We start from the raw sequence: 144,179 nt of genomic DNA on the forward strand, positions 1-144,179 counted from the left end.
AAAAGCCCCGCTACAAAAGGACCCGAGTCAAATGGCCCCCTATCAAAAGGGCCTAGGTCAAAAGATCTACGCAACAAAAGGACCTGAGTCAAAAAAGGCCGAATCAAAACGCTCCTCATGAAAAGGGCCTGGGTCAAAAGAGTATCACGACAAAAGGATCCGAGTCAAAAGGGCCCTGCGTCAAACGGGTCCGAGTCAAAAGGGGGCCTGCTACAAAATGCCCGAGTCAAAACAGCCCCGCGTCGAAAGGGCCTAGGTAAAAAGGTCTCCGCGACAAAATGGCTCTGCGTTAAAAGGGCCCGGGTTAAAAAGGATCTGCAACAAAAGGAGCCGAGTTATAAGGACGCTGCGTCAAAAGGGTCCGGATACAAAGGGTTCTGCGACAAAAGGGAAAGAGTCAACAAGAAACTTCGTCAAACGGGCCCTGATCAAAAGGAGCACCATTACAATAGGGCACGGGTCAAAACGGCCAGGCATCAACTGGGTGCGAGTCAAAAGGGCCCTGCGTCAAAAAGGCACAAGTCAGAAAGACCCCGCGTCCAAAGGGCCCGGTAAATACGGTTCCACGTGTAAAAAGCTTGAGATCAAAGCAAGAGTGGAGATCAATCATGCAAAAGAGGATTGTGTCCCCTTAGTAAGTTGAAGTGTTTATGCAAATGAAGGAAATATATCTGTGGTTATTAATAACAAATAGGAAATTTGAATGATAATATTAGTTTTGTTTGCTTGTTGATTGTTTTGGAACAATCGCTATCGCTTAAGTCGTTCTTCATGAAAGGTTGCTTGCACTCCCGTCATAGGCGGACTGGGTGTATTAGGGCCTAGGCCGCTGTTACTGTGGAGGGAGCTCAGACTATAACACCAATTTCTAAAATAACGTACAATCAGTGGCGCAACGAGCTATGAACTCGGGGGCCCATGCCCTCTCCGAAGCAAACCTGATCTATCTTATACAGCAGCGTTGCAGACAAATTTTGGTGAAATTTCAAAATAGATCAAAGCATAAATGAATATTGAATTAAGTCAAAGCACTGTACGAAAGGAGAAATACCCAGTGAAAACCCCTAAATTAATTTCTTAGAGTAATAAACGTTAGTAAAGAGTGCGTCATTTTATGCAAAAATAAAGATGTTCAAAATATTTATTATAGCGCAAATTTTAAAACTTGTAACCGTTAATAATAGGGAATTTGTGAATTGGAATTTTCATTTTAAGGTTTTTTAGCATGTTAATAATAAGGATAACTAAATTGCTTGTAATGAGGAGAATTCAAAATTTCATTTTTGTCCACATCAAATGGTGCAGCACGTCGTTTGCAGACTACTGTACTGGATATTCTTGGCCCCTCCCGAAATAAAATCCTGGTTGCGCCACTGCGTACAATCAACATCTGCGATGAGCCATCGCGTTGTGCAGTTGTAAATTGGTTGTTACTTGATAGTTTTTGCAAGCTATAATTTATCATTGGTCGGTGAAAATTTGATGACACAGCAAGCACAGAATTTCCAGAAACAAACTTTCAAGAGAATATTTTATAATTATTATTGCATTGCCACACGGGGTGTCTAAAAAGTCCCCTGACATGGATAACTCTGTTGTTATCAGAGTTACAACAAAATGTAAGAGAGGAAACCGCCTACAAATATAATGTTTTTAATAGACAGTAACTTCATTCATTTATGTTGTGGGTCCGGGTAAATGGTAACGTTGCATTTTCATGTAACATTGGGCGCATATAGAGTGTACAGCCCAAACGGCTTGTCCGATTTGAAAAATTCTTTCACTTTAGATTGAAAACATCATATTTGGAGACCGTTTCCCCGCCTATATTTTGTTGTAACTCTGATAATAAGAGAGTTACCGTATGTCACGGGACTTTTGAGACACTCTGTATAGTAGCTGAAACACTAAAAAAATAATAGCGAATAACTTTTACTATGGAATGAACAGGGCAGCTTACTAAAAATTGTAACACTAAACAACTAATAATAATTTTTGACTGTGGAATGAACACGACAGTTTTACTGAAAATGATAAACACTGCTGAACCACTAAACAACTAATACTTTTAAAAAGTTAAGATTTTTTGCAGTTCAGCTTATGAATCGCGGAGTTCCTGAATAACTTCGTTCACAGACACTAAATTTAACATGTCTCTTTCCATATTCATTAGCAAAAATGTGTCCAAATGTCTTCACACAAACTAGCTCTGAGATTTGTTTACTCTAACTTTAACTTTGAGAAGCACCTTCCACATGTCACTTGTGTGCATGGTAGAGACAACGCATGTTTGTATACAATGTATAAATTATTAAAGCAACTAGACTGACCGAAATTGGTGCAAAATTTTCCCTGCACATGACAAACAATTTTTATACAAGGTGCTTGCAGCATCATTATCACTCTTACCGTGAATCCCGTCCAAAGATGTTCCATCTTCCATAGCATGCTCAGATGCATAATCATCATAATCTTCTACGGATTCAGGGGCATCATTCTCTTCAGGATCATCAAAAACGAGAACGTTTTGTGACAGGAAAATACACGACAGAGAACTGCTGGAGCTCTTTGTATATTTTCTCCTGTTTTATATTTAGTTTTTTTTCCGGAAGAACTCTGAAAGCTCTTGCAGATACACCATTCTTCTTGATTTCTGAAAAGTCCTTAGGTTCCAGTATTTGGAATTCTTTCGGCTGCTGAAATCTATCACTGACACATGTAACAGCTGTATTCAGAATTTTCGTTAAAGTTTTTTTATTCTGAATAAATCATTTTCACTTATATTTAAGTTCTTTTCCAGTTCATCTGCACTCCTGGCATTTTCTTTTTCTTTAAGATCCTTCTGTGCAAAAAGTCTTTTTCCATTGCTATCTCTACACCAGATTGCGCAAGCTGTTGATTTATTTTCACACAAAATATTTTTGTGTTTTCGTAAAGCATTAAACAGACATCTTTTGCCTCTATTTTCTTCTGAAGCTGCTGCTGCAAATTGTCTAGAAATCTCCAGGTAGTAAGATAGTCCAATCCGTGAGACTGCAGGTATTTTGAAACAGGCTCCGTTTCCGTAAATAAGTCCTGAAACATAGAAGTCCTCATTACAGTGTTAAATTCTGCCCATTTATTCAGCAAAGTTTAGCTTAAAATTTTCATTTCGCATTAAAACCCCTGTTCTGTACATCATCACTGAGGAACAATAAAAATGAAAGAAATCTTGATGATAGACAGTCATCCTCGTCTTGGTTTCATGTTTCGTAGCGAAACTCATTAGTGTCCACTACTGCATTCAGTGCCTTGTTTCTGCTCCATCATCGTGTTGTACCAACTTGTTGAACTTTTCGTAGTCTGTCATGTCCCTCGTGGCTTGCATCAATCATTTTCTTACAAACATCCTTTCTTTTGTAGTATTCAGACAGAACATGGCACTGGTTTCAAATAAATTTGCAGCTTCAGGTATCTACTCAGTCGAATTTGTCATAACGAAATTAAGAGCATAAGCCATGCATTGGGTGTAAATGATTTCAGGATTATCCTTCTCCAGTAATGCTTTAACTCCTTAATAGCATCCACTGAAGTTAGCAGCTCCATCAAAAAAGCAACTTACAATATCATCACAAGCATCAAAACATTTTTGTCACAAAGTACTCTTTTGATTTCATTATAAGTTACTTGTCTTGTAGTGTCATTGTTTACCACTGGCGTCTCTGGCATATACAATTTGGGGAGGACATCAAAGAAAGTTATTTAAATGGTACTATCTAGCCCAACCTGTTTATTATCTTTAATTCCATTTGTTACATTTCTGCTTACCTTCACGGACCCCGTGAGGCATATGAAGAACTCTGTTACACAGCCTGAATATTATATGACAAATAAATATAATTATTATCATTTATATATTATTGTGCCGTTAGTAAATAAATTAAATTAGAACAAAATATTGAATAATTTGTACTTCAAAATATTGGGCGTCCCCATCGTCCCCCTGCCAGAGACGCCCAAGCTGTTTACGACAACTACTAACAGCCGCTCAAATACTTGACCGTTTATAACGCAGAGAATTACTATAGCCAGCTGATTAAGCCCTGAAACATCTTGGATAGAATCAACCATTATGTTGAAATGCCCGCTTTCTTGGCGTCTTCCACTGTTTTCTCCTGTTATTTTGTAAACTTTTTGATAGAAAATAAATTTTTAAAAATGCGTTGTTTTCCCATTTTTGAATTATCAAATATAGACCTACAAGGTGTATTAACATCCATAAAGAACCAACCAGCCTGTGGTTAAATATGAACCCAGCTACAAACCAGGCACCAGTCTTCAACCTTGAAAGGGATGCAACTACCCTACATTATGAAAAAAGGTTCCAGGTCCCAACAGCTCAACATGATGAAAAACATGCCTAGGACCGCAACTGCTCAATGAAATGAAAGAAGGGCCCCAACTGCCCAATATAATGAATAAAGGGCCCAGGGCTCCAACTTCTCAATGTAATGAAAGAAGGACCCAACTGTCCAATATATTGAAAGAAGGGCCCAAGGTCCCAGGTACAAACTAAATCACAGTTTCTGATAATAAAAGACCATAGTGAAAGATGGACCTAGCCACAAATCTAGTAACGAAAGGACCCTATTAAAAAAGATAACTTACTGATTGATGGAAGGGTGGAAGAGGAGTGTGTGTTGGTAGCATAATAACCTGAGCTACCGAATTATTTAGCTCTCTTTTGTTTTAGCTTTTCTTTCTCTTTCTTTCTTTCTTTATTCTTTCATTGTTTTTTTAGAGGGCCTAGGCCGCGATTGCGACCTAAGGGCCCTGGCCAGTCCGCCCCTAACTACCGTATTTCTGAGTTTGTATTCTCGTGACATAGCTCAATCAAACTTTATCTATTGCTGACTTTTTCCTTACTTCTAGAATTCCATTTCTACTCCTGGATCAAAGTATAAAAATACATATTAGTATGAAAAATATTCTGTGGAAAACATTAGATTAATTTTGCTGTGAGAAGACATGTGGATCTGTATACAGGGTTACTGAAAAGTATTGGGACAGAACAATAATAACGACATAATTGATTTAGTGCACATCATGGCAGCCATCTTGAATTCCGAATTTTGTATACCACACAATATTTTTAAATAGAAAGAGGTATGTGTTGAGTTTTGATTTAGAGTTTAACGTCCCGTTCAACAGCGATGTTATATGAAAAGAGGTATGTGTGTCACATAAATTGATGCTAGAATCTTCGTACAAACTACATTCATCGTCCGTTTCAAAAGCATCGGAGTCTACATTATTTATTATTTCCATAATTTCTCCGGACGAAAATACGCCACTATCATAAGAACCACGACTTGTCGCGGTGGTATTCATTAGGGATGGCCTTTTTAAAAAATCTGATTTTCGGAAATTTCATTTCTCGTTTTTTCGTTCGTTTTTCGAAAAAAAAAGTCTTTCGTTTTTCGGAAATTTTTTCGTCTTTCATTTTTCGAAAAAAATTGTTTTCCGTTTTTTCGAAAGATTTTTCGTTTTTCGAAAAAAATCGTTTTTCGTTTTTTCGAAAAGATTTTTTTCGAAAAATTCGTTTTCCCTTTTTTGATGATTTTTCGTTTCTCGAAAAGTTTTCGGAATTCGTGGAATGATAATGTGGGAGGAAATGGGAGTACCCCGGGAAAATACACGGACACGATGTTGTCTGCCACGAACTTACTTGGTCTGGGATCAAATGCACAAGAGGTAAGCGTTCTAACACTGAGCTACCGTGCTCCTTGGATTTGGATCTAATGAAAGGTTGAATTGATTTTGAGTTTAACGTCCCGTTCAGCAGCGAGGCTATATGAGACGTGGACCTACTGATTAACGTGGACGTTCACCTCTGGTGCTTGGGGTCCCGGGTTCGATCCCAGCCTCCGCCAAGTGAACTTTGTGGTGGACAAACACCGTGCTCGTGGGTTTTCTCGGGGTTCTCCCGTTTTCTCCCACTTTCTTCATTCCACCATTTTCATTCATCTCTCATCATCACCGTCTCCTTTAGCCTAACCGGCATAATCGTGGGACGTAAAACTCAAAGATTTCATTTCATTTCATTGATTAACGTGGAACCCGAACCACATGAGCTCCCGCCGGGAATCGAACGCGGGTCTAACACGGCAAAGGCACGTACGCTAACCGCTAAGCCACGGAGGAGCTCGATCTAATGAAAGGATAGTGTGTAGTGCTACTATTGACGAAACTCATCCAATCACGACCAAAATTAGTATGGTTATGGACTGCAATGTATTTAGTACACATGTTAAATATTATGGTGTTTGGGACTTTGGTTCCCGAGTTATTGTTAATCAAATTTGTGTTTTAAGTTAGTGATATCAAGAAATTTCACCAAGTCGCATTTGATTAAACTCAAATGATCTTGACTAAAGTTGGTAGGATCGTAAATATTGACAAGCTTGGTATGCATGGAAGCTCATATAAAATATTATGATGTGCAGACTTTTTGTTCCTGAGTTATTAGCTATCAATGTTAGGTTTGGAATCAGTGAAATCAAGAAATTTCATTAAAGCGCGAAAGATGGAACTCATCCAATTTTTACCAAACTTGGTAAGGTGGTAGATCTTGACGAGCTTAGTAACTATAAAGGTAACCAAGAAAGATCTGTCGCTTTTTCACCCAACACCTTCAAACATCGATATTTAACCTAAGACATACCTGGAAGATCAAAAATAGTCTCCTTCTGCCAACGTTTTGGAAGGCCATGTATTCCATCGCGGTAGAACTTGGTGGGCCGTGAATCGAAAAAGGTATCAAGTGCATTTTGCACCTCTACTAGGGATTTCAACTAGTGTCCTCTAAGCTGATTGTCCAAGGAATGGGACAGGTGGTAATCGGACGGTGCAATGTCCGGGGAGTATGGCGGATGCAATAGTGTTTCCCATCCAAAGTGTAGAATGGTGTCCCGGGTTATCCTAGCCACGTGGGGCTTAGCTTTGTCCTGTAAGAGGAGGACCCCTTTGCGATTCAGAAGTGCTGGCTCCAGTGTCTTTTTTTTTTTTTTTTTTTTTGAACACGGCTCAACTGTTGACAGTACAGAGTTGCATTGATGCTCTGACTAGCCTGTAGCAGTATTTTTTCTCAAAATACTGTTCAGAAAATTTGGACTTGAACTTAGTTAAATGAATAAATTTCATTAAAACGCGTTAATCTCATCCGATATTGACCAAAGTTGATATGGTCATAGACTTTAACAAGTCTAGTACGTGTGCGAGCTCAGCATGAAATATTGTGATCCACAGACCCTTGGTTCTCGGTTCTTGAGGGATATAAATTAGAAATAATAATTCACAAAGGTAAACAGTGTAAAATTTATATTTTACAGAATATTAAAAAATAATTATTTACTAGTGATTTTTAATGTGTCATCGACAATATGGCATTACTGCTGAATCGCCGGATCAATTTGAAAATCGAAAAACTGGAACAAAATATACTGCATTCGGTTATATTTGGTTGGATTACATTAAGTTACGTTAGATTATGTTATTAGGTGCGTAGGTTTACTATACGGATCCATAGTATAAGTAGGAGTAGCAGTAGTAGTAGTAGGAGGAGTAGGAGTAGGGGTAGTGATAGTAGTAGGAACGGATTAGAAGCCCCACAGGGGTTTGTTGGTTTCTGTTCTCGACATGAAATGGGAAAATTAAAGATTTGCTCAAATTTATCTATACATTTTACAATCTATGAATTCGTATAGTAAAACAAGTGTACCTCTCCGCGAAATAGTCCATCCGTCTCCACATACAGTGCCGCTTACAACATCAAAAACAACCAGCAAATGCAATCACTATCTGAGCTTTTGCTATTCCCCTTACCTGACTTTCAATCACTCTTCCTCATAAACTTAAATAAATTCTCCAATTGACCCGGTAAATTTCCTAAAATTAGTCCGGCGATACAGCAATTAGCCCGACATTATATTTTATAATTTAAAAAAAAGACTAATAAATTACCAAATAGAAGGATGCTGTATAAACTGATCGTGATAGTATCAGGCAACTCTGTAATAAATTGACTTTTAACAATTGATTTTAACAAAATATGAAACATGAAGTGATTATATGTACTGATACTAAAGACTTCTCACTAAGATCCCCCATTCATTTATCTTATTTTCTATAACTAATTAAGTCACTATCAAAAACAATTTGATTGCTTTCAAAAATAGGCAATTTAATACTAACAAAATACTATTGAATGGTTTATTTGTTCTAAAGATGTTTTATATACGGTAAGACAAAGAACTAAGTATCTGACTATAATAATCTCATCAAACGAGAATTCAAATTTTAAATAGGTGGGTCTTCGTTTTCGTATTAGTTTTTACTGCTACTAACTTCAGTAGAAGAATACTACTAAGATGAAATATTTTTTATTTGGTTGTTTGTTGAAGTTCAGCGTCCCTTTTCAGAATCGAGCAAGACTATACAAGACTTGGACCTACATTATAAAGTGGAATCCGAACCACCATAACACGTTCAATGTTTTCCCACTCGGGACCCTGTGCATCAAAGGAATACGCGCTAGCCACTAGACCAGTTGCAGGGCTTGAAATCTTTTCTTGGAATTATAAAATTATATATTGAAAAGAAACGTTTGTCGCTTCCTAGTACTTCTCTCGTTCTATGAGAAAGAAAGATTGTAACCAGAGATATAGTAAGTATTTATCACTTTCGGTTGCATTAAACTTAGAGATGGAAACTACCATTGTGGCATAGAATCCATATCAAAAACTGCTTCCGGTTATCGCCTTTTCTTTACTATGAAATCGGAAATGGTAGTTTCTCACTATTTCCGGTTTACATAGAGGGATAGCGATCGATATGACAATCTTCGAATCCTGGATTCATATATATAAACATATCTCATTATCTCTTATTAGTTTTGCTCTATGGTGATCACTATTGAAATTAGAAGTAGTAGTAAATTTCTACCACAGGATAAAACTTGGACATAGTCTATTGCGAAGGTACTGAATTCATGCTTCTCGCTTGCTCTATGATGATCAATACTGAAACCGGGAGTTGTGATCAGGGGCGGATCCAGGACGGACTTCTGGGGGGGGGGTTGTAATACTGCTACTTAGAGCTATTTTTACGAGCTCCAACTCTGGGATGGGTTTTATTTATATATAAAATAGGAGTGTTCTCTTCTGGGGGGCGATCGACCCCTGGATTCCCCCTGATTGTTGTACATTTTTTCCTGTTCTTGTAGAGAAACAAATGAGATTCGTTTCACAGTGTAAAACTGAGGCAGACTTGCAATCCATGCGAATTGAATATTCAAAACTTCAGTACAACAAGTAGCACAACTAAAACTCTTGGTTGGAATAGGTTAATAAAATCAAAGATAGAATCTGTTCCTCGGATGCTGAATCCATATCAAAAAGCCATTATTAGCTATCACTTATCGTTTTTGTTCTATGGCGATAAAGATTGAAAGCAGGAATGGCTAATTTGAACCACCTCCGGCTTGAATAGAGGGTTAAGGGAGGAGACGGAATCTATTTTTAGGACGCTGAATCCATTTCAGAGAACTTCTCGATATCTTTTATAGTTATTGTTCTATGCATATAAGTATTGGAACCGAAAGTAGTAGTAAATATCAAGCATTTCCGTTTCAGAAGAGTGGTGCAGGTTATGAAGATATGTTCTCTTAAAACCCTGAATTGATTCCAGAAAATTGCTTGTCGCTATCTATTACAATTTTGTTTTATCGCGACAAGTGTTAACACCGGAAATGGTTAATTTGAACACATTCGGTTCAAATAAAGTGTTATCGAAGAAGGTGGAATCTATTCTTGGGATGCTGGATTAATTTTAAAAAATGCATCTCGATATCTCTGACCGATTTTGCTCTATGGAAATTAGTATTACGTATAAAATCAAAAATAGAATAACCTTCAACCATTTCTGCCTTTGTGGAGTGTTGTGGATTGTAATTGTATTTCCTCTTGAGAACCTGAATCGATTGTAGATGAACCACTTGTCGCTATTTATTACCAATTTTCTTCTGTGGCGATTAATGTTGAAACTTGTAATCGTTAATTTGAACCACTTCTGGTGTGAATAGAGATCAAGGGAGAAGGTAGAGTCTATTCTTAGAACGCTTAGTCGATCGCGAAAAACCGCATCACTATTTCTTCAATCTTTTGCTTTATAAAAATCCGTATTGAATCCCTATTGAATATACTAGTAAATTCAGCCACTTTCAATTTCGATAGTATTGTGCGTTGAGATGATATATAGCTTATATACTCTTGAGACGCTGTATAGATTCGTTTTTAAAAACGAAAAAAAAAAAAAATTGTGGCTATCTATTACCATTTTTGTTCTATATCGATCAATGTTAAACCGAAAATGATTATTTTAAACAACTTCCGATCTGAATAGAGGATTAATGGAAAAGGTACAGCTATTTCTAGGTAGTTGAATCGATTGCCAAAATCTACATCTCGATATCTCGTAATTCAGTATTAAAACCGGAAATAATAGTAAATATAAACAATTTCTGGTTTTGATTAAATGTTGTGGATAGTTGTATGTTGTCTAAAACGCTAAATTGTTTGCAACAAATCGCTTCTCGCTATCTATTACGATTTTCGTTCTATAGCGATACAAATTGAAACCAAAAATGGTATTAGTACCACTTACGGTTTTAAATGGAGGGTTAATTTAGGAGATCGAACCTATTTTAGGGGCTCTAAATCGACCGCAAGAAACGACTTCTCAATATTTGTTACTGTTTTGCTCTGACACCTCTCGACAGACAGACGGACAAAGCCATTCTCAAGATTTTCGACACTTATGCATAGCTTAAGCTGCAAGTGTAATAAGGGCGAACATTGAATATATTCTTGGGACACTGAATTGGTTCTGGAAAATCGCGTCTTTCTATATGTTACCGTTTGTGTTCTGTGTTGATCAACAATGTAGCAGAAAGCGATAGATCTCTACCACTTCTGGATTATTAAATAAAAGTCAAATGCATTAGATGAATCTATTCGTGTTGCAAACTTACATGTATGCTTCTCGCTATTTCTTGCCGCTCTTGCTCTGATACCAGCTGACAGACGAACGGATGGATAGGCAGACAGATGAACATAGCCCTTCTATAAGACTTCCTATACGTATGCATAGTATACTATAGTTTGGAAGTACTAACAAATGAAATAAACTCAGTTTGTTTTACAAAAATTATCCGTTTTCCGTTATTCGGTAGTTTTCGTTTTCCGGTTTTCGGAAAAATTTCGTTTTCGTTTTTTCGAAAAAAAAATCGTTTTTCGTTTCTCGAAAAAAATTTCGTATTTTCGAAAAAATTTTCGTTTTTGAAAAATTCATTTTTCGAAAAAGTATTTTTCGAAAAAATGTGGCCATCCCTAGTATTCATAGCCGAAAGCTCAACTAAAAAGATGAAGTGAAAGTGCTAAGCAAGCTACAAGAAGGATGTTGAGTTGAGTTGATTTTGAGTTTAACGTCCCGTTCAGCAACGAGGCTATATGAGACGTGGACCTACTGATTAACGTGGAATCCGAACCACATGAGCTCCCGCAAGAAGGATGTTGAAACAACGCTTCCACGCTAATAGAAAAAGGAAAACAAAAGTAGCTACAGGCTTTTGCCTTTTGAGTACTCATATCTTTTTGGGAATATATACTTGACACAGCATGCCTTTTAAATGTACGCCAGACGTGATCTGTACACATGAAGGTGAAAAATATTCGTGAAAAGTAAACAGATGAGACTAGTTATATGCTTCTGTTTTCTAACAGTCAACTTCGTGTTCAACTGCAGGAACTGACCTTGATACTACCTGACTCAACACCTTGTAACAAGAGGACAACTATAGTTACCCATAGGTCTCTTGCAGGTACACAGCGAGCTGTGTGTTCTGTGTGTGTCTCTCTCTCTGCCCCTGGCTGTGTTTGCTTTTCATGCTTTGGGGGAAGGGGTAAGACACCCATGCACACCTTCGAACATAAAATGATCGAAAGACGACTATGTTAATGTAGACTTCATAGTTTCAAACAGTGGCGTATACTGGTTTGAAGGCATGGGTTACCACTGACCTTGCATATTATTATTAATAAAAATGGTAATAATAATAAAAGTAATATAATAATAATAATAATAATAATAATAATAATAATAATAATAATAATAATAATAATAATCACAATATGCATAACAATGAACAAAAAGTAATTGATGTGTTTTGTTTAGTGATGAGCAAATGCAAGGTCTTGGTCTGAGCTCCTCCGTGGCTAAGCGGTTAGCGTACGCGCCTTTGGCGTGGGAGACCCGGGTTCGATTCCCGGCGGGAGCTCATGTGGTTCGGATTCCACGTTAATCAGTAGGTCCACGTCTCATATAGCCTCGCTGCTGAAAGGGACGCTAAACTAAAATCAACTCAACTCAACGCAAGGTCTTGGTCTTGGTCTTGCACATCGAGCCTTGGTCTTGGTCTTGAACATCGAGTCTTGGTCTTGGTCTTGCACTGGAACCCTTGGTCTTGGTCTTGGTCTTGCAAGTCTTGCATTTAAGAGTTGAGTTGAGTTGATTTTAGTTTAGCGTCCCTTTTAGCAGCGAGGCTATATGAGACGTGGACCTACTGATTAACGTGGAATCCGAACCACATGAGCTCCCGTCGGGAATCGAACCCGGGCCTCCCACGCCAAAGGCGCGTACGCTAACCGCTTAGCCACGGAGGAGCTCTTTGCATTTAAGAAATCTCAAGCTTTTCATAGGTAAATTTTACTATGGATATAAGGGATAATAAACTCTACAAAGCACCAGTAGTAACGGAAATACAATGTATGTTTCTAAATGTAATATAATTTAACGTCGTGTAAGTATGATAGCGTACAACATAGGTTATGACCTTTATTTTTTTTAATGGGTGCCCATGCTTCACTACTTATAAGATATGCCTAAATCACAGGGTTTCGTAATCTGTTTATATATATATTTTTTAACAGATCCAACATTCCACTGGTTCCCAAACTGAGGAGGCTACCCCTGTTTCGCATGAAAGAAAATCAGACGGCACAGATTATTGAAATACCATGAATTGCAAAATTATTTTTACACTCTAAAGGCGTCAGATTTTTCTTTCCAACCACGATTAGCTAATTCTTGTATTAAACAAACTTCCAATTAAATATTGAATTTTTGTTTTACTGATTCCAATATGAACTCCATGGGGCAGAGGGGGCCGCGGTGGCTCAGTGGTAGAGCGTTCACCTCTGGTGCTTGAGGTGCCGGGTTCGATCCCAGCCCCCGCCAAGTGAACTTTGTGGTGGACAAACACCGTGTGCGTGGGTTTACTCGGGGTTCTCCCGTTTCCTCCCACTTTCTTCATTCCACCATTTCATTCATCACTCATTATCACCGTCTCCTTTAGCCTAACCGGAATAACCGTGGGACGTAAAACTCAAAGATTTCATTTCATTTCCATGGGGCAGAGACATTCACATTACGCAAAAGCGATGAAAAAATTGCAGACTTTCGAAACATGGGCATGGAGAAAAAAGGAGAGAATTAGCCGTGTTGAACGAAAACGAATGTGTTAGAAATATTAGCAGTAGGAGAAAAAAAGAAGAATTTTAGATATTGTTAAGAGGGGGAAAGGGAACTGTTTAATATATTGGCTGACGAGGAACTGTATTACAAGGGACGTGCTAGAAAGTATTGTGGAAGGAAAAAGAGGGAGGGAGCGAAGCAGACTAGTTGAAGGAAGGTATTGAAACAGAAAATTGCCACGTCAAGACGAAGAGACCAGCTGAGGACCACCGAACGTCAAACCTTGTCTGTTGAAGCAAATAACCTGCCAATAATAGCAGAATAGCTATTATGATGATGATATGTTTAGCAATATTGACAAAAAAAAAAAAAAAAAAAAAAAAAAAAAAAAAAAGAGGGAAAGAAAATTAAAATAATAATTATTATAATCAAACCTCTTAATATTTTAGAATAATTTGAGGGAAAACTGAAAACAACTCAACTGTCTATGTCTTTTGTGTAGACTCAATTTATATAAATACTGTTGACCTGTATTAGAAATACAAAATAAGGGCATCAAACTCCAAGTTATTTGAAGTCTCACTTGTGAATATGGATTACTAGCATCAAGTATCTACTTTGTTGGGTTAAACTAAAATAATAATAATAATAATGATAATATATATATATATATATATATATATATATATATATATATATATATATATATATATATCGTTAGTCAATCACTTTTTTTACTATTAGTAAAGCGCTCTCTAATATCGGTCATCTTCGATTATTTTTATGTTTCCCTCTCTTCCTCCTCCCCAAGATGCCGGGCTGAATTTGGATTTAAACGGCATCACAAGTGTCACTGTTCGTGTCAGAGACCACGAAACTATGGATTCGGCACTAATATTTGGTCATTTTTAATCATTATTATGCATCTCCCTCTTCCCCAAATTACGAGGCTGAATTTGGTCGTAAATGGTATAGGAAGTCTCAGTATTCAACTCAGCGACCTCGAAAACTATGGATTCGACACTAATATTCGCCATTTTCGATCATTTTTATATATCTCCCCTCCCCTCCGCCAAGCTACGGGGCTGAATTTTGATTTAAACAGCACCGGAAGTATCATTGTTTACCTTAGCGGTCCCCAAAACTATAGATTCCATTTCAATGTCGGTCATTTTCCATCATTTTTAAATATCTTTCCTCTCCCTCTCCCCGAAACTTCAAGATCAAAGTGATTTGATAAAAACCATCTCAGGCCCGATCCTCATCTATCTTAAAATAAGATCGAGTTCGGTCAGGTGATTCAAGAGTTATTAAGTTATATATATATATATATATATATATATATATATATATATATATATATATATATATATATATATATATACCCTTTCGCTCTTCTCCCCCTAGGTTCTACCACCAAAGTGAACTGACATATAACATTCCAGGCTTGAACCTCCTCTATGTTAAAAATTTGATCGAGATTACTCGTTTGGTTGAAGTTGTTAAGTTTTATTTATTATTATATATCTCCCCCTTCTCCCCTTTCCTAAGCTTACCGTCAAAGTGAAATGATGAAAACACTCCCAGGCTCAAACTCCATCTGTGTTGAAAATTTGATCGAGATCGGTTGGGTGGTTCAAGAGATTAGGAGTCACAAAAATAGTCACTTTCAATTTTATGACATAGATTTATTGTTGTAGGATAATGTTATATCGCTCAACCCTCGATGTGTCGTATACTTAAGGATGCTAAAGGTTATATTGATAAACAATTATTCAACGTATAAGCATCCGCCCATGAAATCAAACTTGCGGTTACATGTATTAAGTTTTTTCAATGTCATGAAAATGTTATTTCGATATTAATTTTATGAGCACACATTAAAAATTCCCAACGGATGCTTGAGTCTGGGAGCCAAGGCCATACCCATGTAGTCGACACCTATGGTGTACGGTATCACCAATGTTCAATACTACATTTCACTTTAGTTTTGGAAGAAAAACACCACTAATATGTTTTAAAACGAAACGAAATATCTAGTTCAACGTCCCACGATTATGCATTGGGGCTAAGGGAGACGGTATTCATGAGAAATGAATGAAATAGTGGATTGAAGAAAGTAGGAGGGAACATCAAAACACCGAGAAATAGAGACCTGCACGGGCCGAAGTTTTTGGCCCGAGCCCAATCCAGCCCGAATGTATGTAGGCGCGGCCCAGCCCGGACCCGAAACGTTTTGGAGATTTTCGGCCCGAGCCCGGCCCGGCCCTATAAGTTTTTTAAAATTCTTGGCCCAAGCCCGGCCCGGGCCCGATAAATTTTCGAAGTTTCATTTTATAACATTTTTCACGGGCACACTTCTTCAACGTTTGCCTTTATTCTAATTATCGTTTAACGAATGTCAATAATTATTAACCCTCGAGTAGTCGCGCCGCAAAAGCACCACAGGGAAATTATTTTCGATCGTGTGTCCATTCTGTTTGTCCGACAGACTTCTCCGTCTAGCTAATCTTGCCCCTCACCTTCCCAAACATTCCTGCTCAATCACTCCGTTATCCGTTGTTTAGTTTAAGTACTAGTGATTGTTTAGTGATTCTGCGGTGCTTTCCACCGCGCGCGACTAACCGTGTAATGTTTTTTCTCAGTGTTTCGCTCTGCACGTGACCTTTGCTTTGGAGGTGTTTAAGCTTTATAAACATAAATATTATTTTAATGGACGGAAGAGAGGTCGACAGAGTTAACAAACTGATACCAAGTATGAGAAAAGAGAAAATTAGAACTGAACAGCTTAAAACAACGGAGGGAAATGTTAGGGATAGACTATTTGGATAAATCAGCCGACATGATCTCGTGGAAGCTTTGTCTGAGGAAGATCATAACGAATATTTATATATGAGTGAACACGAAAGGTCAAGTGAGGAGTCTGCGAGCGAATCTGAAGACCCAGAAATGACCAGCGATTCCCCGAATGTAGTCAGAGCAAGAGGGGACGAAATAAGCGACGACGAAGTGTAGAACAGTGTAAATTTGAAGATAACCTAAAATAATTCAATGTAGTGCTGTATAGGTGAAGTTTCAAAATAACAGGACCTTAAAATAATTCAATGTAAATTTGATTTGATTTCAATTTAGCGCCCTTTTCAGCATCAAGGCTATGTAAGACGTGGACCTACTGCTTAACGAAGGATCCGAACCACATGAGGTCCCACCGGGAATCGAGCCGGCAGTCCCACGCCAAAGGCGTGTATGCTAACCGCTAAGCTACGACTGAGCTCTAATTCAATGTAAAATGCGCTGTGAAGCTTTGTTTTATTGTTATGTTTATATAGTATATTTTTAACTAATTTACTATTGCATTTCTAATTTTAGACGAACCAAAGTTGACAAAAACAAAAGATCATCATCAGGTTTAGAATTTTCAATAAAACCAGTGAGTAGCTATCTATCTAAAGAAATATGTAACGACAAAAACATTTTATTCCAAATGAGAAATAAAAAAATAACATGTCTAGTTGTAGGTTTCTCTAATAGTTATTACTGTAAAACTTATTATAATAATAAAAATGTTATTCCCTCTTAATCAGAAAATATACAAAATTACGTTTCTAATACAAGAAAACTGTTTAAAACGATTTTTGCAACACATTATGTTCGTTCGGTCCATTTGACCGCGCGCGACTACTCGCGTTACTTTTTCAGCGCGACTTCTCGAGGGTTAAAGAATTGCAATTAATCGGCCCAAGCCCGGCCCGACTCAAAGAAATAATAGAATCGGCCCGCCCAAGCCCGGCCCGCGGGTAGGGCCGGGCTTCGGGTCTCGGGCAAGGCCCGGCCCATGCAGGTCTCTACCGAGAAAACCCACGCACACGGTGTTTGCCCACTAAAAAGTTTCCATGGCGCATGCTAGAATCCAACCAGGGACCCGTATAACCACATGTGACTGCTCTACCACCGAAACGGTACTTGTGCAAGACTCTTGCGCAAGAGTCTTGGCCTTGGTCTTGGTCTTGGTCTTGCAGGTGTGGTCTTGGTCTTGGTCTTGCACCCCTTGGTCTTGGTCTTGGTCTTGCATCGGGATTCCTGGTCTTGGTCTTGCATGCAAGACTCTTGCAAAAACTGCAAGACCAAGACTCTTGCGCTCATCACTAGTTTTGTTTGATCTTTTGTTTTGAGACCGTTAATGTTTTCCACCGTAAATGAAATTCCATCATACATTTGTGCAGTTAACTTCTTGTGGATTGCGTTCGTAAAATGTTAATTTTTACCAATGTCACTTCCCTCAAGAGCCGCCTCTGTTACTGACGTTGGTTGTCATTCCGTACCAGTATACACAAAAATTCTGCAGACATCATTATAATTGTTATGTTTATTATCGCTATCTAAATCTCAAATTTTTGCGTTGTTAACAAACGATTCTCAGGCCCTTTTGTTGCGGAGACATTCCGACCCGGGCCCTTTTGATGAGGGGCGTTTTGATTCGGGCCATCTGTCTCGGGCCCGTTTGTTGAGGAAATATTTCGACCGGGCCCTTTCGACGCGGGCCCGTTTGACTCCGGCTTTATTTGACCCGGGTCCATTTGACGCAGGGCCTTTTGACTCGGGTCCCTTTGTCGTGGAACACTTTTGACTTGGGTTCTTTTTATGAGGGGCGTTTTGAGTCGGCCCCTTTTGACTCCAGCCCTTTAAACCAGCACCCTTTTGACGCACGGCCGTTTGACTCGGCCACTTTAGTAGGGGGACCCCTTTGGACTCGGAACCTTTTTATGAGGGGCATTATGATTCGGGCCCTTATGTTGTGGAGACCTCTTGAACAGGTCCCTTTTGATGTGGGGCCGATTTCACTCGGGCCCTTTTGTAGCGGGGCCCATTTCGACGCAGGCGCGTTTAATGCAGGTCCTTTTGACTCGGGTCTTTTGTCGGGAGACTCTTTTGACTATGGCTCTTTTGATGAGGGGCGTTTTGATTCGGGCCTTCTGGCTCGGGCCCTTTTGTTGAGGAGACCTTTCGACCCGGGCCCTTTAGACGCGGGGCCGTTTGACTCCGGCTTTATTTGACCCGGGTCCGTTTGACGCAGGGTCTTTTGACTCAGGTAACTTTGTCGTGGAACCCTTTTGACCCGGGCTCTTTTTGAGGTGCATTTTGATTTGGCCCCTTTTGACTAGGGACTTTTTAATCCGCGACCTTTTGACTTACGGCCGTTTGACTCGGGCCCTTTCGTCTCTGCTCCTTTTTATGACGGGCGTTTTGATTCGGGCCCTTTTGACTCGGGACTTATGTTGTGGAGACCTGTTGACCCGGGACCTTTGGATGTGGGGTCGTTTTCACACGGACCCTTTTGTGGCAGAGCCCCTTTTGACCCGGCTCATTTGACGCAGGGCCTTTGACTCGGATCCTTTTCTCGTGGGCTCCTTTTGACTATGACTCTTTTTATGAGGGGCGTTTTGATTCGGCCACTTTTGACTCGGTCCCTTTTGACGCAGGGTCGTTTGACTCTGGCTCTTTTGTAGCGGAGTCCCTTTTGACTCGGGCTTTTTTATGAGGGTCGTTTTGATTCGGGTCCTTTTGACTCGGGCCCTTTTGTTGCGGAGACCTTTCGACCCGGGTACTTTTTATGAGGGGCGTTTTGATTCGGGCCCTTTTGATCCGAGCCCGTTTGACGCAGGGTCTTTTGACTCGTGCCCTGTTGTTGCGGAGATCTTTTGACTCGGGCCCTTTTGTAGCGAGGGGGCCATCTCGACCCGGGCCCATTTGACGCAGGGCCCTTTTGACTCGGGTCTTTCTGTCTTTGCCCTTTTGTTTGGCCCTTCTAACATGGAACCATATATATAACGCAGCAGCTGAAATACCTGTGGCAGAGGGCCTGGGGGAGTATGAGTAAATCGATGATCGATCGATCCAGGGCGCAGTAAAATTAGTTACACCACTGTTCATATCTATTTCTTTCTATTCTCTCGACATCATGTCTGGAGATGAATGTTCTGACTAATAAGCTACAGTGGCGAAAGACGATATACGCTATCAATGATAAATGTTATGACTGTTAATATATATAGGAAATAAAACGAAACATTCTATATCGGACTTCCCCTCCACCCGTTGAAAAAAATCCTGCGGGCGTTAGTGATTATGATGTTGCTTAGTTACTGTATTATATTGTTCTATACACGGAATAAATACTTATGTGTTTTATATAATCATGAGAACCTTATTTACATTTATTACGGCCGTTGCTTTACGAGAAACATTTTCACGTTCAGCGTAATCAGTTTCCATTCTAAAATAATTACAGTGAGGCGAACGAAATAATTCACGCACAGATTTAGGACTTAGAATAATGTTTTGCGAACATGTAGTAAATCCCTGAAGATTAAAAAGCGCTAGTAGCAGTAATTAGCTTAGTCGTTTCCTATAGTCCCTTAGTGAATTACATAAATCTTACAGATGTTGTATCTCTTTCTTTCTTCTCTCTATACATCATGTCTGGAGATTAATCTATGGACAAATAGGCTACAGAGGCAATTTTAAAAAGTAAGATGATCTACGCTATCAGTGACAGATGTTGTGGTGTTTAACTTAACATATAAGGCAATAATACGAATCTTTTCAGAGATGACAGTGCACTGATGCTTCAAATCTGTGTCTTTACTCCCTATACCTACTTTATTTTCCTAGTCAAAATAAAAACTCTTCAAAATTAATCACAAATTCTTATGCAACCATCCCTTCTTTAATGTACTGCGCTGTCACATACCCGTCACGGCGATGTAAAGGCACTTTTGGCGACGAGGATACAAAAACGTATGAAAGAACTATCTAAAAAGCTTCGTATGTATGAACATGATTGTGATAATATCGATATACAAATTTCAAATCTAAAAAGCATAAAAACAACTGAATTTGAAGAAGATAAAGATATGGCTGAACTAAACATTAATCTAAGATAATACATCTCATAATATTTTTTGAAATCGGAGAGCACATATATATGGATGGTGCTCACAGAATGTCGCGATGGTTGGGGCGATATTCACCAAAAAATATATATAAAATTTTGTCTTTCCATTAAAGAAACAGTAATCTAAACAATTTCTTTTAGATGTAAGTTTTTATGATTTTAAATGTCATAAAAGCATATGCGTAGTGCAATTACCCAATCTACTTTGTGCTATCCTTCTGTGTTAAAGTGTAATGGTCAGTGGCGGATATGTAATTTTTTCGTAGTTAGGGGTGGAGGGGGAAAGTGCGCTGGTAGTTAGGTAACCAATCTACTAGTAACAATCATCAAGGCGCTGCTACATATACGAAAACACAGCTTTCGCCATACTGAATATTCCCTTTCCAATTCTAAATTACAGACAATTCTGTTCGTTCATTTTATACTAGCAACACTGTGCTCCATCTTTGACACACTCACTTCGCCACTTTCAAAATACAAATATTTTACAATGTACAAATCCGTTCTTTGATTTTTTTCTTATTTGAGTCGATCAAATAGAGTCTGCTTCAGCTTTCAAACTCTCCTTTTACCCTACTGAATCGTTTCACAACTCAACTGTAAATATCTCAAATACTACGACAATTCAGTTATTTCTTTTTATTCTTAAATATGTTTGTATCTAACTATCAAGAGCCTGCTTCATCTTCCAGACACTCTTTAACCTTACTGAATGAACTCACCTACCAATTGTAAATATCTTACAAATTATTACAATTCCGTTCTTTCAATTTATTTCTAAATATGTCCGTTACTAACGACCAGCAAGACTCTACTTCACCTTTGAAAACCTAATATCGGCCTGCTGACTTTACTCACTTTCTAATTGTAAATATCTTATAATTTCCGAGGCTACGAATATTTCAGTTTATTCTAAATATTTCAGCAGCTAACGATTATCAAGACACTGTTCTATATACCAAAACACACCTTTCGGCCTACTAAATGGAGTAACATTTCAGTTATAAATATCTGTTAATTTAAGTCTGTTCCTTTCCGTCGGTTTATTCTTGAATATGTCACTAACTAGCAATCTATAAGAGCATGCATCAGCTTCCAAACACCTTTTCGAGTCACTGAACGGACTCGCTTACAAATTGTAATTATTTGACATATTACATCATCTGCGTTCTTCCTGTTAATTCTTAAATATATCATTTACTAACGACCAGCAAAATACTGATTCACCTATTAAGCACTCCCTTCCCGCTGTTGGGTTTACTCTCTTTAAAATTGTTAATATCTGGCAATCTTTGACAATTCCATTATTTCATTGTATTCTACTATATGTCTCACACTAACGACTACCAAGGGTCTACTTCAAGTTCCAAACACTGCATTCTGCATGATGAATTGACTCGATTTTCAATTGTTATTAACCGAATACTTTCATCAAATCGTTCTTTCATGTAATTGTTAAATGTGCCTTAAAATTGGGATCAGCAAACAGTCGGCATCAGATTCAATCACTCTTTGGTCGTACTAAATGGACTAACATTTCAATTGTAAAAATCTAATAGTTTACGACAATTCTGTTCTTCAGTTCATTCACTCCTTTCGGCCTACTGAAAAGACTTGCTATTCATTTGTAGATATCTTACAATTTACGACAGTTGCATTCTATCATTATTCCGAAATATGTCGGCAACTACCGATCAGCAAGAGAGTACTTCAACTTCCACACTCTCCTTTCGGCCTGGTCAAGAGATTCTCTTTTCAATTGTAAATATCTCAGAATTTCGACATTTACGTTCCTTCATTTTACTCTTAAACATGTAATTAACTAACGATGAACGAGAGTATGCTTCAACTTCCAAACACTTCTTTCGCCCTGCCAAATAGACTTATTTTTGAGTTACAAATATCTTTCAATGTATGACAATTTTGTTCTTTCATTTTATTCTTAAATGTTTCAGTAACTAACGACCAGCAAGAGTTTACTCGGCTTCCAAGGACTCCCTTCGCCCTATTGAATGAATCACTTTTCAATTGAAAATGTCTGACTATTTACGACTATTAGGTTTTTTCACTTTGTTCTTAAATATGACAGTGTCTATCGATAATGAAATTCTATTTCATTTTCCGAAATCTTCTTTTCCCTACTGTATAGAAGAACTTTTAAATTATAAATATCTAACAATTTACGACAAGTTCTTTATTTCATCTTATTCTTAAATGTGTCTGCTTAACTCAATTTGCGTTAGTTTGATTCATCCTTCAAACACTACTTTTACTCTACCGAATAGATTAATTTTTAGTTCTAAATGGCAGAAAATTTAAGACAATTCAGTTTGATCAATTTATTGTTTAATATGTCACTAACTAACGAACAACAACAGTATGCTATATCCTCGAAACACTCTCTTCTGCATCCTGAATGGCATCAGTGTCATCGTAAATATCAAAATTTTTCGACGATTCGTTTATTTCGCTTCATTCTTATATATGTCAAGAACTAACGATCATCATGAGTCTGCTTAATCTTCTTACCACTCCTTTCACCTTTGTGAGTGGACCCACTATTCAAGTCGAAATATTTTGTAATTTACGAAAATTCCATTCTTTAAATTCATTCTTATCTCTGCTGACAGCCACCGACCACCAAGAGTCTGCTTGAGCTACCAAACACACAATCGCCCTACTGAATTGACTCACATTTCAATTGTAAATATCTCACATAATACGATTCCGTTATTTCACTTTATTATTAATTTTTTTGTAACTAATGATCAAGAGCCTCCTTCATCTTTCAAACATTTCTTAACGTTACTTAATGGACTCGCTTACCAATTCTAAATATATGTGAAATTACTAAAGTTATGTTCAGTTAATAACGACCAGAAATACACTGCTTAACCCTTAACAGTTCACTACCTTTGAAAATTATCAAAAAATTATGATATTTGCAGTATGTCGTCTATTTGGTTTGTATATCATTTGAAAGTAGTTTTCTAAATTTTCCCGCCAATAGTTTTCGATGACTGAGTTGTGTCCAAATGGTTACATTGCACAGTTTTCCGCAAAGTGATTTTTGAGTACTTGTAGCCATATAGTAATAAAGAAAATTAGTCTTATAAGAAAGGAGAAATAAATGAAACATTGCAAGAGTTGTTTACTTTATAGGATTTAATATCGAAATCTCGAATATTAATTTATAAGAAAATGTAGAAGTCCACATAGAAAAAATAATAATATTTACATTTCGATGAAAATACAGATTGAATAAATATGATATTCAAATATATGCTTAGTTTTATAGAATATTCTTCTTTTTTATTTCATTTTTTATATTTTTAAATTTGAATATATCAACGTAGTGTAACAGTGACTTAGGGTCTAGAAAAGATAGCAATTACCAAGTGACAAAATCATTCCTTATCGTGATACATATACAAAGATGGAACTGCATAAAGGAATTATTTAGTGAGCTTGTTACTCCCGACTTACAAAAACGACATCTTCGCTTAGATGTGTGGGCTGGTCAGTGAACAACAAACTCTTTCCTTGTATTACCACATGGTCACGTAGCAACAGGTCGACATATATTCACTTGAGGTTCGCCCAAGCTTTCTAAAGATGGTCTCTCTTGTTTAGGCTTTCTGCATGATACTAGTGCAGATGCAGTATCAGCCCGAAACACTTTAAGATGTCTGGATGATTTCCCAAGTGCGTTACACTTTCTTTTGTAAGGTAACCAGCTGTTTACAACAACTAAATCTAGCATGTACCCAAAAATTCTAAGACACCATCGTTTTGATTTCATTGGTGTACTGCAGAGTTCTATGAACATGTTTGACTTGTCTACACTTCTCATGTGTTTGCCTCAGAAGATAAGAAAAAAATCTTATCTTCTGCCTCGTAAACGATTTTATCTCATTATTGGAAGAGTTGAGATTTTCATTACATCCTTCAAATATTGCATTAATTTCATACTTGTAAAAAGTTATCAATGTACACGACTAAAAACTCAGACTCCTCTATCTTGAATGAGGACGGTGATTTCCCATAATTTTTCAGCAAGACGGAGTTCCACCTCACTATGCCTTTTGTTCACGCCAATGGCTCGATAGACCATTTCCGGGATATTGGAATGGGCGACGGAGACAGATAGAGTGGCTCAGATTTTACGGTACTAGCTCTTCCTCTGCTATCATCTGAGGAACCTTACTTATCAAGAACCCTTCCATGATATCCACCATCTGACGAAGAGATGTTTGCAATGTTGTGAAACCTTTGACATGCTGTTGCGAATCCATGCGGATTGACAGAGGCGCTTTGCAGTTTGTCTTGCTCAAGAAGGATAGCACATAGAGCAAATAATGTTGTAATGCCAAATTTTCACACTTTGTGACAAAATAACTTCTGAACCAATAACGGTAGGTGAAGTAGTCTGTATCACTGTTTCCCTGAAATTGAGGTCATATCAAATGATACCCCACATATCTCCTTCCATTTTAAAAATCCAAAGTTGGATCCAAGATTACGGCTTCCAAGATGGCCGCCAGGGCAACCATGTCAAGCGATATGGTCCATTACCCACCCGAAAAACATATACCATGAACCAAATGTGAATGCTAAGATGCTCCTGTGTTACAGGAGTCTTAACTGACTGATGCCTCACTCTGTACTATATCTCAGGTATATAATCTGGATCTGAATCACTGAAAGTAAGATCAGGTTCTGAATCCGAGGTTCCAAAATCCGATAGATTAGAAGAAAAAGAGACCACTACTGTTGGCCTTATGTTTAGTTTCCTTCCATAGGATATATCAACGGAGGTAAGTTCTTCATCCATGTTTGACGAAACACAGTCACCTGCAAAAATATAAATAGCCTATCACAATATTTTTCCTTACTGAGCCTCTGTATGAAATTTAAAATTTGACTAATAAACAGAGTACTATGTATCTTTTTCACGTTAGATTTTCTATAAAAATATCAAATGATACGTCAATATAAGCTAGTCCAATATATTGTACTTTTTCCTGTACAAAGTATACGTTTGATCCGTTACAGGACAATGTAACCAAATGGTTACGTAGTATATTTTTATCGTAAATAGTAATCAATTTTTGACATTATGCCGTTTTCATACTTGCACATTGTTGGGCAATGACTTACAAACAAGAACATATCGAGAAAAATAAAAACATAAACTGCTTACCTTCAGTATTTAATATTTTCTGTCTGCTTCCAGCACTGCTTGCAAAATAACAACATATCCACACACTACTTCCCGCATAAAATTCACCAGAGTTGTCACAACGGGGCAATAGCTGCTCTCCCATCGCAAAAAGTATGTACACAAATAACTACAACGAACAATCCGGAAATATAACACTCTTCAACCCAATAGGCAAAATCAAAAAATGTGTAACCAAATGGTTACGAAAACTCGTTAAGGGTTAAGCTTACAAACACTAATTTCTGCCTGCTGAGTTTACTCACTTTTCACTTCTAAATAACAGTTGAGTTTCGAGAATTCCATGTTTTAATTTATTCTAATACAGTTTATTAAGATTTAGCTTCGAGACACTCTTTCGCCATACTATATAGAGACACTTTTAAATGTAAAGATATAAAAATTTAGGACAATTGCGTTTATTCATTGTATTCTGTATCATGTCGGAAATTATTGGTCAGCATGGGTCTGCTTAATCTAGAAAACACTCCTTTCGCCTTATTGGACTCAGTTTTCAATTGTAAATATCTGGCAATTTAGGACAATCCCTTGCATTCATTTGACTCTTAAATATGTCGAGTACCCCGATGAGAAATGTCTATTTCTGTTTCCAAACATTCCTTTCTCCCTAATCACTAGACTTAGATTTCAATTGTAACTAACGTTTAGCAACAGTCTACTTCAGTTTGAAAACATTCTTTTCGACCTACTGATAAACGCGATTTAAAATATTATTATTTGACAATTTTCGACAAATCCGTTATTACATTTTATTCTAATATATGTCGGCTTTCTGGCGGACAAGCATCGTGCTCGTAGGTTTTCTTCGGATTTTCCCTTTTCCTGCTACTTTCTTCATTCAAATATTTCACTCACCTCTCATGATTACCGTCTCCTTTAGCCTATCGCCTTGCAGAATTTAGTCAGTTTTCAGTTGTAATTATCTATCATCTACGAGAATACTTTTATTTCACTTTATTCTAAAATAGTCCAGTTACTCACGATTATCAAGTGTCTGCTTCATAAATTAGAAACACACCTTAAGCCCTAATGAATTTACTAACTTTTCAATTATAAATATGTGACAATTTACATCTGTTCCGTTCTGTGAAACTCAAATATTTCAGTAGCTAACGATCAGCAAGAGTTTGCTTAATCTTCCAAACAGACTTTCCTTCTACTGGATAGATACGCTCTTCAATTGTAAATATGTTTCTACGACAATTCCATTCTGTCAATTTATTCGCAAATAAGAGTTGAACCAACGATCAGAAAGAGCCTGCTTCAGATACCGAACACTACTTTCTTCCTATTGCATAGAACCCATTACAATTTTAATTATCTCACAATTTACCACAATTTCGTTTTTTGATTTTATCCTAATATATGTCGGCCACTAACGATCAATAAATGTCTAATAAAACTTCCAAAAACTCCTTTCGCCCTAACGAGTAGACTCGCTTTTCAATTGTAAATATCTGACAATTTACGACAATTGCGATCTCTCATTTTATTCTTAAACATGTCGAAAAGTAACGATCATCATGTGTCTGCTTAATCTTCAAAAAACTGCTTTCGTCCTATTGAATAGACTGCCTTTTCAATTCTAAATATCCGACAATTTACGACAATACAATTATTTAATTTTATTCTAAAATAGTTCAGTAACTAACGATCAACAAGAGTTTCCTTTATATACCAAAATACATATTTATCCCTACTCAAACGATTCACTTTTGGATTTTAAATACCTGACAATTTTCGACTCTTTCGTTCCTTCATTATATTCATAAATACGCCAGTAAACAACGATCAAAAGGAGTCAATACTTCAGCTTACCAATAATTCTTTCGGCTTATATATTTGAATCAATCTTCAATTTTAAATATGTAATAATTTAGGATATTTCCGTTTATCCATTTTATTCTTAAATGTGTCAGTAACTAACGTTTAGCAACAGTCTACTTCAGTTTGAAAACATTCTTTTCGACCTACTGATAAACGCGATTTAAAATATAAATATTTGATAATTTTCGACAAATCTGTTATTACATTTTATTCTAATATATATCGGCTTTGTGGCGGACAAGCATCGTGCTCGTAGGTTTTCTTCGGATTTTCCCTTTTCCTGCTACTTTCTACATTCAAATATTTCACTCACCTCTCATGATTACCGTCTCCTTTAGCCTAACCGGCAGAATCGTGCAACACAAAACTTGAATATTTAATTTCATTTCGTATTGTAATATACGTTGGGAACTTACGTTCAGCTAGTTCCAAACACTCCTTTAACCGTACTGAATACACTCGTTTTCTAATTGTTATGACAGACAATTTACGAAAAGCCGATTCGTTTTTTTATATTCTTAAATATGTTAGCAGGGACGGTTGGAGGGGGAGCGGTCGGGGCAACAGGCCCCCCCATAAGAGAAAACTTTTTTTATTTCATGTATATAAATAAATCCCATCCCAGAGTTTGGAGTTCTTACAAGTAGCTCTAAATAGCAGTATTACAATTCACCACGCCCCCAAAAATCCGTCCTGTATCCGCCAATGTATGTTACTAACTATAATCAGCAAGACTCTGCTTCAGCTTCTAAAAACTACTTTTGCCTTGCAGAGTTCAGTGACTTTTCAATTGTAAATGTCTTACAATTAACATCTGTTCCATTGTAAATATATCAGTAACCACCAATCCGCAAGAGTCTGCTTAAACTTTCAAACGATAATTTCTTAGTGAATGGACAAACTATTCAAGTCTAAATATTAGATAAATAACTAAATTTCCGTTCTTTAATTTCATTTTTAATTATGTCGACAAATACCGATCAGCAAGGTTTTGCTTAAGGTTACAAACACTTCTTTCGCGCTACTTAAAAGACTCACATTTCAAATGTAAATGTCTCATATAGTACGACAATTCCGTTAATTCACTTGTATTTTTAAATATGTTTCTAACTAACGATCAAGAGCCTGCTTCATCTTCCAAGAACCCTTTACTTAATGGACTCACCAATTCTAAATATCTGAATGGACTCACCTCCCATTTCTAAATATCTGACAAATTAATACAATGGTGTTCTTTCATTTCGTTCTTCAATATTACCATTACTAAAGACCAGCAAGATTGATTTTACTCACTTTTCAATTGTAATTATCTGATGAATTTAGAGAGTAACACTGTGTCATTTCATTGTAAAATAGTTCAGTAGCTAACTATCATCAAGAGTCTGCATTTTACAGTATATCACATTTTTCGCTCTACTGCATGGACTAACACTTCAATTATAACTTGTCAGTTGTAAATGACAGAGAATTAACGACAAATCCGTTGTTTTCTCATTATCCTTAAATATGACAATATCTAACGATAATGATATTTCATTTCACCTTTCGAACTCCCCTTTACCGTACTCCATAGAACAAATTTTCCATTAGAAATACCTAAAAATTTACCACAATTTCGTTGTTTCATTTTATTCTTAAATATATCTGGTAAACTCAATCTGCAACAGATTGATTAATCCTCCAAACACTACTTTCGCTCTACCGAATCGATTAATTTTTCACTTCTAAATAGCAGAAAATTTAAAGCAAATCAGTGTGATCAATTTATTCTTAAATATGTCACTAACTAACAAACAGCAACATTATGCTACTTCCTCGAAACTCTCTCTTCTTAATCCTGAATGACCTCAGTGTCATCGTAAATATCAACATTTTTCGACGGTTCGTTTATTTCGCTTCATTTTTAGATATGTCAAGAACTAACGATCATCATGAGTCTGCTTAATCATCCAACCACTCCTTTCACCTTTGTGAGTGGACCCACTATTCAAGTGGAAATATTTTATAATTTTCGAAAATTCCATTTTTTAAATTCATTCTTATCTCTTATTACATTATATCCGTTATTACATTTTATTCTAATATATGTCGGCTTTCTGGCGGACAAACACCGTGCTAGAATATTTTAGAATAAAATGAATTAACGGAGTTCTCCTAAATTGCCAGACAATTGCAATTGAATAGCGAGTCTAATCATTAGTGCAAAAGCAATATTTGAAAGACTAATCAAACTCTTGCTGGACGACAGTTGCCGACAGATTTAAAAATGAACTGAAAGAGTGTGATTGTGGTAATTTATAAAATATTTAGATATCATAAGTGAGTCCATTCACTAAGCCGAAAGAGTGTTTAGAAGTTTAAGTAGATTGTAGGTAATCGTAACTTACTGAAATACTTAAGATTAAAATGAAAGAACTGAATTGAAATTTGTCAAATATTTGCTGTTCGTAAGTGAGTGTGTTCGGTAAGGTTAAAGTGTCTCTGTAAGACGAAGCAGGCTCTTGATCGTTAGTTACAAACATATTTAAGAATAAAATGAAATGACGGAATTAAAGCAGTCTGTGAAATATTAACAATTGAAATGTGAGTCTATTCAGTAGGGCGAAAGGAGTGTTTGGGAGTTGAAGCAGACTCTTGGTGTTTGGTAGTTTTCGACATAAATAAGCAGTAAATTAAAGAACGGAATTGTCGAAAAATATCATATTTTAAGACTTGAATAGTGAGTCCGATTCCTGACATGAAAGGAGCGTTCGGAAGCAGGTCGAAAGTTACTTATATATTTAAAAATAAAATGAGAGAACGGAATAGATTTAGTTTTAAGGTATTTACAATTGAAAAGTGAGTGATCTCTGGAAGGTGAGAGCAGTATTTGAAAGATGCAGAAGACTCTTGGAAATTATTAGTTACCGACAATCTTAAGATTAAATTCAAACAAAGGAATTTTCGTAAATTGTCAGACATTTACAATTCGAAAGTAAGGCAATTCACTAAGGCGGAAAGTCTGTTTCCAAGTTGAAATAGTCTTTTGCTAATCTTTAGTTACTAAGATATTTAAGAATAAAAGGAATAATTGAATAGTCTTAATTTGTTAGATACTTACTTTTGGTAAGTGAATCAACCCAGTAAGGAAATAGCAGTGATTGGTAGCTGAAGTAAACTTTTGCTGATCGGTAGTTCTCTACATATTTTGGAATGAAATGTGTAAACGGAATTGTCGTATATTTTAAGGTATTTCTATTTGGATAGTGGTGAAGTGATTGATTCAAATATGAGGCAGACTCTTGCTGATCGTTAATTACTGACATATTCAAGAATAAAATGAAAGGACGGAATTTTCGTAAATTGTCAGATATTTTGAAATAAAAAAAAAATCAATTCAGTAGGGCAAAAAGGAGTTTTTGAAAGCTCAAGTAGACTCTTCCTAATCGTCTGAAAAACTGGGTCCTATTTCTCAGTTATTTTTTACAGTTCACTTCACGAGAGTGTAGATTTACAGCCTCCTATATAATCATATGGCGTTTATAAATGAAATTAACTGGATATTACCTTGAGATAGTTAGAATTTCCATCCTTTTACCGCATATATGTAGAAGGAGAAATCACAAGCTGCGCCTCGTATTGTGTCTTCGATTATTATAATAACATTGCGCCGAAAACGAAAAGAGTTGGAAAATTCCCCCAATCAGGACGAAAAACTTTAGCCGCGGAAATTACAAAACAAATAGAAATTTGTCAAATCCAGATATAACCGGATCTGAAAATGACTATGGACTAGTGAGAGGGGGTGAGGGAAAGTTTAGGTACCTGGCTGAAATCTACATTGGTCTGAGATTAAGAAAATTTATATCCAATGACGGAACTATGTTTCGGTATGACGTCAGAATGGTAAACCTTGTAACTATTCAACTTGTATATGCGAAAATGGGATTTACACTTAATCAAAATATAAATAAATATATTATTCAGTGGGAATATGGTTACTAATGAAACCTTTTGATTCATTATATTTAATTTGAAGTAAAGAGAGTAAATAAATTGTGTAACTAAACCGAAATCGAATAAAAATAATTACTAGGTACAGGGTGCGTAAAAAAATTGCCATTACTTTCAACTGTAATGGTACAGTACAGTTTTCCCCGGCCCATTAACAAAATTTTGTTAGAATAACAAAATTTTGCTAATTGGGAATACTAACTACTGATGCTTGTTAACACACTCATTCATCCCATTCAAATGTTACCAGTCACACTAGGACAGTATATTATATCTACTTGGGGTATTGCGCGAGTAATTCGCTACGTTTATCTTCTGTACAATTGAAAATCTTTAAATTTCGGAAATTGTGAGTTCCGATACTTTTTTTTCAGTAGTGTTCACATAGCAATAGAGCGGACAGAAGTTCTAACTGAGAAATCGACAGAGACAACTCGTGAGGCTTCACTCGCCGACTAGCATATCCGATAATATTAGGATCTAGTTTCTCGACTATCACTCCCATTTAATAATGTTCTAGGCTCAACGTTATCACGCACTTGCGAAGGGACTGAATTCTGGGGTCGATTTACTATTATTGTTACTATTATTGTTACTATTATTGTTATTATTATTACCCTGACTGTTACCGTTCTCCCTTCTTCCGTACGTCCTGTTAAAATTCCTCCGGGCGTTATCGCCCCTATCCGGGTTCAATTCCATGTTGGTACGGTCATAGGGACGATAACTCCGGCGATTGTTGAACATGGGCCGATTCCTGAATAGTCGCCGGCCATTATTGTTGTTTTCTGAGCCATACCCACTGGGATAACGAGATCCAGCTTGCGTATAACTCAGGAAATCTGTCTGGCAACTTGCCGTTACCTTCGTCTTCGTCGGTTTTAGAATCTTTGCCTGTCGGGCGAAGTACCCTTCTGGTGGGCCACCAACTTCCTTTCCGCACAAGGCAGCCAGACGTGAGGTGACTTCTCGCACCGTTTGGCACAAGTGGGATACTATGGCCCGGGACTCATCGGGTGGAAGAGCGTTAACTATAATATCTACCAGTTCGGCCTGAGAGGGATGTTCAGCTATCTGATAATATAGTTCAATGATTTTCCAAGAATATTCCAAGAGGGACCCATACTTGGAGCGATCATACCGGAGTGATTGTAAGTTTCTCTTTTGGAGCCGCTCGATGTGCTCATTACAATACTCTTCCTTGAAAAGAATCAAAAAATCACTGAACGTCCGGATTTGGTATTTAACAGAGGCAAACCATGCGCCCGAAGCGGCGATCAAACATTTTTCGACTATTTGTAGGCGTTCCCCATCAGTAAGTTTGTACATACCTAGATATTGCTGCAGCCTCCGCAGGAAAACTCGAGGTAACCCGTTAGCAATGTTCCCATCGAAAGTGGGAAAACGTTCAATATCCCGGAGGGAAACTTTAGAGCTCATACTATACGGGGCAGGAAAAGAATCTATTGGAATTAACGCGTTATCCTTAGCGGTTGGGGTTGTCACCGGATTTGCCACCGACGGAGTGGTCACCGAACTGAAAGCTCCCATATGAGCAAAAGAGGTTTTATAATTAGTGTCGACCATGTGAGGGTCGAACTTAGGACCCACCACGGCAGTAACCGACGGTCCGGCACATCTCCTTTCCCCTCCTGGCAGCACGCTGTAAGATTGTACCATTCCAAAAGTAGAATGAGCATTTACGCTAGTGAATGTTGTAGTCACAACACTTGACTGCATCGGTACATTGAAATTGCTCAACCATGATTTCGAGGTTGACTGGTGCGGGGGACAATACATTGCTGTGTCCCGTGCATCAGGCAACACTTGACTCTTTACCGGTTGGACGTTATATGTTTCTCGGAAAATTTTCCCTGGAGAATCGCTACCAGGAAAAGAATAGGAGATATCAGACTTGACGAGTTCCAATTTAGTAATATTCCCCTTAAGACTGTCTACTTCGGTTTGAATTTGACTAATTCTTTGATCAACCGACTCTAGTTTAGTTTCTATTGATAAGTTGGATATTGCAACATTTAATTTACTTATTTCAGCCTGCTGCTGTTCAACCTTTTGTTCGATGTTACAGAATCTTGTGTTCGTGCTCTCGAACCTTACATCTATTTCATGTAATTTTTCATGTGTTTCGTCTCTGAGCTGCTCGGTAGAATGTTGGGCCTGGTATCTAACCTGGTCTAGTTCAGTGGACGTTTGCTCTTTCAATTTGCTAATTGAAGAAGCAAAGTCTAAACAGATCTGATCAAATTTACTGTTTAGTACCTCGAATCGAGCGTCGGTCTCTCGTTTCGAGGTATCAAACTTTTCATTTATCTCACGTCTCATTTCTGCATTCTCACGCCTCAGATCTGCACCGTTCTGATCTATTTTCACTTCCATGTTAGAAAATTTTTCATTCATATTAGAAAATTTTTCATTCATCATTTCCATCATCTGGCGAATTAATGCAGACGTGTCAGACCCTCCAGATGACATTCCTTCCTTCGGGTTTGCCGTCTGATCCCGAGAATCATTGTGATCTCCATTCTTTTCATCATCGAGGTCAGATATCTCCGCTGGAGATATTTGGCCTTGGTCCTTTTCACAATCCTCACAGTATTTTATTATTTCCCCGGTTTGAACTTTTTCTGCATTTTCAGCAGTATCATCCAAATTGGTGCAAGCAAAGTGGATCCATTTTAGTCCACAACCGGTGCATCTTATTAATCTCATCGGGGCGCGAGATCTTTTCTCTTTTTCATCTAACGTGCATTGAGTGCACGTGACTTCACATTCGTCAAGTGACACAATAACCTTATTTGTTGCCATAACTTTGAGACACTTTACAAAAGACAAGATATATATAAAAAATACACATATACTACGAAATACTTATTCACTATCAAGACAAGCATTACTCATGAATTAAAGGACTCCCATTCTCTTTCCTTCCTTGAAACCCTTCTAGCGTTTAGTTCTAATTTAGAAAAATTTTGACACTCCTTCTCTTTTTCCGCCTTAGAAAAGGAAACAAAAATGACAGGGTAGCCAACAACTTTAGTTGTCCCACTTGACTATAAAATTTCTCTTATTAATTTCAATGTTGTAATCAATTCAACATGCCTTCAACCTCACTCTTTGACATTCTTAAAAAATTCAGATCTATCGGTCGCCATTTAAACTGAGATCCGTTGTCATGGGAACAAAGGTTGCCATGACAACCATCCTTGTTGCGGTTCGCCAATCTAAAACAGATTGGCATGATATCTTGTATTGTTCAATAAGCATTTTCAGATCGTTACCACAGTAAACAAGTGTTACCATGGCAACAATCTTGTCACGTGTCGCCAATCTAAAACAGTAAAAGGGGGAGAAAAAAGAAAGAAAGAAAGCTCTGTAACAAATGAGATGCATGGAATAAGTCGTGAGTGGGAACCCTTCACCCCTGGTGGGGATATGCATGAAGCTATAGGCTTATGTCTAATTATATTGAAATATATTATCCATTTCTTAATTTCGAACATACTAGATTCAATCGAAATGAGAAAACTTTTTATCGGACTTCTGAAGAAAATAAAATAAAATAAATAAATACATGACCGTGTTTATTATATATGGAATTCCCAGTCACGAACCCCTTTTCAGTTTCATTGAAGTAGAAGAAGAAGTAAAGAAGAGAAGAGAAAGTTGGGATAAGAGGAGAAGAAAAATAGAGAGAGAAGAAAAAAGGGAACTGTTACTGGATATTTTTTAGAAATATTGTAAAGAAAAGTGAATAATTATCGAATTGGGATCATTTCCAATAGCTATTGGGTGAATGTTTGGTATTAAGGTGATCAAAGGTAGACACATGTTAACCCATACATCCCAGACCTAGATCCATTTAACCCCAACTACCGAATTATCCCAATCTAGCTCTGAGATAGATGAGAAAGTTTAATTTAACCGTTTATTCAATATTTCCAGAAGTTCTAGACTAATATCCAATATTTGAAAAATAAACGACGAAGTTGATGGCATGTTAGAAACGACGACAAAAAAAAATCAGAGTAACCCATCCATTTGTTGAAGATTTTGACTTTCACAGTTCTCCCATGATGATCATTCGTTCAGGCTATTTCCGTCCTTTTTGCTTACTTTATAGAGCCAACTTAAATTAAGTTAGTATTGACATTCAATGACTTTAATTGCCAACTACCATTAACTATAGTAACTCACACATATATATATATCAAAAGAATCGGTGCACTTAATACTAAACCTACATTTCACTCACACTCACATTCATACAGGACAGTGTATACTTCAGGTTACATTTAGTTGAATTAAACTAACCTAACTACATTTCTATAGACATTTATTACATTTCAATAAAAGAAAACTTAGTTTGACATAACAGGAAAAATTTAATACATGAAAAAAAAAATGTTTCATAAGCATGCACAGAAATCTGCTACTTTCAACAATATCAAATAACACATTTCTCTTTCTAGAAAAGTTGAATTACATTTAAAAAAATCAAGAAAAGACGAAAGACAAAAAATAAAGAAAAAAAAAGAAAATTCAAAGGTCAACATATTTAAGATTCAGTGCAATGAATACATATCGTTGTGTAAAAAGAAAGAAAAAAATATAATTGGTTAATCATTCTTTGAAAAAAAAAAGCAGTTTAGTAGCATTTTATTGAGTCTCTGTCCCAAGAGGAGGAATTTCGACAATTTTATGAGTCTTTGTTCTCACGTCGATGATAACTCCTTTTTCAACTCTCTTTATTCACTATGATTGGTGTCCATGAGAGTATTTAATCGTTTTGGCTTTAATTACAGACAAATAGGTGCTTCATATTACATATATATTTTTTATTTCGTCACTTGACGCACTTGGTATGAATATTCAAAGTTTATCGAGATTTAAAATATCGAGTCCAGTCCCAAACATTGGGAACTTATTTCCATTACACTATATCTAAATGGAGCTATGTCTTTGGACCTATCTAGGTCCTGTATTCATATTCCTAAATTATTACCAAAAATCAGTTCAACTTAAGATCACTAAATTTTTATTTCTAGTATAGATCGTGGAGTCAAGGGATTGTAGTCACTGAACGGGCGAAAAATAAATAATTATGCTCCCAGTCGTAGGGGAGGATTTGTTTCATAGTTTTCTGATAGAAGGATTCGTTGGTGGGGCGCACTGTTTCGTAATTCACTGATTTCACTATTGATCTCGCAAAATAAGTTTGGATATGGATTAGGGTTTTGTTTTCTTACGACCTGCTACTTGTTCCATGCAACATTTGACATAGTATTAAAAAATTGAATAGTTACAAACATTACTAACAAATCGATAAGGTGTCATTAATTATAACTTACGCGGTAATACTTTACATCACAATTAATTGGTCAATGTCGGGTGTCAAAAACCCATGGCAACCTAAAACAACCAGGGTAAATACCGAGCCCTTTACATACATACTCGTATATATATATATATATTTATTCATATTCCTCAATATAATCAATTTCACTCTAATATCAATCTCAGTAATTCCTCGACGTTTAAATTCTACATAACCCTTTTATATTCAACAAGTATTCACGCTTGCTTGCCTCAAAGACAAAACAAAAACCCTGACTATCAAAATTCTTTTTTTTCATAACGTTGCAACATTGTACTTTATATGTAAACCCGATAATCAATAATAATTCTCAATTTACTAAATTCCGCGTATAAAGAAATAGTTGGTGTTATTTAGTAAGTTGACATAAGAGGTGGAAATACAACAAATAGAGCAGGCACGTAACTTTTCAAACTATGTAAGTACATATATATATATATATATATATATATATATATATATATATATATATATATATATATATATATATATATATATGTATGTATATACAGAGAAAGAAAAAAATCAATGTTATTCGAAACTAGTGGGCCCAAACTACTAATACATACACCATATAACCAATCAATAGAAAGAAAAACCAGAAATCAGTAATCAGCGGGTATAAGTTGTACGATCAATGAATAACAATTAAGTTTCTGGGAATCTGAAAGCATAGTGTACCTTCTCGTCAGTTTCTCCCGTGGTGGATTGAATATCGCGAAAATGGTCCTGAGTTGTGCTGAAATAACTCCACGAATTGCATCCTTCGATGTCTCAGTTAGTACATACGATCGAAATAAGTGATATGAATATTGTATGTTTTCATGAGTTTATAAACCGGGGGGAAGGTTGAAATTTAAAAAAAAAACTTTAGAGAAGAAGTAGAAGAAGTATAGGAAAAATAGAGGAGACAGAACACTATAACTACGAAAGATAAGTGGTCGAATTTACGTATACAACATACTATAACCAAATATTCTCTTTTATGCCAAAAGGGGGCGGTTTACTTAAATACGTAAACTCCAAACACACAACTAGTCTGTGCCCGCAAGGGAATTTTCAGAAAGACGAAAGCTTTAAGGAAATTCCCCTCCTCGCTGTATCCGGTTGAGTCCTTGGAGATCCCGGAAATCCACCGGAAGGTTAGAGAAGGCGCTAATTTAGAAGTTCAAAAAGGAAAAAAAATCATCCGACCTCCAAGAAAGTAGGAGAGTCCAGAATAGTAATGAAACTAGAGTAATGGATACGATATCCCTAATGAGAATTTGCCAAAATAAAAAAAATTAAATAAACTGAATTTTGGATCGGTGATTTCAATGACCAAACATCACCAATGGCTACCCTGCGCAGACATGCCAAAGTCTGGGATGTCGTTAATTTCCCTCATCTAATTAAACTAAGAAAAGAAATGAAAATACTTAAGGGGACTAGGGGTCGACATCCGGGTACGCGATTGACATAAATATTAATTTAGTAGTGGTTGATTTAATCGGATAGTCCGATCTGGGCTGTTAGCTATATGAACACTGCACAATAAATAAGGTAAGATACGAAAAAAAAAATCTCGGACAGTCAATGAATGTTAAAGGTACAAACGACCGAACCTGTACTTTTCGATGATCACAGGATATAGCAGTTTGTTTTCTTAATTATCATTTCTGTCAACCTTTAGAAGTAATTCCCAACATGATGCTACCGTATCTGTTGAAAGGCTTAAGATCCGGGGCTGTTAGTATGAGGTACTTAAATGCGAAGTGACATACAATTCCCAACTACACATTACTATCCCATAAAAAACTAGGTTGGATGAATGTACTGGTGTAGAAGTCAAAACGCGGGAGATTTTTAGTATACATATTCATATTCTCACTATATAACATACACTAGGCCTATCCATTTAAATATAGGTGTCATACCATCTCAATCATATTTTATATCATATTATTAATATATCATTACATTCATTCATTATTTACTCATTTTCGCGCGAAGTAATATTTTACAGACACCCTATTTCATACATTATACACGCAGGCCATACACATATTTATATTACACACTAATAAATATATAATTATCACAATCTATCACGCTCAAATTACTACACTATAACATTCATCGAACCACGGACTCTTTGTTTCCAAGCACCCAAATTGTATTTACTTCGCAGTAAAGAGAATCATACGTGTATTTACTGAAAGTTAAATTGTCGACGATTAATTTATTTCTGATTTGCTGATAAAACTAAAGCAACAATGGAAATTTTCTACAGCCACGGGAAAAGAGAATTTAAAACTACATTTCGAAACAAATAGTAGCAGCCTATGGACTTTACCTCTATTAAGAAAATAGGCATTCTTTGTTTCAGTGGATATTTCGATTACTACTGGACCTAGCAAGCTGTAATTTTCAGTACAGTAAGATCTCATGCTATCTTATATGAATGTATACTCATCTGAACCGAAAACCATGTCCACGGGATGTAATTTGAGAATAAATGGCCAAAATTAAACAACTTAGATCACTAAGTCAAGCGATATCGTAATGTCAACAAACAATTACTACCGAAAACGGACACGGTGCCGCTGTAGTGGAGGCATAATTTACCGTGTACTGAAATATATACTTGTAGTTATTAATCAGAAATCTAATATTTACTCTCGTTTATTTATGTATAGTTAAAGAATGGTGAATAATACACTGTCCTTATGGTAAAATCATGCACTCACTCAGAACTACTAACTACACACAACTATAAATACTACACATAAAAACTACTAACTAAACAAACACCATTTAATTACATGCATATTGGGGAAAAGTACTCCTTTTTGGTATATAGAGTTGGCTCTATTAAACTTTATGGGGGCAAAATCAGAAGAGTTAACCCTAGGTCCAATAGACCTGACCAATTGTTTACATAATGATTGCTAAAGATTGATGCCCTGAGGGCACCTTAACGAGGTTTATTGTGGGACCCTTCCCCTGAGAGGGGAAAAGGACCTAAAACAAACAATAACTAACCCATTCCCCCGCTAGAACTGGTTCAATTTGGAAATGAATAGGAGCCCCTTTTTGTTAGCTTAAGCTGCCATTCCGAAAGTTAACATTGCAACTATGTAACCTACTGTGTACATGCAATTACTAAATAAATAATAAAAAATCACATTTACTGTATACACGAACAAAATACACAAAACCAGGTCGTATTTCCCCTAATCCCTAACTGAGTTTTAAAATGTCAAAAATCTTACAAACTGTCTGTGCTTCGGCTTGAATGACGAGCAATATGGCGTCTGAAAAACTGGGTCCTATTTCTCAGTTATTTTTTACAGTTCACTTCACGAGAGTGTAGATTTACAGCCTCTTATATAATCATATGGCGTTTATAAATGAAATTAACTGGATATTACCTTGAGATAGTTAGAATTTCCATCCTTTTACCGCATATATGTAGAAGGAGAAATCACAAGCTGCGCCTCGTAATGTGTCTTCGATTATTATAATAACATTGCGCCGAAAACGAAAAGAGTTGGAAAATTCCCCCAATCAGGACGAAAAACTTTAGCCGCGGAAATTACAAAACAAATAGAAATTTGTCAAATCCAGATATAACCGGATCTGAAAATGACTATGGACTAGTGAGAGGGGGTGAGGGAAAGTTTAGGTACCTGGCCGAAATCTACATTGGTGTGAAATTAAGAAAATTTATATCCAATGATGGAACTATGTTTCGGTATGACGTCAGAATGGTAAACCTTGTAACTATTCAACTTGTATATGCGAAAATGGGATTTACACTTAATCAAAATATAAATAAATATATTATTCAGTGGGAATATGGTTACCAATGAAACCTTTCGATTCATTACATTTAATTTGAAGTAAAGAGAGTAAATAAATTGTGTAACTAAACCGAAATCGAATAAAAAAATTACTAGGTACAGGGTGCGTAAAAAAATTGCCATTACTTTCAACTGTAATGGTACATTACACGAAACCAGTTATTGAGAATTGAAAAATGAGTAAATTTAGCATGCCAAAATTAGTGTTTGGAACATTAAGCAGTGTCTAGCTGATCGTTAGTTACTGAAGACAATTTTAGTAATTTCTAATATATCCCGAATTGGTAAGTGAGTCCATTGAGAAACTGTAAGGAGTGTCTTGTAGATGAAGCAGGTTCTTGATCTTTAATTACAAAAAGTTCAATAATAAAGTGAAATAAGGGAACTGTAATATGTGAAATATTTACAATTGAAATGTGAGCCTATTCAGTAGGGCGATGGTGTGTTTGGTAGCTGAAGCAGGCTCTTGCTCGTCGGTAGTTTTCGACAAAAATAAGAATGAAATTAAACAATGGAATTGTCGTAAATTATGAAATATTTTGACTTGAATAGTAAGTCCATTCGCTAAAGTGAAAGGAGCGGTTGAACGATTGAGCAGACTCATCCCGATTGTCAATTTCAGATATGGTTAAGAGTAAAAAAAAAAAGAACGCAATTTTCGCATATGGTCAGATATTTAAACTGAAAAGCGAGTATATGCAGTATGGCAAAAGGAGTGTTTGGAAACAGCAGACTCTTGGTGATGTTTGGTTGAGGAGATATTTAAAAATATAATGAAAGTAAGAAATTGTCCTAAATTGTCAGATATTTAACATTGAAGAGTGAGTCCATTCAGTAGAAAAAAGGAGTGTTTTGAAGATGTAGCAGACTGTTGTTGATCGTTAGTTATTAACATATTTAAGAATAAAAAGAAAGAGCGGAGTTGTCGTAACCTGTCATTTATTACAATTGGTAAGTGAGTCCATTCAATAAGGCAAAATGTGTATCTGGAAGATGAAGAAGGCTCTTGTGAATCATTAGTTACTGACATAATTAAGAATAAAACGATATATCGGAATTGTCGTTATTTGCCAGACTACTGAAATCTGAGTCTATTCAGTAGAGCGGAAGGTGTGTATGGGAGCTGAAGGAGATCCTTGCTGATCGTTAGTGCTCGACATGTTTAAGAATGAAATGAAATAAACGAATCGTCGTAAATTTTTCATAATTACGATTGATACTGATGCCATTCAGTATGTCGAATAGAGTGTTTCGAGGGTGTAGCAGACTGTTGCTGTTCATTAGTAAGTGACATATTTAAGAATGAAATGATCAAACGGAATTGTCTTAATTTGTCTTCTATTTAGAAGTGAAAAATTAACAGATTTGGTAGAGCGAAAGTAGTGTTTGGAGGATGAATCAAACTGTTGCAGATTGAGTTTAGCAGACATATTTAAGAATAAAATTAAACAACGAAATGTGGTAAATTTTTAGGTATTTCTAGTTGAAAATTTGTTCTAAGCAGTAGGGGAAAAGAGGAGTTCGAAAGATGAAATGGTATCTCATTATCGTTAGATATTGTCTAATTTAAGGATAATGAGAAAACAACGGATTTGTCGTTAATTCTCTGTGATTTACAACTTACAAGTGAGTCTATTCAATATACGTAGGGAAAGGTGTGTTTTGGTTTTGTACCTTTCCCTATGTATATTGTTCTCAAATATGCCAGTAACTAACAATCATAAAGCAGACTATTTATAATTTTTAGTTACTGGCATATTTAAGAACAAAATGACAGAGCGGAACAGACCTAAATTAACAGATATTTATAATTGAAGTGTTAGTGCATGCAGTAGGGCGAATGGTGTGTCTTACTATATAATGCAGACTCTTGATGATAGTTAGCTACTGAACTATTTTAGAATGAAATGACAGTGTTACTCTGTCAAAGTGTGAATCATCAGATAATTACAATTTAAAAGTGAGTAAGCTCAGCAGTTAGATAGTACAGTTTGGAAGCTTAAGCAGTCTTGCTGGTCTTTAGTAATGGTATTAAAGAACGAAATGAAAGAGCACCATTGTATTAATTGGTCAGATATTCAGAACTGATAAATGAGTCCATTCAGATATTTAGAATTGGTGAGTCCATTAAGTAAAAGGTATCTGGAAGATGAAGCAGGCTCTTGATCGTTAGTTAGAAACATATGATCGTTACTTAATGGACGTTAGTTAGCTAGTTAGATAGAAAAATACAATGAATTAACGGAATTGTCGTACTATATGAGACATTTACATTTGAAAAGTGAGTCTTTTCAGTAGCGCGAAAGGAGTGTTTGTAACCTTAAGCAAACCTTGCTGATCGGTATTTGTCGACATCATTAAAAATGAAATTAAAGAACGGAAATTTAGTTATTTATCTAATATTTAGACCTGAATAGTGAGTCCATTCACTAAGAAGAAATTATCGTTTGAAAGTTTAAGCAGACTCTTGCTGATTGGTAGTTACTGTTATATTTAAGAATAAAGTGAGAGAGTGGAACAGATATTAATTGTAAGACATTTACTTTTGAAAAGTGAGTGAACTCGGCAAGCCAAAAGTAGTTATTAGAAGCTGAAACAGAGTCTTGCTGATTATAATTACTAACATACATTGGCGGATCCAGGACGGACTTTTGGGGTCGTGGTGAGTTGTAATACTGCTATTTAGAGCTGGTTGTAAGAGCTCCAAAATCTGGAATGGGTTTTATTTATATACATGAAATGAAGAAACTTTCCTCTTCTGGGGGGGCCTGTTGCCCCGACCGTTCCCCCTCCATCCGTTCCTGCTAACATATTTAGGAATAAAAAAACGAATCGATTTTTCGTAAATTGTCTGTCTAGAAATAAAAAACGAATGTATTCAGTACGATGAAAGGAGTGTTTGGAACCTGCTGATCGTAGGTTCCCAACATATATTACAAAATGAAATGAAATTAAATATTTAAGTTTTGTGTCGCACGATTCTGCCGGTTAGGCTAAAGGAGACGGTAATCATGAGAGGTGAGTGAAATAGTTGAATGAAGAAAGTAGCAGAGAAAGGGAAAATCCCAAGAAAACCTAGGAACATGGTGTTTGTTCGCCACAAAGCCGACATATATTAGAATAAAATGTAATAACGGATTTGTCGAAAATTATCAAATATTTATATTTTAAATCGCGTTTACTCAGTAGGTCGAAAGGAATATTTTCAAACTGAGGTAGACTATGGCTAAACGTTAGTTACTGACATATTTAAGAATAAAATGGAAGAACGGAATTATCGCTAATTATTACATATTTAAAATTGAAGATTGATTCAAATATATAAGCCGAAAGAATTATTGGTAAGCTGAAGTATTGACTCCTTTTGATCGTTGTTTACTGGCGTATTTATGAATATAATGAAGGAACGAAAGAGTCGAAAATTGTCAGATAGTTACAATCCAAAAGTGAGTTGTTTGAGTAGGGATAAATATGTATTTTGGTATATAAAGGAGACTTTTGATGATTGTTAGTTACTTTACTATTTTAGAATAAATTTAAATAATTGTATTATCGTAAATTGTCGGATGTTTAGAATTTGTAAAGGCAGTCTATTCAATAGGACGAAAGCAGTGTTCTGAAGATTAAGTAAACCCATGACGACAGTAATTTTCGACATGTTTAAGAATAAGATGAGAAATCGCAGTCATCGTAAATTGTCAGATATTTACAATTGAAAAGCGAGTCTACTCATTAGGGCGAAAAGAGTTTTTGGAACTTTTATTAGACATTTATTGATCGTTAGTGTCCGACATATATTAGGATAAAATGAAATAACGGAATTGTGGTAAATTGTGAATTAAAATTGTAATGTGTTCTATGCAATAGGACGAAAGTAGTGTTCGGTAGCTGAAGCAGGCTCATTTTGATCGTAGGTTCAGCACTTATTTGCGAATAAAATGACAGAATGGAATTGTCGTAGAAACATATTTACAAACGAAGAGCGTATCTATCCAGTAGAAGGAAAGGACTGTTTGGAAGATTAAGCTAACTCTTGCTGATCGTTAGCTACTGACATATATGAGAATCACAGAACGGAAGAGATGTAAATTATCACATATTTATAGTTGAAAAGTTGAAAAATTCTTTAGGGCTTACGGTGTTTTTCTGGTTTATGAACCAGACACTTGATGATCGTGAGTAACTGGAGTAATTTAGAATATAAAATGAAATAAAAGTATTCCCATAGATTGATAGATAATTACAACTGAAAACTGAGTAAATTCAGCAAGGCGATAGGAGTGTTTGATAGGTGAATCAGAGTCCAGCTGGTCGTTAGTAAATGACATATTTAAGAAGAAAATCAAAGAACGGAATTTTCGTAATTTGTTAATTTACAAACGACAGGTGAGTTCATTCAGTAAGGCGAAAAGAGTGAGTTTAAGATGAAGCGGGCTCTTGTAGATCGTTAATTACTGACATATTTAGGGATAAAATAAAATAACGAAATTGTAATTTGCCCGATATTTACAATAGAAAAGTGAGTCAAATAAGGCGAAAGGAGTGTTTTCTAGATTAAGCAGACCCATGTTGACCATTAATTTCCGAAATGATAGAGAAAACAATGAAAGAACGCAATTGTCTTAATTTTTACATATTTTCTATTTAAAAGTGTCTATATAGTATGGCGAAATGAGTGTCTCGACGCCAAATCTTAATAAACTGTATTAGAAAAAATTAAAACATGGAATTCTCGAAACTTATAAGTTATTTAGAATTGAAAAGTGAATAAACTCAGCAGGCCGAAATTAGTGTTTAGGAGCTTAAGCAGTGTATTGCTGGTCGTTAGTAATTGAACATAATTTTAGTAATTTCTCATATATTTAGAATTGGTAAGCGAGTCCATTAAGTAACGTAAAGAAACGTTTGGAAGATGAAACAGGCTCTTGATAATTGGGTACAAAAAATTTAGTAATAAAGTGAAATAACGGAATCGTATTATGTGAGATACTTAGAATTGAAATGTGAGTCTATTCAGTAGGGGATTGTGTGTTTGGAAGCTAAAGCAGACTCTTGGTGGTCGGTAACTGTCAGCAGAGATACGAATGAATTTAAGGAGTGGAATTTTCGTAAATTATTAATTATTTCGACTTGAATAGTGGGTCCACTCACAATGGTGAAAGGTGCGGTTGGAAGATTAGGCAGACTCACGATGATCGTTAGTTCTTGACATATTTAAGAATGAAGCGAAATAAACGATTCGTCGAAAATTGTTGATATTTACGATGACACTGATGCCATTCAGGATGGAAAAGAGAGTGTTTCGAGGATGTAGCATAGTGTTGCTGTTCGTTCGTTAGTGACATATTTAAGAATCAATTGATCAAACTGAATTGTCTAAAATTTTCTGCTATTTAGAAGTGAAAAATTAATCGATTTGGTAGAGTGAAAGTAGTGTTTGAAGGATGAATCAGACTAATGCAGAATGAGTTAAGCAGACACATTTAAGAATAAGATGAAATAAAGAACTTGTCGTAAATTGTTAGATATTTATAATCATAAAGTTGTTCTATGCAGTAAGGAAATGAAGAGTTAGAAAGATGAAATAGAATTCCATTATCGCTAGACACTGTCATATTTAAGAACAAAGTGAAAAAACCTAATAGTCGTAAATAGTCAGACATTTTCAATTGAAAAGTGATTCATTCAATAGGGCGAAAGGAGTCCTTGGAAGCCGAGTAAACTATTGCTGGTCGTTAGTTACTGACATATTTAAGAATAAAATGAAAGAACAAAAGTTTCATACATTGAAAGACATTTGTAACTGAAAAATAAATCTATTTGGCAGGGCGAAAGGAGTGTTTGAAAGATAAAGCATACACTCGTTCATCGTTAGTTAATTACATATTTAAGAGTGAAATGAAGGAACGTAAATGCCGTAAATTGTGAGATAATTACAATGGAAAAGTGAGCGTATTAGTTGGGTGGAAGGAGAGTTTGGAAGATGAAGAAGGCTCTTCGGGATTATTACTTACTAAAGTGTTTAAGATGAAATTGAAATAAAACATTTGTTGTAAAATTTCAGATATTTACAATTCAAAGTGAGACCATTCACTAGGGCATAAAAGGTGTTTCGAAACTGAAATACACTCTTGCTGATCGTTAGTTACTGACATATTTAATAATAAATTTAAAGAGTGGAATTGTCGTAAACTGTGAGATATTCACAATTGAAAAGAGAGTGTCTTTAGCAGGGCGAAAGCAGAGTGTGGAAGTTGAAGTACTCTCTTGCCGATCGGTAGTTGCCGACATATTTCAGAATAATGATAGAATGAAATTGTCCTAAATTGTCAGATATCTACAAACGAATAGCAAATCTATTCAGTTGACCGAAAGGAGTGTTTGAAAGCTGAAGTAGACTCTTGGTGATTGCTAGTTGCCAATAAGTTTAAGAATGAACTGAAGAACAAAATTGGCATAAACTACCAGATTTTTACAATTGAAATGTGAGTCCATTTAGTACGGCAAAAACGTGATTGAATCTGATGCAGACTGTTTGCTGATCCCAATTTTAAGACACATTTTATAATGACATGAAAGAGCGATTTGATTAAAGTATTCAGATAATAACAATTGAAAATCGAGTCAGTAGAGCGGGGCGAAAGCAGTGTTTGGAAGTTGAAGTAATCCCTTGGTAGTCGTTAGTTTCAGACATATAGTAGAATAATATGAAATAATGAAATTGTCACAGATTGCCAGATATTTACAATTTTAAAGAGAATAAACGCAACAGCGGGAATGGAGTGCTTAATAGGTGATTCAGTATTTTGCTGTTCGTTAGTAAATGATATATTTAAGAATTAACAGGAAAAACGGAGATGATGTAATATGTCAAATAATTACAATTTGTATGCGAGTCCGTTCAGTGACTCGTGAAGGTGTTCGGAAGCTGATGCAGGCTCTTACAGATTATTAGTTAATGACATATTTAAGAATGAAACGACGGAAAGGAACAGACTTAAATTAACAGATATTTATAACTGAAATGTTACTCCATTTAGTAGGCCGAAAGGTGTGTTCTTGGTATATAGAGCAGACTCTTGATGATCGTTAGTTACTCAACTATTTAGAATAAACTGAAATATTCGTAGCCTCGAAAATTATCAGATATTTACAATTGGAATGTGAGTAAAGTCAGCAGGCCGATATTAGGTTTTCAAGGGTGAAGCAGAGTCTTGCTGGTCGTTAGTAACGGACATATTTAGAAATAAATTGAAAGAACGGAATTGTAATAATTTGTCTGATATTTACAATTGGTAAGTGAGTTCATTCATTAAGGTTAAGGGGTGTCTGGAAGATGAAGCATGCTTTTGATAGTTAGTTACAAACATATTTAAGAATAAAAAGAAATAACTGAATTGTCGTAGTATGTGAGATATTTACATTTGAAACGTGAAACGATTCAGTATGGTGAAAGGAGAGTTTGAAACCTGAAGCAGACTCTGTTTGATTGACACAAATAAGTATGAAATTAAAGAACGGAATTGTCGTAAATTATCAAATATTTAGAGGAATATTGAGTCCTTCCACTAAGGTTGTGCGTAATTGACATATTTATGAATAAAATGAAAGAACAGATTTGTCGTAATTTGTTAAGTGAGTGCATTCAGTAAGGCGAAAGGAATGTTTGGTAGGTGAAGCAGGCTGTTGTTGGTCAATAGTTACAGGCATCTTTAAGAATGAAATGAAAGAACTGAATAGTCGTACATTGTAAGTTATTCGTAATTGGGAAGTGCCGAAGGTAGTGTTTCAAAAATAAACCAGTTTCTTGTTCATCGCTAAATGCTGACATATTTAAGAATAAAATGAAAGAACAGAATTGTACATTGTAAAATATTTGTATTTGGGAAGTGGCGAAGTGAGTGCGTCAAAGACGGAGCACACTCTTGCTGATCGTTAGTTACTGACATATTTACGAATAAAAAGAAAGAACGGAATTGTCGTTAATTGTTTTATATCTACCATTGAAAAATTAGTCGATTCGGTAGGGTGAAAGGTGTGTTTGAAAGATGAAGCAATCTCTTGGTTTTCGTAATTTGCTAATATAATTTACAAACAAACGAAATAACGGAATCGTCGGAACTTTTTAGATATTTAAAATTGAAAAATTGTTCGGAGCTGTTCGGAAAAAAGTGTTCGGAAGATGAAATGCACTCTTATAATCGTTTGTTACTGACATATTTAAATACAAAAAAAATGAACGGAATTGTCGCAAACTGTCTGTCATTTGCAATTGAAAAAGGCTTGTTTCGGTATTGAAAGCACACATATTATGATCGTTGGTTACTGAAATATTTTACAATAAAATGATTAATGGAATAGTCGTAAATTGCCAGATGTTTAAAATTGAAAAGCGATTCAATTCAGCAGGGAGAAAGATGTGTTTGGAGGCTGAAGTAGACTCAAGCTGATCGTTAGTTGCTGACACATGTAAGAATGAAATGAAGGCACGGAATTGTCGTTAATTGTCAGATATTTACAATTTATTAGCGACATTATGGAGTCTGGCAAAACTAGTGTTTGGAAGCTAAAGCCCACTGGACTATCTCAGAGAAAAATGAAGTAATGGAATTCCTGAAATTTATAAGAAATTTAGAATTGAAAAGTGAGTAAACTTAGCAGGCCGATATTGGTTTGGAAAATGAAGAAGATTCTAGCTGGTCGTTAGTCATTGACATATTTAAAATTAAAATGAAAGAACAGAAATTAAGTAATTTGTCAGATATTTAGAATTGGTAAGTGAGTCATTTCACTAAGGTTAAGGAGAGTCTGGAAGACGGAGCAGGATCTTATCGTTAGCTACTAATATATTTAAGAATAATATGAATGAATTGAATTGTCATAATTTGTCATTTATTTATAATTGGAAAATGAACCCATTCAGTAAGGCAAAAAAAGTGTTTGTTACCTGAAGTAGACTCTTGCTGATCAGTAGCTGCCTACATATATGAGAATGAAATTAGAAAACCGAATTTTCGTACATTCTAAGATAATTATATTTGGAAAGTGGCGAAAGGAGTCAGTTCATTGTTCACATATTTAAGAATAATATGTAAGGACGGAATTATCGTAAATTATCAGATATTTAGAACTGGAAAGTGATTGCATTCAATAGGGCAAAAGGATTATTAGGAAGCTCAAATAGATTATTGCTGATCGTTAGATTCTGACATATTTAACTTTCAGATGGAGGAACGGAATTGTCCTACATTGTCAGATGTTTACAATTTAAAAGTGACGCTATGTTTCGAGTTCAAACTGATGATTTCAGATCGTTACTTGAAGACATATTTAAGAATAAAATTAATGAAAGGAATTGTCGTAAATTTTCCGTTATTTACAATTGAAAACGAGTGTAATAAGTAGGGCTTATGGGGTGTTAGGAAGGTGAAGTAAACTCTTGCTAATTGGTAGTTGCCGGTATATGAAATAAGGAATTGTTGTTAATTGTCACTTATTTAGAATTGGTAAGTGAGTCCATTAACTAAGGCTTAATGAGTGTTTGGAAGATGTAGCAGGCGCTAGGTGATCGTTATTTGCCGGCATATATAAGAATCAAAATGATGAACGATATTGTCGTGTATTGTCAGTTGGTTACAATTATAAATGTGTCCATACAATAGGGCGAAAGGAGCGTTTAAAAATTAAGCCGACTCCAGCTGATCGTTTGCTTCCGGCATGTTTAAGAAAAATTTCATTCAATATCATTAATATTAGGATATTTACAACTGAAAAGTTAATCTATTCAGTATGGCGAAATAGTGTTTGTAAGCTGAAGCACACTCTTTGTGATCGTTTGTTGGAGGCATGTTCAAGATAAGAGTGGAAGAATATGATTGTCGCAAATAGTTATTTATTATTAAAACGTCAGTCCATTGATTGCGTCGAAAGGGAGTTCGGAAAATGTAGGAGACGGTTGCAGATCGTTAGTTACTTACATATTTAATAATAAAGGAACGGAATTGTCGTAAATTGTCTGGCATTTATTCGTCGATTCGTCGATTGGGTATTGCGAGGGGAGTGTTTGGAAAATGAAGAAAAGTTTTGCTGTTCGTCTTTTGCCGACATGCTTTAGAATAATTCGAAATAACTAAATTGTCGTAAGTTTTTAGATATTTACTATTGAAAAGTTGTTGAATTCAGTGGGTGAAAAGAAGAGTACGGAAGATGCAATAGACCCTAAATATTGTTAGTTACGGTTATATTTAAATATAAAGTGAAACAACGGGATTCTCGTAAATTATCAGTCATCTACATTTGATAAGTGAGTCTAATCAGTAGGGGAAATGTGTGTTTCAATCATTAAGACCACTTGTGCTGATCGTTATTGATTGACACATTTAAGAATAAAATGCAAGAACGGAATTGTCGTAAATTGTCTGCTATTTACAAGTGAAAAATTAGTTGATTCGGTAGGGCGAAAGGTGTCTTTGGAAGATGAAGCAAACGCTTGGTTTCTTTATTTGGCGACATATTTAAATAAGATAGAATAACGGAATCGTCGGATCTGTTAGATATCTAAAATTGGGAAGTTGTTCTAGTCAGTAGGGCAAAAGAAGAGTTCGGAAGATGAAATGGATTCTCGTAATCGTTTGGTACTGACATTAATGGACAATGAACGGAATTGGCGTGAATTATCTGTCATTTTTAAATGAAAAACGAGTCTATTCAGTAGGAGGAAAGGCGTGTTTTGTTATATAAAGCAGACTCTACATGATTGTTAGTTACTGACATATTTTAGAATAAAATGAGAGAACGGATAAGACGTATATTAACAAATAATTACAATTGAAATATCTGTGCACAGAGTTTGGCGGAAAATGTGTTTTGGTATATAAAGCAAACTCTTGACGTTCGTTAGTTAGAATAAGACTTTGTTAGAAGTAGATGAAACTATGGAATTCTCGAAAATTGTAAGATATTTTCAATTGAAAAGTGAGTAAACGAGGCAGGATGATAGTAGTGTTCGGAAGCTGAAGAAGAGCGTTTGCTGTTCGTTAATAACGGATATATTATGAATAAAATGAAACCACGGAAATGTGGTAATTTGTCAGATATATACAATTGGTAAGTGAATTCATTGAGTAAGGCAAAAGGAGTGTGTGGAAAGTAAAGAAGACTCGGTGATCGGTAGTTGTCTACGTATTTAAGATTCAAATGAAAGAACTGAATTTTCGGAATTTTTTATATATTTAGAATTGGTGAGTGAGTTCATTTAGTAAGGAGGAAGGAATGTTTGAAAGATAAACCAGTCTTTGGTTGGTAATTAGTTAGTGACGTATTCAAGAATACAATGTAAGAACCGAATAATCGTAAATTGTAAAATATTTTTATTTGGAAAGTGGCAACCGCAGTTTTTCAAAGTTGGAGCAGAGTCTTGCTGATCGTTAATTACGAACATATTTTAGACTAAAAAGAACGAACGGAATTGTCGTAAATAATCAGATATTTTGAAATGAAAAGTGATTCCATCCAGTGGGGCGAAGAAGTGTTTGGAAGCTGAAGTAGAAACATGCTGATCATTAGTTACTGACATCCTTAAGTTTAAAATGAAACAACAGGCGAAAGGACTGTTTGGAAGATTAAGCATACTTACGCTGATCGTTAGTTTCCTACATGTTTTACAATAAAATAAAAGAACGCAATTGTTGTAATTGGTTAGATATTTCCAAATGAAAAGCGAGTCTATTCAGTAGGAAGAGAGGTGTGTTTTGGTATGTAAACCAGACTCTTGACGATCGATAATTACAAGCATATTTTAGTTTAAAATGAAAGAACGGAATGGTCGTACGTTGTCAGATATTTAAATTCGAAAACTGATCCTATCTAGCAGGGCGAAAGAAGTGTTTGTCAGTTGAGGCAGAAAATTCCAGATTGTTAGTTGAAAATATATTTAGAATATCATTAAAGAAAGGAATTGTCGTAAAATCTCAGATATTTATAATTGAATAGTGAGTAAGCTTCTTAAGGTGAAAGGAGCGTTTGGAATATTAGGAAGGCTCTTGCAGATCGATAGTGACTTATATAATTAAAAATAAAATGAGAGAAGGGAATAGAAATTGAAAAGAGAGAGAACTCTGGAAGGTGAGAGCAGTGTTTGAAAGTTGCAGAAGACTCTTGGATAAGACTTGGATGTTATTAGTTACCGACATACTTAAGATTAAATTGAAACAAAGGATTTTTCGTAAATTGTCAGACACTTACAATTCGAAAGTAAGGCCATTTAGTAAGGCGGAAAGTGTGTTTCAAAGTTGAAATAGTCTCTTGCTAATCTTTAGTTACTAACATATTTAAGAATAAAGGAAAGAATTGAATTGTCTTAATTTGTTACATACTTACTTTTGGTAACTGAATCCATCTAGTAAGAAAATAGCAGTGATTGGAAGCTGAAGTAGATTCTTGCTGATCGGTAGTTGTCTACAATTTAAGAATGAAATGTGTAAACGCAATTGTCGTACATTATAAGGTATTTAAGTTTGGAAAGTGGTGAAGTGATTGATTCAAATATGAAGCAGACTCTTGCTGATCGTTAATTACTGAAATATTTAAGAATAAAATGAAAGGAGGGAATTTTTGTAATTTGTCAGATATTTTGAAATAAAAAAAAAATCCATTTAGTAGGGCAAAAAGGAGTGTTTGGAAGCTCAAGTAGACTGTTCCTGATCGTTAGTTACTGACATATTTAATTTAAAATGAGACGACGAAATTTCGTACCTTGTTAGATATCTACGTTCGAAAAGTAACTGTGTTTAGCAGTGCGAAAGGTGTGTTTGGAAGGTGAAGTAGACAATTCCAGATCATTAGATGAAGACATATTTAAGAATAACATAAAAGAATGGTATTGTAGTTTATTGTCAGATTTTTGCAAGTGAAAAGCCAGTCTATTCAGTAGAGGGAAGGAATGTTTGGAAATTGAAGTAAAGTCTTATTGATCTTTGGCTCAAGTTTTATTTAAGAAAAATGAAGGAACGGAATTGTAGATGTCAGATATTTGCAATTGAAATCTTAATCCATTCAGCAGTAGGAGAGGAGTGATTGGAAGAGTAAGCAGACTCTTATTGATCCTTTGTTACTGACATATTAAAGAATAAAATGAAAGAATGGAATCGTCGTATAATCTCACACATTTACAATTGATTAGTGACTCCACTCAGTACGTTCAAAGGAGTTTTAGAAGACGCATAATATTGCTCATCATTAGTTACTGTAATATTTGTGAATAAATGAGAGAACGGTATATTCGCAAATTGCCAGATATTAGCAAGTGAAAAGTGAGACGATACAGTTGCCCGAAAGGAGTGTTAGGAAGCTAAGGCAGAATCGCGGTGAGTCTTGGTTGAAGGCGTATTGAAGAATAAAATAAAGGAACGGAATGGTCGTACATTGTAAGCTATTTCCATCGAAAAGTGGTGAAGGTAGTGTCTCACAGATGAAGCAGACTTTCGCTGATCGTTAATTCTTGACATATGTAAGTTTAAAATGAAAGAACAGAATTGTCGCATATTGTTAGATAGTTGTAATTGAAAAGTTGTTATATTTATTTGGGAAAATGAAGAATTTTGAAGATGAAACAGACTCTAATTAACGTTAGTTACTAACATTTTTAAGTATAAAGTGAAAGAACGGAATTCTCTTAAATTGTTAGTGATCTACAATTTAAAAGCGAGTCTATTCCTTAATGCGGAAAGTGTGTTTCAATATCATTAAGCAGACTCTTGATAATGGTTAGTTTCTGAACTACTTTAAAATAAACGGAATAATGGAATTCTCCTAAATTGACAAATATTTGCAATTAAGTAGGGAAGATATATAGTAAGTAAGTATATAGTGAAGTTAATGAATTTCACTTAAGTATAAAGTGAAGTTAAGAATAAAATGAAATAACGAAATTGTCTTAAATACTCAGATACTTGTAATCGAAAAGTCAGTGAATTCACAAGGGAAAAGGAGTGTTTGCAAGATGTAGCAGACTGTTGCCGATCGTTAAGAATGAAATGAGAGAACAGAGTTGTCGTAAACTGTCTGCTATTTAGAAGTGAAGAGCAGGTCTCTCAAGTAGAGCGGAAGGACAGTGTGGAAATTGAAGTACACTCTTGCTGATCGGTAGTTGCCGACATATTTAAGAATGAAATGAAAAAACGGTTTTCTCGTAATTAGTCAGATATTTACAACTGAAAAGTGATTCCATTTAGTAGGGAGAAAAGAGTGCTTGGAAGATCATGGAAATTGTTTGCCGATCCCTATTTGATGACATATCAAACAATAAAATCAAAGAACCAATTCTCGAAAATAGTCCAATATTTACAATTGAAAGGTGACTCCTTTCAGCAGGGTGAAAGGAGCGTTTGCAAGATGAAGCATATGAAATATACTTCCATTAACGTTTGTTACATACATATTTAACGGGAATATAAAGAAAACTCTTGCAGTTCGTCTTTTGCTGACATGTTTTAGAATAATACGAAATAACAAAATTGTCGTAAGTTATTAGATATTTACTATTGAAAATTTGATGAATTCAGTGGGTGAAAAGAAGAGTACGGAAGATGCAATAGACTCTAAATATTGTTAGTTACGGTTATATTTAAATATAAAGTGAAAAAACGAAATTCTTGTAAATTATCAGTCATCTACATTTGATAAGTTAGTGTAATCAGTAGGGCAAATGTGTGTTTCAAGCATTAAGATCACTTGTGCTGATCGTTATTTATTGACACATTGAAAAATAAAATGGAAAAACGGAATTGTCGTAAATTGTCGCTATTTACAAGTGAAAAATTAGTTGATACGGTAGGGCGAAAGGTGTGTTTGGAAGATGAAGCAAACGCTTGGTGTTCCTTATTTGGAGACATATTAAAGAGTAAAATGAAATAACGGAATCGTCGGATCTGCTAGATATCTAAAATTGGGAAATTGTTCTAGTCAGTAGGGCGAAAGAAGAGTTCGGAAGATGAAATGGAGTCTCGTAATCGTTTGGTACTGACATTTAAGTGTAAGGAGAATGAACGGAATTGTCGTAATTTATCTGTCATTTTTAAATGAAAAACGAGTCTATTCAGTAGGATTAAAGGCGTGTTTTGTTATAAAAAGCAGGCTCTACATGATTGTTAGTTACTGACATATTTTAGAATAAAATGAGAGAACGGATAACGCGTATATTAACAAATATTTACAATTGAAATATCTGTCCACCGAGTTTGGTGGAAAATGTCTATTGGTATATAAAGCAAACTCTTGACGCTCGTTAGTTACTGGACTTATTTAGAATGAGATGAAACTATGGAATTCTCGAAAATTGTAAGATATGTGCAATTGAAAAGTGAGTAAACGAGGCGGGAAGATAGTAGAGTTCGGAAGCTGAAGAAGAGCTTTTGTTGTTCGTTAATAACGGATATATTTAAGAATAAAATGAAACCACGGAAATGTAGTAATTTTTCAGATATTTACAATTGCTAAGTGGATTCAGTGAGTAAGGCAAAAGGAATGTCTGGAAAGTGAAGTAGACTCAGTGATCGGTAGTTGTCTACCTATTTAAGATTCAAATGAAATACTGAATTTTCGAATTTTTTTATATATTTAGAATTGGTAAGTGAGTTCATTTAGTAAGGCGAAAGGAATGTTTGAGAATAGACCACTCTGTCGTTGGAATTTAGTTAGTGGCGTATTCAAGAATGAAATGTAAGAACCGAATAATCGTAATTGTAAGATATTTGTATTTGGAAAGTAGCGAACGCAGTTTTTTAAAGATGAAGAAGAGTCTTGCTATTCGCTAATTACGGACATAATTAAGAATAAAAAGAACGAACGAAATTGTTCTAAATTAGCAGATATTTTGAAATTAAAAGTGATTCGATTCTGTGGGGCAAAGAAGTGTTTGGAAGCTGAAGTAGAAACATGCTGATCGTTAGTTACTGACATCCTTAAGTTTAAAATGAAACAACAGGCGAAAGGACTGTTTGGAAGATTAAGCATACTTACGCTGATTATTAGTTTCCCACATGTTTTACAATAAAATAAAAAAACGCAATTGTTGTAATTGGTCAGATATTTCCAAATGAAAAGCGAGTCTATTCAGTAAAAAGAAAAGTTTGCTTTGGTATGTAAAGCTGACTCTTAACGACCGCATTCGAAAACTGATCCTATCTGGCAGGGCGAAAGAAGTGTTTGTTAGTTGAGGCAGAAAATTCCAGATTGTTAGTTATAAACATATTTAAGAATAACATTAAAGAAAGGAATTGCCGTAAAATCTCAGATATTTATAATTGATTAGTGACTCCATTCACTTCGGCGAAATGAGTTTTAGAAGACTAAGCATATTGTTGCTGATCTTGAGTTACTGTTATATTTGTGAATAAAATCAAAGAACGGAATAGTCGTAAGTTGTAATATACTAACAACTGAAAAGTGAGTCGATTCAGTGGAGCGAAAGTAGTGTTTGGAAGTTAAAACAGACTCGTGGTGATCTTTAGTTGAAGGCATATTTAAGAATAAAATGGAAGAACGGAGTTGACGTAAATTGTCTGATATTTACAATAAAAATTTAGTGTAAACGGTAGATCAAAAAGAGTGTATGGAAAATGAACCAATCTGTCGCTGCTGCTGAAATATATAAGAGTGAATTGAAGCAACGGACTTGTCGGTAATTGTCAGATGTTTACAATTGAAAAGTGAGTACGTACAGTACTGCGAAAGGAGTGTTTGGAAGATTAAGCAGACTCACGTTGTTCGTTAGTTTCCGATATGTTTAAAAATAAAATGTAAGATCGCATTTGTCGTAAGTTGTAAGAAATTTACAACTGAAAAGAGAGTCTATTCAGTATGACAAAAAGAGTGTTTGGAAGTTAAAGCAGTATATAGGTTATCGTTGGTTGAGGACACATTCAAGAATAAAAGTAGAGAACGGAATTGACGAACAGTGTCAGATATTTAGCATTTAAAATTCAGTCATTTATTATTGTGAAAGGAGTGTTTGGAAGATTGAGCAAACTCTTGATTATCGTTGATTGTCATGATATTTAATAATAAAGTGAAATAACGGAAATTAAAATTATTAGATATTTACAAATGAAAAGCTCTTCTCAGTACGGCAATGAAGAGTTCGGAAGATGAAATGGACTCCTAAGTTATCTTTAGTTACTTACATATTTAAGTATAAATTGAACGATTGTCGTAAATTATCTGTAATTTACAATTGGAAAGGGAGTTATTCAGTATGGCGAAAGGAGTGTTTTCGTATATGGAGCATCGTCTTGATGACTTTTAATTAATAAACTATTTTAGAATAAAATGAATTAACGGAGTCCTCCTAAATTGCCAGACAATTTCAATTCAATAGCGAGTCTATTCCTTTGAGCGAAAGCAATATTTGAAAGACTAAGCAAACTCTTGCTGAACGACAGGTTTAAAAATGAACTGAAAGAGTGTGATTGTAGTAAATTATAAAATGTTTAGATTTCAAAAATGAGTCCATTCACTAAGCCGAAAGAGTGTTTACAAGTTTAAGTAGAATGTAGCTGATCGTAACATACTGAAATACTTAAGATTATAATGAAAGAACGGAATTGTAATTTGTCAAATATTTGCAGTTCGTAAGTGAGTGTATTCGGTAAGATTAAAGGGTCTCTGGATGATGAAGCAGGCTCTTGATCGTTAGTTACAAACCGATTTAAGAATGAAATGAATTGACGGAATTAAAGCAGTATGTGAAATATTACGAATTCAAATGTGAGTCTATTCAGTAGGGCGAAAGGAGTGTTGGGAGCTGAAGCAGACTCTTGGTGTTCGGTAGTTTTCAACATAAATAAGTAGTAAATTAAAAAACGGAATTGTCGCAAAATATCATATATTTAGACTTGAATAGTGAGTCCGATTCCGAAGGTGAAAGGAGCGTTTGGAAGATTAGGAAGGTTATTGCAGATCGATATTTACTTATATATTTAAGAATAAAATGAGAGAACGGAATAGAAATTGAAAAGTGAATGAACTCTGGAAGGTGAGAGCAGTGTTTGGAATTTGCAGAACACTCTTGGATAAGACTTCGATATTATTAGTTACCGACATACTTAAGATTAAATTGAAACAAAGGATTTTTCGTATACTGTCAGACATTAACAATTCGAAAGTAAGGCCATTCAGTAAGGCGGAATGTGCGTTTCGAAGTTGAAATAGTCTCTTGCTAATCTTTAGTTAGTAGCATATTTAAAAATAAAAGAAAGAATTATATTGTCTTAATTTTTAGATACTTACTTTTGGTAAATGAATCCACCCTGTAAGGAAATAGCAGTGATTGGAAGCTGAAGTAGACTCTTGCTGATCGGTAGTTCTGTACATATTTAAGAATGAAATGTGTAAAAGAAATTGTCGTACATTCTAAGGTATTTATATTTGGAAAGTGGTGAAGTGATTGATTCAAATATGAAGCAGACTCTTGCTGATCGTTAATTACTGAAATATTTAGGAATAAAATGAAAGGGCGGAATTTTCGTAAACTGTCAGATATTTTGAAATGAAAAAAATTCCATTTAGTAGTGCAAAAAGGAGTTTTTCGAAGCTCAAGTAGACTCTTCCTGATCGTTAGTTACTGACATACTTAATTTAAAATGAGACGACGAAATTTCGTACGTGGTTAGATATTTACGATTGAAAAGTGACTCTATTTACCTAGTGCGAAAGGTGTGTTTGGAAGGTGAAGCAGACAATTCCAGATCATTAGATGAAGACATATTTAAGAATAACATAAAAGAATGGTATTGTAGTTTATTGTCAGATTTTTACAAGTGAAAAGCCAGTCTATTCAGTAGAGGGAAAAAAATGTTTGGAAATTGAAGTAGAATCTTACTGATCTTTGGCTCAAATTTTATTTAAGAATAAATGAAGGAACGGAATTGTAGATGTCAGATATTAACAATTGAAATCTGAATCCATTTAGTAGAAGGAAAGGAGTGTTTGGAAGAGTAAGCAGACTCTTATTGATCCTTTGTTACTGACATATTAAAGAATAAAATGAAAGAACGCAATTGTCGTATAATCTCACACATTTACAATTGATTAGTGACTTCACCCAGTATGTTAAAAGGAGTTTTAGAAGACGCATAATATTACTGAAGTTTAGTTACTGTAATATTTGTGAATAAATGAGAGAACGGTATAGTCGCAAATTGCCAGATATTAGCAAGTGAAAAGTCAGCCGATGCAGTAGCCCCAAAAGTAGTGTTGGAAGCTGAAGCAGACTCGCGGTGAGTCTTGGTTGATGGCGTATTGAAGAATAAAATGAAGGAAGGGAATTGTCATACATTGTGAGCTATTTCCATCGAAAAGTGATGAAGGGAGTGTCTCACAGATGAAGCAGATTTTCGCTGATCGTTAATTCTTGACATATATAAGTTTAAAATGAAAGAACAGAATTGTCACATATTGTTAGATAGTTACATTGAAAAGTTGTTTTATTCATTAGGGAAAATGAAGAATTTGGAAGAGGAAACAGACTCTAATTAACGTTAGTTACTGACATTTTTAATTATAAAGTGAAAGAACAGAATTCTCTTAAATTGTCAGTAATCTACAATTTAAAAGCGAGTCTATCCCGTAAAGTGGAAAGTGTGTTTTGATATCATTAAGCAGACTCCTGATAATCGTTAGTTACTGAACTACTTTAGAATAAATGGAATAATGGGATTGTCTTAATTGACAAATATTTTCAATTAAGTACGAAAGATATATAGAAAGTAAGTATAAAGTGAAGTTAATTAATTTCACTTAAGTATAAAGGGAAGTTAAGAATAAAATGAAATAACGAAATTGTCTTAAATGTTTGGCTCGAAGTATACATATTATACTAATAAAAATATCATGTGAGGTGAATTCCCAGAAGCGTGGAGGGACTTCGTAATAGTTCCTGCCTTCTTAAGGGAATAAGATCGATCCTACTAACTATAGTGCCATAGCACTTATCTATACAGTGTTGAAAGTGCTGGCTAAGGTACTAGCTGAGAGTCTCGAAGCGGTCTGTAGTCAGCATGGCCTCACCAGTAGAGGACAGGCAGGTTTCCTAGATGAAGGGGAATGTCCGGCACAGTTGGTATGTTTCCTTGAGAGCTGTCAGAGGAGAAACTGATAGGACGAGACACAGTACTCTGATTCATCGATCTTAAGAAGGTATACGATCTGGTTCCTCATGATATCCTCTTCACCAAGCTACGGTTGAAAAGCCTGAGCCCGTGGATGATGGATTTCGTTGCACGGGTGTACGGTAACACCTACATGACAGGGCGTGTTGAGAAGTCGAGTTGGCACTTTAAATAGAGCGCGGAGTGAGGCAAGGATGTCTAACGTCCTCGCTTTTGTTGAGCCTCTACTGGATCACATTGAGCCGGTAGCTGTACCGGAGTTTGAACAAGGCCGCGTGTCCTGATCTTTGACGATGATACTGTTATCATCGCAGAGTCATGAGATCATCTCGTGATGAAGTTAGAGTCCTTAAAACGATGGATGACAAAGGCGATGGAGGTGAAACCTGGCTAATCTGGAGTGCTGGTGGTCTCAGCAAATGAAACTCCGTTTGAGCCTGTTGAGCACAACTCGGAAGTGATCCGAGTTGTAGACAAATATGAATACCTGAGAGTAGAGTTTAACAAAGAGACAGACGTCTATCAGATGGCGAGATATCGCATCGCGGTGGAGAAGGAGTCTTTTAGAAGTCTCTTAGTAACTCGAAGGTCCCATTGGTATACAACACAATGCTCGATTAGAGTGTCTTGATTCCTACCCTAAACTATGGTGCCGAGATATTTAGCATGTGGGATGCGCGATTTAACAGTATTAATCGCGTTTTGGACAATGAGCTGAGTACATTATGAGGAAATCCAATTTCTGTCGGATGCGGGTTTATGAGGAGTTTGATGTCCTGCCGTTGTACATCTCAGCAGCTGTAGCGAGGGTACGCGGACAGCGTAAGTAGACAAACTCGAGTGGGTTGTCAATGATGTGATGAAGGTTAGTGAATTCAAGTCTAGTCAGTCGCTCGGGAATAAAGATCCCGGAGATGGCTGAAGCTCATGAAAATAGACCTTAGATCAGTCATATGATTAGTTAAGGGAGCAATTAATCTCCAGTAGAATGGAGAGGCTCCCTGAGAAGGACAAATCGGTGGTCGGCGGCTGTGCTGACAACTCGTCGATTAAGAGCGGATGTAAAATCCGCAGGCTGCAGTTGTTGCACGCAATGAGCCTTTCGGCATCAGTCCACTAATACGACTGACAACAGGGACATTCCTGTTTACAACAGGTGAAACTACAGCACTTACCAGCAAGGTACAGGAACAAGTGTGCCTTTTCTTTAGAGGCTGTTTGTCAAGATGTACGCAATCTATTGACTGAGCGTAAGGCATTCAATGAACTGAAGGCGCGGTACCTGGCACCAGTAATTAGAGTGGTGTCACCCAGCCAGGGTCAGGATCAAATAACGACCTTGGTGGGCCGACTCCTTGGAGGGGAGACGCTAGCAATCGGTGGACCGTCATGCGGTGAGGCGCTAGCAAGTCGCGAATACCTTGCAGCGGCAGTTCCTCTGCAGTGTATGCTAATGGCGTGCTATTGGCGGCTAATAGCGGCGAGCCCTACTTACAGTCATGAAAGCGTGTAAGCGTCAGATCGGTGTCGGATCCAAGGGTTGAATGTAGTATATAGCCACGAGCTTTTAGTAACGGGCAACCCTGAAAATCTTTATAACGGTTAAAATGTATTATTTAAATCAATACTTTTTTGCGGAGTTTCGTCTCCTGTGGTGTTTAAAAAGGAAATATGTGAAGATAATAAATTGATATCTTGTGACTTTGGTTGTGAGGATGGCGCAATGGCAGTACCTCCGAATTTTGGTCAGCCTTTAAGACCACGAATCTCAAAAGCTGCTTTACTTGTTGTACGATGTATTTTGGAGAAGGCTTAAGAACTTTCTGGAAGATTCCCTTATCAAGGAAGTTGATAGGGAGGAGGTCGTTAAGTTGCTCGGGTCTCTAAGTGACTTGGCTAAAAACGCAGGGCCAGCTGTACTTGATGCTGGTTCTTACCTAGATTTGAGGATGCGCCACGCGCGCTTCGTGAAAGCAGGTTTTTCCCGCGGGAGTGACGGCCGAGAAGATGGTGCTAAGCCGCCGCGAGAGGCAGAAGTAGATACGATTGATCGATTATGTGCTGTGGAAAGGACTGAGAGGTCGTTCGTGTTAGTGAACTTAAATTTCAAGACAAGTCGAAGATTAAACATCGTGGACTCGAAATCCGCGCTCCGCAAGTAGTTTTTGATAGAGCCGCGCACTTTGACGGGCTTGTTTATGATCGAGCAGGCTGTCTTAAATCCTGCTACTTGAGAGAGATGCGTTTGCGGTAGTTGCTTTCCCGAAGACCCAACGAGACAAGGGAGCATTAATCCGTTGAAAACTGGAGAACTGCACTCCAGGAAGAGGACTGTGCGAGATGCCGAGTGCAAGATGAATAGGATTAAGCGGCGTATTGGGAGAAATATGATCGCGCCTTGGGTGAGAGAAGAGTTGAGGTCTTTGAGACTCTTCTCCTTGAGTTCGGCCCGCCGGGGAGTCTAACCCCGTGCTCTAAGTATGAGTGAATCAAGGTGACACAAAGCCTGGCTCATTAAACTCACTCTAAGTTTTATTACAGTGAAGTGTTTAAGAACAGCGATGGTTAAAGTTTTGTGTCTTTAGCTGAGTAGGCCTCCTTAGCTACAAAAACTGAAGGATGTGACTGCTTGGTCGAGTTCGTGTCGACCGTGCCTGTCTTCTGCAATAAGCCAGCGACGAGGCCTAGAGAATGCATAGTTTTAGGCGAAAATTGGCACTATGCACTGAACGGGATTCGGTACAAAAGTATGGAGGAACTGTACATAACAGCTCTGTGCGTTTTCGGGAGCAAGTGCTTCCGAAATAGGATAATGAAGCCAGTTTCACGATATATGAGACAGTGTCTCGAATGCGCTTGATAAAGTGTACGTTGTGGATTGCATAAAAACAATCACTGATCGGTTGTCAGCCGTGCCCAAAGAGTCATCACTACGTCTGCACGAATAGTGATGGAGGCGATATGACAGCGTTTAAGACCTTTAGAGGTGCTGACTCTGAACATCAACGTAGTCGGCAGTAAGGAGAGGAATTGCTATGGCTCTTGGAGAGACACAAGCCACATGTGGTTTATCTCCAAGAACTAAACATTGCCGCGGCAGTTCCCTGGCGGTGTACCCTAATAGCGAGCCGTCGGGACTAATCCCTACATCCAGTCATGAAAGCGCGTAAGGGTCCGCCGAGGGATTGATTGGATTATACAGCCGCGAGTTTTTAGTAAGATGTAACCCTGAAAATTCTCATAACGATCAAAGTATAATATAACTAAATCAGGTTTTCTATGATTGCCACACTAATTAGAAAAAAATTCTACCGCCTCACTTCATAATTCTATCGCTACACAACCCATAGGTCTGCTAAACGATTTATTGTATGCCTGTACAACACCTTGCACTTTTGTTTTCCATGTCTTCTTCCCGAATTCAGAGAGTTTCCGAATTTCCTAAAAAGCACTAGTCAAGCCTTTCAATTGGATCTGTAGTGTTTGGATTAGAGGGAGAACAATATTTGATGACGACTTTGAGCGATTTACAGATTTCAACGAACTCTTTACTTAAAAACTCTTCTCCGTTGTCTGCTAATATTTCGTTTGAAATCGTAAGTTTCTGAACAAATTTCCTAAAACGAAGGTACGCGCTAGAACACTTTTGTACTAGGACCTCTGCTTCTGCTTTCTTAGAAAAAAAACGTTGACCATAGTTAAAAAATAACTTTTGTCTGCAAAGGTCCTATTATGTTCAATTCCCAACGCTCGTGATGCCACAAACAGAGGAAAGGAAACAAGTCTTCTGACTGTTAACGTTGGAGTACATTTTGTAAACTAAACAGTAACTTACTACCGACATGGCTTTCTTTCTCAGAACGAGCTAAAAGCCTCTCATAAGTAAATGGTATTGGATGGTTGAAAGGCCAGCATGCACACATTGAACATACTGTTACGGAACAATCATCACAGGAGGTAGCTCATATTTCTTTTAAGCAGCCAAACAAGCGGTTCCGTCATGTAGACACGTGCTTACAATAATTCTATTTGTTACGCTTTCCTCGAAGACAAACAACATCAAAGTCATACTCTTGAAGTTTGAACTTAACAATCTCCTGTTGAGGTTTTTGACCGCCATAGATAAGGTATGGCTTGGTGGTTTGTCCTCCGTAAGAATTTTGACTTGCATAAGTAATGTCTAAAAGACCCTATTGCTTTAATTACGGCAAGAAGCTCTTGTTTAGTGGTAGAATATTTTTCCCAAGCACAGTAAGTAAACTGCTATAAAATGCTATTGTCTTCTCTTGATTGTCCTGTATCTGTGACAGAATTCTACTCATATTATTAAGCAATGCGTCAGGGATCAGTATGAACTTACGATTGGGTTTTAGAAGCGGAAGTGACGTTGTCGCTGAAATCAAATCCTTAGCTCTTTTAAATTTTGCACTAATTCCTCGTTTTTGATAGTACTTTTAACTCATCTCCTTCTTTAGACAAAGTCTTGCAAATCAGGAATGGTCTAGGTAAAATTTTGTACAATAATTAAAAAGACTCAACACCGACTGCCGTATTTTTCTTGTTCTCTGGTTGTGTAAGGTTTCTAATTACTGCTACTCACGATCTAGTCGGTTTGATTGTCTCAGCTAAAATGGCCCGAAACTCATTTTTTTTAACCTTAAGCTCTGGCTTTCCTTCGTTAAGCTCCAAACTAGCGTTAAGTTTTTCCTTAACAGTTTTATATGAAGATTATTTTCTTCAACTTTATTAGAAACAAGTACTGCCATCTAAGTAAGCTAAGAACAAATTTCCTTAAGTAGACTTCCAAATAGCATCCACGAATCTTTGAAAAGTAGGGGGTGCATTTACGAACCAAACGGTATACATACGTATTAAAAACTCTTAAATGGCAAAAATCGTATTATATCCATCTGTGTGGTCAATAGATAAATGATGGTTTCAGCATTTACTATGAAGTTTAGAAAGTACTTTACATAAGGTAAAGCATCGATAACGTTTTTCACCAACGGATGGAATATTTCTCAGAGCAAGCATACTTGCTGAGGAGTCTAACGTTGTTACATAGCTCTGCGTCATTGTTCTTCTTAATTCTAACAATCGGAGGAGTCGTAAAAGACCAATTGATGGTTGAATAACGTCTTTTACGACGTTAGTGGCTATAATTTTCTCCCTTTTCCTCATTACCTACAACGAGGGAACGCTATTCGTTCGTGAGTTTTTATTAAAATTCTATGCAAACCAAGCTCCTTTCTAATCACATACACTCCTCCATCATTGGCCCTGCACCTTATTTCTCCTTGCTAAAATGCAAAGAGATAGAAAATTGCTTTAAAAGCTCGGTGGCGAGTATGCAACCCTGGGATCAGGAAATTACTCTATTAATGAGGATGCCTAAGCGAAACACAGCCTTTCAACTAACAGATACCAGGAGAAGAACGAAAGTAAAAAGGTACCTAATCTTTGAGAGAATTGGGGTCCCGGGTTCGATCCCAGCCCCCGCCAAGTGAACTTTGTGGTGGACAAACACCGTGTGCGTGGGTTTTCTCGGGGTTCTCCCGTTTCCTCCCACTTTCTTCATTCCACCATTTCATTCATTACTCATCATCACCGTCTCCTTTAGCCTAACCGGCATAACCGTGGGACGTAAAACTCAAAGATTTCATTTCATTTTATTTTCTTTGAAAGAAGTGCAGTAAAACGCCCCACTGCAATTTATCATAAAAGGTGATAAAAAAGATCGAACTCCTTCTCAAACATTTGTCCATCCCAATTTAGCAAGAGTTCATTTTGTGAACTCACATCCGCGGTCTAAAATAATTGATCTCACTTTACAAATACAAGAGCAAAAGAGGTGAGGAAATTTGCAATGGTAGTGCAGATTTTTCAGCAATAGCAGCAGCAAATGCAAAGCTAAAGAAATGGTAGACAGTCATTACAATGAATGTGTTTTCTCAAAACATACGAGGTAGACGACAAATCGCATCAAACTCCACATCATAATTGACGGATTAAAAAAAATATTTAAATTTGGCAAGGACATTCCTTGCTTAGCATAGACTTGGGAATCATAGAAAATTTTGAACTTTCAAAAACAGCCATTTAAACTTTTGTTTATAAATAGTAAATCATGCTTGACGCAATACAGTAGTCAACTTGAAGGTGATAATATTGATAAGAGCTTTACCGAGACTGCTCTCACTAAAGATTTACCGGTATTCAGAGTTAAGAAAGCAAACAATTGGTTCTTCCTGGTATCCTGTAGTTGGAAGTACTTAGTTTGGCTTGGGCATCCTCATAAATACAGTAGTTTCCTGCTGTCAGTATAGCTTTTCAACTCTTCAGTTTTGCTCGACCCATCATTTTTTGCTTAGCCAACGTTTTTACACCCTACGAAGCTTTAGCAAGCGTTTGAGTCATATGCAGATGCAATGAATTGAACACTTACGAAGAGTAAAAATTGCTTTCAAACTATCTATGGTAAGCGAAGGCAAGAAATGGTTAGAGTCTGTGAATGTCTTGATTTCGTGTGTAAGTTTGGTCTAACAGTTTAGATCAAAAATCAAGAATAAATGGGTCCCCTTCTCATGTGTTGAAAAAACATATAAATACTAGAATGGGCCAGAAAGAAACCCTTTTAGGATTTGTACAGCTAGTTACGACGTGTCACTGTTTAAGTTTGCAGAACACTTAGAACGCCTGCATGAGATGGGGTAAAACTTTAGCACTAGAATGCAATGAGCTGAGTTTTTTAAACAAGGATTTTCTCAATATAAGAGAGTACCAAGCCGACCAATTAATTCACTTGTGGAAAAATAGGGCATAAGACGATATTGTGCTTTACTTTTAAACTTTCTAGCACGAAAAGTAGGTGACCTCTCTTATAAGGGTAGCGTTGACTAAGGAGAACCATGATGGATTATCGGAACGTACAGATCACCAAGTGCATCTTATGGTCTGTGCCTAATCAAACTTTTTAAAAAAGCACTCCGGTGGACTTGTGATGTTCTGCAATCAGATCTTCATTTTCATTTACGACCTTTAACCATCTTTGGCTCACAGGCTCCTTGCTTTCTAAAAAAGCGTATGTTCTGAAGATTAATATCAAGAATGAATTAATCTATATTACTGGGAACTTAGTGTTGCAGCAACACACACATATGCAGGGTGTAACATAAAGGTACGGCAAATTTCAGGGGTGGGTTCCTTATAATGTGAAGCAAAATTGTTCATATGACCATATGTCGAGAAATACATCGTTACAGAGTTACGGGCACTGATCCGCATAATGGTGGAAATAGTTATATTCTTGTCACTCCTTAATGTGATTCACTTTAAATCTAAATAACTAAGACGCTAATTAAGCTAGGAAGATATTGTTTGTAACTATGTATTTCTGAAGGACGACGCTTTTCACCGATATGTATTTTATGTTTGTAAGGGTACCAAGGCGGACAGAGGAGCGTAATTACTTGTTTCTTGTTTTTTGCACCAGGATTTTGGGGATGGCATTCCTTCCCCCTTGGGGTATACTCATAAAATGCATATCAGCAGAACCCTTCATTTTGCAGGAACACATTGCTACTAAACTTATCTTCCTATCTTAATTAGGGTTTGAGTTATTGAGGCTTAATTGACTCACATTAAGGAGCGACCAAAATATCAGCATTTCACACGATTAGCCGCCCAACGCTCCATATCCGTAACCCTGTAACGATGCATTTTTCGACATTTGGTCAATTGAAATATTTTGCTTGTCTACCGTTAAGTAATCCACCCTTTGAGGTTTTGTCATACCTTTTTGTTACATCTTGTATATACAAGATGTTTTCAACATGCACGGTAGTGCATGGCAGCCAAGTTCCGCGGAGAAAATGAAAACTGGCCTGCACTGCCGTAAGCATATTATACACGAACAAGAGTTTTGGGTAAAATCGCCGATTTCGAGGCTTTGTAAAAACGATTCTATTAAGGGTAGAAACATGAAATTTAGTATATTACAATATACCCGAGTGATGTACCCATATGCCAAATCTCACATTCCTACCTTCAACCATATTCGAGTACTGGACCCCCAAAATATGCAGTTTTCAGGCTCACTGACTCACTGACTCACTCATCAAATTGATTAGATACTTCCCAATAAGATAGAGACGTGAAACTTTGCATAAAGGTACCATAAAATATCTTGAGTATGGAAAAAGTCTGAAATTTAAGGAATGTGCTATGGGAATTTTTTATGGGCAAAAAACTGTCCTTAGCCAGGAAAAAAATCGTTTCACTCATTCACTCATCAAATTGATTATGTACTTCCCAATGAGACAGAGACGTGAAACTCTGCACAATGGTACCTTATAACGACTTGAGTATGGAAAAAGTCCGAAATTTGAGGAATGTTCTATGGGAAAGTTTTTATAGGCAAAAAACTGTCCTTAGCCAAGCAACAAATCGTTTCACTCACTCACTTATCAAATTGATTAGGTACTTCCAAATGAGATAGAAGAGTGAAACTTTACATAAAGATACCCTATAACGACTTGAGTATGGAAAAAATCCGAAATCTGAGGAATGTCTTATGGGAAAGTTTTTATAGGCAAAAAACTGTCCTTAGCCAAGCAAAAAATCGATTCACTCACTCACTTATCAAATTGATTAGATACTTCCCAATGAGATAGAAAAGTGAAACTTTACATAAAGATACCCTATAACGACTTGAGTATGGAAAAAATCCGAAGGTTCAGGAATGTCCTATGGGAAAGTCTTTATAGGCAACAAACTGTCCTTAGCCAGGAAAAAAATCGTTTCACTCACTCACTCATCAAATTGATTAGGTACTTCCCAATGAGACATAGACGTGAAACTAAGCACAGAGGTACCTTATAATGACTTGAGTATGAAAAAAGTCCGAAATTTGAGGAATGTTCTATGGGAAAGTTTTTATAGGCAAAAACTGTCCTTAGCCAAGCAAGAAATCGTTTCACTCACTCACTTATCAAATTGATTAGGTACATCCCAATGAGATAGAAAAGTGAAACTTTGCATAAAGGTACCCTATAACAACTTGAGTATGGAAAAAGTCCGAAATCTGAGGAATGTGCTATGGAATTTTTTTTATGGGCAAAAAACTGTCCTTGGCCAGGAAAAAAATCGTTTCACTCACTCACTCATCAAATTGATTAGGTACACTCATGTCCAAAATGATTGTCGCATATCTATAACTGTCTAATTGTAAGAATATAATGTGATAATGATTTTGCATCGTACTTTTAATACTGATACTATGTGTATAATCGGGAAATATATATTTGTGGTAAATTTCATAGGAAAAGAAATATAAATACGAAAATTAAAATGAGTAAAACAAAATGTTGCTAAATGGACAAGAAAGTTTTATTTTCGTTTTATTGTTCTTATTTACTACTCTTTTGACATGAAATTTTCCACATACATGTCTTTGCCGATTATACACAAACTAACATCATAGGAAATACCGGACGGATTCGTTATCAAGTTAGATTCGTATAACAACATATTTGTAGACATGCGACAATAATTTTGGACTTGAGTGTACTTCCCAATGAGACAGAGACGTGAAACTAAGCACAGAGGTACCTTATAATGACTTGAGTATGAAAAAAGTCCGAAATTTGAGGAATGTCCTATGGAAAAGTTTTTATAGGCAAAAAACTGTCCTTAGCCAAGCAACAAATCGTTTCACTCACTCACTTGTCAAATTGATTAAGTACATCCCAATGAGATAGAAAAATGAAACTTTGCATAAAGGTACCCTATAACGACTTGAGTATGAAAAAAGTCCGAAATCTGAGGAATGTCCTATGGAAAATTTTTTATGGGCAAAAAACTGTCCTTAGCCAGGAAAAAAATCGTTTCACTCACTCACTTATCAAATTGATTAGGTACTTCCCAATGAGACAGAGACATGAAACTGAGCACAGAGGTACCTTACAATAACTTGAGTATGCAAAAAGTCTGAAATGTAAGGAATGTGCTATGGGAAATTTTTATGGGTGAAAACTGTCCTTAGTCAAGCAGAAATCGGTTCACTCACTCTCTCATCACATTGATTTCGTACTTCGCAATGAGATAAGACGTGAAACTCTGCATAAAGGTATCTTATAATGACCTGAGTATGGAAAAAGTCCGAAATGTGACCGATGTGCTATGGGAATTTTTTTATAGACGAAAAATTGTCCGTAGCCATTAGGTACTTCTCAATGAGTTGAAGATGCGAATGTCTACACGAAGGTAGCTTATAATGGCTTGAATATGAAAAATATCCGAAATTTAGGGAATGTGTTATGGAATTTTCTATGGGCGAAAAACTGTCCTTACTCAAACAGAGTTCGGTTCATTTACTCACTCATCATTGATTAGGTGCTTCCAAATGAGATAGAGAATTGAAACTCTGCATAACGGTACCCACCTTATGTAATGACTTGCGTAAGTAAAGATTAAAATTTTAAGGAATGTACTACGGAAATTTTTATGGGCGAGAAACTGTCCATAGCCATTAGGTACTTCTTAATGAGATAAAGATGCGAAACTCTCCATAAAGGTACCCTATAAGGGCTTGAAAATGAAATTTGAGGAATTTGCTATGAAAAATTTTTCATTGGCAAAAAAAAAAAAAAAGTCCTTACAATCAGAAATCGGGAACGATTCCGCTATTGAACACATCATGTGCATAGTGATAATGTTGTCAATCATCTGAGTGGTCGAGTTAGTGTCCTCCTCGCTGGTCTACTGGCTACCATGTGCGCCTTTGGTGTATGGGGTCCTGAGTTCGATTCCCGGTGGAAGAGCCTTTGGAATCTTAACTCTCCTCGATGTTTCTGTGTTCGTGTCTCTGTCGTTCTAGGTTAATAGAAAAAGGAGCTAAGGTCACTGAGAAAAATCCGTTATCCAGACAGCGGTATAGTGTACAAATATACGGGATCCTTATGTTTACTACATAAATCAATGCTTAATATACGTTATCCATATGCTACATACATACTGCCCTCTTTCCCGCTTAGATGTTACACAATGTCGTTGCAGGATGTCTGACATCTAACAGTCTTCCGTACATTACGTACGTCAGCTATGTTACATACGGCCATCTGTATGTGAGATCCTGACCGCCTACATACAGGCTTTTCGTTCGTGCGAAAAGTACGTTTATTCGGAACACTTATACGGAAAGTACGTTTAAATATACTTTTTCAGTTATACGTTTAGTGTACGTTAATTCCAAAAACTACAGGATTTACACATGTAACCAACGTTTTTACGTACGCCACATACATTTTTTCTCAGTGTGCGAGTAAAATAAGTCAAAGCTAATAAGTAGTTAAACAAGTTAATGAGGCACTGTCTGTGAATCAGTTAACTTTTAAAAACGTGGGCTAAGACACGTACATACTGCCGTAAATTTCGTGGTTGGAAATCCAGATAAGGAAAGCAAATATTTTGTCTTTTTTCGGTGAAGATTTTTCCTTTATTGCAGTCATTGGTATTAAATAGATATTGAAATTAATTTGATAAGTAAGATACTGTAGAGGTGAGAATATTTAAATTAATGAAGTTTTCAAAGAAATGAGAAATCCAATTGTTCGAATTTATGTGAGACTAGCTACAAAATGTAACCGATTTCGCAAATATATTGGTACCATGAGTTATAATATACTTACCACAGTCGTTATGTAAAAATTGTCTTGATGCTTCGTGTCTCTATCTGTGAACAGTGTGAGAATCTCTTACGTATCAGCTTTTTCATCAACAGTGAATTTCGTGACTTTGCTCTTCATATTTCCTGAATTTGCCTTCCTGGGGGTTCGCCCCCACACCGTTGCCTTTGTTCGGCCTACTTCCTCACACCTCTTAAGCTTACAATTCCCGAATTTCAAGTTTCTTTTCCTATTTCAACTAAAGATAAAATTTTGTATTCCAGGAAAACGCCTGTTTAAATAACATGATGATTTCTTAATCTCTCTTTAGACTCCTTAAAAATTAAAAATATTCAATTTTAGCAATTTTTCTGTAGGTTAGTCCCGGGAGGTTACAATCGTGCCAAATTTCATCATTCTAATCCTGCCGGAAGTGCCTAAAAATTTTGGGGTTTAGGAGACGTCCAATATAAATAACATGGAAAAGGGTTTTCTGTTTCCCATAAAACCACTCTGAAGTTGGAAATTTTCATTTTTACTGACTTACTTAGGTAATACTAACGAAAACGTTGAAGCGTACCGAATTTCACGTTTGTATTCCAATTTCAAGTACCTAAAATATGAGATTATAAGTCCAAAAATGGCCTATTTAAATAGCATGGGGAATTTCTTTCTCTCCCTCTTTAGACTCCCTAAAAATTAAAAATATTCAGTTTTGGCAATTTTTCTGTCGGTTAGTTCCGAAAAATTACAATCGTGTCAAATTTAATCATTGTAGCCCTACAGGAAGTGCCCTATAATTTTGGGGTGTAAATGGTGTCCCACACAAATACGTACCATGGGAAAGATTTTTCAGTTCCCCATAAAACCACTCTAAAGTTGAAATTGTTAGTTTTACTGATTTATTTAGGTAATACTAATGAAAACGTACAAGCATACCGAATTTCAATTTTTTTATTCCAAGTTCCTAAAACATGAGATTATATGTCAAAAAAGACCCATTTAAATAACATGGGAAAATTCTTCATCCAGACCCATTTAAATAACATGGGAAAATTCTTCATCCAGACCCATTTAAATAACACGGGAAAATTCTTCATCATTTCAACTTTCCACGTCAACCGGAAGCACCTCTTTAATTTATATCAGTTCATGTAGCTTTATATACAGTTAGGATATGTTGGTGGCAAATATTATTATAGTAAGATTTGAAGCTTTCCTGGCGGCGTATATTATAAAGTTCTTCTCGGGCAATCAGCCAGGTGAAAACTGGTGGATAGGCCAACGTTTCGAGAGCTGTCATCGTTCTCGTCATCAGGGCAATTATGTAGAGATCAGCGGATATAAGTAATATATACTCTGGGCTGGAGAAAATGCTGGTTCCTGATTGGCTGAAAATGCTGGTTCCTGATTGGCTGGTTCAATCAGGAACCAGCCAATCAGGAACCAGCATTTTCAGCCAATCAGGAACCAGCATTTTCTCCAGCCCAGAGTATATATTACTTATATCCGCTGATCTCTACATAATTGCCCTGATGACGAGAACGATGACAGCTCTCGAAACGTTGGCCTATCCACCAGTTTTCACCTGGCTGATTGCCCGAGAAGAACTTTAAAATATTATTATGTTTACAAGCTATTTGAAAGGTGTATATCATTGGAAGGAAAACCCGAGGCAGTATGAAACTGCGCAACATGAACTCCGTAATTTCGCAATGTGGAAGGGTAGAGAACAACTAAGTATATTGAAACACTAGCCATGTCTAGTGATGTAGCAGCGAGGATTCAGCATGAAGGGTTTTGTGCCCTGTTGATACTCTTCGTATTTAGGTAATGAAAAATGAGATATTAGCGATCGTGATTTTGTAGTTCGGGTAAATAATTTAGAATCTCGTTTGGACATGACTCTCTGACAGATATTTAATAGAATAAATCCTCCCTGCTGTTCTAGTTGCTAGCATGTGCGCCTTTCTTGTACAGGGTCTTGGGTTCGATTCCCGGTGGGAGAGCCCTTGGAAACTAATGTTGTATGTGACACATTATGACTCCTTTAAAAATGTACAATTTTAAATTTAAATCCAGCAATATGCCACAATGGAGAATCCCAATATACGATATTGACATAGTGAACTACAAAAAGAAGTGAAATATGAACAAAAACACCAGAGATGCAAAAAGTGCAGCCAAGTTCATCAGCCTCAAAAAGTGTTGAGATGAGGATGGGTGAGCCAAGTTCCTTGGTCACTGCATCTGAAACGAACACTGGAACTTGGCGCGAGATGTCAAGGAAAATGATGTTAAGGAACCTTAGGGATAGTGGTGGTGGGTTTGGGATCACCACCGACCTTAGGAATATCAACTTTGCTAAGGCGCTAAGGCACATACAGTATACTGCAGTAAGATTGGTGGTTCGAAACCCAGACAAGGAAAACTTATATTCCTCCACGAAATGTCAAAGTAAATTATGTTAATGAGCCTTAGGGATGATGTTTGTGAGCGTGGTGAATTTGGGGATCACCACTAGCCTTAGGGCTGAAATGTCCCGGCCGTAAAACTGGGAACAGACATCTTAATGTATTCGAATATGTTAGACACCTCGCGCCAAGTTCCAGTGTTCGTTTCAGATGCAGTGACCAAGGAACTTGGCTCACCCATCCTCATCTCAACACTTTTTGAGGCTGATGAACTTGGCTGCACTTTTTGCATCTCTGGTGTTTTTGTTCATATATAGATTTACAAAATCAGTCTCTTTTCCTCAATCAATCTACAAAACGGTGCTCGCACTAGTAATGACATCTCGTAGCGTTGTCACGTAGCACACAAATTATAAATAAAGCTTCGAAACCTCAAATTGCAAGTTCTGCAGCGAATAATTCGGTTAGTTGTGTGCTTGTTCATGGACAACCCTAGTTCACATCATGGTTTGATTTTTTCCCTTTTTTATATGTTTATATTTTTCCTTAATAAATGCTTTCTAGCATCTTTTGTAGATTTTATATATAGTGGCGGATACAAGATATGATCAAGGATGGGCTATAGCTCCGATTGGTTCAGTGCTAGAGCGCTCACCTGTGGTGCTTGGGGTCCCGGGTTCGATCCCAGCCCCCGCCAAGGGAACTTTGTGGTGGACAAACACCGCGTGCGTGAGTTTTCTCAGGATTCTCCCGTTTCCTCCCACTTTCTTCATTCCACCATTTCATTCATTACTCATCATCACCGTTTCCTTTAGCCTAACCGGCATAAGAGTGGGACGTAAAACTCAGATTTCATTTCATTTTTTCTGAAAAGGAAGGGGGTGCATGACGTCATGCCGTCCCCCGAGCCTATCTTTGCCCATTGTAATTTTTTTTAGGAAGTGGAGAATGCCATAGATATTTTTTTGTGTGGGGTAAGGCGTTTAGTCGCCTTCTCCGGTTACAACTGTTCGATTTTAGTGTAATATGCCGTATATATTGCTTAAGGCTTTCTAATCATTCACTCTACATGGAGCCGAAATCAGTAAAAAATAGCTTAGTGGTTTTACCCTCTCCCCGATTATTTATAGTTTCACAATAACTTATATAAATCTCATTCGGTTTGATGCAGTATTATATATATTTTCTTTGACTTTTTCCGTAATCTCCTGTTCTTGTAATTAAAATCGGTCATAAATGAGTGATGAATCACTCCCTCGCCGCTTTCTTTATATTAAGAAATATGTCCAAGATATCTTTCGTAAAAATATTAGATTTTCATGGAATATACTTTTTGGAGTTTTTAAATTCATTTCCACTACTTCGATTTAAACTAGGTAGTGAACTTATCTTTTAAATAATAATAATATAGAAAACCATATCCAATTTACTTGAAACTTAGTGCAAACATAGCAACAATAAATAAGGGATAATGTTTATTTTCCTGTTCTGTGAAAACTAGTATAAAGAGTTAATGGCCCCTCTCGAAATATTTTGCAGCTAAATCTGAAAGTAGTAGAAGAATATGACTGATTCAGTTGTAGCTCCGTTCATACATACATTACAATAGTAAAATAATATATTATGAACTTTATCTTTTACATGACAAGCCCGTTCAAGGGAAATATTTTCAACCCTTCGGAAATATTTTAATGCCAGTGAGAGAAACGCTAGAACACGTCCAGTTACCTTGAACTTGTATATATGTACATACTAACGATAAAATATGAGCGCTTTTTTCTTTTCTGCGGAAACCCACGGAAGGGACAACACACCTCTAAACATTTTGCAGTTGACTCTGAAAATGGCAAGATATGTCTAGTTCACTTAAAATTACATGCATACATAATACCTAACAATGAAATAATAGTTTTCTTTTAAGCCAGCAAAAAATTAAAATGGCAAAATCCCCTTCTAATTATTTATCAGAGATTGTCGAATATGTCACATCAATCTGTACTATTAACTTATAACTGCGTACAACAGCTGAAAAGGAATGAATCCAGAGGTTAGCTTGGTGAAAAATACCCCCGAAATTCAGAATTTCCCCGGGAAAATCATGCAACAGTTTTATATTATGTAGGTTTTAGTTTTATGTATTTTACACCAAATGTAGTAAAAATATAAAAAGTAAAATTGTTGTGTTACTCTATTTACAGTATAGTAGAATCTTAACAGATACGGTGACGATTTGTAGCTATTATTATTATTATACCAGCGTATCTCCGAGATTTTACTTTATGTCCATTGTTTTTAGAAAAATGAAATACTATTTAAATTATTTTCTAAGGTTGCTAAACCCATCGATTTTTGCAGAATATTTACTCCTTGCGATAGTATTCCTGGCCTGGACTATTGACCAAGTTAAATGTGTGGTAAGAAAGATTTGGGACACTTTGTCCAATATTCGATTCGAAACGAAATACAGACTAAGTTGGGTCTTGGTCTCGTCTCGAATTATAAATCTATCTCTGTCTCGTCTCGACACATTAAGTCTCAGTCATGTCTCGAAACAGTATTGTCCGTCTCAGTATAGCTAACATCTTTATTTAGAGAAAAAGATGTTTTGCCACTCGTGTTTATTAGAAAGTTTCTCCTTTGATATAATGAAGTACATTTCATACAAGTGTATTTTTTTCCCGCAGGCTGTGTATAAGTGCTACGTGTATGGTTATCAACAGCATATAGCTATGAAGATGACAGTGCCGTAACTTGAAAGTTTTTATGTAAGGGCAAACACTAATATGTGGGTTCCCAGAATTTAGAAACTCAATTAAGATCTATATTACTTCTAGAAGCACCAGTTGGTGTTTAGTGGAAGTAGGGCGGGAGTTAAATTTATTTTATACTTCATCTTAGGTTTTTTCTGAGATGATGATGAATCAGTATTATTTTGAGTACTTTTGGAAATGGCATCGTGGGGCTATTCCATTCTTTAGGAGTTAAAGTGAGAGGACAATATTTACTGGGAACACTAATAATTTTACTGAAATGGGCCCAGATCACATTTCAGGAGGATTTATGTGCCTATGTTTATGGGATGTGGTGAACCTATTCCATGCAACATTTATACATTCATGTTAGTATTGTATCATATGGATTAGGAAAGTTTTATCTTCAAGTGGCCCTTCTTGATTAGCGGAAAGCTTAAATAGGAGGAGGAATTGACCCTCCTGCTGTCCATAAGTATGGCCATGGCAAAAGATAATTCTTGTCAAACTTTTGATAACTATACTCTAAAACGTTACCTTAATATTATATATATATATATATATATATATATATATATATATATATATATATATATATATATATATATCAATAATATGATTAATATATGTAGGGTGTATGTATGTATGTGTGTGTTTTAAATACTCGATTTCTACTGAGCAGACTATTATAAAATTAATTTATTTTATTGAGGTAGATAGACGTCGTCATTCCAATTTTAGAATTGATTTCGGTTGGAATCAAATTTTAAGAATATAACTTTTAGATTATGTTGTTTAATACTTAAGAAACAACCTTAATTGTATTTATGTATTTTACACTTTCTTCACTTTTTAAATTATATTTCAGTAAAATATTTTGTATAATTATTAAATCCTCTTTCTATTTTTTAAAAATAAAACATAGATAATTTGGTGTTATAGAAAAATGTTCTTAGATTGATTAAAGTTGAATTCGGTCATAGCGATACTGGTTACTGTGAATTGTCTGTTAGTACCGCTATTTACAGTAGAGAGACAGTTATTTACAATCTCCATTATTATTTACTTTTTTAGTTATCGGTTATAATGATACTCAAATATTTCTGCACATTGCTATTATCCCTTTGAAGCAACTATAACTAGTTTCCATCGTATTACATATAAACAATGGGAGCGCGGTGGCTCAGTGGTAGAGAATTCACCTGCAGTGCTTGGGGTCTTATATATGACTTATGTTACGTTACTAACTTATGTTACCTCAAGTAGGTCTAATGGCGACATTTTGCAGCTAAATCCGAAAATAGATCAATATGACTAATTCAGATGTAGATTCTTTTACATGTATTATCTGTCAGGAAAGTAAATGTACACCTATTTTTCGAGTCTGGCATTCCTGCGTTCCATCCGTGGAGAGTATGAGAATTAAATCAATCAAATGTTTACTGAGAGGCAAAAAGAAAAGTTTAATCTGAATAAGACATTGCAAGGGGCACAAGCTGTGAATACGAATAGTGCATAGTGTAAATAAAGGACGACACCGAAAGAGAAAGCCAGAAACAGCTGTTAAACTTAGAAAAAAGAGTAAAAATTGTCGAAGTGGGAACATAAAACACAAATACAACAAATACGCCGACAACTAAACATTCACCATGCCATAATCTTAGTGTAGTGGTTAAGGTGCTGGCTTAAAAATGAAAAGGTCGCCAGTTCGGAACCCCGTCCAGGACATTTTTAAATTTTTTTCTTGATAATACATACAGCTCATGAGAGGGTAAAAGAGGTCGTATTTAGTTTTTCGTAGCAATTATTATTGGTAATGTTTAGTACTGATAATACTTTTTGTCTTTGCGTATTGCTTTTATTCTTTTCTTCATTTCGAAAGAGAAGAATATCCGAACAAATGCCACCAAAATTTCTCTTATTTTGAATGTAAACGCCATTTGCGATTAGTAAAGAATAAAAATTGAACGATCCGAAGTAGCTGCAAAAAGTAAAAAGAAAAACATGGAAATGGACCATACTCATAGTTACTAAAAATACAATTTCTACATGCCTTACACCTCCCGACCACATTTCTACGTTAGCAAGTAAGAGGCTCGTGTTTAGGTTAGGCTGGTCAATACGTTTTGCAAAGGGGCCCGGTTTAGCCCTGACGCACCACAAGTGCGAGAAGGGAGCAAAACACTTTTTCTCTCTCCCTCTGTGTGTCTATTTATCTATCTATCTGTGCATATATATAACGCTATTTGTGAATGCCATAACCACCCTACTTTTCAGCGGATTGAGACGAAACTTGGCACAAACATTAATTGTTGAAATGTATTGATGCGTTCGTTAACCAGAATAATCAGATGAAAATGTTCAAAATGGCGGCCCTTCAAACTCTTAAAAAGTTCCAAAGGAACCAAATTTCGCCCATAAATAGATATTCAGAAAGTTTGAATAACTTTTCCTGTTTTACTGAAATATTTCTGTGCAGGGACTCATCCTCTTTTATTGAAATATTGGACCCGATTAATCGCCTAAAGAAGGTTTACGCCCTTTCGCTTCGTTCAGGCTTTTTTTTTTTTTTTTTTTGCAGGAGAGGGTTATTTTCGTATGGGAACAAGATGATTGTTAGTGATGATATGAAATTACACATTGAAAGTGAAGTAACTTGTGAAACGTGGTATTTGAAAAAATAATATAATAAATGTGCTTTCCTCTAACACAGAGAACTGTAAATCATGTATTTAGAGTTGAGTTGAGTTGATTGCGAGTTTAACGCCTCGTTCAGCAGCGAGGCTATATGAGACGTAGACCTACTAATTAACGTGGAATCCGAACCACATGAGCTCCCGCCGGGAATCGAACCCGGGACTCATGTATTTTGAATTCTGGAGCGTGAATGGCGAGGAGTGTTATTTGATTTCCTTTTAGTAACACATTGGAATACAAATAAATGTAGGCAACATTAGTGGTAAGTAAAACAACAATAATAATAATAATAATAATAATAATAATAATAATAATAATAATAATAATAATAAATGTGTTTGTGTTTGTGACTCTTCCTCAATTCTTCTTCAAATGTAATGATTGTAACGCCATATCTCCCTTACAAACAAAATATTAACAATTTATATCAAGAGAACGGGAAACTGTTGAGTGATGGGAGCAACGTTGGACAGTATGCACTCATAGTACTCAGAAAAATAAGCGATTTCAATGCAAAATGAACGAAGAGTCATTGTCATGGATAGTCATGGAGCCACGGCAGAGCCCTCTTGAGGCAAAATGTGGATAACTTATATCGAGAGAACAGGAGGTGATAGGGAGAGGGGACCAACGTTGGACACCGTGGATCCATAAGGCGCATCGAAAAAATTAGGTGGCGGACGCCACCCAGCCTTACTTATTTCTACATAATATAAAATTATATTGTCGAAATACACACACGAGTTAGCTACTAATATTTCATATTATTATTATTATTATTATTATTATTATTATTATTATTTTATTATTATTATTATTATTATTATTATTGACAGAGTCTTTTCATTACGTGAGCATGTTTGACATGAAGCCAAAGAGAAGATCCATCATTCGTAGAAAGAATAGGAATAGTCAGTTACTTTAACTGTGAACGACGGCGAAAAATACGAAAAGAGTGACCACGTGGAACAATACTTTCTCTCAAATTGATAAAAAATCAAGCCGAGATAGATTCGAACTTGCATGGACGGCGCAAAAGCCAGTGTTTTGTCCACTTTTGTTTTTTTTAACTGACTCACCGAACGTGTTTCAGTAACTTACTTATTGCTAATTTTACTTGCTTCACTCGTTTAACTTGCTTTTTCTAATAACTTATAATGACAGGAACACGAACACAGAAACATCACGAACAGTTAAAAGTAATAGTTTCTCTCCCGCCGGGAATCGAACCCCGGACAACATATACCAAAGGCGCACGTGCTAGCCACTAGACCAGCAGGGAGGGGACCGCTCACTCCCTGCGTCGTTAGGTATTACGACCACTGTATTGCCAGCAATCACTTCTGTGGGTTGTATACTATGATCACATGTTTCTTCTTTGCTGGAAGAGTTAAACCTTTATTCTAAGTAAGACATAAGGTATTTAGACCTACATGCTCTTCATATAATGTAATAAAAGGGTCAAGCTGGGAATAAGAAAAACAACATTCCATGGACAAAATGGAAACTATTGGCATCAGAAATATTCATCTACGAGGCACCGCAGTAGTATATTTCAGAATAGTTACTGTTTTGTTCAGTAAACGAAGAAAGGGTATAAAAAAGCAAACATGTCGCGTCAACGAGTTCGAATAGAGTTGACAGAGGCGGAAGCAGATGCGTAGTAATACAACAACTTGGTTAAATTGATAATTGGTTCTTTATTCTGTAGTAGATCGTATCACAACTTTACGGGAAAGCAGAGAAAGACTTACTAACGCTATCATACAGTAATCTTTAGTAACACGACCATAAAGACACAAATGGATGTAACTGTGAGTACTACAACTTGGATTTAACGAAAGCCGTTTAGATATTCAGTGGTTTGCAGGGTTGTATAAGACACAATACAATTCTTCATACCGCAGCTTCCAGTAGCTAGATACATGCACTTTCTGATTAGCTACTGAAACTGCTGTCGGATTTTAATACATGACGTATTGCAGGATACAAAATGCTTTGCATTACTTGTTTCTTTCTAGACAGCTATTAGCTTAGTGTTCTGAAAGGTTGTGTATAAACTAGGGATAGCCAATTCCGAAATTATTACTTTTCGGACTCCCGAAAGTAAAACCGTCAAATTACGGAAAATTCCGATTTTGGAATAATTCCGGAATTCGGAAAAACCCGGAAATTAGAAATTCCTGATTTCGTTAACATTCCGGAATTCGAAAAAATTCGGATATTTTTTCAAAATTCGGAATTTTTCTCAATTCCGGATTTTTCTAAATTCCGAATTCTTCCCGAGTTCCGGAATTCCTCTGAATTAGGGAGTTCAACTGAATTCCATAATTTTCCGAAATCCGGAAAGTGAAATTTCCGCTTCCGAAAAATGAATTTATTTTGGTTAATATGAATCGTGGCGGAAATAAGTCTTTGACCAGGTAATGGCGACTGCTTTGAAAGAAATGGAGAGTATGAGAATTCAATCTGTTATATTTTTAGTTTCGTGTGGAGAAGAAACAAACTTGTGAACCAACGGTTTAGGAACAACTCAAGTTATTAATGTTAACGACTTCATAAAAGAGATACGAAAGACAATTTGAATCGAAGAAATATAACATACAAGTTTGCAAGCGGAGACAAAGAAACCTAACAAGATTAAAAGCTATGAGCTAATTATCGCTCAGGTCATACCAATACAAGCAGAAACGTGACATTTGGAAACAATATTTCGGTTTGGTTTAATGTTGCTCACGAGAAGAGAAATTTCTAATCTTGTTTCTAAAATAAAGAAAATAACATGAGAATTAACAATTTAAATTCGGGACAGGTCAAGGCTAACTCAAAATTTTCGTTTCTCTTTGGAGATGAGAATCGAGACGCGACGAAAAGTATCGTAAAGATTTCCCGTCTTGTCTCGATTCTCGATATAGTGTATGTCCATTCTTTAACTAACAATTGCTGTGTATACTGAATCTCATAGGCTATTTCGTTACATTCTATTTCAGAGCTCATTGAATTATGCTCTGTGTAGGTATTTCGTAGCAAAGCTTTTATATTTACCTCTGCATATCCTAAAAATTAGTTTATCATATGCCTTACTGTTGCGTGATATTCAGTTATATTTATTACAGTTATTTTCCTTAAAACAAACAGTAGAATACTTCCTACATGAAACTTCAATGGAACGCTCTAGTTTAAAATGTTGGTAGTTGCAGAGGTGTGTCTTGAAGGTACGGAACCCTTTCCCCGAAATCTCTACTTTTAAGTAAGTTTTGCCAAATTTCAGGGCAAGTTTAAAACTTTTATTATTATTATTATTATTATTATTATTATTATTATTATATAAACACCGTGTATAATCTTTAAAAGATATGCGGTTTGTATCTGAATAGTAGAAGCTAATTGACTGTCGATCTCGGTGGTCGAGAAGTCTTCAGGAGGCAAGGACATTGGTCACGTTCTGGGTTTGAGGTCCGAAGGGGCAAGTATTCGGGCTCGAGCCAAAAAAATTGTTAAAAGTTATAGGCTTCAGCCAAACATGTTCAAAACAGCTGGGATCGAGTTTAGGCTTTTCAACGGCTCGAACGGCTCGGCTTACAGCTCATTCACTATCAAACCGAACCGAGAAGTGAGCCGAGCCAACAGCTTACCCAACCGAGCCGATTTGAGCATCGGCTTAGTTGAGCTGAGTCGAAACGTGCCGATGGACTAGTTTCAACTTAGCTGGCTCGAACCGGTTCACATGAGCCGAGCAGGTGACCCATCCTAACCGAGAAACCTCGATCCATCGGCTCAATTGGGCCGAGCCGACTGCTCATCCCAACCGAGCTGACTCGAGCTGTTCGCTCAGTTGATACGAGACGAACCGGTTGATATCACTAACCGAGTTGGTCTTCTGCTTCGGCTCAAGAATTCGGCCGTGCAGGTCTCAGCCTTAATTTTAAGAATTACAGTATATACTTATATTGGTGATTACGACATTTGAGGCTGTCTCTTAATAATAAAAAAACTCTTGTCTTCTCGTTATCTAGACGAGACGAGATACACTAAAATTGCCCCACGAGATGCACTAAAATTACGAGACGAGACGCACCCCTGTCGTGAGCAACAGTAAAAGTATTCCACGTTACTGCATACATTTCTCATGGCTTTCGCTTTCCAGTCTAAGCAGGCCATTATTTCAAAACGAGTTAAAACGAACTGAACGAGCGAGCGAGCCATTATCAAACTCAACTCAACTCGAAACTCGATCTCGAAAACAGCGACTTGGCTCGGAACTCAACTCAAGAAAATTACCTTTCACTCGTCTCGAATTGAAGAGTCGAGTCGAATTTTGGCTCGACTCGTGCTCATCCCCATTCGTATTTTTATTTTATGTTTCCACTTACCTCCTTACCTGGACTAAACATGTGATTGATTTAGTTCTCACTTTCCGCACAGGAGCGATGAAAATTTATTATTATTATTATTATTATTATTATTATTATTATTATTATTATTATTATTATTATTATTATTATACTATTGAACTTGCACGGCGATATTATGAACATGTTTGGAACGAACCAATAATGTTTCTGTAATGATATTTCCACCAAAGTGCATGCCGTAGTTAATTTATTCGTTGATCTGGAGACAATTTAGTGCCCATTAATAAACTAAATAACATACAATGGAGTAAAATTGCAGAAATGATATCGTATTATACAGTAATATCGCAGTGGAAGTTCAATAGTATAATAATAATAATAATAATAATAATAATAATAATAATAATAATAATAATAATAATAATAATAATAATAATAATAATAATAATAATAATAAATTTTCATCGCTCCTGTGCGGAAAGTGAGAATTAAATCAATCACATGTTTAGTCCAGGTAAGGAGAAAAGCCTAAACTGAATAAGACATTGAAGCGTTTCACAAGCTGGGAATAAGAATAGTGCATGGTCTAAATAAAGGACGACACCGAAAGAGAAATCCAGAAACAGCAGGTAAACGGAGAAAAAAGAGTAAAAATTGTTGAAGTGGAAACATAAAATACAAATACGAATAGGGATGAGCACGAGTCGAGTCAAAGGTAATTTTCTTGAGTTGAGTTCCGAGTCAAGTTGCTTTTTGGAGGTCGAGTTTGATAATGGCTCGCTCGCTCGTTCAGCTCGTTTTAACTCCTTTTGAAATAATGGCCTCATTAGACTGAAAAGCGAAAGCCATGAGAAATGTAAGCAGTAATGTGGAATACTCTTAGTGCGTCTCGTCTCGTAATTTTAGTGCATCTCGTGGGGCAATTTTAGAGTATTTCGTCTCGTCTAGATAACGAGAAGACAAGAGTTATTATTATTATTATTATTACGAGATAGCCTCAAATGTCGTAATCACCAATTTAAGTATATACTGTAATTCTTAAAATCAAGGCTGAGACCTGCACGGTCGAATTCTTGAGCCCAAGCAGAAGACCAACCCTGGTTGTGATATCAACCGGCTCGTCTCGTATAAACTTAGCGAACACCTCGAGTCGGCTCGGTTGGGATGACCCGAGCCGGCTCAGTTGAAACGAGCCATCGACCCAGCTCAATTGAGCCGATAGGTCGAGCTTTCTCGGTTGGGATGGGTCACCTACTCGGCTCATGTGAACCGGTTCGAGCCAGTTGAAACTAGTCCATCGGCACGTTTCGACTCAGCTCAACTAAGCTGATGGCTCAAATCGGCTCGGTTGGGTAAGCTGTTGGCTCAGCTCACTTCTCGGTTCGGTTTGATCGTGAATGAGCTGTAAGCCGAGCCGTTCGAGCCGTTGAGGAGCCTAATCCCGGTCCCAGCTGTTTTGAACATGTTTGGCTGAAGCCTATAACTTTTAACAATTTTTGGCTCGAGCCCGAATACTTGCCCCTTCGGAACTCAAACCCAGAACGTGACCGATGTCCTTGACTCCTGAACACTTCTTGACGCCGAGATCGACAGTCAATTAGCTTCTACTATTCTGATATAAACCTTATATATTTTAAAGATTATACACGGTGTTGATATAATAATAATAATAATAATAATAATAATAATAATAATAATAATAATAATAATAGTAATAGTAATAGTAATAGTAATAATATTAAAAGTTTTAAACTTGCCTGAAATTTGGCAAAACTTACTTAAAAGTAGAGATTTCGGGGAAAGGGTTCCGTACCTTCAAGACACACCTCTACAACTACCAATATTTTAAACTAGAACGTTCCATTGAAGTTTCATGTAGGAAGTATTCTACTGTTTGTTTTAAGGAAAATAACTGTAATAAATACAACTGAATATCACGCAACAGTAAGGCATATGATAAACTACTTTTTAGGATATGCAGAGATAAATATACCTACCTACCTACCAAAATACCTACACAGAGCATAATTCAATGAGCTCTGAAATAGAATGTAACGAAATAGCCTATGAGATTCAGTATACACAGCAATTGTTAAAGAATGGACATACACTATATCGAGAATCGAGACAAGACGGGAAATCTTTACGATACTTTTCTTCTCGTCTCTATTCTCATCTCCAAAGAGAGACGAAAATTTTGAGTTAGCCTTGACCTGTCTCGAATGTAAATTGTTAATTCTCATGTTATTTTATTTATTTTAGAAACAAGATTAGAAATTCCTCTTCTCGTGAGCAACATTAAACCAAACCGAAATATTCTTTCCAAATGTCACGTTTCTGCTTGTAATGGTATGACCTGAGCGATAATTCGCTCCTAGCGTTTAATTTTCTACGAGATACTAATAACTATTATTAGTTTATTATTATTACTATCATTATTCCTGAAGATTTGATAGTTCAAGTATTGAAACATCCGAGTATTCAAATATTTGAATATAACAAAACGTATGTTATCGCGGATCAATCGCCATCAAAAATCCTAAAGTAAAAAAAAAAATTACAACATGCATTTGCACAAGCACCTTGACCACTGAACCGCGATCGCTACGCGGTAAACGATTCGTTTTTAGTCTGGTTACATTAGCTTTCTTTGTCTCCGCTTGCAAACTTGTATGTTATATTTCTTCGATTCAAAATGTCTTTCGTATTTCTTTTATGAAGTCGATAACATTAATAACTTGAGTGTTCTTGAACCGTTGGTTCACAAGTCTGTTTCTTCTCCACACGAAACTAAAAATATAACAGATTGAATTCTCATACTCTCCACTTCTTTCAAAGCAGTCGCCATTACCTGGTCAAAGACTTATTTCCGCCACGATTCATTTAACCAAAATAAATTCATTTTTCGGAAGCGGAACTTTCACTTTCCGGATTTCGGAAAATTATGGAATTCAGTTAAACTCCGGAATTCAGAAGAATTTCGGAACTCGGGAATAATCCGGAATTTAGGAAATTACGGAATTGAGAAAAACTCCGGATTTCGAAAAAAATCCGGATTTTTCCGAATTCCAGAATGTTAACGAAACCAGAAATTTCTAAATTCCGGATTTTTCCGAATTCCGGAATTATTCCAAAATCGAAATTTTCCGAATTCCGGAATTTGTCCGGTTTTACTTTCGGGAGTCCGAAAAGTAATAATTCCGGAATTGGCTATCCCTAGTTTATACAGAACCTTTCAGAACACTAAGCTAGTACCTGTCTACAAACAAACAAGTAATGCAAAGCATTTTGTATCCTGCAATACGTCATGTATTAAAATCGAACAGTAGTTTCAGTATCTAACCAGAAAGTGCATGTATCTAGCTACTGGAAGCTCAGGTATGGAGAATTGTATTGTGTCTTATACAACCCTGCAAACCACTGAATATCTAAACGGCTTTCGTTAAATCCAAGTTGTAGTACTCACAGTTACATCCATTTGTGTCTATATGATCGTGTTACTAAGCTTATTATATGATAGCGTAGGAAGTATTTTTCTGTCCTCCCGTAAAGTTGTGATACGATCTACTACAGAATAAAGAACCAATTATCAATTTAACCGAATTGATGTATTACTACGCATCTGCTTTCGCCTTTGTCAACACTGGTCGATCTCGGTGACAAGATGTATTTGCTTTTTTATACCCCTTTCTTCGTTTACTGAACAAAACAGTAACTATTCTGAAATATACTACTGCGCATGCCTCGTAGATGAATATTTCTGATACCAATAGTTTCCATTTTGTCCATGGAATGTTGTTTTTCTTATTCCCAGCTTGACCCTTTTATTACATTATATGAAGAGCATATAGATCTAAATACCTCATGTCTTAGATAGAACTCTTCCAGCAAAGAAGAAACATGTGATCATAGAATACAACCCACAGAAGTGATAGCTGGCAATACAGTGGTCGTAATCCCTAACGACGCAAAGAGTGAGCTATGCCCTCCCTGCTGATCTAGTGGCTAGCACGTGCAACTTTGGTGTATGGTGTCCCGGGTTCGATTCACGGCGGGAGAGAAACTATGATTTTTAACTGTTCTCGATGTTTCTGTGTTCGTGTCGCTCTCGTTATAAGTTATTAGAAAAAGCAAGTTAAACGAGTGAAGCAAGTAAAATTAGCAATAAGTAAGGTACTGAAACACGTTCGGTGAGTCAGGTAAAAAAAAGTGGACAAAGCACTGGCTTTTCGCGCCGTCCATGCGAGTTTGAATGTATCTCAGCTTGATTTTTTATCCATTTGAGAGAAAGTATTGTTCCAGGTAATCACTCTTTTCGTATTTTTCGCTCTCGCTCACAGTTAAAGTAACTGACTATTCTTATTCTTTCTACGAATGATGGATCTTCTCTTTGGCTTCATGTCAAACATGCTCGCGTAATGAAAAGACGCTGTCAATAATAATAATAATAATAATAACAATAATAATAATAATAATAATAAGAAGAAGAAATATTAGTAGCTAACTCGCGTATGTATTTCGACAATATAATTTTATATTATTATGTAGAAATAAGTAATGGTGGGTGGCGTCCAACCCAGTAATTTTTTCGATGCGCCTTATGGGTCCACGGTGTCCAACGTTGGTCCCATCCCACTATCACCTCCTGTTCTCTCGATATAAGTTACCGATATTTTGCCTAAAGAGGGGTCTGCCGTGGCTCCATGACTACCCATGACAATGACTCTTCGTTCATTTTGCATTGAAATCGCTTATTTTTCTGAGTACTATGTGTGCATACTGTCCAATGTTGCTCCCATCACTACAATTTCCCGTTCTCTCGATATAAATTGTTAATATTTTGTTTGTAAGGGAGATATGGCGTTACAATCATTACGTTTGAAGAACTGAGGAAGATATTGCCTTGCCAGGAACAACACTTATTATTATTATTATTATTATTATTATTATTATTATTAGTAGTAGTAGTAGTAGTAGTAGTATTAGTAGTAGTATTTTACCTACCACTATTGTTGTCTACCCTTACTTGTATTGCAAAGTGTTACTAAAAACCAAATCAAGTAACATTCCTCGCCATTCACGCTCCCGAACTTGAAATACATGATTTACAGTTCTCTGTGTTAGAGGAAAGCACATTTATTATATTATTCTTTCAAATACCACGTTTCACAAGTTACTTCATTTTCAATGTGTAATTCTATATCATCACTAATAATCATCTTGTTCCGATAGGAAATAACCCCCTCCTGCAAAAAGAAAAAAAGCGTGACCGTAGCGAAAGGGCGTGAACCTTCTTTAGGCGATTAATCGGGTCCAATATTTCAATAAAAGAGGATAAGTCCCTGCACACAATTATTTGAGTAAAACAGGAAAAGTTATTGAAACTTTCTGAAATTTGGTTCCCTTGGATCTTTTTAAGAGTTTGAAGGGCCGCCACTTTGAACATTTTCATCTGATTATTCTGGTTAACGAACGCATCAAGATATTTCAACAATTAATGTTTGTGTCAAGTTTCGTCTCAATCCACTGAAAATTAGGGTGGTTATGGCATTCACAAATAGCGTTATGTATATGCACAGATAGATAGATAAATAGACACACAGAGGGAGAGAGAAAAAGTGTTTTGCTTCCTTCTCGTACCTGTGGTGCGTCAGAGCTAAGCCGGGCCCCTTTGCAAAACGTATTGACCAGCCTAACCTAAACACAAGCCTCTTACTTGCTAACGTAGAAATGTGGTCGGGAGGCGTAAGACATGTAGAAATTGTATCTTTAGTAACCATGAGTATGGTCCATTTCCATGTTTTTCTTTTTACTTTTTGCAGCTACCTCGGAACGTTCAATTTTTATTCTTTACCAATCGCAAATGGCGTTTACATTCAAAGTAAGAGAAATTTTGGTGGCATTTGTTCGGATATTCTTCTCTTTCGAAATGAAGAAAAGAATAAAAGCAATACGCAAAGACAAAAAGTATTATCAGTACTAAACATTGCCAATAATAATTGCTACGAAAAGCTAAATACGACCTCTTTTACCCTCTCATGAGCTGTATGTATTATCAAGAAAAAAATTTAAAAATGTCTTTGACGGGGTTCCGAACTGGCGACCTTTTCATTTTTAAGCCAGCACCTTAACCACTACACCAAGATCATGGCATGGTGAATGTTTAGTTGTCGGCGTATTTGTTGTATTTGTGTTTTATGTTCCCACTTCGACAATTTTTACTCTTTCTTCTAAGTTTAACAGCTGTTTCTGGCTTTCTCTTTCGGTGTCGTCCTTTATGCACTATTCTTATTCACAGCTTGTGCTCTTGCAATGTCTTATTCAGATTAAACTTTTCTTTTTGCCCCTCAGTAAACATTTGATTGATTTAATTCTCATACTGTCCACGGATGGAGCGCAGGAATGCCAGACTCGAAAAATAGGTGTACATTTACTTTCCTGACAGATAATACACCTTGTCTGAAAAAGGTTGAGCGCATTCTTCATTGGTGTTTTGAGGCTAAAATTTTCTACGTCCAGCTTCGGGTATCTTCGGAAAAAAGTAAACCAGGTTCGAAACTCCAAGCCAGCCTCTGCAATCGGGAAAAAGTTTGCAGATGTGTTTTTCTTCTTTTAAATATAATAAGACTTCTTACTAAGTGTAGAAAAAAAGAAACACTGATTGAAATACTTAACGATACAATATTTCGAAACTTTGTATTAATGTCAGCACATTCTGGTTTGCCATTTAGCTCTCCATACATAATTGAACATTTAGATGCGTTAAAAAATCTTTCCATATGTAAAAGAATGCTCAAAGTTAAGACATAGAACGTAATTATCGCCTCAAAAACAGCGTTTGTAGTGGATATGGATATCATAATTTTCTTGAGAACAGTTACACATGTTTCGCTAGAAGCATGTTTCTGTAAATCCTTGTGCTAGCTCACTGGTAAGCATTTCGCTCGAGCCTTCGAGCAGTGCAGATCGCAGCAGAACCGGAAGTGACTATTTGCTTTATCCACACCTGTTGTGAACTGTTCATCGACGATAGTTGAGGCCTATTTCGGCTGATTGGTGTTATTTTCCTACAGTGAAGATAGTTTAAGTTGTGTTCATATTCTAGTGCGATGCCTTATAAGAAAGAATTGCAATACAAGCTTATTTTTGATAAGCGATACTGGAGTTCTCGATCCCATTCGAGCCTTGTCTACCAATGGTTGACTGATAATTTTCCAGGTATTTTTGAGAAAATTTGTGCATTACAGCTCCACGAAGAGTCTTATAGTATTTATATCAAATTTAAATCTATTGCGGCTTATGATCAGTTTTCATTGACAGTACCGGACACAGTGCCATTTAAGCATGCTGACGGCAACACAAGCCTAGTTCGCATCGTCCCAGAAGAAGACCCAGTGAAAATGGTTCGTGTTTATGATTTTCCACTAGAAGTGCCCCTCACAGTGTTAGAGGACCATTTTCGGGCTTATGGTACCGTGCGTCGAGTTGAAACGCAATATTGGACTGCCCCATTTCCCACTTGAATCGACAGTGGTGTTAGAATCATACACATGGAACTGACGAAACACATCCCTTCCCGTGTCATCGTACAGGGCTACAAAGTGAGTGTCTCGTATGAGGGACAACCCATTACCTGTTTTTTTTTTTGCCAGAGTTTTTCCCACACCGTATCCTGCTGCCCAGTCAAGAAAAAACCAGTTGCACAGGGTGTGAAACCTAACGCTGCATCAGTTCAGATGACGGAAATAGGGAAAGTGCTGCGTCCTGCTCCTTCCTCAGATTTTGTGGACCGCTTGTCGGGGGCCCCCTCAGACCTCCCGTCCGGCCCCGCGCAGGATAAACCTATCCTTGATGTTAATGACTTCCCTCAGCTACCTCGCCGATCAGATGATTCTACGTCATACAAATCATTGCAGCCCGAGATGGAGGAGTCCACACTCCCTGCGCCCCCGCAGGAACCTACCGATCCGCCACTGGAAGTTTCGAAGATGTCAGTGCAATTTACAAATCAGAATATTACAACAATTTCAGCAGAGTCTATGACAAGTGGTAATGGAGCTTATATTCTTCCTACTTTTTCCCAGAGTGCTAATTCCGAGGAGTCTGATTCTCTCTCTCAACAGAAACGCCGCCGAATTTCAAGGTCAGCAAATAAAAAGAATGAACAACCTGTTTCCCAGTGTGTTCCACCACGAGCCAAACAGCCAAGTTCCCGAGAACCTCCCCCACAATTTCGTTCCACGTCTGATTCTGAGTTTTAGTGAGTGTTGTTTGTTTGCCTTCTTGTCACGATACGACAACAGCTGTGTTTTTGTGTCGATACATATTCGCATGTTATGCGTGTTTTTTTGTTTTCTCTATTTTTCCTCGTTTGTTCTTATCAAGTGTGCCAGAATAATAGTTTTGCTGTGGTCTTATCTACCAATATTTCTACGGATTTTTCAAGTAAGTACTGTAATGTGTGTTTTTTCATAGTGCCTCAGAGCATGCCCATGTTAAATGCTTTCACTCTTCTAACTCTTAATATAAATAGGGTTAGCTCTGCACCAAATCTAACGTCGTTAAAGCAGTTTATCGAGCGTCGCCGTCCAGATGTATGTTGTCTCACTGAATTGACTTTTCATTGTTTCGATTTTCTCCCCGATTATAACGCTATAATTAACTGTCATAACACCACAGGAGTCGCGATACTTGTAAGAAAAGGTTTGGTTTATAATCGTGTCATGCTATCACGTGATGGTAGAGCAATTAGATGTTATATCTCAGGAATATGCATTATCCTATTATATGCTTATTCTGGATTTCTTAAAATTAAAGAGAGGGATGAGTTTTTTGCAACGACTATACCATCTACGGTTCCTCCTGGTGTCGATCAATGTATAATGTTGGGCGACTTTAATGCGGTGATAGATCCCAGGGACTCCCTCACCCCCTCACCTCCCTGCCCAGCACTTGTTGAGCTTGTGCGTGCCATGAAGCTACATGATGCTCTTTTTGTTTCTAACTCACCGCATGTGATGACATTTCCCTGTTTGTCAACTCAAAGTCGCCTCGATCGGGTTTATGTCACAGATTCTTTATGCAAGGCAGTGCTTCACGTTTTAACCCTCTTGCCCCCTTTGTCAAATCACGCTGCGGTTGAAGTAGCTTTTAAGCTTCCTTTTTCTCTTCCCGCTGGACGCGGTCCATCGTATTGGAAGATTAACAATACCCTTTTGTCTCGTGAGGACGTGATAGATGAATTTACGACGCGCTTTGAGTATTGGTGTAAGATGCAACGACATTTCCCCAATGTTGATACATGGTGGCAAGTATACGGTAAACCTAAAATTCGCAATTTTTTCCAATGGCGCGGTAAATTGGCAGAACAACAGGACCGTACGCTTTCAGAATTTTTCCATCGTGCTCTCGGCGAGTTGTGGACATCCCCCCAACGTTGGCCAACAGGATCCAAATTCAGGAACTTAAGAGTAGGTTGCGTCAACTAGATTCACATGCATCAATACAAGCCTATTTCTCCGAGGATTTTTATCATTGCTTCCCAGAAGAAACTGCTTCTATCTACCAAACTGATCTTCTGTTTCGGAAGCGGAAAGCTACGTACATTGACTCCCTCACAACGGCAGGTGTAATAGTAGTTTCTGACTCGCTACAAATACTCCAAGAATTCACAAGGCATTATACAGCTTTTACAAGTGTGCAGACTCCGGACCTCTCTACCGCCCCAGAATTCTTGTCTGCTCTGCCTCACAAGTTCACAGAGACTGATTCTCATGCCTTAACACGTCCTATCACTGCGGATGAATTTTTTTCTGTTCTACGGGGAACCAAAGGCCGTAGCTCCCCTGGGATTGACGGTCTGAGCTTTGTTTTTTATAAGCGTTACTGGTCCTTTCTTAGCCGTACACTGGTTTCCCTGTTTAACGCATGGTTATCTGGGGAGCCCTTTTTTCACAACGTAGCTATTGTGGTTCTCGTACCAAAGTCCTCCAACGCGCGAGTCGTGACCGATTATAGGTCGCTGTCCTTATTACCAGTGGATCTTAAATTATTTACAAAAGTTCTCGCACCCAGACTTCGTCCCATTATTCGGAAATACATTAGCCCGTATCAAGCTGCGCTATATGACTCGCATAACATCCAATACACGCTTCGCTCCCTGCGGGACCTATTTGCGTATTATCACCTTCGCCATGTTCCTGCTGGCGTACTCGCAGTGGATTTAGCCAAAGCTTATGATTCTGTAGACCATCAGTTTCTCCATCAGACGCTTGAATCTTGGGGTTTTCCCACTGTTTTTCGCCGGGTGATTCATAATCTATATGCTAACGCTCAGTTCCGCTTACAAATAAATGGACATCTATCCCCAACCATCCCTTTACGACGCGGACTACGCCAAGGGTGCTGTCTTAGCACCGTTCTTTTTGCTCTGGTTTTAGACCCACTTCTCCATCATTTGGCCATGTTGTCTTCGAATGGACCCTCCCTGTTCCGCAGTCAAAACATTTTTGGGTATGCTGACGATTTGACCATAACAGGAAGATCCTGTATCACTACAGGGCGTGTTTCCTGTCCTGACCCGTTTTTCCCGATGCTCGGGTTTGCAGTATAACGACAACAAAACACAGGTGTTGCCCTTTAACGGTTTTCAGCTCCCAGAGGACCCTTCAGTTTCTCCTGCCTTACCGCATGTCACCTCACTCACTATTTTAGGCATCCCCTTCACGTCTAACCCAACTCCCAACTATGATAAAGTATGGGCTCCCCTTTTAACGCAAATTCGTCAGTTGTTCTATTCACAGCGCTTCCGTAGGCTTAACTTACTTCACCGTATTCATTTTATCAATATTTTTGTTGTGTCTAAACTGTGGTACAGAGCGCGTGTGTTTCCGTTCCCAGAAATTTATGCCAAACGATTTGAATCCTTATTCCTATGGCATATTTGGCGAGGTTTTTATTTTCGCATTCCCCGTCAAGCCCTTTATTTGCCTCGTTCCGCTAGTGGGCTGGGCTTAGTCAATATTCGTATCAAATGTCAAACGTCGTTTATGGCTGACACTTATGCAGCGCTCTCATCACTCAGTTCTATCACTAACCATTGGGTAAGTTGTTTCTGGAAGGATTATAGTCAACCGCAAAACCCTTCTTATATTCAATTCGTTGATCAGTGCCCGGCCTATATCAAAACGTTTATCCGATATTGGAATTATTCCGGGATGGTTCTCCACCCTCAACAACACAATGCGCGCTCGTTATATAGGACACTCAATGCGCACTCTTTCTCTCACACTACTTTAGGCGTACCTCAAAAGTATCCACACGTAGATTGGCCGCAGGTGTGGTCTAATATCTCAAACCCCTTCATACCTGAGTACATGCAGGTTTTGTGATTTCAGGTAGTACATCAACTTTTCCCGACACGGGCGCGTCTTTATGAGATTCAACGAGCCCCAGATGATTTGTGTGAGCACTGCCAGCAAGAGGACACATTAGCCCATCGATATACACAATGTGTCGGCTCGCCATTGATTTGGCACACCATGCAGGAGGTGTTGGGCCGCATTACCCGTCGCCCGCCTTCATACTTCACGGCGCAATTTATGTTATTCCCAGATTTTCATTTTTATCCCCCCACTAAACATCGAGCGGTGCTGCTTCTTGTTGCCAGCACTCTCCTATATTTTCAGCGCTTCAAAACCTTGTTAGATGCACGCACGTATTTTGAATTTTTGAAACGTACACGTCGAAAGTTGTACACCCCAGACAGGGACCGGCAACTTTTTAGCCGGTTTTTGGAAGTGGTTTTGCAATAACGCACATCCCTCTCTTTCGGAATAGTTTTTTTTAAATATCATAGAATATTCTATTGTAATGTTTAGTATAAGTATTATTATGTAATACAGTAAACAGGCTTCCGCCCCCTTTAGTACAGTTTTCCCCCTTTTTATTATTATTATTATTATTATTTTTCTTAATTTTCTTTTGTGATGTATAGTATATGTGTTATGATGTAATATAGTAAACAGGCTACAGCCTCCTTTTGTACTTAGTCATGTTTGGCTCCTGTGGTTGTGTTCTCAGCTTGTAATTTCTGTACGGAAATAATAAAACTTGTAAGCTGTCGGATTTCAAATCGTAAGGTTGTGAGTTCGATTCTCATCTGGATCAACGGTTTTTGTTAAAATTATATTTTCCGCAATGCATGAAAAATTATATAAAATAATTACATTAAAATACATCAGTTATATATATAAATATATATATATATATATATATATATATATATATATATATATATATATATATATATATATATAACACAATCATTGCAGAACATAGTAATTATTATGTTTAAAATATAACATCTGAGATAGGTAGGTGTTCACAGTAGGTCAGTATTATATAAGAGAATGTCAAATACAAGTTAGGAAAATCGTTCAATAGCAATAAATAAATTATGTAGTGTATTTATTTGCAGCTATTTGTCATACAGATGTAACTTCTCAATATTCTCATTACAGCATGTTTTTACATTCGTGAAATAGAGTATATTCCAACGGATATAGAAAGTGTATAAACAGAGTATCCAAAGTCGGATCCTGCTTGAAGACACATAATTTTTCACGCTCCCCTTAACGTCACGGGATGAAACACAAATTCTCTTTAGAACGGAATGTCGATACTTAGAGCCTCATTCGAATACGTTGAATATGCTTTTGTATATTCATCTCTCTCTCTCTCTCTCTCTCTCTCGCTTTGTTTATGTGTGTGTGTGTGTTGCGGGATATCCCAAGTTGAATACACCATTTGCAAAGTATATGAGCATCATTGTCATCGAATACCAGAAATTGAAAATCGTGTTTGGGTTGCGTGTTCATGTTAGCTCACTGGTAGAGTAGTGGCTTGGTAATGTAGGGGTCTTGAGTTCAAAGCCTGCAGCGATTTGTCGTTTTTTTTTGTTAGTAGAATTGCACTGAAATCGGATACAAGGAGTGGTTTACTTCTAGAAATATCTTCAGAATCGTTTAGGTAGCCCTGAAAAGGGCTGTTTTCGGGAGTTAAGGCGGGGACATAAATATTGTGTCAGAGACCCTTCTGAATTTATTACACGCTCCATTCTTCTGGGCATGGGATCTATTAAATGGGTGACAAGTCTATCTCCTTCCCCTACCTCCAGCCATGCTCCGGAAAGAAGATGCCACAGGTCATCCTGAGTTCTTGGTGGATTTTCCTCAGGCCAACTGTCCCTTAGAGTACGCTTCACTTCTGTCCACATATTTTCTATGGGATTGAGGTCTGCTCCACGAGGCGGCCAGTCAATTAATAAAAATGTAGAGATATGTTTTTCTTTCTGTTAGATATAATAAGACATGTTGAAATGGTATTAAGTGTAGAAAAAAAGAACATTGATTGAAGTACTTAATGATACAATATTTCGAAATTATGTATTCACACTCTTGTTTCGTCATTGTGATTTCCATACGGAAAAGAGCATTTGCGTATGAGCTCAGTTCTATTTCAGAAGCAGATTCCGAAAAGCGGTAATGTTAGCTCAGTGGTACACCCCGAGCGTTTAAATCGTGAGTTCGATACCCGTTCAGGTGATATTCTTTTATGATATTCTACTTTCCTTAATGCATGAAAATTATGTAAAATAGTTACATTACAATTCATCAGTTGTATATATATATATATTCATATCATTTCACGACATAATTAATACTGATCTTTAAAATATAACATCTGAGGTATTGACAGAACGTCGGTATGTTATATGTGAATATTAAATACAAATTAAGAAAATCGTGTAATAGCAATAAATAAGATATGTAATGTATTTATTTGCAGCTATTTTCATACGCAGGTAACTTGTCAATATTCGCATTACAGCATTTAGGTAGAGCATATCGAAAATCGGATCGTGGTTCAAGACAAAAAACTACCTAGCCGCAAACTGTCACGTAAGAAATTTATGAATCGCAAAAGTAAAGTGAAAAGATTGAGAGCGGTAATACCATAATCGCTCTCTCTCTCAACCCTCTCTTATCTGTATTTATACGTATAAAAGTGTATGTATGTATGTTCCAACATAACTCATGTATGCCTAGAGCAGGGTTTCTCAACCTGGGAGTCGCGGCCCCTAAGGAGTCGCGAAGATAAGCGGAAGAGATAAATATAGTTAGAATCTAATACCGGAAATTATTTTTAAATATTATTTTGAATTTTGTTCTGATAGGCATACTTTTATTCTTATACATAGGCCTACTGTAAAGCACAATAAAAAATAAGTCTAATGAACATTTTCAAAGGGTGCAGAGTTGTTTAAAAATGAATTTAAATGAAAGGGGTATGATATGAAACTAATGAGAATTGTATATAGAAATGCTAGAAAAATACACAAGGAACAAAACCTGCACATTGAAATACAATGAAAATTGAAACCTAATGAGATACCTAAGCATAGTGTAATTTCACTTGTACAGCAATGCCCGGTTCAATCTTCGTGACGAACATTATCAAGCCATTTTCAACTGATAAGCGATTTCTTGTCTATGTTTTAATGTTTACCCTGAAATAAAACACACACACACACTTTCGCACAGGTACGAAATAGCAAATGGAATTATTACTTTTAAAGCAGCAGATACCAGACCAGGATATTCTTTTCTCCTCATCAGGCAGAACTTGTCCAAGTCTTCGTTACAGAAAACCAGTTGCAAAGACTTGTCGCATGATCATTCGATTATTTGGTCAAGAAGTTGTGGGCTTAGATCAGATACTTTAATGACCTTTTCAATGAAGGAGTTTAACATCCATCTTGAACCAACACCTTCGTCGTTGGGAATATAGATATTACAGTTACTGAATCCACTGTCAGTGCCGGGCGCCGAAAAAAGGGGGCACAAATTTCGGAGGAAGTGTGTTACTCATGGTGCATGTGCACATGTATAAAATAGAAGGACAAAGTAATAAAATGTGCTCAAAATCAAGGAAATGCAGGGTTTACTCTTGAAAATTGTATTGAGCTTCGTGCCAAACATGGTGGCGCTTCGCAGTTAGTCTGTCGACCTCACTCATATGTACGGAGACATCGTCATATACTCTAGCCCCGGGCGCTGATTTTCCATGCCACGGCTCTGTTCACTATAAACAAGAAATGGATTCTACTATTATAGAAGTAAGTATGTTAAAAATCCCATACAAGCTTATTATACAACACAAATTATAAAAGGGTCGCTGGCAAGAGGATGTGATAAAAGGGGATCGTGATAGGAATTAGATTGAGAACCACTGGCCTAGAGTAATTTTAACCACATTTCTTATAGTCTGAAAAAGAGTGCTGTTGGGTTACCTATGGTGAATGGGAGGGGGATACATACAAAAGAATGATAGAAAATGATCGATATTAGTGTCGAATTCATAGTTTCCGGGGTCGCTTAGAGAAATAGTGTGACTTTCGATTTCGCTTAACTCCGATTAGCTCTCATTAGTTGGAATGGGCACGAGCGACTTTTCTTTGAAACTCGATTCGACTCGAAACAGACATCTTTGAGGTCTACTCTAGGACTCGGCGCGAAAAATTTCCTCTAACTCGACTCGGATTAGAGTCGAGTCGAACCAAAACGAGCCAAATCCTGTGTGTAGTCCTACCGAGACAATACATAGACAACATAATTATTCTATTATCAATTATACTACTATTACTACAAATAATAATAATAATAATAATAATAATAATAACTCGGTAGTCATGAAGTCTACAAGGCAAAGACATTGTTCATTACTCTAAGCTGTAAGCGTCGGTGGACTACAGATGGTAAACTATTGACCTCTCGCCAAAAATTGGTGGTCCCGGAGTGACGATCAGCTGTGGCACCAGTTCCATTTTGAAAACTTTACTACCATTGGCACAGACGCGATGAAACGCCAACGAACCACAAAAATACTCTCCCAAAATATGTTAAATTGCCTATATCTGTGATTTTTTATACTTAGGTGAGTCAGAAAAACACTAAACAAATACCCCGGGGTGGACGCGAACTATCAATATTACGATTACTAGGCACGTGTTCTTCTGACTTCCCCACGGAAACGATCATAAAAAGCTTGCTTGTGGAAGGATAAATTATTGAGGTCTTAGTTTAGCCAATCAGACAAACCCCTACATCTCGAGTTTTAGGAGGTGGTACCGTGACCCATTTCAGATTTATTGCTTTCTGGTCGGGTACTATCTATGTGCAAAATTTGAGCATAATAGCCGACATACATCTTCGGTGCCTCTTCTCTTTAGTACAATTTTAACCAGAGATAGTGTGAGTCAATGAAAATTTGATCCACGACCCACCATGACCTACTATCACCCAACACTCAAATGACCCATTGACCCACTCTGACCCATCATCCATCGTGATCCACTCTGACCTACCACCAACTATGAACTACTCTGAACCATTGCGACCAACTCCGACCGACCAAAACCCATCGTCATCAACTCTGACCCATGATCCACGTCCTTCTCTCCATTGACTAAAGAGGTTACACTTGTAATAAACAAAACTATGAAATTATCACTTATCGGAGTTTGAATTTCTACCGTCAATGGCTCATTGCACCTCTCTATTACAATATTGGTGGATCTGACCTTTAAGATATACAATGGTAAAGTGTTTCTCATCTTCCGAATTAAAATGAATTTAAATTTATCACATATAATTATTTCTTTGTTGCCTTACATACACATTTCAGTAGAAAATAGGATGAAATTTAAGTCTGAAATCAAGGAAAAGTAGACAAACGTAAAAAAGAAAGAAAAACTAATTTTCTATATAATTAAGCATGCCGTACTAATTGAAAATGCCCATGTAATTAAGTTCAGAATACCAATTTTATGGCCATTTTCTCTCAACTTTATGGCATGATTGCCTTATGTTCTGAACGCTCCATATATTAAACACCAGCTTCTGCAATTATAAATAGAAAGCAGTGGGTATAAAATTCGAAGAACTGTAGGTTTCATTACCCAATTTCTTTCTCAACTAATATCAAACGTTTTGGATTATTTTTAAAAATCAACCCACTACATATTTCCACTATATAGAAAATCCCCCCTCCGCTCATAAAAAAATTAAAAAAATGTCAGGACATATGCTCTTTATTTTAATAAAGAGTTATATGCTGAATTTCAGCTCTTAGTTCAACGACTTGTGAGATACTCAATTTTTCGCAAAAATTCGGACTTCTACTCCCCCCTAAGGATATGTATTATAATTCTTAGGTTTGTTTATTTTTGGTACCTTCAGTGAAGCAAAGTAGTACTTTAATTAACTTCTCGAATCTACTAGAGTTTACAAATGAATTATATCATTTTCTTTTCACTGTCAACCTTTAATTGACTTACACCAAACACTCAATTAAACAGGAGCCTTTCTGAATCCCAAAAACTATAACAATAACTATGATCCCACTTGGCGTTACCATAAGCCACTAAAATATCAAAACCCACTCTTAGCTCATCAACCTACCATAACAGTGTCCACTCTCGGCTCTTCGACCTTATTATCAACAGCCACGCTTGGCTCATAAACCCTAAAATATCAATTGCCACACTGGCTCTAACTTTCCTTAACATAAAAAAGACTTCAGCCACTTATATGGCTCATTTTCTACATCAACACGATTACATATTATTTATTTCTACATAGTAACATCCTTCATTTGTTGTTTCTATTTTCCAACACTTTGTCCGAAATCAACACCATGTTCGGCTAACTAATATAACCCAATACTCTCCCGCGTATTGCCAAAAACAAATTGTCAAAAACACAGTCTCATCCCAATATTCTCCCGGGGATTACCGAAATAAAACAGCAAAAGAATTCAAGGTCTACATAACTACAACAAAAGATGATCTCTAATTCACGGCTAAACATACGCACTTTTGCTCTCGTCGTCCCCAATAACTACATATTTCTCCGCCCCTTCATTCCTAACTTAAAAATAAAACTTAATTCGAATATGCTTAATTAGTGAATTTATTACAATTAAATACCACTCACTAGATGCTACAGCTACAACTACGTAACAAAAAATAAAAAATGTGAAACATGTTCTGAATTATTTTTAGATTTCTAACGCTAATATTAAACATATTACAATAGTAAAAGAGGATTGTTCATGAAATAGTATATTTGCTCTTGATTTTTAACTTTTTTTCATAAGGAAAAAATTAAGATATTATTCAAGTTTTAAACTTCGCAAGCTGCAAATATGTTGCCCTCTAGGCAATGGGACTAATGTGAAATGTGGACTAATGTGGACTAATGGAAAATGCGGCACTGTTACCGGCGCTGAAAACTTACGATTCAATTCTAATATTGGTTGACGTAGATATTTTTATGTCGCTACGTAACCATCCTGGGTGCTAATGGGAGCTTAATTGGACTTGAATTGAAAGTAGAACTATTCATCTAAGCGACCACGAAACTATGGATTCGATACTAATTTCGACCCGTTTCTAGCATTTTTGATATGTATCCCGACAGTACTCTTTTCCAGACTGTAACAAATATAGTTAAAATTTCTCTAGATATATCAGAATTATGTTGAAACACACACATACATCCACTTTTATATTCTGTATAAATAGAGAGTGAGCGAGCGAGCGAGAGAGAGCGACTCAAGGCATCACCACTTCCACATTGCAAAAGCATATATCAGGAAATGACATAGGCGGAACTAGAAAGGGTTCAGGGGGTGCCGGCTCCCCCTAGAAGCAAAGCTGGCCCTCCCCAGAATTTTTATACTGGATGAAAATAATGTTATTAATTTACCTCAATTTACGCATAACAATTTTAATGATGCTTGCATTCGACATGTTTAGTAGTGTCTATATTCGTTCGCCTATCGACTTTTTTTTTTAATTATGGGTCTATGGTCTTGTGCCTGAATGTAATAAAATACCTGGACTAATGTGATAGTGGGCAGTAAAGTGACCTCTCGACTTGAGCTGTATGCGACTTTTTTTATTTGATAGCTTCGTTAATGTAAATTATTTTTGTATTCTTTCAAGTAATTCACTTATTGACGTAGTAATTTTTTCTTGTTTATATATGTGTAATAAATCAGTCTTATTGTTATTATTTTATTTATAGCATACTGTAGTAATGTTTGAACAGTTACGATTCTCAGAGCAAATTATTAAGGTACACTAAAAAAACAGAAACGAAAGAAAAAAAGAAGCCGAACTCTTGAACTGCTAAACTGAAGCAATTACGCACATAATACCCATTCAAAGTCACTATTCAATATTGTTTGTTGCTTTTCCTCCTTCTTCTTAGTATTAGTATTATTTATGAACTGAAGTTTGTAGTTACATTCTTAAGGTATAAACTGTAATCAGGTGCGCACCCAGAAATTTTTGTTCAGAGTGTCGAAAGTTGGGAGGGGTACAATATTGCAAGACACAGACATGACGTTATTCTGCGTCCGAGTAAACCATAAATAATTTCCAAGTAGCGTAAGTTGTGCACCACATGAACAATTTTTATATTTTGCTTTCGAAAAGGGAGTGTATTTGTGCTATGCTAAAGAAAAAAATATGTTCCTGATAACCTGATATTGTAGTTTCATGCTGTAAAAGTTACATGGGTATCGCAGCAATAACAAGCAGTGTTCGTAGTTTGAGGGGAATTTCCCTAATTAAGAGAAATTCTTGCGCTTACTGATTAGCCAATATAAATATTTAAGTTTTTCTTTGTTCGTCGGAAATAAACCAATAATAATTTCACTGTTAAGTCAAGTATAGTTTTATTAAGGAAGTGCACATATGTATGTCAAGTCACTAAGATTTCATGCGATCCAAATTGGATGGACTTTCCATGAGTACTCCCTGGTACAGAAAAAACACAATCATTAAATATATATATATATATATATATATATATATATATATTTTTTTTTTTTTTTTTTGAGGGTTCGGGTCCGGTGGACCTCTTTGTGGGTGTCCCCTGGCTGTAATGATATTTCCCAACGGTTGACGCTAACGATGTAACTACAACAATACGCTTAAAAGCTCATAATGTAATTCAGGAAATTATAAGAGTTGATCTATTTTCTCTCTCTCTTAAAATATTGTGATCAACATTATTATCAATCAATTCTGCTGGTTGAATCTTTGTTTCATTAAATGTTTGTTGTTTTAATTTTTACAATCACATCTGCTTGTCCATCAGGGCCACTTATCATACGTCCTCCCGAAAATTGTAAGGTGTGTAATTTAATATTTAATTGAAAAGATAATGGGAAACATCTTTTATAGGAAAACGGGTCCCTCAAGTCGGTCTACATGTCTTCTCCTCTCGTATTGTTGATCTGCTTCACTCTAATTGTATTTTTTTTTAATATTTAAGTTGTTCGGGAGTTAGCCAACTATATTTCTACCACTGTTTTGTATACCATTGTTTCTGTTTTTTAGTTAAAAATGTTTTGTGTATAAAAATTTATTGAATTTGTTTGTTCGCAAAGATTTATGTAATTAAACTGCAACATTAGTAAACGACAATGAATAGCCCATGACTGATTTTGAAAAGTTAAATTATGTCACTTCTTGTATATTTATTTGTGTTTCTAAAAGATGTAAGAGCAGGAGTAAAAGTAAAGGGGAACACAGGAGGACACCCTTTTCCCACTTCCAAAACTATCTACGGTGCCCCTCCAATTCCTAAAAAATGCAATGGGCAAAGATAGGCACGGAAGACGGCGTGACGTCAACCGTCCCCCTATCTTTTCAGACCCACTTTTACCTTTGGGTAAGAGTAAACTGAGAGCATGACAGTTAACGTTTACGAATAATGTATTTTCGCTCAGAATTGCTCGAGTAAAACAGTAATGGAACATTATGAGTTTTCATAATTAGAGTAGATTTTAGGTAGTTATTTAGTAGCATCAGAATATAGGGAATATATAATTTTAAGTAAATTTCAAAAAAATAAATTTTCACTGAAATGTTACATGACAGTGTCGTGTTAGAACCAAATAACTTGGAGTTGATAATGAGTGCGGGGTAAGGGAGACTATGTATAACATCATAACAATGTCTTCTAAAAGATTCTTCCAATTTTTCAGAACTAATTGACCATTCCCCCCCCCCTTGTTTAGGAAAATATCCTAGTAACGCCAATGGGAATTGAATTGAAAATCTATGTAAAGACTTTCTGCTGTGGCATGCTTCATAAGGACAGTTCCAGTCGGCTCACGTGACCTTTGGGGTTCGTGAATTTCTTGCGAGCGTTCCGACTTTGGATTCTCTGTTTATACCCTCTCTTTATGCAGCGAATAATTTTTCAAGAACATAAATGATATGCTGTAATATGAATATTAAGAAGTACCCTCTATATGACAAATAGCTGCAAATTTATTTATTGCTATTGAACGATTTTCCTAACTTGTATTTAACATTCTCATATATAATACCGACCTGCTGTGAACACCTACCTATCTCAGATGTTATATTTAAAACATAATAATTACTATGTTCTGCAATGATTATGTTATATATATATAACTGATATATTTTAATGTAATGTATCATGCATTGCGGAAAATATAATTTAAAAAAACCGTTGACCGAGATGAGAATCGAACTCACTACCTTACGATTTGAAATCCGATAGCTTACCTTTTTTTAATAACTTTATTTCCATCGAAATACAGAGAAATTTACAAGGATATTTACTATTCACAGCCTCACTGAAAGTGTAAAACATTATTCAGGATAAAATATTATTTAAAAGAAAACTTACTGGTTCAGTTCATTTTTGTTTGTTGGTTACATCATAAGAAAGTGTGGGAGCTATTGCAGATAAGTAGTTGGCAAAATACTTTCGTTTACATACAGGAGAGAGCTTCATAGCCTGGTATGTTAAATACATTTCATACATTTCAAGACACAATGGTCGTGCTGTTACAAGAATAAACATGATAGTTTGTACAGTAAACCAGATCACAGCATTATGTTTATAACTAGGAAAGTAATGAAAATCAGGAAATAATATTACATTATGTACGCTAAAAACAGTTTGTGAGGTACGACATATTCTACTAAGTATAGTGCTAAAAGCCTGCCAAATGGGTGGTATGTCAAAACAGTTATGGAATCGATGATCTAGAGTGTCTATCTGATTACAATAATAACATACATTTGTAGAGGTGATTCCTAGATTAAAGAGCCTAGCAGACGTTTCATATACATTATTAACAATAAAATACCACATTTCTTTCTGTTTGTGAGTTAAAAACTTGGCAGTTATGTTTTTCCAAATGTTACTCCAGTTTTTGCATGGCACGTGAAGCATGACCTGTGGCGCAACAGATACGCACGTGCTCTGATAGTGCCAGTATATTTCTTTGACTGACCTAATTTCGATCTGCTGTCGTGCGACTATTGCATACAGCATATCAAGTACTACATCGCGAAGGTGAGGGAATTTAATCGCCCAAGGAAAGATAGGAATCGGAAGCACAAGGTCAATACACTGAAAACAGACATTGAAAACCGTAGCAGTAATCGAATCGGGGTGGGAACAAACCATACGACAACTTCTATGCACAAGCAGAGCACGTGACTGAATTCCAATATCCAATATCCAATATCCATTTGGTAGATTCACTTTGGGTTGCAGAGGTTGAGGGATCGTCGCTATTTTCTACTTCATCTAAACAAATTACTGACGCACCAAATTCCGCGTAATCAAATATTTTACCAATGTTTTCGTTTATTCTACTCTCAGACCAGGAATCGTTGTCTTCTTCTTCTTCTTCAATTTGCTTCTGGTGGTCGAAATAAACTGAGGGAAAAACATCACTTTTCTTCTCATCGTCTAACATCCTTTGAACTGGGGCAGGAGCAACGAGGTCATTTCTCTGGTCAGCGTCCTCTGCGGGAGGGTCTTGGTTCGCTGCTCGCGGAGTAGAAACCGTGGGAGGATCCCAATGGTCATATCGGAGTTCTTCTTCGGATTTCCATGAAGGTTTTGACTCATCCTCCAGGGATGACGCAGGAGGAAACTCCTGGTTGTCTTCTTGAAATTGGGCTATTTCTTCGTTTTGTAATTTCTGTAGTTCGTATCCCAACCAATCGTCTTTCAACGAATCACCCCCATCTGAATCTGCACTACTAATATCTCCGTTTGACCACTTAACTTTAGTAAGTACACTGAGTATGTTATCTATACTGTCCAAATATTGCAGTTTCTCTTGGAGGGTAAGGCTATTTTCAAACATGACAGGGTTGGTCTGGGTAGCTGTTGTCCGAATAACTTTAAGTTCACGATCTGTGTCAATCCTGATCATTTTAGGAAACTTATATTCGGTCTGAACGCTAACATCTTTCCTTTGAAAGACGTCGGTCTGTATTTCCATGTCAAAATTTCCAACTACATTTTCCTCAGGTAATAAATCTTCAAAGGGGGCTGAGGGGTCAGCTTGAAATAGAATACCTAATTTCTCTTCGTCGTCACCTTGGCGTTGAACAACTGTGACCTGTACTTTCTTGTTCCGTAGTTGTTTAGTTAAAGGTCGAACTAAGTTTCCTACTGCAGGGGACAGTTCCGTTTGTAATGAATGCCTAATCTGGTCTATTAACGCTTCATCGTTAGGTTGTGTCAGAGAGCGCAATTCATTTTCATTATTCTCGTCAGGGCTCTCAATTTTCGTTTCCCTTGGTTCGGTTCCTATATTTGCATAAATTGGCTCTTTATTCGTTGAAGTCTGGGGTTCGATACCAATATTTTCATAAATTGGTTCTTTACTCGTTGAGATTCATGATTCAGTATTTAAGTTAGCATACATAGTTCTAGGACCGATCTCAGGATAAACTGTTTCATCACTACTACCAGCATAAAAGGATTGAAAGGTCGGTCTTTGCATTTCTAACTGCGTTGTGGGATCTGACAGTTCGTATTTAATAGGAAAATATAGGGCTACTGGGCTATCTCGTTCTTTTGATACACCAATATCTTTATTTCCTGAACTTAACACTAAGTTACTTAATCTATTGTCCTTATCAGCTAACTTATTATTATCTAAGGGTCTTTGGTTCGAGGGGACATCAGGTATTACACCTGCTGTTGTTTCTATCTCAATTGTTGCTTGAGGGCATTCCTGACCTGCAGTTATTAGCTCTGCAATTTCTAGTTCATCTTTTAAATTTAATTCATTCACTAGAGTTTTTGGATCTACCCCCGGTGGGGTTTCGTCAGTACCTGAATTTACATATATCATCCTAGGAGCTGGTGTTGGCTTATCACTCGAACCAGCACTTTGTATTTCTGTATCATTTCTAGTCGGGATAGGACTAGACGCGGCAAGAGGCGTTAGATCGTAGCCACTCGCCGGAGCGTCAGGAGTTTGCGGGCTAGCGGTCGTTGGTTCAAGATGTCTGGGCTGACTCCACGTATCCAAGTATCTCGGTAATGGGTTCTTTTTCCAACGGCCAAATTGAGGAGGAGAATGCCCATGTACTTTTATTTTATTGCATTCAATACAATAAATATTATTCCACCGATCCAAAATATAACGGTGTTTGCCCGTGGTTGTCTTAGGACAATGGGATTGCCCTAAATCTAATAGCTTTTCTTTTCTTTTCTGCGCAAAACTCATTTTTGATGAATAAATCTGTTTTTCAAGTCAGTGGCCTCTTAAACCAGGGCAGTGGGTTATACCTATTTCCTCTGATATAATAGGAATTTAATCACTGATAGCTACTTCCCTCAGAAATGCTACGTCAAATTTTTACGTATTATGAGACTTATTATTATTTCGATATCTTTATTTAGCTTCCTTTGACCTTGAATACTCAACTTCCCTTTCTTTATAATATTGGCTTTACTTTTTACAACGGGAAACGGAAAGTGACTAGACAGCTGTTTATGATAGAAAATGTTTATTTATTCACTTATGATGATTTTACTTTTTAATTCTATTCTTTAACTTGTTTTCTTTTTTTTAAACTTCATTTTTTTTAAATAAAAAATGCACACAAGGGGGATTACGAACATCCAACCATTGGATCATGTACCTGCATTTTGATTTTTGGTGCTGTTGCATTTGCATAAATGAGAGTTTTAGGGAGTTATTCCCAGATAGCTGTCGGACATGGACCCCTAGTGCAGGGGGGCCCTGCTGGACCAAGAGAATAAGATACCTGTGACCCCCAAGCTTTGCATGGGGAAAGAATTTTAGACACTTATCGCCGGACAGACCGTCGAACTTTCATCCCGTGAAACGGGCGGTTCTGCTATCTAGAGATAAAACTGCCTGTGTTCCTCCCCAAATAAGTGGTAAGGATTTTAGCCACTTATCGCCGGACAAACGAGTCGAACTTTCATCCCGTAAAACGGGAGGTTCTCTTGCCCAGAGATAAAACTGACTGTGATCCCACCAAAGCTAGCAGAAGCATAAGCAGATTTAGGGTTTTGCAAGTACATGAGACAAAAGCTGAATTCGGTCTTAACACTCGCGTCCCGATTTTACATTTGCATCACTACACAAGAAAACGTTCTGAGGTAAACTGATTCTTGCTCTGCGGAACCTAGCAGCTATTCCGCTGACTTATAACAACTTAAAGCGAGAGAAGTTGAGAATAGAAAATTTTCGTCGCTACTTCACTCCTTGTAATACGCACTACTTAGAGCAGAAGGATTATACTTGTATATCAGAGTCATAAGCTGAACACCGCCTAGGCCAAGTACGCCACTGAACTTTACTGACTTTACAATTTACAGATACGCCACTTGACTAGTCAAAAGAAAAACTTCGCGTACACTTTACACTTTTCTATATTGAAAACTCTTCGATAAAAAAAATCACTCGCGATTTGCCCTGAAATGCAACTGATATGTTTGGTTCCCCTATAAAGTGAACGAGCACCAGAGATTCAAGAACACACAGTTCGTTACCCGGCGAACACCGAACACCATAAAACTGTTATGTTGCTTTCTGTGGTTGGCATTATACTTGTGTACACTTTCTTTTGTGAAATCGTATTTGAGATCACTCCTCTACTCTCCACCCAGTATGACAGAGTTCTGGGTCCAACTCCCTTTGAGCCTCAGTATTGAAACGTCTTTGGCTTACTGGTTCGAAGATGATGAGAAAGTGCACTAAAAGTCTCAATAGTGGGGGGAGACTCGTATTTCAGAGGTAGAGCTTGTACTGGAAATCGAAACCCAGGTAACATATGAAGACTGTGAGCTGAATCTAGATAGGGAGGGATAGCTTGACTAAATTAAAGAGGCCATTTCATTGTACGGTTTGTTTATAAGAATAAAAAAACTAAAAATGAAAATACAAAAGAATCTTACAAATCGGTTACTTGGGATTACAACTTGAACTTATTACTATGTCACATTTATGGGCACAACTCCTTCATTACCAAATGGGAGCTAGAAGGTTTTGATGCTAAGCCGCGATTTATTGAAAATACTGAATTTGATAATCCGTACTCGCAACTTGCATTGGCCCAAAAGGAAAAGTGTTAATTCTTGAAGAGGGAATTTGGTTTCATGTTGGAATTAAACTTCATATTTATCACTAAACAAATCTCAAGGTGCTCATCCCGAATCGAGGGGGGACTTAGAAAAATAATCACATACCTGATTTTACGACGAGCGTCCGGGTCAAAGGAGCGAACCACACTAGATGACTGGAGGGCGAAGAATCACCCGAGCTGGGCGACAGGCCTCGCTTATATAGGCGGCTTCGTCCCACGAATTTCTGCCAGTTCTGACGTCGCTCGATAGCTAAGTCACGAGCCTTGACGAGCTTGGAGAAGCTTCTTCACGCGCATGCTCAATAGTGGCCAAGACTTCTAGTATTTCTATGATCTTTCCCCATCACGCCGGGGCTGAAGTATCTATTTTACATTTACATTTACATTTTTATTTCACGCATAGCTCCAAATACATAATGTTTTTCATGTATTTATTGCTTGCGTGGTATTAACTAAATTTGCATCCGTTACCCGGCACTGTGACTTGAGTAAATCAAAGCCAGGGTCATACCACTATTATATGCGTGTGGGTTGGTTTCAATGAGGCATCAGAGTGCTAATACACTCAAAGCCTCACCTGACTCCGTTCTCCCTTTCTCTCTTTTCCTTGCTGCACACACAATTTGAAAAGCGCGGGCGTCTCGCCCCATAATTTGAGTCCGGCTTAGGACTTCGAGGCATAACCGTGTAACAATATATATATATATATACATATATATATATATATATATATATATATATATATATATATATATATATATATATATATATATATATATATATATATATATATATATTCGGTGTAGGGCGTTTTGGTGCAGGACGTTTTGGTGCACAGATGTCTCGGTGTAAGGACGTTTAGGTGTGAGACTGGTTCGGTGCAAAAGTTCCAATGTTTACACCGAAACGTCCACTCTTCAAAATGAAAATTATTCGTTAGGGAGAAATAAATCCATGAAGTAGAAAATATAAATTAATAAATAAAATAAAAATTAAATGCCGCTGTAATTGACAGGGGTTACTTATTTATAGTGAGTCTCCTCACTTCACTCTATGTCAGAACTTCTTATATACTCAAATGTTATAATTATGAATTGATTGGAAAAAAGTTTTATGGTAATGGTATATAGCAGTGGTGTCCAATTATAATGAGCCTGAGGGCCATAACCGTCTTTGCTAACAAGGTGAAGGGCCGCAGCTAATAATAATAATAATAATAATAATAATAATAATAATAATAATAATTATTATTATTATTATTATTATTATTATTATTATTATACTACAAAAGAAAAATATAAAAATGTATTTGAAATATTACATTCAATGTGATACATGAGGGTGACTAAGAGAGTTTACAAGGGCTGGGATATCTACATCCAATTCTGTTGTTGCGAGCCGCAGAAGATGTAAAAGAGAAGAATCTCCAAGGCAGCTTCTGAAGCGGTTCTTCACAATTTTCATGGTGAATTGGTATGGTTGGTTTGGTTTGGTTAATTGAAGTAATCGTTCTTTCAGCAACGATGCCTTGCCTATAGCTACATTACCAACTCCAGTGTTGAATTGGATTTCCGGACCTTTTTGTTGTACAGAAGGGCTAAATGGATGCCTTATTTCGAAAGAAGAGTGGAAACATTAAAAGAATGAACATGAATGAAAATATTATCAGTAATAACAATCCTATGTTGTGAGAGCTTTGTGGGCTGCAGAAAATGGTTTGGAGAGCCGCATTCGGCCCGCGGGCCGCCATTTGGACAACTCTGGTATATAGTAAAAAAGTGTGTGATGTTTAAACATTGTGTACACCAGACACACCTTATTTTCTTCAGTTTTGTCTATTTATTATGAGCATGAAAAATGTCTACATTAAATGTTCAAATGATAGTCAAGTGCTAAGGGAAGTAATATATTTAGTGTTGTTGTTGGACTTGGAAGAAAAGAGCAAAATAAATGAGTTCATTCCGAAAAATTTAGTATAATGTTCTGTTGGGTGCTTTTATATTTTTTTCAGTTGTGTGTGTTTAAAATGAGAATCTAATAACTTTTACATCGAAAATTCAATATGTCCCAGTGCTAAGTGAAGTGGTACATATAGTATCCTTCAGACGTGAAAAAAAAATCAGTTTATTCTAAAGTTTCATTATTTCAATATTCTGATCAGTATTTTTCGTATCAGTTATGTGTGTGTGTTAGTGTGTAATATGAAGGTGAAATGAGCCTAACAGTCAATCTCTTTTTCTTTTCTAATAGAAGTTTCAAAGTATACTGAAATGTTTCGAGTTTGTTATTAAAAGCTGCAAAGGTATAACAATAAATGTTATAATCAAAAGGTTACTTGATACTTTCAAACATATCCGAACCAACACCTATTTTTAATGTGTGTGCTTATATGTTGGGTGGTTGTGCTTGTGTGTGCGCTAATAGGTGGAAAGTAGTAGTGGGCCGGCGAGGGGCTATCCAAAATTATCTTGTATTACTATGATTTGGCATGAAATCATTACTTTTAAATATAATGTTTAGAAGATAATAATGTTTTAATGCTTAAATAAGAAAACTAAGCTTACAATATAACCGACTATTCAAAATGATCTTAGTTTTAATGAAAGAAATATAGTTTTCTGCGTCTGCGTAAAAAACTGGTTTTCTACATGACGTATATTACTAGTAAGTTACGCGTAATTTACGTAAAATACGTAACAAGTAAATTACCTTGCCAACCCTGGCTACGAGTCATAGAATTTACTGACTGTGCCACACTTTCTACTGTTTGTGTTCCTGTAAACACTAGAGTAAGTCCCGTCTGAATTTCCAAATTAAACCGTATTGTTCAGAGTTATAAATATTTTCTTTTTCAATAACATGTGTTGCTTTACATTCGCGACAAATGCATTGGAACTGGCTTCTAACTTTTGGGGCTATAGATTTAATCAAACGTCCTGTTAAAATAAGTACAGAAAGGGGTTTCAAATGAGTCCGCACCTTTTCTCAGTAGTCCCTGCCAATTATAATTGTTCTTGGCTAACTGCAGAGCATTTCAAACCAGAAGACTATTTCTAATTGTAGTCATCATATTGGATCCGCCAATTTGAATTTTGTAATTTTAACGTCAGGTTCTGAATCACCTGTCCTAAAACCCCCTTAGCAGTAAGCTGGCAGTATCATTTAATCTTATATTTTAATCATTATTTTCTGTTTATGCTTGGAGACCACCTCTAACGTTCAAAGGGTGGTTTCCACCCTTAAACCCGCATCATTGTCAAAATGAATAAAAATACGTGACGATTATTTGTTGACATTCTACAAGTATGCAAAGTTTCATTCAAAATCAGTAAATTAAACTTCCGTAAGTCTTCTTGTTAGTGCTGTCGAAATGGAACAAATAAGTTAATTGGCGGACATGAAGTCAGAAAAAAGAAGAAAAAATACGCCGATGTTACGAAGAGACTGAGCAATAACAATGAGACTCAATAACAATGTTAATCAGTTTACACTATTGCACAGTGGCTACACTATGACATTTCATGGTTGTTCATTACAAGCATATGATTAATGCAATCAAATATTAGGCTATACACCGAAACGTTCTTTACAGCCAAGCGTCCTTACACCGAAACGTCCTTACACCGTAACGTCCGTACAACGAAACATACGTACACCGGAACATCCTACACCCAAACGTCCTAGACCCATATATATATATACAGGGCCGGATTTAGGGGCTGCAAAGGTGCACTTCCCCCTTTCGTTGTAAATATACACTATTTAAAATGAGAAGCGAGCAGTGAAAATAGCAACACATTCCGAAACTTTTTGCCATCATGTTTCTGTTTGGGGATTAAAAGAAAGCAGAGCTTTGCAAAAGCATGATTTTCTGAAGGTTGAAGGAAAAGAATTCACCAAGCAAAATAATATAACTTTTGTCAAGTAAGTAAGAAAACATAAGGCAAGGGGAGAGAAGGACATTTTTGTCCTGCATTCCACTTGCGTCCCTGTTTAAAATATTTCGGCCAGTAGTTACTGAAAAAGAAGATACAACGTACAAGGCAAATCGAGCTGACACTGTCGGCGACCCGGCCCAGGGATAATGTATAATGATATTTATTCCTTAAGCGATACTTGGAAAGCAAATTTGATTTAAATCTAACCAATAGTTACCGAGAAATAAAGTACCACACACAAACAGAGCCGAACCGAGCCTGTCCTTTACCGAGTCGGCCACCAAGTATATAGATGTTTATTCTTTGGACAATGGGCTATCTGCGCACCAAATTTCGATGATATTTGGCCAATAGTTACGGAGAAATAAAATAGAACATACAAAGAAAGCCGAGCCGAGCCTGTCGCCGACCAAGCTCGGCCATCACATGTAGTGATCTTTATTCCTTAAATGATTGGGTACTTGTACATCTAATTTGGTTTAAATTTAGCTGGTAGTTACCGAGGAATAAAGTACTACATACACACATACTAAATTACATCTGCAGTAAAACTACAAGCCCCCTTATGCTTACTAAGGAAACTAAAAAGAAAAGTTCTAACATTACAAAGGGAACATGTAAGCAGACTCAAGTCATGTAAGCAGAATCCACTTTCAACATTACAACACTAATGGGGAGAGCTTGAGCCGGGTGAGGCCCCCTGACTACGCCACTGCACTTTTGAGACACTTGAGAGCTATTCGATTGGAGCAAACTGCTTTCATCTATCTTTTACCGCTCTTGCTCTATGTAGACCAATATTTATTGAAACGAAAAATTATAGTTAAATGAACCACTTCCGGTTTTAGTAGAGAGTTAATAATAGAGATTAAATATGTTCTTACGAAACAGAAACCCGAATCTTAATACGTATTACGTTTTTCGATCTATGATGATCAATGATGAAACCGGAAATGGTTTATTTAAACCACTTTCGGTTAGAGAAGACTATTTTAATAACAAACTCACTTCCTAATTCTTGATTCTTTGTATTTTTATCAAATTTGGTGATGATACATGAAATATTTTATTTATTTATTTATTTTTTGTCACACACGGAAACACGTGAATATGGTAAATATATAATAGAGTTTTGATAAACCAAACTCTAGTTATTAAGAAAAAACAACGAAAACTTTATTTTTTTTTCCTTGCACACAATTAATCCGTTCTAACCACAAAAACATCGTACTATGTGTGTTTTTGTGATAAATATAAAATGAAAAGAAATCTATCCTTTTTTGGTTGTACATTTGTGAGTGGAAGAGATTAAAGCTACTGCTTCGAAGGAGAATCCATCCGTTTCAAGCAACAAAAGATATAGAAAAGCGATTGGAAAGACATTCCATACTGAGGTTTCAAAGATCATTATCTTTGGTCTACGAAGTATTTTGTTGACACGTGAATCATACCAACTTACGCCGAAAAAGCACATTCAGATAGTTGCGTCGTAAAGTTGTGGGAAATCAGTAGGAAGTGGGGGTTGGGAGTGGGAAGGGAGACTGCTCAAGGCATAAATGATTATGAAACTGGAGGGGTAGACACGGTTTTTACGTTTCAAATTGTCATAACACATCCCTCCTCAGCATTTGTTGTTCAAAGAATGTCATCTATAGTAATTCGTGAGGTTTGCAAGTGGTCTTTTGACTTTTTACCTGCAGTAACTCAATGCGGAAGAATGCATTAGAATTAATCCAAGTAATTAGGTGCAAAGTTGTGACAGTTATCTGAATTGTATCACTCTTTGGCAACAAAATTACCATCTTTGTACAAAATTACAAGTTCCTAAATGCAGGATTTTCTAAAATATTTATGAATTAAATTTTACATGTTATGAAGATTCTGAAGCATCTGATGATGGGAAGACATCCCCTTAAGCTGTTGGTCATGTCTGACAGTGGCGTAGCCAGGGAGGATCACCCGGCTCAAGGCCCCTCCCCCAATTAGTGTTGCGATGTTGAAAGTGGATTCCGCTTACATATAGTATGTTCTATTTGTGATCCTGATGTTAGGACTTTTCTTTTTAGTTCCCGGCGTAAGCCGACCGGATGTTGTACCACTAAATGTCAAGCACTTAATATTGAACCAAATAGAAAGTTGTGCTGGGCCCCGTGTGTATATGCAATCTTTTATGTGTTATCGTTGATGAAATATTCTCTGAACTTATATACATGCAGACACACAGATGGCAATACGGAAATGGTAGGTCTTCACCCAACTCTTGCCGTATCTGGATCTACATTAGGCATTTTGACAGTAATACAATACTTCCTTATTATAGTATAACATGAAAGTAATAACAATCACTCATGGAAATGTAATAAGATTATGACATCTATGTTGTAAGGAGTTTTCCAGTTAGAAATTGTTTTGATTTGTCAACATGAAAAACGTAAGCGTAACTGATATTAATCTGCAATGTCTATTCGCAAAGTGCCTGGAGGGAATGAACATGTAATACCTTCCAAATGGTACAAGCTACGGTAAAATGCATTACACCACTGAATGTAAACGTAACACTTGCACGTGTCCGATGTAACACTTTGAAAAACCGTCCGTCCTATTTCCATTTGAAAAACCGAAAGCAAAATCTAATATGACGGATCTAAGATTGCGGCCGGGGTAGGTAACATGTTTCAGAAGCAGTACTTGATCCAATTTGTTTTGCATATGCCCATATTCATGTCCAGTGAGTAATATCTAAAGAAACTAAAAGAAATTTTGTGTCTGAGCGTTATGGTAGTGTATGATAGAATTCCGGATATATGAAGGCCCATAAATATGCCAATTACCGGCATGGGCAGCTAAATTTAGTACAATACACATTAGACAGCAGAGAACTTTGTATTTAAATCAGTTTTACACGAATCTCGAGGGGGCACTTCGCGAATGAACCTGGTGAGAACCAACAGGCTACTATATCAACGAATGCCTGCGATATATTAATTTCAGAACCGCAATTTAGAACCGCAAGAACCCTATGTTTGTTTTCTGAATGCAACATAAAAATTTGTTTCCATGATAATACTTTTATTTACTTTTTAGTATCAGTTCAACAAGTAGTACAACCTTCGACTATGACACTTTCTCGCAAGTTAACTTATAAGCATTTAAACAATACAATGAACATTAAAAGTCAAAGGGAGAAAATGAGACAAAATAAACTGTAGATTACCACATTGCCACGAGAAGTCAAAACATTCACATGAGAAGAAAATAGTCTTCTGAATGGGTAGCACTTTTTGACAATTTTCTTTCTCTGGCAGATTTTTTTTTTTTTTTTTTACAAAAATGAGATAAAATAGAAATATGTTTAAGACAAGTCTTAAAAATGCGTATGTTTAAAACGTATATAAAATTTGATTTAAACAAAACCAATTGTTTAAAACAAGTTTTAATCACTTGTTTTAAACATTTTGTTCTAAACAAAACAACCCTGCACCAGATTCATATTTCAAGTTGCTATGGTGACCTGGCACTTCGGATTTTTCAACCCATGCACACACACACATACACACACACACACACACATGTCCGGATTTATTGGGGTGCAAAGGTGCACGTGCACTCACTTCCTTGTAAATATACACTACCTAAAGTGAGAAGCTAGGAGTGAAAATAGCAACACTTTCCGAAATTTTCTTCTGTCATGTTTCGATTTGGACTTAAATGAAAGGGATGTTTTGCAAAATCGATAGTTTAAGTCAATTTTCTAAAAGTTCAACAAAAGGATTTACCGAGAACAGATACTTCGGATTTTCAGGGCATTTCCTCATTCACACCACAGGTGCCTAAAGGCATTTAAAAAATTGCAATTCAATTCAAATGTACTGGTAGTTATTGGTACACCCCCTCAGAAGATCCTTTCTCCCAAATCTTGTGTGTTGGTCCCAATTGATGACTTTCTCGCTACGCCACTGATGTCTGATGTGTATTTGATTTATAAATTAAATTGCTTCCAAGCAAATGAAATGTCCTTCCTGCTTCCCTGGGGGCCAGTGTATGTGTAACTTTGGTGTATGTAGCTCCGGGTTCGATCCTTGTTGGGAAGTGAGCTTGAGCTTCAATCACATTGGTCAGTGCAAGACTGTTGTAAAATAAACATATATGGTGACTATCAGCAGCGAGCTCCTTCATGCCTAAGCGCTTAGCGCCTTTGGGCTGGAAGACCGGGTTTGATTCCCGGCGTGAGCACATGTGGTTTCGATTCCATGTTAATCAATAGGTCCCGTCTCATAAAGCCTCGCTGCCGAAAAGGACGTTAAACTCCAAATCAACTCAACTATCGGCAGTGCCATCACAAGAAGTAAAAATCTTATCAATAAGCTTATATTAAAAACTTCACTGTTTGATCATTTCTCTTTTTCCTCTTTTTAAATACAGAGCAATCAAAGTAATGCTATTCTCAAAGGACATTTGCCTGGGGGCCTAAGGTGTTGACTGAATCTTAAGTATGAGCAGAAAGAAAACAGACAGAAAAACGTGGAATTTATTTACTAGTATAATGGAGATTCTTTTAAAGCCAACCTTAGACTCTCTGTCGCCAAGGATGTTTAAACGTTACTCAAGTGTAACTCCAAGACCCTCAGAATTGAAGAAGATGAAATACAGGTACAAAAGGTAACCAATAAAGAAAAGAGAAACATAGAAATGGTACTCATCATAACAAAAATATGTGTACTTACACAAAAATGTTCTGCAGAATTTCAATACGTTTCATATCGCTAAAATCAAGGAACCAAACACTTTGGGTTCGAGAGAGAACTGGTATTCAGTGGAACCAGTTTTATCTTAACAATCTCAAGCAGGTACGACATAGGTGGGTATTTCGATTAACGCTAATCCCTTGGTAACTGTAACTACAGTACCAAAATGCAGAATGTTCCATTGAGTATCGTTACTCATTGTAACGCAATTCATAGCGTACCATTTTAAAAGTTACACTGACTAATAACGTTATTAACTAGGTGCAGAAATGGGTTACAAAATAGTAACCGTAACAGATAACAAATTGTAAATATTGCACATTTCGTTAAGTTATCCACCCTTGATATATATATATATATATATATATATATATATATATATATATATATGGATTTATTGGGGATTAAGCAAGCCATTTCACAACTGTACTAAATGTGTCTTCAAGTCGTTGGGCACACCAGTGATAACATCTGGAAGCGTTGTTACCGAACACACACAATACAAATAAAGCTTGGAAAGCACAAATTGTAAGTTTCGCCGTGGATAATTTTGTAAGGTATATGTGTGTTAAGTGGAGCAACGCGAATTCGCATCTCGGCTGGCACGGATTAATTTTTCTTCCAAGATAGGTTTCTATCTGTTTATACTTATCTTAAATTACTGGAGGTTAAGTAAATGCAGTAAGGTTAAGATACATTATGAGTAGTTTATACTTGTATGCAGACAAGAGATGGAGTGGGTAGTGATTTGCTGGGTCAGAGGGTCAAGTGGGTCAACACGACGCGATCCATTCTGACCCATGCTGACCCACCGATCCAATCTAAGTCACTGACGCATTATGATCCACCGACCCATTCTGGTCAGTGCATTGTAGATAGCTTCTAAACAGTGGCGAATTTCTCTACGTTTTACTTTCAAGGCCTCCCTTTTTATTTTTTCAATTGTTGCAATCGGAAAAAAACGAAATTCAGGCAGTTTTGGACGTATTTGCAATTGTAATAATAGGAATAGGACATATTACTTGGCATTTGAGACGCATCCTCAGATATTTTAGAGGAGCTAACTACTGGACAAATTATTTTTTAATCATCTGAAATTATTATATAAAAAATTGAATGTAACTATGTGATCATCACTGCTGAATTGGAAAGTCAAATGACATGATTTATGCAATATAGTTAGACAGCAATCCCAATTGGGAAGTTATCATACGCACATCGGTTTCATTTAATACATATCCCAAGGGGGTGGGACTAAGAATTTTTGCGAAAAATTTATTATCTCACAAGCCATTCAACATAGAGAGCTGAAATTCAGTATAATTCTTTATTATATATAAACAGAACATGTCAGAGCTTTTATTGAATTCTGTGTTATCAAGGGTTCATTTTCTATGCATCGGAAGTTGGTAGTACGCGGATTTGTAAAATTAGTAGACAGCGATCGATTTTATTTGAGAAACAATTATTAATTGAGAAACAAAAAATACAGTTTCGCATTATATATATATATATATATATATATATATATATATATATATATATATATATATATATATATAGGGTAAAGGCACCGAATATGGAATACTTTTTGTTTCTTCTTCATTTCTCAGAAATGGGAATTCCAGAATAAAAATATTATACATCATAATACTTGTGGTACCTTTGCAAAACAAAATACAACTATGAAAGTGTGTTCCACATTATTGATTTTTTACAACATTACAAAATTGAAAGAAACTCAATTTCCCATATTAGACACACCCCGCTCTTAATATGAAACACTACCTGTTCTTAAAATGGAATACTAGAACAAATGTATGTGTCTACCTACAATACGACATTTAGACAACTCGAGCATGAGCGATGCATTCTAGCAATTTATTTGTTTATTTAAGGAATAAATTTACTTAGATATTAATTCAAAGAAAGAAGCATATGAAGTGTTGAAGCCTCGAACTCCGAAATCACATAGGCCCTTAATATAAGTCTACGAATTGAAAAGGACTCGGTCCGGCCTCCAGAAAAGTACCATCTCTTCATACGCCTGATGGGACTGAGAAAAATAAGGGAAAATCTCACTCAGAATGGGCGGTCTGAGCAGTAATCATGCCCATGCTCGAATTATCCAAATTTCGCGTTGTAGGCATTGCGGCCTATAGGTCTATAAGACATAAAACAAAAATTACCTAACATTCGTAAGATAATTAAAATATAAAACATCAGAAATACCAGAATTCTACGTAGTACAAAGATAATTATCGAACTTGACGGGACTTATTCATTATTAGGCCTATGTTTGTAAAATGCTTGTAAAACGAAATTTCCGGTGAAGCAAACTACGTGCGACAAATAAAGTATACAAAAATGCCCTACATAAAGAAAAAGTTCAAACATACTGGATTAGTGTCTTTCAAGGCGTACAATTTTTTAATTTCAGTTTTGCTTTGCAAAACACTGGCCACAAACATATTTTTCTCCATCTTTCATGGGACACGTTTCGTGGGACCATCTTTTACAAAGTGTCCACTTTAACCAATGTCCCTACCCTGCACTAAGCGACCATAATTTACCACAATGTCCACATTCCTCCCCCTCCTCATCGTCATCAGTAGGATCACTTAAACTATCACGATCTTCGTTCAAATCACTCACTCACTCTTCAGATTAACTTTCTAACTTGTAGCCACTTGATGTCCTTATCTTTGGCTGTTTCGATTGGATTTTTTTGGGAGGGGCTTTGAAAGTTAAACATTTTTTAACTACTTGCAGAGATGAGGTAAAGGCCCGTTGTAATGAGGTAGAGGCAGCTTCTAAATCATTTTTGTGTAGAGTGTTCGTAACTACTTTAGCCTCACCTGGATTTCGACCAAATGTGTTGCGATGCTGTGGCTGTAGTTGTGGATTCACAATGCTGCGATGCTGTGGTAGCAGACTCACTATTTCAATCGGTACTGTCGTGCTGTTCTCTTCATTTTGCATTGTAGACGACACGGTATTTGGGACATTTGAACTAATAAATAATCTGTGAAAATTTCATTCAAATCGGGTCACGCGTTCAGGAGTTATCGCGCACAGACAACACAAATGCCAAACGTCGACTAGGAGACGTTCGCTGACGCTCGGTCTAAAATAATATGTCAGGCCTGTCAGTCCGCGTCACTCGATTTGGCGTATGGAGTCAACCAATAAGCTCGCAGTGCGCTGATTCCAAACCTTCAGTAAGAAATTTAATCTTTCGTAGTTGATTTTGTTCATATTTATGGTCATTCACGAATGATTAGAAACCTCACTGAAGGTTTGCCAACAGCTCACTGCAAGTTTATTGGTTGACGCCATACGCCAATTCGAGTGACGCGGACTATAAAATAACTTACAACTAAGTTCTTCTTCTTCACTTCTAGTTCACATACGTATTAACCTACAGTAGAGCGTCGATTATCCGAAGTAATTGGGGAACATGGGTGTTCGGAAAACTGGTTTGTTCGGATAATCGAACTGTACTGTACTGTACTGTACTGCACTGTACTGGAATGTACTTCTACAGCCAGTGCCAAACCGACAGAAGTGTGCTGATTTTTGAAACACAGCGACTGGCGGCTTGGCCGGTCAGCAACGCCTTATGAAGGCCCCATTAGAAGGAATGTTCCGCCATCGGTGGCTCAGTGCGGCGACTACTGTGGGAAACTTGGTTTGGGAGTGAGGGGGATGATGGACGGTAGGGTGGGAGAGTAACAGGTGCGAGCGAGTACACAGTTCGGTTAAGCGGTCGTTCGGTTGACCGACGTTCGGATAATCGACGCTCTACTGTATTTAGGAATATTCCATATTAGGATCCTGCTAGTATTCCATATTAGGGAAATTGCTATTTTGGATAGTTTTCTTCCTACACGCGTTTACGTGATTCTCAGTGTGCTGAATCTTTATGCCCTTATGGTACACTATATAAGTAATCTAAACATCACAAACTCAAAAATAATACATGCCTTTTTGCGTACATTCAGCAGCTTGGAAGGGTACGTCCGAAAAACTCAAGTTCTTCAGAAAAATATTCTGCAACAAAAGAAAATGTTTTGTTATCGTTCGGCAGCAAACCACTCATGCGGAGACTGAGGGTGTCACTGTGTACAAGTTTACGTAAAGTCTTCTCGAAGGCAGCACATAGTAGACGAAATAGTCTGGTATTTCATATTAAGAACGTATTCCATATATAGCGCACCGACCCTATATATATATATATATATATATATATATATATATATATATATATATATATATATATATATATATATATATATATATTGGTTTCATTATACTAATTATTAAAGATTGTGTTTATTATAAGTACCGTTAAAACATGAGGGATTCAAGTCATAAAGTTGTGAATAAAATGGACATAAAATTGATACTGTAAGCTTAATTACATGTGATCTATATGGAGTATCTCTAATAACTCCCTATTTCTTGATCGGTGAGTACCAGGGTCGGTATGGGTATGTAAGGAACCAGTAGGCCCTGTAGGTCACGAATACTTTTGTATCGATGTCACAAAGTGAGATGTACACGAAGATGAATCGAAAAAGTGATCGACGGTTCCGCTAGTGTAGACATTTCTGGGGTCACCGTGCGCCATTCGAGAGGCTTCGTATTTAAATATTTGGGTCTGTACCCCCACCTCCTGAATCTGCTGCGTAATGCTGTGCCGTATATTATCATGAAACCAGTCCCAGTAGCATCCTCGAAAAAGTGATGAAAACCTCAGAAGCACAGATTGCATACTTGTGGGACCTGTATCTCCAGTGGCCGATGGGCCCCTTCGGGATTGTTAGTATAGAAATATGGTTGGACATGCTGCTTTTCGAAATGTCATCTTGGAAGTTGTGCCAGTGCCAGAGATCAAAACAGGCAGACACTGGTGATCACTCTCGGCTATTTCGAACCATGAGTCAGCTCAGCTTGGTTTGGTTCAAAGTTTAGTTGTTGTATGCAGCTATCACGTAGCTACGAGTGTGTTATGATGAATACAGAGTTCAATTTCTTTCCTGACACACAAACATAAGCCAAGCTGAACTGGCGCATAGGGTAAAATAGCCAAGAGCGATCAGCGGTAACTGGCTGTTTTGGGCCTTGGCATTGGAACAACTTTAAATCTGACATGAGAGTATTCGTATTAGGAAACCACCATGCCCGCACCTTCTCCTCACACCCACAGCACCAGAGGGGCTCGTCGGTCGCCGGTGATATGCGCCTCCACATATAAGCAATCCATGCTTCTGAGTCAGTCTCTCACTTCTTGTGAGGGCCCTCCTGGATAATGAGGCTAGTTTCATGGGTTTGTGGGCATAGAGTTACGCAACAGAGTCAGGAGAGAGGACAGATCTAAAGATTTAAACATGAAGCCTCTCCAGTGGCGCGCTGTTATCCGAGAAGTGACTACAATGTCGGGACCTTCGATCGTTTTTTCGACTCCTGTTCGAACACACTTCATTTCAATTTGTGACATCGAAACCAACGTATTCGTGACCTACAGAGAATACAAGTGCTCCACATACCTATATCGACCGGTGCTCACCGGTCGAAAAGGTAGGGAGTCAACAAATGCATTGCGTGGAGATGCTAAGTATTAACTGTCACCTGTTATAAGTTCAAGCCTTGTTATCAACTAACTCTCGCATACAAAACATAAATTCAAAAGAACGTCTTTTACTACGAAAGTCTGCTAAATATTGATTTGCTCTATTTGCTCCAGTCTAGCAACAGACTTTAGAGAAATAGAATGTCAAAAAAATTGTTTCTTTCCAAAACGCCTCTTTAAATCTGTACTCTTTTGCCTTTTCTTTTACGCTGACATTATGCATCTTTCTAAGAAGCTACAAACTTTCCCGCCAAATACTATTTCAGTACCTATTAGTTTATGCCCTGCTATGCGTATTATTCTAAGAGACAAGACAAAGAAGTAAGCGGATGTAGCTCCTAAGACGAAAAGCAAATGTGCTCCAGCCATGGATAAAAATGATGATGTCTCGAATTACCTTAAGGAGGTTCTAAAGCACACTACAGACAACAATCTGAAATATGATCTAAGCGAATGTGTAGAAATACTAGAGGGTAAGGAGAACCAAGAGGTAACAGATCTTATCAGCACGTTGGAAGAAGTAGTTGAGGAGAGAGAGGACCTGTTTCGAGAAAAGTATCAGCTGGTCGTAAGGATTGATTAGTTGAGATCTCATGAGGAAGGCGACTAAGCGATCGGGAGTGGATTGGCAAGCCACGATGAGTAGAAGTGCATATATTCATTGACATGTAAGTAATGGAATGTTCCGAATATAAAATCGTGATCGACAAACTAGTCAATTACTTTTTTTTATTTTTCTAATTATCAGCATTTTTACATTTAAAAGCATTAAATATTTGTTTGCACTGAATGATGTCTGAGGAAAGAAAACTTGCCCTCTGAAGGTACTACTTGTTTATTGAATCTGATGTTACTGTTATGGATTACACTAGCCTGCGATGATTTTATTGCATAATTGCAATATATTTCTGTGATGTGGTGATTGCCACCTACGCCTAAAAGTGAAGTTAGTTTTGTCTCATCACATCACATTTTGTGACAAAATCGAGATAATCATTTTATATGCGTCTCAAGCCAGGAGGACTAAATATTCTGATTGGCTGAAATGCTATTACTCTCATGGCTTGAAATGTTGTAGCAGTAACTAAACAACAGCTTATCGTGTCTGCCTAGCGGTGCGGTACAATAGTAACACCTAGCGGCATTGTTTTGTTTACTATATTGCTTTTCCTGTGAATGATTCATACAGTTTCGTTGTAAACTACCTAATTGTGCTCAGTGCTTTGAAGTCCCTAATATCGTGGTATGTGCTTAGTATTTAGTGACGAAAGTGAAGTGCTTGTTCGCAGACTTTTCGAAATGCAGCGTCGTATTTGTAAGAATAATCCAGATATATTCTGTTATATATGTGGGACATTTGTGCCCATGAAACAACGGCGCAATATAACTTCCTTTGTGCGAAAGGCTTATCTTGCATATTTTGGTATAGCATTGGGAGATCAGGACAAGTCTTGGGCACCACATAAGTTTTGTCGAACATGCATCGAACAACTGCGGCAATGGATGAAAGGTGAGAGACGAGCAGTGCCATTTGGAAACCCCACTGTGTGGCGTGAGCCTACTGTCTACAGCACCAATTGCTACTTTTGTTCTGTGAATGTGAAAGGTTTCAACAGTAGGAACAGGGCTAAAATTGCTTACCCAACTACAATTCCATCCGTCAGTCTACCAGTATCCCATGGTCCTGACCAGTGGCGTATTTTGGGGGGGGGGTGGCTTCCGGGCTTAAGCCCCCCCCGAAATCTTACTTAGTACACTAAAGTAAATGAAATATCTTGCAGAATTTTCACATTTACAGGCAAAGCCCCCCCGAAAGTTAGCAAAGACCCTCCCGAAACAAAATCGTAAATACGCCACTGGTCCTGACATACCTGTCCCACAGCCACTACCAATTAATCGAAGCCTCTTCCGAATCTCCTAGTGACACCAATGACGATTCGGACTTTGCCCCACAAGAATCAACAGAGCCTATACTTTTCGAACAGAGTGGTTTAAATGATTTAGTTCGTGACCTTGGTCTCACAAAGGAATCTGTCGAACTACTGGGATCACGACTAAAGGAGAGAAACCTGTTGATGCCTGAGACGACGTACTATTGGTACAGGCATCGTGAACAAGAATTTGTTGCTTTCTTTTCTGCAGAAGATAATACAGTATTTTCCAACAACATTCCGGAGTTAATACTAGAATTAGGATCGCCTGACTATGATCGATCCCAATGGAGACTTTTCATCGATGCTTCCAAGCGGAGTTTGAAGTGTGTGTACTCCCACACAACGGAAACAAGCCAACATCCATTCCAGTTGTTTATTCTGTTGTCATGAGGGAAAGCTACGACAATCTTGATTTGATATTGAGCAAGGTAAAGTACAACGAACATCAATGGCAAATATATGGGGATTTTAAGGTCATCGGCCTTATGTTGGGTCAAAAGTCTGGCTATACCAAATTCCCACGTTTTCTGCGTGAGTGGGACAGTCAGGCAGGGGCAGTCCTCTGAACTCAAAACGAATGGCCAGATAGGCAGTGGAATGTTGGTTCCAAAAACTTACAACGCGCAAGTCTTGTTAATACACATGATATACTGTTACCTCCCCTTCACATTAAGCTTGACTTAATGAAGCATTTGTAAAAGCTCTAGATACTGAAGGTGAGTGCTTCAAATATCTGTGTCAAAAATTTCCTGGCATCAGTAATGCAAAAATTAAAGAGGGCATCTTCGATGGTCCAGTTATTAGGAAACTTTTTGGTGACGCAAATTTTAAAAATGTAATGAACCAGAACGAGCGTTCAGCATGGCAAGCTTTCCGAGATGTAGCGAAAAACTTTCTTGGCAACAGAAAGGATCCGAACTATAAAGACATGGTGGAAAGAATGCTACTGTGTTTTAAAGAATTGGGTTGTAACATGAGTTTGAAAGTGCATATGCTGTTTTCCCATTTGGACTATTTTCCAGACAATCTTGGAGTTGTGAGTGAGGAACAAGGAGAGAAATTTCATCAGAACCTCAAGGAACTCGAACGTCGTTATCAAGGAAAGAGAAATTGCAACATGTTTGCAGACTACTGATAGTTGTTGCAGAGAGAAGATTCTGCCACTAGTCACAAGCGTGCCGCGACAAGACTCAGTTTCTTAGGGAAGAGGCGTAAAACCCACTAGTGTGGGTATTTGTGCTGCATGTCATGACCTATGGGTGCGTTATTTCCTCATTTAAAATGGCGCAGATAAGAGCACAAATTCAAAAACACTATGCAGTTTACGTTTGCTTGCTTTAAGAGTCTTACTGTTTTATAGTGAATGCTTATCCATAAACATTGCTTCTTTTTCTCCCCGTTTTTTTGCGTTGTGTTTCTAATATCGTGATTACGAGTTAACTTACTGTCGCATACAGCACTAGAAATACAAATAATAGATATTAATATTGTTTATATTAGTAAGTGTACCAGTATTTGCAGCAGTGTTATGAATAGCAATAAACCATTAGATACATTCATATTGGCAATGTTAATATGAAATTTGCAAGAAAACCTGATGTGCAATAACTAAACCGATTTTTGTTCTGAATTTGGTACACCCGAAATATGAAACGTGGCATACTATACCTCATGCAATGATCCAAAAGTTAAAATTCGCAGGCTAGTGTTATCTGTTATACTAAGCGTGTACACGGTTGAAAATGAAATGAAATCTTTGAGTTTTACGTCCCACGGTTATGCCGGTTAGGCTAAAGGAGACGGTGATAATGAGAAATGAGTGAAATGGTGGAATGAAGAAAGTGGGAGGAAACGGGAGTACCCCGAGAAAACCCACGAGCACGGTGTTTGTCCACCACAAAGTTCACTTGGTGGGGCTGGGATCGAACCCGGGACCGCAAGCACCAGAGGTGAACGCTCTACCACTGAGCCACCGCGCCCCCTACGTGTACACGGTTGAGTCTCTAATAAGTTACAGTCTGATATATATATATATATATATATATATATATATATATATATATATATATATATATATATATATATATATATATATATCATTAAGGTGTGTTGTTAAGATTACAAAGTTGTGTGTTGCGTATTTTTAATTTGTTTAGTTGTTTGAAGCAGAAAGTTTATGAGTTTTTGAACATTTACAGCTGTTGTTTCAGTAGTAGAAGTTAAAGAGAGCGTTCTTTTAATTTTTAGGGCAAGAGTTCCTTTTAATAATCTGGCTATACGAAAAGTTTGCCAACTTGTTCGGTCTACTCTTGAGAGTTCGTAATGGCACTGGAGCTGCAGGATACATTTTTTAAAGGTTAATCTGAGCGTACTTTTACAGTAGCGTGTAAAGTTCTAGTTGTTTGAGTCATTTCACACAAGTAGTTTGACTTAATAAGGGTTAGACATGTCTATTAAAATCGTTGATAGTGTACTCAATGCTCAATGCTCATTGTGTTACTCAATGCTCATTATAATTCGTTGAATATACTTACCATGAACTCAGGAACGGAATAGTCACTGTTACAGAAGCTATGACAACGTGAATGACTGACTCGTTAACTATCATCGAATTATGGCGAAGTTGCTTAAAGTTATCCATCGTTTTAAGGTGAAGGAGAGCTTACAACATGAAAAGTGTATCATAAATCACACTGATATTTTCTTATAAATAAATTTACTACATAAAGCAGTCAGGATAGAGTATGATTTTAACAAAAGATGTGAGATCCGTCTTGATACCTGTTTAGCACGAATGTCCAAACGCAAAAGAAGAGAATCGTATATAATAGTATTTAATAAGAAACGCAGAGTAATTTAGATTTTTGAAGTAAATATAACACGCCAAGACCGACTACAAACAGTGAAATAAAATGAAGCAAAAGTGTAATATTCTGGCTCACAAACTAGGTTTAATATATAGGAGCTTGGTCAAAATAATATTATACGTGATGACATGGGAAAAAATTAACAGAGTATTATAACAAATTTGTAAAAATACATTTACATTTGTGTATAGTATCTTCGTTACAGAGTGTCTCTCAGGAATGTGTTCTAGAGTGTGTTACTATCTTCCTTTGATACTATGTGTTGTACATTGGTATGAATAAGACTCTAGACTTGTACAAGACAAATGTAATCTTTGCTCACAGGTAATAGATCTGTTCCTCAACAAAGAAAGTTTTTGTAAAACGTAAGATGCATGCAAGCACCAACTACTTTCAGTAAATTAATAACATCTAAGTTCTTGCCTGACTACACACGCATGTGTAAGAAACTTCTAAGAATAAAAAAATGTTAAACCACTTCATGATACACCTGCAACAATCAAACCTGCTTTACAATTTATTCCTTAAAACATGTTATCCAGGCTTTGGCAGAGAAAGACGGAGAGGTTTGAAAGTACCGTACAAAGAGATAATAGAATCAACACAAGTGTCGTACTTTTCAATGATATAACAAAAAAACTCGTAAGAGTGTCCCGGAAGAAGAAACCTGAACGAAAATTTTGCAGCACAGTAGTTGGGGACAGCATTTAGTATATCAAGGGCTTCAATAACCGAGTAGGTCTCGGTTGAGAAGAAGTAGAGAGAATGCTACCCCCACCATTTCACGTATATTCTGTTCATTTCTTCGGAGTTCATTCTTATCCCTAAATAGCCTGCAAAGAGGAGGCAGTAGGTGTAGCGACTTATTCTCTGCCAATGCTGCAGAGTGGGAAATGTTAGTGGGACTGGTGCAGAACCACAGCTAACTCGTCCTCAGGAATGAAAGCAATAAGAATGTAGAGTGAAGCCAACCAAATCCAACTTCCTGTTAGTAATTTTTTCACCCCCCCCCTATGATGATCTTCGACGTCCACCGTTTGCGGCATACTTCATGCTCCGTGAGGCGGCTTTGTCAGGATACAAGAACCCTACGACTGAAGAGCAACACGCATTCTCTCACGGCTAAAAGGCTCTTTCCTCTGAACACTCAGCTAAACGGGTTATGGAACACAACTATTTTAAGGTCAACTCCCTTCTCATTAGCAGGCACCACAAGATGGTATCCGATTTTGATTGACTGAGTCGTTCCATAGTGAGATGTGCTGTATTACTGTCCACCAACCTCTATTCCTAACGAAAATGTATCGGTGTCTGATGCAGCAGAGCAGAGGAAAGATACGGGTAGAGGTGATAGCGAGGATAGGATACTGAACGAAGAGCTGAAGATGGAGAGGAGGAATAAGTAATTATGTTTGCAAATTCACGGCTTCTTTTCTTGTTTGAGACTTTTCGCGGGCGGCAAATCACTTAGACCACAGCGGCGCACAATATGTAATTATGGGCCTGTCTAAGACATAAAACAACTATCTTGAGAGATCAAACGTAGATCAAACGTAGATATAATTTAAAACATAATACCAAATTACTACCTGCATCTGTCTACAACACTTACCTTTTGCGTAACTTGATGCAAAAGGGTACATAAACAAAATTATTTCTCAACTAATTGAAGACTTTCCTAAAGTCTTGACCGATGGAAAAAATTCTGCTTCCTGGTGAGATAGTTTGTAAGTCTGATCCTAATATCTGGGGGCATGGTACTTATACTTCACAACTCTGGGTACCTAAATTCACAAATATGCTTGTTACAGTCGATCTTATCTCTTGGTTCTACTATGTTCCTAAGGTAGAAGATGTACTGGTGGGGTGTGTTCTCCAGATATCAAGCAAGAAGTGGAAGGTCGAGATTAATAAAATCCTCAATACCCCATAGCCCTCAGCTAGGGAATTTGCTCGGGGAGATGCAGAGGAGAAAGCTCGCAGAGGATGAAATAAGAATGCGTAGCATTTTTGACATTGGAGACTTTATTGTTTGTGAGGCAGCTACGAATACAGGACTATCTGTGCACACCAAAAGCGTAAAATACATGCGGTTGAAAGACAGGATGTACAGTCCGCGGCATAAAATTTGTTACAAAAATTCTAAGTCCAAATGAATAACAAACTCTTGCCCAGTTTTCTTATGCATTCCCGCAATACATGTATCAATCGATTAGTTGCTTCTAGTATTTATTCCAACTCCTCCCCATCCTCCACCTCTCCTTTTCTAAAGCAGTGTGTGTGACGTAGTACACTCTTTCCATTCAGCTGAAAAAGAAACAGGAATCAACTTTACAACGTTATAGCTTTAAAACAGTCTTTTCCATTCGTTTGTTCTGAAATATTTTTAAGAGCCTAAATTAAAGGAAAGTCACACAATCTTCCCAGAGCTTCATAAATACCTTTAGTTTCATTCTTTTCTTTCTTTAAAGAGTGCAAGCTAGTAAGATGCTCCCTAAGAAATCTATGGAAATTGCCAAGAGCTCTAAAATATCTACGGACAGAAACGAGTTTTATTCAATGATTCATTGAATTTCTTTTCAGTAAGTGCAAGCAAATGTTTCAGGGGCGTCATTTGGGCAGGACAGGAGGGTGTAATCCCCCCTCTCTTGAGCTTCATAAATACGTATTTTTTGATCAAATGTATAGTAATACACTAATAAAAAGTGAAAATCTTATGTCGCCGGAGAATCTCTTTCTCCCCCCCCCCGAATAAAGTCTAAAAGACACTAGTTTTAACAACAAACCTATAGAGCTACGATAGCACATTGCTAAAGAGCTTACATTTGGTTTCAAGAGTCGAAGGTTTGATCTCAAGCCATATGACTTCCTGGGTGACATTGAGAGAGAGAAAGAGAGAGAGGGATTCAAGTATGGAGACAGAGAGGGATGATTTGTATACACAGATTTAGAATTGGGGAAAAAATGATCGGACAGCATTCGTATTATGACGAAAATTCTGATTTTGTGAAAGATAAGAAGGGAAGTTTTCGAACTGCGAGGATCACATTAGGCAGTTGTCGAATTAATATGGAGAACTCTTTTTAGAGCATCAGATGACTACGAAAGGAGAGAAAGATCTTCAGAACTGAGGAATTAAGATTTTAAAGAATCTGATTTCGGCGACGGGTTTCGAACCACGAACCTTGTGGTTATCGAACCATGACTTTATCCATTCTGCTTCGGAGAATTCTATTACTGGTTCACATACGTTACCCTTAGCTGCGTTGAAAGCTACCTTAAGGGGATATTCCAAAAGTTGACTCGTTGGATGCGTCGTTCAGATAGGACGTAAACCTCTTTTAACTTAGTTACAATGTGCAAAATGAACTTCCTCTTCTTCAGGACACTTTTTAAAGCTTTAAAATTTGTTACTATTGTTTTAATTAAGTTACATTTGATAGAACCATCTGATAAAGTAGTGCCAAACCCTGTGCGTCATTGTCTGTTAGGTGAATGGTTAATGTAAGTTACTTTTACGTGGATGGTCCGAGCTTCCAATCAAGACCATTCTTATTGATTATTTGATTTGAGTTACGCTCATACTGTATATTCCACAAGTTCAATTTTGAAGTAATGTAGTCACAGCTAGTTTAATTCGAAATAATTTTCCAATATTATATTTGTTACTAAATTTACATGGCACTCCTCACTGTTTGTAGCCCTGCATAAATGCAAAATTGTTTTAAAAGTATATTTTACTTTCAAGTTTTATTGTTCTTTTAATTGTCCTTCAAATTTATTTTATAATTATTTTCTATTTCTTAATTATAATATACGTTCTATTTATATTTTATTCTATGTTACACGTTTATTATTTATATTTTATGTCTTACCTTTGAAGAGGAGCTTTTGACAATTCAGAGCAGCAGGGACATACACAGGATGCAGGCCTTTGCAATCAAGAGCTTTTGTCCTCACGAAATCACTACTTTTTTTTTTTTTTTTTTTTTTTTGTAAATTATATCTAATTTTATAGATGATGATAGCAGGGCGGAATCAGGGGAGTGCGTTCGGGCGATCACATCCCCCAGAATAGGGAACTTTTTATATTTTTTATTTTAAAAATAAAACATATCCTAAGTATTTTTCATCTTTGTATTATAAACGTAAATTAAAACCTAAAGTAGATAGGCCTTACTTTCTTAAGAAAGTTAATTCTGCAGAAGCGCTACCTCTCCTTTTCCAAATTTGATTTTTTCTTTTCTTTTCTTTCTTTCTTTCTTTTTTTGCAATCCGCTCTTACCTTGATTTGACTTCGAACGACCGCCCCTCCCAAACAATCATCCTGGATCCGCCCCTGGATCATAGACATTTTAGTAAAATATGCCCTCAATCGCTGAAATAAATTCCTGTCAAGCTTTCGATCGCTGAAATAAATTTCTGTCTACGGCCCTGCAAAACAGTGACGATTTTAGGGAGTGATCAGTTAGTAATGCCTCCCTGGAGCAACGACACTTCCCCAGAAGTCATATCTCGGATAATTCACAATGTGATTTGTGCATTATCACTTTTCTCTCTCAGTGTCTTGAAACGCACGAAAAAGGAACTGTTCTGAAGTATTTACTGGTTCTCCCTATGACCCCATTTCAATATGGCCAACCTTGGACATATACACATCTGAAATATCACTTTTTATGTCAGTGATCCCGAAAACTATCCACTCGACACAAATATAGGATATTTTCAATTCTTTATTCCTGTCACCCTCCCATTTTCAACCGGATGCAACCAAGGCTTATTTTGGACTTACGCAGCATCCACAGTGTCACTTTTCATCTTTGCACATGAATTCGACACTAATTTTGTTCGCATTTGACTACTTTTACATGTCACCTTCACCTCTTGGTAGGGATTTTTTTAGTGTCTCGCCCCCACAACTATGGAGAAATTTCAACCAACTAAGTATAATTATAAATTATCATCGGAAACACAACAGTACGGTTGATCTTTTTCGCAGAGGAATTCGTTAACTACTGTTTCAATATCAATGTATTGGCTTTTTTTTTTGCTCTGCATGCTGGAGATTGCCAAAGAGCTAAACTTCCTTCTGTACTATTGTGCTATGAATATAGTGGTTTAATTCACTGAATACTCGCTTAGATGATGCCCTCGTCACAGGAAAAGTGAGATACAGTTATAAAAGAAAAACGAAACGAAATATTTAAGTTTTACGTCCCACGTTATGCCGACTACGCTAATGGAGACAGTGATGGTGAGAAACGAATGAAATCGTTTAATGAAGAAAGTGGGAGGAAACAGGAGAAACCCGAGAAAACTCATGCACACGGTGTTTGTCCATAATAAAGTTCCTTCAGCGCGAGCTGGGATATAACCAACAACTCCATGCGCCATAGGTAAAGTTATAAAAGAATAGGCGTCTAAACAAATACGGAACACTACTATGAATGAGAGTTGTATAAGATTAGATTGTTTCGGTCTTGATCTTCATTACTGTTCGAAATCCGGACCAACCAGTATTCCCTACTAGGGTAAAGATTAATTGATCGCCAACAGAAATCCAAAATCCTCTGTATAACCCCACGTTCCATTATTCCATATGCATAACTAAGAGTCCAGCGTAACCTACCAGTTAATAAGTTTTCTTATTATTATTATTATTTTTAACACCTCAAAAATATAGGCTCATAATTGAACCAATGATTGGAAAAAGGGAGTAAGTACAAACATTTTTTTCCACTTTTAAGCTTTTCTCACCAATTGCAGTGCTACAATACAAGATTCTTCTTCTTGTCTTAGAGTTTGTCAGTTCTTTTACTACAATTAATCAGTTATACACGTGTTGAAACAAATACAAATACGCCTCGGGAAGGTTTTTAGCGTTTCTGAAAACTTAGGTCTGATGTACTTATTCCCTTTTGCTGGAAATAGTTGCTGCAAGGACGTGATAAATCTTTTCGGTAGACTTCACAGTCTATAGCTCCTTCACAACTTCCTTTTCATCTAAGGCTAAGTAGTTACATTTTAGACATTGAAGAAAAAGTGTGAAATTAATTAAAACCCTTCAAAGTGGAGTTAAGAATCTTCAATGGACCCCATTTTGCTGTTGGCCTCGCTCAACGCACTCCCGTCACTGTTCAGGGTGCAAGATGGAGTTTCTCCCTTTTAGGAATACTTTCTAAGACAGTACTAGTTTTTTTTTTTTTTTTTTACAGCTGTTTCAATTGAGTTGGATTTGCTAGAACTGTCGGTTAAAGGGAACAAAAGATCCTATACTCAAACACAAATCATCTCTCTAGAAGCTCTAATGGAAAACCAAACGAATCGTCGTAAACATGTTACGTTCTTGAAGAGGAAAACAGCAAAACATTGATTGCACAAACGTATAATGGTATCATTTGCTTGCAAATTTAAAACTTATAGAAGTTGATGGCTTGTTAGTTGAGGGGTTAGTGAACAGGATTTTTGTACTGGTGGTCCAGGGTTCGAATCTCGTCCGTTCTTCTTACGTTTTGTTTCTTTAAGCTACATTGAGTTTGTTCATTCCAATTCTTTAAGCTTGAATTAAATCTAATACCAGTTAGTAGTTAGTAGTAGCTAACATTATTTTCAAATACGAGACGTTATTACATGCTTGTCACTAGCTCACAATACTCAACTTTGATATAAACTCTTGCAGCCTTCATTTAACTCATTTCTTGACGTGTTTTGTTACAAAACTCATGAATCGTGGCGAACAAAGTTGCTTTACCAGATAATGGTGACTGCTTTGAAACCAAATGACAAGTATGAGAATTAAACGTATCATATCTGTAGTTTGGTGTGGAGAAGAAACCAAATAGCGAACGAAAGGTTTAAGAACAACCACGTTATTAATATAAACTATGCCAAAGATTATTGACTTATATGATTAAAAAACATCGAAAGCAATTGTGAAAGAACGAAAAATACTAACTTAGAATTTTGTAACTGGAGGCAAGGAAATCTAATTTAAACATACTAAAACATACCATTTACCGCATATAGAGCGTGGATCTGTGCTCAAGGCGCTAGCTAATAATCTGGAGGTTCTCAAGTCGGAACCATGTGTGAATATTTTGTTTAAATTTAGAATTTTTGGTGATCATTAGTCGGCGATGACACACGTTTAATTGTCTTAAAATATTTGAATATTTTGATCTTTCAATATTTGAATCGATCTTGATCTTCATTACTGTTCGAAATCCGGACCAACCAGTATTCCCTACTAGGGTAAAGATTAATTGATCGCCAACAGAAATCCAAAATCCTCTGTATAACCCCACGTTCTTCTTCTTCTTCTTCTTCTTCTTATTATTATTATTATTACTATTATTATTATTATTATTATTATTATTATTATTATTATTATTATTATTATTATTATTATTACCAAAGTAATTCAATAACACGTTAATATCTTTAATTATTTCTCGATAACTACTCGAACTTAAGACGTCCTTGAATCTAAGTCGCACCCCGATTTCGCTGGGCTAAATTAAAGAAAAATAGTAATATGTTATGGTTTTACTATTACTAAAGCACTCATTGATATTGGTCATTTTCGATGATTTTATGTATCCCTCTCTCCTCTCCATGTTGGGGGCACGGTATGACAAAAATTATCCCAGGCCCGAATGTCATGTACTTTGAAAATTTGATCGAAATCTGTTGGATGGTTCAAGAGTTGTTCTATTTATTTTTATATATTAATCTCCCCTTCTCTTATCCTCTCCTATGTTCTACCGTCAAAGTGAAAATATTAAAACAAAAGTTCCTAGGCCCGAACGTCGTCTATGTTGGAAATTAGATCGAGATCGGTCAGGTGGTTCAAGTGTTGTTAAGTTTTATTCATTTTTATAGATATCTCCCCTCCCCTCCTCCTGCCCTACGTTCTACCATCAAAGGGTATGATAAAAACCACCCCAGGTCCGAACCTCATCTATGTTGATAATTTGATTAAGATCAGTTCGGTGGTTTAAGCATGATGAAGTCACCAAGACAGCATTTTTATTTTTATTTTTTTACATAGTCCCCCCTTCCCCTTCTCTACATTGTGCCGTGAAGGCAAAAAATGAAAACATCCCAGGTCCGAACGTTATCTACATTGAATGTTTCATTGATTGGGATCAGTCGGATTGTTCAAGAGTTATTAAGTTTTATTCATTTTCATATATTTACCCTCCCTTCCTCTTCCGCAAGTTCTAATATCAAAATGAATTAACAAAAAGCTTCCCAGGTTCGAATTTCATCTATGTTCAAAATGTGATTGAGAACGATCGGGTAGTTCAAGAGTTATTCACCACCGAACATTGTCACTTTTATTTTTATATTTATAGCTGTTATGTATCTTCCCCCTCCTCTCCATCCTCTACGTTATCCCGTCAAAGTGAAATGGTAAAATCCATCCCTCGCGTTAATCGAGACGGGGACATATAGCCTCATTGCTGACGTCCCCATTAATCCCCCTACTCATACCCTTTAGTGTGTTTAAGTTAGTTTTTTTGTCTTCAGTTGCAAATTTCTAAGTTATTTTTCTGTGTTTCAAAATTCTCGCATTTCTTGTATGATAATACAAGGTAATAATCTTTGACTTGTTTCATATTAATAATCTGAGTTGTTCCTAAACCTTTGGTTTCCAATTTTGTTTTGTCTCTACACCAAACTACAGATATGACAAATTTAATTCTCATACTTTACATTTGATTTCAAAGCGGTCGCCATGAACTGCTTAAAAGCACTTCTTCCGTCACGAAACACCAAGCAGAGGGCGTACGATATCGTCTACAGCAACTAGAGGAAACTCCGCCTTGTTACGTGACGCCACATGAAGCACTTTCCGTTCAAACACCTAAGCAAAGCTATCATTTTGCTTCTGGTGTGAAAATGGCTCACTACGAAGCTTCTGTTAAAAGCAGCGTGATTGCTTTAATTGAGCATGCGGTCATGAACTATAGCGATGCAGGCGCGAGATATGGCGTTAACCGTGCTACAGCACGGAGGTGGTGGAGGAGATATGAGGAAACAGGAGATGTAAGACGTAAAAGAGGAAGTGGGCGACAAAGAGTTTCCTCTGCCGAAGAAGACCAGAGTGTAATTGCCCAATGCCGTGAGCACCCTTTCATGTCTGCCCGACAGTTACAAGAGGAAACCAATTTCCCAGGCGATGTTACGACTGTCCGTCGTAGACTCAAATCCTTTGGTTTGAGATCATACAGGGCAGCTTTTAAGGAGCGACTAACAGAAGACCACATGGTTGACCGTCTGGCGTTTGCACAGTTAAATATTGCACGTGTGTGGGACGAGGTCGTTTTCACAGACGAAAAAATATTTTCCAGTGCGAACTTCGTGCCGAAGCGTGTTTACCGCCCCCTGGAAAAAGGTATGCCTCTGAATACGTTTCCCGTTCTGGTCGAATGGGACATGTAACTGTCCACTGTTGGGCATGGATATGCAAGGCTGCAAATTTCGGAGGAATCCACAGGATTCCTGGTCGCCTAAACGTCCACAAGTATTGGAACATCTGTATGAAACGCTTCCTTAATAAAAGCTCATGTAGGTAACGGCATATTATATTTGCAACAGGACAATAGCTCGATACATAATTCAAATGTGGTTCAGACATGGTTGCAGAGGCAACCTGACGTCGAAATAGTTGACTGGGTTCCTCATGGAGCAGATCTGAACCCTATTGAAAATATATGGGCCTCTGTTGCAAGAACATTGCGAGAAACCTGGTCGAACAATCCTCCACGAACTCTAATGATCTCTGGGAGCGTGTTGAAGATGCGTGATCGATTTGTTGCACCCAACGTTATATCTCTCGCTTAGTGGATTCAATGCCACGGCGTATGGCAGCTGTAATCGAGTCCCAAGGGGACTATACACACTATTAATAAATGCTCGCCCACAACACCATCAACCCTCTCGAGGGCTACCTAATTCGACCCACTTATTAACAAAATTTTATGAAATACATTACCGATACCAGTGAATGTAAGTGTCTCAGTATGTTCTGCATTAATAAAGAGGCTAACGTGAGAGACTTGGGACCGAGTGGTATTATGCTTGCTATCTAAACCAAAACCGCCTGTAACAGTGGTTCGAATCTAGTGAAGAAGACCTCTACTTTTTATCACCAGGGATATTTGCAATACACCTTCTTCAATGTCCGCCTTCGTACGGTCTATTATATGACACATAATGTGAACCGCCATAAGTTTTTACTTAGTAAACAATTTATAAATATATGAACAGATACCTAAATATATTAGAGTAACAATGGAATATAGTACTTTCATCCGACTGACGTCGCTCTGCAAATGTTCATTGTATTACACCGGAAGATCAATTAAATAAAGACTGGAAAACTTTGATATAAAAATTGATACGTAATAAGTTAAAGACAAAATATGTAATTATAATCTCATATTTGAAACTAATTTCGACTACAATTAATTCTCTACCTGCTTTCATAAATAATCCAAACCAAACTTCGAGGTTTGGAATGCACAAACTAAGTGTAGCTAAGAGAAAAAAGTAACAAAAAGAGCAGAGATTCGTAGCCACGACCACCAGCGTAAGAATTCCTTTTACTAACCCTTCATCTATCAAAGCATGACGTGAAAATGACTTTTGTTAAGTTATAAATTCGTATCCAAGAAACACCATTAAGCGTATGTGCAACTACTGCTTTGCTCTTTTTCTCATCAAAAGCGTAACATGTTTAGGACGATTCGTTTCGTTTTCCATTAGAGTTTCGAAAGAGATTATTTGTGTTTGACTGTAGGATCTTTAGTTTCCTTTAACCGACACTTCTAGCAAATACAACTTAATTCACACAGCAGTTAAAAAAAACTCGTACTGCCTTAGAAAGTATTCCTAAAAGCAGAATCTGCATTATGCATCCTGAACAGTGACGTAACTAACGGCAGTGCGTTGACGGAGCCCAGAGTAAAACGGGACCCATTGAAAATTCGTAATTCCACTATTCTTCCTCGATGTCTAAAATGAGACTACTTTAGCCTTACATGAAAAAGAAGCTGTGGAGGGGACTGCGAAGTCTACCGAAATTATTTATCACGTCCTTGCAGCAACAACTTTAAGTTTTCGAACAGTAATGAAGAACAAGATTGATTGAAATTTTAACTTAGAATGAAATAACTAAAAATCTAATCTTATATAACTCTCATTGATAGTAGTGTTCCGTATTTGTTTAGACGCCTATTCTTTTATAACTTTACCTATGGTGCATAGGGTCCTTGGTTCGATACCAGCTCACGCCGAATGAACTTTATTATGGACAAACACCGTGTGCATGAGTGTCCTCGGGTTTCTCCCGTTTCCTCCCACTTTTTTTCATTAAACAATTTCATTTATTTCTCACCGTTACTCTCTTCATTAGCATAGTCGGCATAATCGTGGGACGTAAAAATTAGATATTTCATTTCATGTTTCTTTTATAACTGCCTATCACTTTTCCTGTGGCGAGAGCATCATCTAAGCGAGTATTCAGTAAATTAAACCACTAAAACCTATATTCATTGCACAATCGTGCAGATGAAGTTTAGCCCTTTGGCAATCTTCAGCATGGACAGCAAAAAAAAAAAAGCCAATACATTGATATTGAAACAGTAGTTAAGGAATTCCTCTGCGAAAAAGATCACCCGTACTGTTTTGTTTCCGATAATAATTTATAATTATACTTAGTTGGTTGAAATTTCTCCATAGTTGTGGGGGCGAGATACTGAAAAAATCCCTACCAAGAGGTGAAGGTGACATGTAAAAGTAGTCAAATACGAACAAAATTAGTGTCGAATTCATATGCAAAGATGAAAAGTGACACTGTGGATGCTGCGTAAGTCCAAAATAAGCCTTGGTTGGCTTCGAGTTGACAATGAGAGGGTGACAAGATAAAAGAATCGAAAATATCCTATATTTGTGTCGAATGGATAGTTTTCGGGATCACTGACATAAAAGGTGATATTTCAGATGTGAATATGTTCAAGGTTGGCCATATTGAAATGGGGTCATAGGGAGAACCAGTAAATACTTCAGAACAGTTCCTTTTTGGTGCGTTTAAAGACACTGAGAGTGAAAAGTGATAATGCACAAATCATTCTGAATTATCGGAGATATGACTTCTGGGGAGGTGTCGTTGCTCCAGGGAGGCATTACTAACTGATCACTCCCTAAAATCGTCACTGTTTTGCAGGGCCGCAGACAGAAATTTATTTCAGAGATCGAAAGCCTGACAGGAATTTATTTCAGCGATTGAGGGTATGTTTTACTAAAATGTCTATCATCCAGGGGCGGATCCAGGATGATTGTTTGGGAGGGGCGGTCGTTCGAAGTCAAATCAAGGTAAGAGCGGATTGCAAAGAAGAAAAGAAAAAAGAAATAAAGAAAGAAAAGAAAAGAAAGAAAAGAAAAAAATAGAAAATGAGAAAGAGCTCTTCTGTAGAATTAACTTTCTTAAGAAAGTAAGGCCTATCTACTTTAGGTTTTAATTTACGTCGATAATACAAAGATGAAAAATTTTTGGATATGTTATATTTTTAAAATAAAAAGTATAAAAAGTTCCGTATTCTGGGGGATGCGATCACCCCAAACCCACTCCCCTGAATCCGCTCCTGCTATCACCATCTATAAAATTATATATATAAAATTATACACGTTTATTATTTATATATATATACAAACAAAAAAGTAGTGATTTCGTGGGGGCAAAATCTTTGGATTGCCAAGGCCTGCATCCTGTGTATGTCCCTGCTGCTCTGAATTGTCAAAAGCTCCTCTCCAAAGGTAAGACATAAAATATAAATAATAAACGTGTAACATAGAATAAAATATAAATAGAACGTATATTGTAATTAAGAAATATAAAATAATTATAAAATAAATTTGAAGGACAGTTAAAAAAAACAATAAAACTTGAAAGTAAAATATACTTTTAAAACAATTTTGCATTTATGCAGGGCTACAAACAAGTAAGGAGTGCCATTAAATTTAGTAACAAATATAATATTGGAAAATTATTTCGAATTAAACTAGCTGTGACTACATTACTTCAAAATTGAACTTGTGGAATATACAGTATGAGCGTAACTCAAATCAAATAATCAATAAGAATGGTCTTGAATGGAAGCTCGGACCATCCACGTAAAAGTAACTTACATTAACCATTCACCTAACAGACAATGACGCACAGGGTTTGGCACTACTTTATCAGATGGTTCTATCAAATGTAACTTAATTAAAACAATAGTAACAAATTTTAAAGCTTTAAAAAGTGTCCTGAAGAAGAGGAAGTTCATTTTGCACATTGTAACTAAGTTACAAGAGGTTTACGTCCTATCTAAACGACGCATCCAGCGAGTCAACTTTTGGAATATCCCCTTAAGGTAGCTTTCAACGCAGCTAAGGGTAACGTATGTGAACCAGTAATAGAATTCTCCGAAGCAGAATGGATAAAGTCATGGTTCGATAACAACAAGGTTCGTGGTTCGAAACCCGTCGCCGAAATCAGATTCTTTAAAATCTTAATTCCTCAGTTCTGAAGATCTTTCTCTCCTTTCGTAGTCATCTGATGCTCTAAAAAGAGTTCTCCACATTAATTCGACAA

This window comes from Thermobia domestica, chromosome 11 (assembly GCF_964235325.1).
Source record: "Thermobia domestica chromosome 11, izTheDome1.hap1.1, whole genome shotgun sequence".
NCBI lineage: Eukaryota > Metazoa > Arthropoda > Insecta > Zygentoma > Lepismatidae > Thermobia > Thermobia domestica.